Source organism: Aptenodytes patagonicus, chromosome 1, assembly GCF_965638725.1.
Source record: "Aptenodytes patagonicus chromosome 1, bAptPat1.pri.cur, whole genome shotgun sequence".
NCBI classification, from domain to species: Eukaryota; Metazoa; Chordata; class Aves; order Sphenisciformes; family Spheniscidae; genus Aptenodytes; species Aptenodytes patagonicus.
The window spans coordinates 137,022,902-137,142,934 of record NC_134949.1 but is presented as its reverse complement, the minus strand read 5'-3'; the positions used below and the strand labels follow the sequence as shown (position 1 = coordinate 137,142,934).

The 120,033-nt window shown below is 40.1% G+C and overlaps 3 protein-coding genes and 1 long non-coding RNA gene across 10 annotated transcripts; 2 read left to right on the top strand and 2 right to left on the bottom strand.

The window, feature by feature from the left end:
- Positions 1–13,864: 13,864 nt before the first annotated feature.
- APOO (apolipoprotein O) lies at positions 13,865–48,550 on the bottom strand. 3 transcript variants are annotated; one of them, XR_012996837.1, is made up of 11 exons: positions 48,482–48,550; positions 43,317–43,427; positions 40,822–40,941; positions 38,032–38,086; positions 36,876–36,971; positions 33,967–34,058; positions 28,282–28,389; positions 17,175–17,270; positions 16,091–16,113; positions 15,588–15,616; positions 13,865–14,189 (listed from the first exon to the last, which is right to left on the bottom strand). XR_012996837.1 is itself a non-coding variant. In XM_076356162.1 (9 exons), the coding sequence occupies exons 1-8, from the start codon at positions 48,488–48,490 to the stop codon at positions 17,202–17,204; spliced, it is 660 nt and encodes a 219-aa protein (XP_076212277.1). In that variant the 5' UTR covers positions 48,491–48,550; the 3' UTR covers positions 13,865–14,189; positions 17,175–17,201. The 3 variants fall into 3 exon arrangements, 1 of the variants encoding a protein (XP_076212277.1); XR_012996835.1 differs by lacking the exon at positions 15,588–15,616; XM_076356162.1 differs by lacking the exons at positions 15,588–15,616; positions 16,091–16,113.
- Positions 48,551–48,791: 241 nt separating this feature from the next.
- Positions 48,792–65,509, top strand: LOC143169024 (uncharacterized). 2 transcript variants are annotated; one of them, XR_012996832.1, is made up of 11 exons: positions 48,792–49,018; positions 49,327–49,490; positions 49,586–49,676; positions 50,082–50,453; positions 50,545–50,743; positions 51,741–51,962; positions 53,150–53,324; positions 54,637–54,811; positions 54,945–55,942; positions 63,956–64,055; positions 65,472–65,509. It is a non-coding gene; the product is annotated as an uncharacterized LOC143169024 (long non-coding RNA). The 2 variants fall into 2 exon arrangements; XR_012996834.1 differs by lacking the exon at positions 54,637–54,811.
- KLHL15 (kelch like family member 15) lies at positions 65,150–85,569 on the bottom strand. Of its 4 annotated transcripts, XM_076356126.1 has the most exons (4): positions 85,504–85,547; positions 85,149–85,268; positions 75,742–76,453; positions 65,150–66,577 (listed from the first exon to the last, which is right to left on the bottom strand). In XM_076356126.1, exons 3-4 carry the CDS (start codon positions 76,444–76,446, stop codon positions 65,468–65,470), a joined length of 1,815 nt encoding a protein of 604 aa, XP_076212241.1. In that variant the 5' UTR covers positions 76,447–76,453; positions 85,149–85,268; positions 85,504–85,547; the 3' UTR covers positions 65,150–65,467. The 4 variants fall into 4 exon arrangements, with proteins under 4 accessions (XP_076212241.1, XP_076212221.1, XP_076212231.1 ...); XM_076356106.1 differs by lacking the exon at positions 85,149–85,268 and having other exon boundaries at positions 85,504–85,569; XM_076356116.1 differs by lacking the exon at positions 85,504–85,547 and having other exon boundaries at positions 85,149–85,370.
- A 4,405-nt stretch (positions 85,570–89,974) lies between these two features.
- Positions 89,975–104,168, top strand: EIF2S3 (eukaryotic translation initiation factor 2 subunit gamma). The gene is made up of 12 exons (XM_076356093.1): positions 89,975–90,063; positions 92,409–92,472; positions 92,960–93,087; positions 93,210–93,331; positions 94,764–94,858; positions 96,092–96,250; positions 97,529–97,663; positions 98,586–98,680; positions 99,600–99,744; positions 100,155–100,324; positions 101,296–101,468; positions 103,730–104,168. Exons 1-12 carry the CDS (start codon positions 89,995–89,997, stop codon positions 103,791–103,793), a joined length of 1,419 nt encoding a protein of 472 aa, XP_076212208.1. The 5' UTR covers positions 89,975–89,994; the 3' UTR covers positions 103,794–104,168.
- The last annotated feature ends 15,865 nt before the right edge of the window (positions 104,169–120,033 follow it).

Here is a 120,033-nt window from a genome sequence, read left to right as displayed (position 1 = left end):
AGCTGCTGTCTGAAACAAAACACCACACGACTAGCATGCCTGCCACTAATGTTTAATCTCACTGCAAACTCAAAGCAGGCCGTAACTTCACCATCCAGGCGCGACTCCCTCCCAGGACTCTTCTTTCTCCCCCCAAGACCTGGCTAACTTTTTCGCTGTCGAGCAGGTTTTTTTGGTAAGTGCAACCTTGATGGGGGGCTTTAGAGCCCATCAGGAACTCAGACTATTCCCCGTAGGGAGCTCATGGAGGAGAGGCTGTAAGGCTGAAGATGGTGGACGTGGGCTCTGGGGTAGGAACACAGGCCGACACCGGTGCAGCACTGCCAGGTGCACTTCTCTGGTTCCCCGGGCCTCGCCCTCCTGCGCTCTGGCTTTTTTGCTATCAGAAACACTCACTGTGGTTGATAACAGAATAAAGTACAGGTACACAACTCTACTGAAAATAGGGAGGGGGGAAAAAAGAAATCCAGCTTCAAACCAGTTTCGGTTTCATTTCACAGATTTACCGGAGGCCAAAGCAAGAGATAAAAAGCCCCAGGGGATACTTAGCTCATGAGGATGAAAAACAAACACCGGTTGTAGAAACTCCTCTAAGTTAAATAGTTTTGTTTATTTGCATTTGGACCTTTGTGTATTTCTATTGTTCACACAGCAGGTGTGAGGTTGTCACGTTCACTCAAAGGGAAAAGGCATCTCCATCTTCTTGCGCTCTGTTTCCCTTCTCCACCAAAACATGTTAAAAAGAATAGGCTTTGGTAAGATGAAACCAGGTGCCTGTCCTCTCCTGAAAGGTTGCTGTACAGCATGATGAGGTGGCTTCACGTCTTCCAAATCACCCCCCAGGAGCCCACCATGCGAGGAAGAGACACGAACCCCCGAAATTCCTACTAGAAACCTTCTTCCACCTGGGGAAAAAAGCATGAGAGAGACGGTAGCTTTCCACATGAAAGCCCACCGGTGTTTCCAAGCAACCTGGATATTGCAGTGGTGTTTTCAAAATACACTGGTAAAAGCGCAGGGTGAGATTTGTCAAAGCTGATTGATTACTATAATTAGGCACCCAGATACCACTGCAAAGATACCTTTGAACAGTCTTCCTCTAATTGCTCTCATGATGAGCAAACTCCAGTCTGGGCTCTTCACAATCTCCCTGAACTTTCACATTTGATGCGTTCCAGTCACCGACACAGAAACACCACTGCACAGCTCGTACAGAAGGAAACGAAAGGACTTGTAGTTTTGGTCTATAGTCTTGTGCCTTTTGCAATCAGTTCATATGGTAGAATTTTGGTTTTTCCCCCAGCCAACTTCCTACCATGGGCTAACACAAATGTACAAGAACATTTCCCACCACACAGCCTGAATATGTTTTAGCTACAGTTGCAGGCATGTGGGTCTTCTTTTTTCCCCATTTTTTCAGAGCCAGTGTGGAGGGAAGGCTCAAAATCTGCGTTCACCACTCCTAGAGGTAATAACCTCTGTACAGAGCTGTTGCTTTGCCATTGGGGCAGAAAATGTAAAGAAAAAAGGAGGCAGGAGGAGAGGTCTGCAGCAGTGAAGGGATGCCAGGTGCAGGGGCTGACCACGTGGGCTGCCACGGGGAGCCACGTGCCCCACGGAGGCAGTGTCATCAAGGGAAACGGTTTAGGCTTTATTCTTTCCAAGTAAATGTAATCAGAAGAAACTAGAAGACTCTTATTTTGCAAAATCGGAAGTCTCAGAGGTAAATTCCTGGGATACATTAATACTTTCTGGATTATTTTTACCTCCCATCAATCTCATTAGCCATAACTCAATGGATTAGCAAGCACTGGATTCAGTGGTGCAGGAGCAGGAATTACTTGCTGCTGAAGAGCAACAGGCAGAACTGGCAGATAGAGGCAGCAACAAGTGCTAGCATCAAAGAAATAACACTATATTAAACCCGTTTTAAACAAAACTAGCTGAAAATTCAAGGGATAATGGCAGTCAGCGTATGCTGTTCCTTAGCCAGGCAAGGAAGCACACCCATTTCATGTAACTACATATCTCTGAAAGCTGTCAGACTGTAAATAAGACTGATAAAACAAAGTCCACCACATTACAAAGTACAGCTGGTCCAAATGACGGTGAAGTGAGGACAAGGTTAAAGAATCCCAGAGGAAAAAAAAAAAACCTTTTCATAAGCAAATACTCAGGATTTATGGGCAACAGTTGACTACCTTCTCAGCACAGGGAAATAATAAAATGATCCTGCATTTCCATGCTGAGTTTGCCGTCACCAAGGTTTGACTGAAATTTGATTACCAAAGTTCTGAGGGGAGTCATGCCCAGGGGAAACCCTGTGTGTGTGAGGAAGCTGTGCAATGGCCAGAACCCCAGGGCTCCTTTTCTTGCCATTTGGGCTTGGCGTTAGCAAGCTATTATTTTCTGCCGCTAAAAGCCAAAGTACTTTTTCACCCCTGCAGTTCAATGTACTCAGACATCCCTGCTTCATTCCCAGGCAGGACCAGGTTTGCCTCCATGCACCCATAGCCATGTGCCTCTCCAGCACGGTTCAGGCAGCTAGCGTTTCCCTTACACATGCTTACGTCTGGTTTCTCAACTAGGGTATTTTCTGGAAAAAGCACAGGACTGCGAAAGTCAAAGGTCCTCTTAACACAGATCTAAAAGCAAGAAGAGTTCGTGAGGTGTAGAGAAGGATGTGACATTATCTCTTGTTCTTAGAGAAGCTGTTGAGCTTTTGGGATCCAAGAAATGATGGTCCTTTCATTTAAAATATAAAGCATCAGATGCTCCTGTTTGCAGGAGTAAAGAACGTAAAACAAATGTAAACCTACCTAAAGCCATGTGCAGCTTGCAACAAAAGGGTTAGAAACACAAGTATGCTGTGGGCTGTGCTGGGCCAGCCCTCGCCACTTGCTGGGGTGCAGCCCCAGCTCCTCAGCTGGCTGGGCTGCCCCATGCGCTTCATAGCCCCAGTGTTATGGGGACGGTGACACTTGCAGCTGGTCCTTCTGTTTCATGATCTTTTCTAAGTTCAGCCATGGTGGTCTTACTTTACACAGCTCCAAACAGCACCCGCGTCCCCCCACCAAACCCATCACAGGCACTGCGGTACGTGTTTCAGAGGAGCTTCTGTGGGAGCTGGCGCAGGATGGAGGGGCATGGAGATGGCCATGAGCAGCTGGAAGCCCTCAACCCCTTGGTGCACAAGCACTTGCCCTGCATTGAAGGTCCCGCCGAGTACTCCACAGGAGAGCTGGCTGCCTGGGGAAATGATCACAGACAACTCCAAGTGTCAAAGTCTCATAGTGTCGTCCCTGGTGCTACTGCAGCCAGCAAAACCTGCCTGGCTGCAGTGTGGGGAACATCTGCAGGCTCAGAGCCTGCTGACACACCACGTGAGCACCAGCCAAAGCCAAAACAATGTCCCTTTCAGGTGAGGCTGAGCCCCAGCAATCTCATGACATGGCAAACAGTATTTGGGAAGAGCCCAGGTATATCCCAGCCAGCTTCTCTGCAGTAGGGCTGAGCTGCAGCAGCCGAAATTTAGCGCCTGCTGGGACGTGAAAGCCAGAGTCGTGGCCATGGGCTCGCCGTGGTCTGCGGTGGGAGCACAACAGAGGAGAAACTTGCTGAGATAAACATGGGAAGATGTGGGGAGCAGACGTGGGTTTGTCCCTCCTCAGGCGTTTGGGCACCTAACCAGCTGGCAGGGAGGCCCAGGCGTGCCAAGGGCAGAGGAGGGCCGGCAGCAGCTCCACTCTGCTGCCGGGCTCCCTCGGCAGCCATTTTACATCATGGAGGAGAGGAAGCTCACACTTCTCCTCCTTCAGGCAAGGAAGTGTCTTGTCTGAAGAGATTTTTGGACTTGAATGTGATATGCAAAGGGTGTGTTATGGGGCCATGGATGCACGCTTGGGTATATGCCTCACAGGCTGCTGCCCAGCACAACACTTGGTAAAACATACACCGAGTTTTATAAGCGAAGAACTACAGTCCCCTGCAGCGAAACAGCAGGCATTCCCAAAAACAGGTTTCTGCAACACAGCTGGCATGAAACTGTTTCCAGAGAGCCTCTTCTACCAAACCCCTGTAAACTCGGCTGCCGCCTCGGCCAGGCAGCTGCCGGCCGTTGGGGCCTGCACGCATGCATTTTGAGAAGGCATCAGGGTGTCCCTGGGGCCAGGCGAGTATGGCCAGGAGGATGTTCAGGGCTGCCCTTGAATCAGACCTTACTGCAACACCTGCCAACGACCTCCAGGGACATCCGGCAGGGCTGCCACCATTAACTAAATACCCTTTTCTTCAATGTAGTTTATTAAATCACAGAGCCTCAAAGCTATGTGTGACTCGTATAATGTGTGAGTGAGCACATGTACATGAGTTCCTCTTCTTTTACTCCGTTAAAGCTATCGTTAAAAGACTTTTCCCACAGAAATATAGTAGAATTTTACTTAATTCCCAGCAAATACAGTACCTGAGTGATAACATGCATAAATAATGCATAAGTTGCACCTGGTCATGACGCATTTTTGTGTTATTTCTATTAAAGGAGTAATGGTGAACTTCTAATGACCATATCGCAAGGAAGCCTACAGAAATTGTGCTGAAGACACTAAACGCTGCATTTATGTATAAAGTAATTTATTCTAAGTGTTTTATTCTTGAGACAAGCAACGGTACTATTAGAGCATTAAATAAGAGACTTTTACAACCACCAGTAACAAGTGCGTACTACGCCCTCTGTTTTGGGAATTGCTGCCCATTGCAACCAACTGCCATATTTTGTGTAGCCTTTGCCCAGCCAAGAAAGACACGCTCCACCCGGCAGCCCCACACTGGGGACACACTCCCCAGTGTGTCCCCAGCCATATCCCAGCGGGGCGAGGAGCTGGTCCCCACAGCAACAACCAGCAGCCCCAGAGCGCCCCAGCCCCGGCCGGTACCTGCCGGCTGCCTCCCTGGAGGTGTTACGGGGCTCTTTGGCATGGGAGGAGAGCCCACATCCCGCTGAGCCCCACGCTGTGGATGACTAATGGCTGAGCCACATCTCTGGTGCAGTCCTGTTTGCTTACAGTGAGCCCACCTCCCCTCTTTTCCTGGAGGGCAGGGGGTGGCTGGGTGCCATTTGGGCTTTTCTTCTTGCCTTTCATTTTGGCAAAAGGGCAGGGGGCCCTAAGGCGAGCCCCTGGGCCACTCATGTTGCCCTGACGTGCGGAGCGCAGGGTGTCAGCATCGCCTCAGGACCACCTTCCTTAGGCCGTCACCTCGCGAGAGGCCTCGGTGCAGCCTGACGCCGTGGGTTTGTGCCAGCGCTGCCTGCAATACCAGCTTCCTGCAAGTGAGCCATAAAAATACCGGTCACGCATCCCGCCAGTTTCTTTTTAGTCAGAGGCTCCGCGATACTCGGTTTTATCTGTCCTTTCCTGCCCTTCCACAACCCCTCATGTCACTGACTCATCTGAATGTGAACAATGCCCAGGCAACTCGGCGCTCAGCAGGAAATCCTCGCCTCTGCTGTGGCTGCTAAAAGGTTACGAGACGCAGCTGTAACCTTCAAGCATGCACCAGGAAAAACATCTGGCGCACTTTTCAGCAAAGCGTTTAATAACATTTATTAATCCAAAACCACCACCGGACTGGGATTATCATATGATGTATTACTTCAGGGTGTCTACTTTTGTTTTCAGTAAGATAATCGATGGCTCAAGCTTGTTAATCTATAAAGAGAATTAGGGTACTGTAATTGCACAGGCATGCTTGGACAGGCCCAGATAGTTTCCTCTTTGTTGGAAGTACAATTTTGCTTCTTTCTTCCTTTTTTTTTTCTTTAGGACAAATTAAATACATCAGATGAATAAGTCAATGGCTAAATCTCCATCCCAGGAGAAGCAAGCAGCTCTTCTGCACACGTTACTACAAGTAAGTTGTTCTCTACGAATTTTTTAAAGATCTCACGTTAATTTCCTTCTCCTGAAGCCAAAATGTTTAAATGTCAAAATGTTTACAGAATATATTACCTAGAACAATCAAAAGGAAAGTCAGCATGAAATATGTCTTTGAGCATTCCCTTTCAGCACTTAAAACTTGATCTGATTCTCACGCTTGTTATCAACATACTGTTGAAGAATTGCTATTTCTAGTAAAAAATAAATCCCATCTAAGGAGGGGAGAAAAACTCTCCTAGATTTATTAGCAGGCAGGGTTTATCCTCTGCACACAAATTAGCACTCAGCCTCCGCTATGCCCTACCACAAAACAAATAACGTAAAGACCCCTTGCAACTACAAGGGTATATTTGGAAAAAGTGATTGTAACAAGACTTATAGGGCTACTGTAGCACCTTGAGTGAAATCAGGGCTGGGAGGGCTGTGTCGCTGGGTGCCTGGCCCATCGCATCCTGGAGAAATAAGAAGTTTTCTTCTTACACGGCTGGAAATCACCCACAAAAATATCCCTTAAGCTTTAACCTGGGGAGAAGTGCGGCCCCCCCTCCAACTGTACTGCTGAGCTGGGAATAGGAAAGGGGAGAAAGGAGAGGTAGGAAAGCAGTCCTTACTAGTGGGGGTAGAAAGGCAATAACGGAGAGCACGCATACAAAAAATCTACCATAGTTTCTTTGCATGCTTTCACTGCATCTTTTCCGATCACATTGCACACTTTTGCTCTCCCTTGCTCTGATGTTTCTTTTTTGTCTGGTTTGTCATCGCCCTCGTCCCCGCACTCAGCATGGAGGGAAGGTCAGGTCCGAGGAGCTCACCTGCCCATGGGTACCACCATGTCCCCCACCATTGGGCTGGCTGTCCCCCGTAACTGCCTTCACACGAGCAGGAAACTGAGCATTAGGAAAACAAATGCAATGCCAATCTCTTAATAAATGAATACTGATATCCTTCAAACACATCCCTTTTATACAAGGCATGCTGTAACATCCTTTCAGATGGTTTTGGCTGCAGGGTGCCAAAAGCGCTGCAAAGCTGCTGTTGCCAGGCCTTTAGGGACAGCTGCCCAGATCTGCAGCGTGTCCCGTAAGGGAGGAGAGGCTGCTGCTGCGCCAGCATGGGAGACAACCTGCACGCACCCACATCGGCACTGGATGATGCACCATGGCCTTGCACACCATGTGTTTATGAATAACGGCTCAGGGGACACCAGGAGTCCTCCAGACATGCCGGCGCAGAGCCGACGCCCCCCCCGTACTGGGTCAGATGAGGCCACGGGGCCAGCACAGCCGTCACTGCTAAAAATTAACCTGGCTCAAAACCTTGATGTTTAAAATAAATTATATTAAAAAAAGAGTGACCTTATTGTTCTCCAGCTCTCAAAATAATAATTGACCAGCATTTAAGGAAACACTGTCTCAAAATCAGTAATAAAAGCTGCTAGCGGTAACTATACATGAGAAGGAGCTAGAGGAATCCATAAATGAGAAACCTTGAAAGCAGGGGTGATGAGGTGTCAGAATTCCTCAAGAAAATTACCGAGGCGAGAGAAAAATGTTGGGAAGACCTCAGCAGGGCCCCCGGGCCAGGGAGGCACTCCAGGCAAAGCCAGGAAAGTCCACCAGAGAGAGAGGTCACAAACACAGCAGGAGGAGAAAGGCGAGAGAAAACAAGTTGGCGCAGAGAATTAAGTCAGCAATCAAATATGGAAACGTTAGAGGATCTTCTGCCTAGGGACCCCAGGGTTGAGTCCCCACAGACGTGGGCAGAAAGGGTCCCTCTTTTCCAATTGGGAGGGATGGTATTGAGCTCTCCTGTGCTCCAGGAGCACCCCTCCGGGGCTGGCAGGTAAGCTGGGTGGTTCACACAATGCTCCTCAGCCTTCCCGCAGGCAGAGCAGTTTTTCAGCTGCAGGGGAAGAGGGGAGAACTCGTGTGCAAATAAAACTGGTCCCCTCATGCCTTTCACTCCGCGAGGAAAATAGAAACATACCGGAAATCCCGCAGGATTACCAATTAAAAATTACCACTTCATGTTATGATTTTATTTATGGCATTTTATTTATGATTGATGGCTATGAGTTTATTAATGGTAGTTAACCCAGTAGCCTTCCAGGAAAAAAATCAGTCTCCGAGCACAGCATGTTCTTAGCTCAGAGACTTGTGGCCTGAGGTATGTAACAAGTTCTGCACATCTTATGTTCCACCCGGAACCTGAAATCACTTGGGTTTTTTGCTCCCATAGTTCTGTTACTTTCAGGTGTGAGTCACTGGCTAGCTCAGGGCTGAGGGTGTTTTTACACCACCGCTCCTCTAACATTCCTCAAACAAGAGAGTCTCAGCAGCCTAACATCATCTACAAATAGGAAAATAGTGTAAAAACAATAATGCTAAAAAGCAACCAGTAAGTATCTGGCTTTTTGAAGAGTTTGAGAATGGTCGTGGTAGTAAAAGAGGACGTGCTCACATTTACGTTGAGTTACCTCTTTTTTCCACAAGCTAAGACTTCTTCCCCTTTACTGTTTTCTTCTTGGTCAAAACATGGTTGCTGATTTTAGCATCTGTGTATTTTGCTCTCTTGTACAAGGATAGATCGTACTGATCTTACTCCATCAAGGCAAAAGTACAGCCAAAGGTTGTTTAGCCCCAGGGACATGTCCTTGTACAGTTGGATGCCATGCAAAAGCTGCTAAATGGCAGAGGACTCCAATATTATGTATGAATTGGCTCGCTCTCTCTTTTGGCAGAGATGGGGGAGAGCCGAACAGACGCACATTTCCTTCTTCCACCAGCCAGTTAACAGCTCCTCTTTTTTATTGTCAGATGAACCTGGAAACGAGCACAGAAGAGATAAACACAACAGACCGTGCCTCATTGATCTCCCACCGAACCAGAGACAGGAAAATAAGTCCTTTGCTGCTGGTAGCAGCTGAGTTTTCTCCAGCATCTTCATTCAGTTTAGCGTACGAAGGGTTGCGCTGAGTCCCGAGCCTGCCCGGGCTTGCGGTGAGGCTGCTGTGTAAGCACCGTGCGGGGCACTCACAGCTCCTGATGCCATTCCTCATCTCTGGCAGGATATGGAAAATGTGTCAAGCCTGGCACACGATAGTAAATGTATTCCTTTGGGCTGGCTTTGGTGCTTTCACCAGCCCGTTTCAGTTCAGGCAGTTTGTAAACGATGCTTTTAAGACAGAAGATCAAAAAAAACCCACTGGTGCAGCTCCTCAGTAAATGCAAAGATGACTTCAGCGTGCTGTGTTGAATAACAAAACTCTTTTTTCTGTACAACACCAAAGTATCCAGTGCCCGGAGGTTACCTTTATGATTCACAGCATGAATGAGCACTTAGTGGGCGCATACAAGAGCACTGTACGAATCAGGAAATGGCTCTTTCAGGTCTCCTTACAAAAGGAAGTGAGTCTGAAGCTTGCTAAATTTACAGAGAGGACGTTCGTGAACTTAATCTAGGGCAGGGGATGGGGGGAAGGGAATAATCCCTTTTCTTTCACTGTGGGTTGATACACTAACTCCACGTGTTTCTGTACCCAATTTTTAACAACAAAAAAAAGAAAGTAAAGAGGCTAAAACTGCGGCGGTGAGGGTTGCCTCCGCAGCTGCCTGCCTACAACCCTTAGCTGGTGCGTGCGTACAGCCACGAAGACTCTTCTGGCTTCATGCTTCAGCGTCCCCCCCCAACGCTGGGAAAATGAGAGCGCTTTTCTACGCCCCTCAGGTAAAGCTGTGAGTTGGCACAGAGGGAGCATCACCGCACACCTGCGCTCGGGGCATCCTTCCTTCCTCCTCTGCCACTCGAGCCGGCTGCCTGCAGAGCCGGGGCACAGCAGGCTCGCGGGGTGCCTGAGCACTCCTGGCCAAGCGCTGGATGCGGCTCAATTTCAGTTCAAAGAAACAGATTACTTCTTCAAAAGCACGGGTGCTGCGCCCTGCAGTTGAGCGAAGGTACTTCAGGTTAAGACTCGGTGTTGGGAGATTCGGATGCAGCGCGACACACACCACCAGATTCAGAAAGATTTCAGTACAGGGGGTGGTACGGTTCTGTAGCCTTCACACCGTTAACAGCCAAAGAAGCGTGAAATGAGGTTCTCCTCTTGAGGTTATTCTTATATTCAGGCATGCCGTTGCTGATCTCACTACTACCTTAAAATGGAGGGCTCTCCAGCGCTCATCTGCACAGCGGTCTCAGGGCTGCAGGCCACCTTCCTTGGGTAGAAGGACTGATGAACCCAAGTGGTAAAGGACAGCAGCAACAGCCTTCCCGACGCAGCGTCTGTCGTCTCTGCCAAAAAGTGCGTAGCAAGTGACCCACCTTGTTACTTCATGGGGCTGTCTTACGAACTTCAGGTTGGTATTGCTGAACAAGATCCGGACACTCAGACTACATGTAAAGCACATCCTTTAGCTTTAGTCTCTATGATAAACTAAATTCTTGAGTCTTGTGCAGGTTTATATCCACACTATAAACAAAAAGATAAGTTCCCTGACCAAGCTGTCCCATTGCCCCCACTGCTGTTTTCATGGTGGGCACAAAGAGTCTGGGATCGTGAGTCCGAGCGCAGCTCAGGCTGCTGCATGGCTGTTCCCAGGCACACAGTAGTAAGTCACCTGGGATCTACCTTCCTCTCTCCAGAAGATCCAGCAAAGCTTACCAATAACAAGCTCATGCCTCAGTAACTGGGGCCTGGTGAGGGAGCATCACATCCAGCTTACCTGCCACAGCTGGACGTGGCCCACGTGACTGACTGGCTTTGTGTGATAGTTTGATTTAGACCTTTAAATGCATCCAAAAAAAAAGGCCAGGAGGCCTTTCTGTTTTGCTGGTCTGCTTTGTAGTTAAGATATTCTTATCAAAGGTTTTCCTTGTAAACAAGAAGTTTTTGTACCTGTCAAAAACACTCCGCAGCGGGGTTGACCTAGCCAGCTGCCAGGCCATCCAGGTGCAATAGCTGACCCTGCTTTGGGATGCTACATCCAGGAAGGTCCAGCAGGAAGTCATGCAGGCCTCCCCAGCACACCTGAAGAGCCAAAACGCTCCTTGTCAATAGCGGTTTATTGTGATAAAACTGGCTTTACAAGGAGCTTGGGATTTATGGGAAGGTACGGAAATAACCTTTACAAAACAAAAAAAGGGAAAAAGAAACGCATGCAGCAGGAGCTCATATTTGTTCTGAAGCAAACGTGCTCACACTGAGATTTTTCTGCCAGGGCTAATGAACAGAGCGGTAGCCAGCCCCTTGAACTCCCAGGGCATTCTTTTCTCTAGGTCTAAAATACGATTCCCTCCATATCAATCTTGCTCTTTATTGTACTGCAGTTATAGCTCTCTTCGAAGGTGACAGATGCAATGACGAATGCTCCAAAACATTTCAGTTACAACCTCTGCTAATAAGTCTGTGTCTGGGGCCTTCTACAGTTAGAGCACTGAGTCTAACCCAGATTTTTGCAATAAACACTTGTGGCAAAATACTGTGGTTTTACTCAAGGCTGCAAGATTGTGCATATTCACCTGGGCTAACAGGATTGTTCCGGGTTGGTGATGCTCTTTCTAGCAAAAGGAGAGGCTACGCTGCCCGCTTTTACTCAGACCTAACTAACACTACCTACAGGAATTGTCATCCCAGCATTGAGGGCTGCATAGGCCAGCCTGATGATCTCCACTTCTATGATTTTCACATGCTGCGGAGATTAAAGATTGTGTTTTTACCAGAGTACTGCAACCTGGCCCCAACATATCTGCTAACGGCCACTATGGCTGAGGACGCTGAGATGAGAACACTATTTCCTCAGTTGCACAGACTCCAGTTACTGAGCTGAAAGGCTTCGAGTGGAACGATGACCAAACTGTTGATGTGAAATTTGGGTGGGGAATATACCATTTTTAGCTTATGTTGTAATATCTTTTGCCAGGCTTTGCCTGTGGGTAACATATGCATGCACAAATTAGTTCCATGCATCTGTGTATGTGTACATACGTATGTATATATATATATATACACACACACACACACACACGAACTGTGGTCAACTGCTCTCCTGTTCCTCATTAGGAAAGTCTGTGCCAAGTGAGTCGAATGTTTACTATCTCCTGCACTCTTACCAGCATGAAACTTTTTTTTATTTCCTGTACTTGTAAAAACCAGAAGACATACGGAAAGGATTTCAGTTAGGGCTCTCTTGCTCACATTTTGGAACCATCTCCTCATCATGTGTGTATGCAGGTGCTCCAAGGCAGTCACTTCCTGCTAGATAAAAGCATTCTGTTTTGATGTCTATCATTTGAGACGTTTTTAAGCAGCAGTGTAAATATGCAGTATGAAGATGTGATCGAGTAAAAAGCATTTAAGTCAAGTGATACTTATTTAACCCAGGATCTTCTAAACACGCACACACATGTCTATGTAAACAAATAAAGATTAAAAGCTGTTGTGTTTGAATGAGGATTAGCTAATGAAACAGCCTGGACATGAAAAGTTTCACATTGCCCTCAGAGGCAGTAAAAAGAAACAGAACGGCTAACAACTGCATCAAAAAGGAGAATGAGGAAAGCACATCTTGGTGGAGTCTAGGAGTGAAAATACCCGCATTATCAAGTAATTATGTTCTTAAATACCAATGTGGCATATGCCAAATACTACCGAAAAAAATACAGGCATCTAAATCTGTATTCCTAACTCAATGGTAATCATTTTCTCTAGGATATGAGAATGCGTAAGTGAAGGACTATCTTTAAGGGAAGAAACAAATCTATGCTTGTATTGCAAGAGTGGTGTAACAGAGCAGTTACAGCTATGACAGATATCTCCCAGTTTTCCTTTCCACTACTGACAAAAACACTACTTTGATCCTCCCAAGCCTGTTTGAACTATGCTGGCGAAGCTAAAGTAAAAAACCAAAACATACACACACCCCAAACCCCACGCAAGAACTCTGCTCCCTTTCCTAAATCAACACCCATCTTTACCAGCCTAAAACAATCAAAAACATGCACTGAACACGTTGGGAGATTCTGTTCTTCTGCCTGAGGCAATCACATGCCTTATGCCTGTATTAAAAAAGAGTTGGCCTGTTTTATAATGCCCACACAGACTGGTATTCGCATTGCCAAGGTCTGTTTGTTTTTCTCTAAAGGTTTGTGGAATATGCTCAGCCAGAATACCTAACCAAGTAATAACAAAGATGTTTAAAAGCATTTTGAATATGATTTGTCTTTTCTTCCCTGATCTTTGTAGAAAGTTAACATATCATACAAGCACACATTTAATTCCACCCTTCCCCCAGTCCTCATATTTACTGATTAATTTAGGAACATTTAAGAGTCACCAATAGAGCTTTAAATGCTCTGAGCTACTTGGATTACAGTAACTTGTGAAGCATCACGCCCCAAAAAGAGAGACTCATGGAAATGCGAACAAATGATGAAAGGGTTTTATTGTGCAGAGATTTCAAAATGCTGGAAATCCTTTTGTATTTCCCTTCGCTTCACTTTTGCTTCCCCTCCCCTAGCTGGGAATAAGGAAACAGCCAAGTTATTCTATAGCTGGTTCCCACCACCGTAACGTTCTGGTTCCCACTGAGCTGTGCATTCAAGCAAAAACAAGAACGTTAACAGCTCCATTCCCATCCATCTACTAGACAGGAACTCACAGATGCTTCATTATATACCTCCCGCTGGCACTGATGAGGCAGAAGATTTGTATAGAAAGGAGGGGGCGACTCAGACAAAACACAAGAGTCATTGTAATTTTTCTCATTCGTAATTCTATTAACTAATGTTAGCCAAAACATCATGCTACTTTAAGCTTTTCCTCACTGTTAAAAAATACAGGCGTTGTCAACAGCATCTCGAGAACCTTTCACGTATTGTGCAAGTGTCACATACATGAGTTTAAAGAAGATAAGAGGAGGGAAAAAAAAGGACCATTTTGTGTAACTGGAATTTTATTTTATATATAAATAATAACAAGAGACCGAGGAATTTTGAGACTTGCTACTTGCAACGCTGATCCTGCAATGGGACAAGCATGGGCAGACTTGAGTCCCACTGCAGAACTGAGGACAAGGTCTCAGGACTGACCCAAAATACTTAGTGTCCTTTCACAGATTCCACACCAGAAGCCCAAGCAGCACACTGTCAGTCTTTCCTGAGGCAGAAGGCAGATTAGTCACATTCAAAATCAAAACGGATTCAGACGGTTTTCCTCTTTTTCTTGGGAAATTGTTGCTCATATCTATATTTTTCGTTTACCTATAAGCAAGGAGAGGGGACAGAGGATAAGGGGGAGAGGGAGGAAGGAAGAAAGCAGAATTAAATACCATAGGCCTTTTCTCCCCGTTGTCAAAGTGCAATTAAAACTTTGTTCCTCAAACAGATTTTGATCAACTTGCCACGTCAAAGAAAATTCTCAATACCAATTTACTTCTAGTAAAGAGATTTAACTCTTCATATTACTGACATTAGAGCACTAATGATTATGTCTGCTCTAGAGAACTCATTGAACTGTATGGAAATATAAAAGAGAAAGAACACTTCATAGCAACAAAACACCAACTGGAATCTTGTGTAATAAACTAACTTTCTCAAATAGAATTCTTTTTAATTCCCGTCAATTGCATTTTTTCCTAATCTCACTGACTCTAGTGTAAAGCTAGGGTAATTTAACTCGAAGAAATGGAATTACATAAATATAGAACCTGAACACAGTGAAAGTGAGATATGCTGTCTTCATGGAAAAACAAAGCCACGTCACTTCCATGCAACTCTTAAGCACAACAGCTGGATAAAATTAAAGCTTGCTTCTCCCATGATGTGATGTGCTTTGAGCTGTAGTTTGCATATAATTATTGATGACAAATGTAATATAATAAAGGAGTTGCAAAGCTGCTGTTTTTTGGAATGGAGAAATATGTTACTGTCTCCAACCCGAAGTGATTTTGTCCTTGGCTGACCATTCACAAATCAAAGACCCATGCTGTGGCAAAACTTTATGAGGAAAATGAGATTGTATTTATTTTAGTAAGCAGATTCAACTAGGAATATTGCCAACAGTTGAAAATACAGTGAGACTTTCAGGACTGATCTCATTCAGAATAAACAAATCTGTCTTTTCAAAGATCACAGCAGCATTCTCCAATGTTTGGGATCACCCAAGTCCAACAAAACATCTGGACTTGGGTATGGAGTTAAATAACTGGATTTGATTTCAAGCAGAAGTAACAAATCACCACCCCCGCAGAACAGCTGAAAATTGATACTGAATTGAACTTTCACCATCTGGTTTCTCTAGGTCAAAAATCTAGCAGTTGCATTTATGCATCTCCTCCAGAAACATGTGGCAAAACAAGCAGATTTCAAAACCAGCAGCACCCAGGTACTTTAAGCACCTAAGCAATTATCTTAACTCTTTAAAAACAAAGACAGTAGAACATCTGAGACAGCAGCTGTTAGTGAGGTTCTCCTCAAAACTTACTTATATAGCATGAGTATATTTGTGATTAAAATCCTGACGACAAAGGGTCTGGATACCAACTTTAGTATAAGTCTTCCTGACAGCTTTCTTCCTTTCCTTCCACCCACCCCCCCTTAAAAAGAAAATGTGCCTTAAGCAAAAAGCACTAGCATTTCAGAAAGTGAATAATGACCTACCAGAAATTATATTCACGTAGTAAGAAATGCTAAAAGAAAATAAAAGCCATTTACAGGTTTCTGTTTTTAATGCACCTTGATATTTGTACAGCATCCCACATACATAAACGAAAGTTCAATTTTCCTGGCTTTTTATCATTTAGTAGCTCTGTCCTAGTTCACAATAAGCACAATATTTTAGTGAATTTTAGAGAAGCTTTTCTTCCTCTTGGTTCTCCTGGGTATTTTTACTCAAAACAAAACTGTTCTTCCTATTTTTTTAAATTTTTATTTTACATGGCTATTTTATAAAATACTTTGAAAACACACGTATTCTTGAAGACTTTATATTCATATGTCTGAAGGAAAAACTAATATAGTCAGTAAATCAGCCAGCCAACATACCTTTCTGCCCTTGTGAGAATTAGCTATAAGCAATTAAAAATACATTAAGGGAAACACAACATTAGAAACTAGTTTTGCTTTTAAAGCCGACTGTGTAACAGTGGAATGCTGTTGCTCACCAGATGTGTACGTTCCATCACATCTGCAAACATTTGTGACCGGTGATGATGCATGGAAGAAAAAAAAAAAAAAATCGGTGCATTTTGCTAAATCCAGACTCTATTTACACAGTTGGCAGTTAGGAAAAGAAAGAATTTTACTGGTAAATGGAACACTGCATACAAAATTAATGAGGAGTCCCTACAACGCTAGGATTACTTTCTGATGAAAAATAAGTCTTTAACATAATGTGAAAATAATATAGGGCAAAGACAAGCAACTAGAAAACACATTCAGAAAAGACATCCTTTATCAACCGATAGCAGAGTAGACATTTGATTTTGTACCAAATTATGTCCAATTACATTATCATTAGTAATAACAAGCCTCAAATAAAGAGCATTTTTTGTCCTATGAAATTGAGCCATCTTAAAAAAGTTGAGAAGGTGTTTTTGTTTTGCTTTTCTAGAAACTGTAAGAATCACGGGACTTGCTTGAGTTTAGAAAGCAGCCCAGCGGCCAAGTCAGAAACAAAACTGGCTTCTCAACTCGAGTTTCTGGCTCGGAGAACTGGGAAACGCTGCCTCCATTTCCTCCATCATTCGTTCCCAACTGATGAAGAATGCTCATTAGGGAGGTGCAGCAACATGAAAGGTCAACACATCGTGGACTGTTACAGGCTGTAAGATAATGCTGTACCCTGGCATTGACAAATCTTTAGAGAAAGGTTTCCTTCCCCCCCTTCATACCTGCACAGGTGTGACAAAGAAGGCAAAGAGGTTTTTGGTACGGGGGGCAGAAACGGGACAGGAAGGAGGAAAAAAACCCAATACATTATCAAGGTCTTGCTAAATTAACTCAGAACCCTTGGAAGAGACATAAATTTACTTGCTATGCTCTAAAGATGAAGAATTTAGATAAGTTAAATAGCGTTAAGGAGCGCTCATATTCTTGAGAAATGTTAAGATGAGTAAAATTATTACTTCTCTTCCCCTCTTTCTTCATCAATATGAAGACAACTACAAGTCAAACTTGCAAATGTTCAGCTTTTCCAGGCTATTTTGCTGCTGTAGCCACATACTGTTATCAGTCTTTATCTTTTACCTGTTTGATGCCAAGTGATCTGGTGTTCTACTTCGGGGCTCGCTCTTCATTTGAAGCAGCATGGATTTCCAAGGGCTTGTCACTATCTGCATCACCCTTGAGGAGGGAAAAATATGCACAAAATTTCAATTGAGGCAATCCATGATTAATGTTTTTGCTAGAACAGAAACCCTCTTCAAAAGCTGAAACAAAAACTTGCAAAATCAAGTGGTTGATGAGACTAATTCAGTATAATATACTCAAATATGATCTTCTCCCAAAAGGTTTCTAGATTTTAGTCTTCCTGTAGTTAGCTGAGCAATTAAAGGATTTGAAAGAACAAGTAGTTCAACAGAAATGCTTTAATTGACTCATCTTGCCTGCACTAGTAACAGAGGATAAATTCCCACAGAGTAGTTGCTATTTTGCATACTCTGAATTCTGTGTGGATTTATACAATAGGTCTCTTTTAGTACGTATCCTTTGAGAGAGTGTTCTCACACTTTCCCCAAAATAAATGATAGAAATCAAAGAATGAAGAGAGGCTTGTTAGAGCGTCTGGTCTATCTCTTTGCCAAGTATGCTGTAATGAACAGGCATTTGGTTATAGTTTTAAATACTTATCAATAAAAGAAAATACTTAAAGGGCCACACACATGGCTAGGGGACTGAAGCAGATGACATACAAGGACAGGCTGAGAGACGTGGGTCTGTTCAGCCTGGAGAAGACCAGACAAAGGGGGAACCTAATTGCTATCCACAGTTCCTTAATAGGCATTTACATATTTGGAAGAGCTAGGCTCTTCTCAGAGGTTCACACCAAGAGGACACGGAAGCATGGCAAATTTCTATTAGATCTAAGCGGGGCGGGGGGGGAATGTATCACACCACTGATCAAGCACTGGAGCAGGTTTTCCAGAGAACTTTTTCAATCTCCATCCTTGGAAATATTCAGCACTTGACTGCACAAGGCCTGAGCCACCAAATCTAACTCCGAAGCTGTCTCTGCTTTGAACAGGGGGCTGGATGAAGTGATCAGAGGTCACGCCCAGCCTCAATTATTCTTAAATTCTACACGTGAAAATTAAATGGCATTTTCTTTTTATTGTAAAAAGATATTTTTACCAATATGACTTAAATGTGATGGAAAGTGTAACAAAAGAAGCCAGAAGAGACTGGAAAGCATAAACATTTCACAGGATGGGTCAAATTTTTGTCCCAGCACAAATTAAACACCACGAATAAGGCACCGAGTCCATGAGACCCTGCATATGCTGCGCTGGAGATAGGGACTCAATACATCAAGATTCAATTATGAAGATAATTCTTAAATTTCTTTTTCAAAATATGCCCAGCAAGACCTTTAAAAGGTAATTCTTTCTTTCAAAAACTCATTTTGTTTTCATCACTATCCTGGATATTTCATAGTATAAGAAATCACATCCACAAACCACACCCATTTCAAAATAATGATCTACTCCGTAATTTTCTTGTACAGGAACTTGCAAGTTATGACATTTTACTACAATTTATAATGAATAATCTGACTCACAATGCCTCGTCTCAGGGATTACTCAATCGTGAACAAATGAACTAAAAATAAGTTGTTCACAGAGTTTTCTATGTTTTTCCACTTGCTTGTTTTAACTTGTAAAAAGCAAATACCATCTAGGTAAGCTTTTTTTTTTTTGTCCTGAAAGGGGGAAAAAACCCTAGAGCAACACACACAGACACACAAACGTACAGGAAAACAGAGGTCTTGCTCAGTTCCTTTGCTTCTGTAAGCTCAGTAGATCTCATCACAGGGCTTGTCTTCACTAGCTCTATTAAGCCCGAGTTATTTAATTCAAGTCAATCCACTGCTAAACGGTCATCCCTCACACAAACTCATTTGCTGAATTAGCAATTAAGAAGTTCTTTTAACTCCATCCACTGTATGTGCCCACTACGTAAACAGTGAGCCTGAGTGAGACTGATCAAGCAGTAATATGGGTAGCCAGAAAAGGACGTCCTTTGAGCTAGCACAGGGCATAAACACACCTAATTTTACAACAAAGTGTCAAGGTCCTCTAGTCACACTCAAAACCAGATCAGAAGTAAAAAACGTTTTTAGATCAATGACCCAGAAGACAGGCTGCCTCTGTGCCATGATGCCCTCTCATCATTAGAAGCAGGCACCTATTCAAGATGGTCTTTCTACTTTCTGGCTCAACACAGCCACCCCATAATATATCTGGGTGGCCAGAGGAGTTCATGCATCAGAGCTCTATCCCACAGCAGAAGGGGAAATATTTTGCAGCATTCTTACGCATCTGACAGTTTCAACCAAAAGGTGACTGATAAGAAATCTCCATAACTTATTCATTAGTAAAGTGTTCAATACATTGGGATTCCATGGGATTAAAAAAAAATTCAAAAAAATCATTATTTGAAATTGCAAATAATATTGGAACTAAGGCGACTGTACACAATGCTTTTTGTAAGGTTTCAGTACATGAGTGGTTAAAAGACACCCCAACTTAGCTCACAGTATCTAACAGAGATACATTGAGACCTCAATTTGAAATTACAAACTGAAAAAAAATGCAATGATTTCTGTGAAAATTTTCCTTCAATACGGAGAAAAATGCCCAAAATCAACTTAGCCTAATGTCAAAAACCCAAATGTGGCGTGGCTTTTTTCTCACATTACAGCCTAGTCTAATGCAGAAGTTAGTTTCTGTTGCTCCCTCTGAGAAAGTCTTGCAGACGGCCAGGTCCTTTTACACTAGCACCTAACCTTAGAAATTATAACTCCAAAGGTAGGTATACATCTCTCTTATGCTTATGGAAAACTCTTGAAAGGTAGAGTCTGGCCACCAGAAAAAAAACAACAGCTGCAAAAGAAAAACAAAGGCTCATCTGGGCTCACAGATTAATAATTTACCTTTTTTCCTGTCCTCTTCTGTTTGCAATGTATTGCTTAGAATAAAGAGAACGTCACTGGTTTACCTTATTCATCCTCCCTAGTCAATCAATAACTTACTCTCCATCTTTTATTTTTAGCTGAGCTTGAACTTAACTCTCTTAGAAATATGAAGCACTTCTAAAAATATTACTCTTAAGTTGCCCTAAAAAACTCAACTTTGTGGAGTAGATTCTGTCTTTCCTACCTCTAACACATTTAAATTCACCACAGCCCAAACTAAGGATCCAATTTTACAAGTTTTACTCTGTTGTTGTTCTTACTACCAAACAATAAAAGGAGAGCGTATAACAGGGAACAGTATTTTCTGTCAGAAGTAGACATTTATCTTTTAGTTCAGATGACCAAACTTTTGCTTGTCTGTTCAGAAGCTACCAAAGACAAGTCTTAGAAGCATTCTGTAGAAAGAAGCTCTCTCAGCTGCTTATGCTGGGTTTTGAAAGATGCTCAAAACACACGTGACTTAAAAACTCTCCTCTTCAAACACAATTTAAGGTTTGCTATGGTCACAATCCACGATGCTTATGGTAAAGCTCCCCAGTCAGCCACTGACAGCACAACTTCCACCAGAGCTTTCAGGTGAGGAAAAGCCAGGTCCACAATTTCCTTGATGCTTGTTCTCAGCAAGCGCAGGAAATAAGAGCCCAAAGCTGAGCAGTCTTTGCACTTGGCAGCACTCTGTCACCAGCTAACAATTAATAAAATACTGAAAGATAGCTATATAGATATAGCTATATTTTTAATATTTATAGATTTTTATATGTGTAATAAATATATATAGAGAGGTTAAAAATATATATTAGTATTGGTAAGTCACAGGTGATTTCTATCAACAGACCGGGCAGGAATGAAAACCTAACAATAAGCTGCAAGAGTTTCTCTCAATCTCTGAAGCTGTTTAAACCACCAAATGACAGACAGCAAGAAAAAAAGAAAAAAAAACCCATCAGTTTTCTGTAAGATCTTATTACTGATTGGACCAAAGTGCGAAAGAGCACACCTATGAAGAAAGGAACAAGACCTGAAAAGGAGAGTGTTTTTAGAGTTCTAGTGCTGTTCTGGTTTTTCACATTTCAGCCACTTCAGTGAAAACAATGGGTGCCTGATTCCATGTTGGGGGAAGAGAAAGAATCCAGAATAGGTGAAAATACAGCAAAAGTCTTTGAGCGGTATAAAGACAAGACAAAGTGAGAACTAACTGAAAAAACCCCAAAAAAACTGTTTTTCTATGTGTTTCAGTACATATTAGCTCACTGGCTGAAATAAAATCTGAGTTTAAGTGACTTGGTGCCCTAACACATGCCCTTGTCACTTGAAGACGAAGTCATTATAGTATGAGAGCTAACAACCCTACAGCACAATACAACAGTACAAATTATGGAAGTATCCAAACCAGAGGCAGAAGAGGAAGGGCAAAAAGGCTGCATTTCATAAAAATAAACATCAAATGAGCCGACTGACAAACAGGACCTGATTGTTAGAAACTTACAGGTGGTACATATTGAACTGTGGCTCTGAAATACTGATCTTTAAGCAGTTTTCTTGTAAAGAAGTTATACTCCTTTGTATGTAAAACCACAGTCCTTAACTTCACGCTGTTGCACAAAATCTTCAAGCTGCTATGGTTCATCCATCCCTCTGATCTAAGAACAGGTATTAAAGCTGATAAACTCAGCCAGTATTAAACAGAGATCGCTGCGAACAAGAAAAGAAAAATGAAAGAAGCTGCAATTCACTGGCTTAACAGTTCAGCTAGTTCAACACTGTTGTAGGCACTGGAAGGCAAAAAAGTGTAGCAGAAAAGAAATGTAGAAAAGTATGATCTTGCACGAACTATGATCTTATTAGGCAGAGCAGAGGGACCAGTTACTCACAAAGACTAGCTGAAGGCAATGCAGGGTGTTAGCTTTCATAATTGCAAAACCCCATTAATGAAAGTTTGATGCCGCCTAAAGGCTACTCAAAAGGGTTTCAGACGCATCATTCTAAAAAACTTCATAAAGGCGTAAGTTGGTATGATTCTCTACAAATTTTGCAAACTAAGTTTAAGATAAACAAGGTTTGAGGAACACATCTTCCATTTCACTATCGCTTCCCCTAAGGATTTACAACCTGATGATATAAATGTTAACACCAGTTCCACTCATTTCTATGGAACTACTTCTTGTGAGTAAAGATCACTCAAGTAAGCGAAAGATTTTCAGAAGATAAAACCCTTAAAATATTCCTGGCCTGCCAACAAGATGGTTACATTTCTTCTACCATCTCCTCTACCTGGGGGAAGAAGTAGAAAAGTTGTCAACTTTATATCGAGATAAAGTATGCAGAAGCTGAATAACTACTCCTGCTGTCCCGTATTAGGAAAATGTTTCATCCTTCTGGAAATAACAAATGTGAACACTGATTTTTTACTTATGGTACTTGTGTAGCTTTAGCAGAGGGCTTTCATCCTGACATCCTGAAGAGCTGGCTCCTTCAACAAGCCAGCCTCACAATACCAGAATGCTATACTGTAAACAGCATATTCAAAACCTTATCAGACAGACTTGGTCTATGGAGGCGCTCCAGCCACAGTGTTTTGAAACGTAGCAGCAGAAGGTCCTGGAATTCATCTTTCTTGGCAGAACTTAGATTGCAGTTGATATGACCTCAATTTGGCACAGGTTTGGTTTTTTTTTTCCATAAAACCTTCAGAAAATTAACATACCACATCTATTTTAATGACATATTGCTGCACAAACATGAAGTTATGCACAGCTGTGGTACCTATGACTATCAAACAAATTATGAGCAACATAACAAATTAACACAAGCCAAGAAGAGCCACCCATATATTGCTTGACTATGTGCAAGAATCCTTTGTGTAGCAACAGGAAAATGCTAGAGTGAATGTCACAAAAACAAAAAAAATAACATCTTTTGCCTGGCATGGTTTCACGAAATGGGTTACATCTGCTGTAACGATGCCGTGGTTTAACCTCAGCTGGCAACTGAGCACCACACAGCCGCTCGCTCACTCCTCTCTGCCCCCCGGTGGGATGGGGGCGAGAATCCGAAGAGTTAAAGTGAGAAAACTCGTGGGTTGAGATAAGAACAGTTTAATAATTGAAATAAAATAAAATAGTAATAATAATAATGATGATGATGATAAAAGAATATACAAAGCAAGTGATGCACAGTGCAATTGCTCACCACCCACTGACCGATGCCCAGCCAGTCCCTGAGCAGCGGCCCCCCCGGCCAGCTTTCCCCCAGTTTATGTACTGAGCATGGCGTCACACGGTATGGAATGTCCCTTGGGCCAGTTTGGGTCAGCTGTCCTGGCTGTGCCCCCTCCCAGCTTCTTGTGCCCCTCCAGCCTTCTCAGTCGGCAGAGCATGGGAAGCTGAAAAGTCCTTGACTAGTGTAAGCACTACCTAGCAACAACTGAAACATCGGTGTATTATCAACATTGTTCTCATCCTAAATCCAAAGCACAGCACTATACCAGCTACTAGGAAGGAAATTAACTCTATCCCAGCCGAAATCAGGACAAACAACAACTCAAGAATAACATTTATATTTGCTTTCACTAGTTAAGGAATCTAGCTGCCTAGTACGACAGTAAGAAACAAATATACAAAAACAACCCAATTCTGTCACAGGGCTGTCAAATTAAGACAGAAGTCCCAGAATCTCTCCTAGAATGCTTTGCTAATTTTAGTGCATGATAGTTAGACGTATTTACTTTCTTCCATGACACTTCTGTATCAGTAAAAGCTCCAATAAAAATACAGCTTATAACAGAAATTCTTTTGCTGGAAAAGTTGATACTGATTTGGAGGATCTAATCATCTGTATGAACAAAAAGTACTCTTTGGCACTAGTATAACTACACAGCATTAGAGACAGACTGAAAAAGTTTTTCTAGGGTAAACTTCACCTCTCATATCTCATGTTAGGGACACACCAGTGCTTATATGCATAAAAGAAGGTAGAGGTTTTCATTATTAACTGTGACTGACCACATCCTGATAGAACATTGTAAAACTATCTTAGAAAAAAAAAAACAAAAACCCACAAAACAACTAAACAAACAAAAAAAACCCAAACCCACCCCTACCCTCCCAAATTCTCAACTATGTATTTTACTCTGCTTTACCAAAAGGAAGTTTCAGAGCAGACTTCTTCCATTAGAAATACTTTTCAGTCCACATTCTAGTGACTTCAAAAGCATGTGACTTTTTACAACTGCTGTTCAGCTTCTCTAGACCCCAGGGAGGCAACACCCTCTCTTCAACAACTTCAGAGGACAAAGAAACAATGAGGCTGCATACTCCAGTGGCAAGAAATCACTGAACATCTGAAATGCAGGCAATTTCATCAAGTGCATAGTGCTTCTTCATTTGAGTCACGGGATTTTTGTACCTTGCCTAATCCATGAAGTTAAATAGCAACAGTTAACACTAACAATACCTGATCAATTCGATGAACTTCAGGAGGAAACCACCCAGTGGCATTTCACTCCTTTGGGCAAGTAACATATTTTGGCAACTAAGGGGTGTGATTTAAAGATTCTGCAAGGAGGAAGAAGTGTGTTTACTTAGTGGTCGCTGCAGTTTTGCATGTCGTTTGTTTTTCTGCTGAGGTAGCAAGTGCTTGAATAAGCCTTATAATAAGATGAAAGCTTCAGAAGTTTTTGCCTTCCAATAACAACCACATGTTTCCCTTTGAAAGCCTGGGATACAATAAAATAAAAAGCTCAGCTAATTTTTACTGATGCTGTCAGTTTGTCTTTCTGAAATATTTTAATGTTGCCTATTTTTTTGAGATACTTTTTGACAGCCTAGGTTTTAGGAAAGGTACAGTATGATTAACTAACCTTTGTTTATTCAAAGAGCTATACAAGTGCATTTACTGAAGCACCTAGGGCCAATACGGGACGCGTATCCACTGATGAAAGTCTCCACTCTCATAAGACTCAGCAACGGACAGGACACGTGAGCATTTCTCCAACCCAGCTTGTTTGGAGCTAGTCCCACACCTAGACCTACCTAGGGAACCCGGTCCCATACCTGCAGTCTACTCAAGTGCAATTGCCTCTCCAAAACATCTCTCTCTCAGTGGCTATCCCCCTTATGTCTTAGGCCTCTGGGTTGAAAATAACATGTTCTGGTCAGATAGGACTTCTGGTTTACAACAGCCCGGAAGCCATACATCATTGTCAACCTAGTATGAACTGTCACCAGTTGTGAGCTATGGCACAATCAGGAGGTCCACAGTAAAAGACCAAGACTTTCGGCTGGTTCAAAGTCGTTTTCAAATCACCTGTTAGTTTTGCAAGGCTACATTAAACAACTGAAATAAGAGATGAGAAGCAGTCTGCAGCTAGGGCAGCAGTTTTTATCAACAGAACAAGCATAGTTGCTTAGAAATCAGGAATTAAAGATGCAGTGAGTTTAGAAGTGAATTTAAAACCACAGAAGCTTTACCTTACGCACCTGAACTTTTATTTCTTTAAGTAGCAGTTAAAAAAATTCCCTAAAAACCTTACAGGCTCTCCCTGGCACACATTTAATCAACAGGCACAGTTCTGCAGTCTCTCACACTCTGCTTCACTGAGCAATCTACGTATATTTCCTAGAAGTCAGTTTGCTTATCTGTATCAGAGAGGTACAACTACAAAGACAGCTTGCTCCTGTGGGGTAACAGAAATGTCTAGTAGATGAAAAACAAAAACATCATTAAGATACTTAACTCCAGCAGCTTCAGGCAGGTTATAAATTATGATCAAGACATTACATAACGAAATGATTCATTAAAACAAGTTCCCATTTCTTCACAAGTTAGTGCTAATCTTCAGCTAATATCATTAATCACACTGCACTGATTTTGAAACTTGGTAGCATTTTGGAGAATGCAAAATGCATTTGAAGCAGCAAAATAAAGTCTTATTTAGGATTTTTTTGGGAGAGTATTTATGAATATTTGCTCTAACATAATGATGTCACTGGGTACTGCTCTATTGGACATTACTATCCGGTCATAACATCTAGCAATTTGTAGAAGTAAACAACTATAGATATACAAAACTAAAACTCTACAATTCACTACAGTAGTGTATCACGTTTGACGAACTTTAAAGTTTAAGTTAAAGTTTACAGATAAAGTTTAAGTACTGTGTCCAGTTCTAGGCTCCCCGGTGTAAGAGAGACATTGACATACTGGATAGAGTCCAGCAAAGGGCCACACAGGTGATTAAGGGACTGGAGCATCTCTCCTACGAGGACAGGCTGAGAGAGCTGGGACCGTTCAGCCTGGGGAAGAGAAGGCTCGGGGGGGGATCTCATCCATGTATAGAAATACCTGAAGGGAGGGTGCACAGAGAACGGAAGCCAGGCTCTTTTCAGCGGTGCCCAGTGATGGGACCAGGGGCAATGGGCACAAACTGAATCACAGGAGGTTCCCTCTGAACATCAGGAAACGCTTTTTTTACTGTGAGAATGACTGAGCTCGGCACAGGTTGCCCAGAGAATTTGTGGAGTCTCCATCCTTGGAGATATTCAAAAGGTATCTAGACACAGTACTGGGCAACTGGCTCTAGGTGGCCCTGCTTGAGCAGGGGCTTGGACCAGATGACTTCCAAAGGTCCCTTCCAACCTCAACCATTTTGTGGTTTTATATAGAAACATAATATACATTTTATATATATATATAAAAAATCTAATATAAAGTCTTAATATACACTGCTTTAACGCACACAAACATATAAGCAAATAGTTAGATACCAATACAAACACTAACTCAAAACCAAGGATAAATTCATTCATGTACACTGAATAATATGACTTAAATATAGAGCAACTACTTTGACGACTATAAATCAACTATGGAAGAGCACACTTGCTGAGATATCGAGATTTAAAGTAACTAAAGGCACACATGCCTTAAAATGGTGGTATTGTATAAGCATGGACCACGGGAGTGCTGAGAAAAAAAAAAAGGCTTCCCTTCTCTAGTAAAGTACGCAAGGAAATCATACTGTATCATTGATGCTGTGTAGGGGGATTAGGGAAAGCTGCTCTGTAGGGGGAATAAGGAAAGCTGCTCCATTCTAAAACTGAAAATAAGCATGCAGACATTCACTTAGTTGTATTAGCAACGTTAATTCAAAAATGCTGTTTTAAAGAAACCACAGTGCTTGCCAAACTCTGGAAAACAAAGCCATTATGTTAGCATTTGCTCTGTCATCAGATGCAAGCATCTCTAAGGCAAGACATCAGTCTGCTTAGCCTAACACAGAACAGTAATGCCAGACCAAAAAAAAAAAAAAAAAAGGGACTTGTAGAACAGAAAAAGATTAATGTTATTCTAAAAAAAAAAAAAAAAAAAATCACGTATGTGAATGTTTTGACCCCTCATACAGTGTTTAACAATTGGAAATCTAGAAAGCAGAAACTTTCAGCAATGACTGCACTTGGTACCTCACCAGGATGCCCAGTTCAAATCAGATTCAAAAGAACTCAATTTTTATTGGCAGTCTTCTGGATGAGAACCAATTAAACCAAAGTTTCCTAAAATAGGGTTGTAAGTATTAAACCACACAGCTAGTTATCTATGACTAAAACCCTAAGAACTGCATATCCCTATAAACTGTTGTTTTTATGACAAGATAGTAACATTTAATAGAGCAGCACACAATGACATCATCATGCTAGAGCAAATATTCATGAACATTCAAAGGAAAAAAACAAAAAGGGAATAAATTGGAAACAAGATTCTATTTTCTCTCTTTCAAAGAGGAGATATGTAATGAAAAAAAAAGTTATTCCAGATTTTTAAGATGGAGCTTGTCAAATTAAATTACTTTTAAAAAAAAAAAGTTCATTTTTTAAAATAATCAAGACTGTAAGAGCCTTGATCCCTAGCATTCCAACCACAATACTCCCAGCTTTCCTATTAAATACTTAACAGATTATACTAAAGAAAACTTCCAAACAGCATTTCTGAAACTTCAACTTGAAATAAGCGTAATATTTTTCCACAGCTTAGAAAGATAGAATGAAATCTTTGTCTTAGAAATAAAAGCTGAGTTAGAGTGGAAAAAAAACCACTATTGTTCGTATATTCTTTGTCTGAAAATGCAGTGCTAAATTCAGAAATCAAGTTCCTCCGACTTCTTACCTTATCACTTTTTTTCCCAGATTTCTTCTTCTTAGGATTATCCTTCCAAAGAGATTCTACAGCAATATATCCCTGAAGACTCCAGTCATACAGCTGTGTACCAGCAACCTTCAAAACACAAGATATTAGAAAGCATGAACTTAATAATCTGGGAAATATTATTTTGCTTCTTGTTTAAGTGAAAGACGTGTCAAAACACAAGATCTTTAACATCTTCCTGTTCAAGCTCAGGGTGTACAGCATTAATAAACATCTTGAAAAAAATGACACATGAGGAATAAGAAAAGCCAACTTGCTAAAAAACTGTTTGAAGACTACCTGAAAATATATCTATATAAAAAGGGGTGGAATTATGCTGCATGGAAACAATTCTGGTTTTCTTAGTATTCGACATTCCAACAGATTTAACATATGCAAATTATTTCTTAATTTGACCATACTCATTTTAAAGACCAAAAAAAAAAATCCCCTACTTAGTTTGTCACTATTTTGCAATTTTACATTTTCACTGCTTTGACAGAACAGTAAGAGTACTCCCCTTTGTTTCTTTTTATTTGCTATTTAGAAGAAAGACCTAATTTGCTGATAGATGGCTGTAATGAATAACCAGCTGTCAACTCTCAGAACAGAAGACAGCTAGGAAAGACAGTGTTTGCTATATTACACCAACAGGTAATTTTACAAAAGGAAAAATCCCTAAGTCTAACAAAAGAGTATCTCCTTCCCCTTACATGATATAGGAACTGTACTATTCATAGCATCCTTTAAAACTCGGGAGTGTTAGGTTTTTACAGCTCCAGGCTCAGGTCACTTTCATATCACTATCAGTTTTCTTACAAATGAAGAACAGCAAAAATGGACAATTTGACCAGCTAGACAGCTATCAAACTAAAAAACTTATGAAATCAAGAAATAAGAAGGTATCACCCTATCTCCCACAGCAGGCAAAGCTGGAAAACCAAAACTACGAGAACAGAGCAAGCATAAATGATGTTTCTGAAACAGTTTCTGAATGAAATTTTTAGGTTTCTTCCAGTCTCCAACAATTTGCTCCTCAGAGATTTCCTGAGCCAGAGGTGATTTCTGTGTGTGTAACAATGCCCAAGGAATTTCCCTCCTATGAACTTGTTGCACTTCCCCTTGAACCCCATGCAAATTTTTAGCATCCACAACATCCTGTGCCAAGGAGTTCTACCACTGGGCACACATGGTACAAAGAACCACTTCCCTTTGTTTGTCTGAACAAAATTAAGTACACCGGTTACGTACCACAATGGTCAGAGATGTGCTTCTGGGCAGAGATCATGTTACTACCTTACAGAAGAGGCTATTTAATAATCAGAATTAAAAGAAAACAAACCCAAATCAGCAACTACATTTCCGAGTTACAACTAAATCCAAAACGTAGGCTGTTTTAAATACGAAGAGCTAGCATATTTGTCACCACATCTGACAATTACAGTTGTATTTTGGTTATAAACAAGTCTGTATGATGCACTGAGTTTTCTCTATATTTGAAGGTGATAAATGTCATCAGAAAAAAGCACACCAACTGTTCCAGCAATGAATGTGTTAAATCTCCAAAATCCCTCAATTCAAACATTACAGGTATAAACAGTTACCTTCTTTTTCAGTATCAGGAGTGTTCATTCTCAAGTACTTCAACAAACTAGTTTTGAAAGTCAGAGGAGCCTATGGCTCATCTGGAAAAATAGTTATCAGTTGTGCAAGCAGTACAAACCTACCAGGACTGAATAACCACCACAATAAACAAACAAACAAACAGAGGTGCTTTTTGTCTGCAGTGTGAGGACAGCTATCAACACAAAATGAGAAAAACCAACAACTATCCATAAGCCTTTTCTTGTTCCTGCTTAAAAATACTCCATTAAAATACTTAAAAACACTCTAAATACCTAACAGAATAAACTTAAACATATTCTTATTATAGGAGTCATATGACCAAGTGAATTATGAATTGCACTAAATGAGAAACCAGTCATTCACGTTGCTGGAGTAAAGTAGCTACATCACAAGGTACGGCAACCCAGATAGTTTAGTCTGCCACAGTCAACCAATGTTTCAACACTGTACACACCTCCCAACAGCTGGGACCCCCACACACATTCACAGCTCCCATGGGTTGAAAAATACAATTCTAGACAGACTGTAAGCTGCAAGTTACAGGGTCAACAGGAACACAGCCAAGAAATTTTTATAACCAACCAATGCATCCTCTCATGAACACAACACAAGAGTCATGCATTAGGCTTGTGTTTTATACCTCTCTTTCTCATGGTGCAGTTGAAGAGGAAGCAGGTGGGTACTGCAGTTGCCACCACTATTCTTGGGAGTGGCAGTTCCAACCAAGAAAAGTAAAAGGAACAATCATAATACAAACAGTTCATTCAATTGTTCAAAGTGTTCATTTCAACATTCATACAAAGAGTTCCTTTCAAAGAGGGACAAGTTTTTCCATTCAGTCATCTGGAATTCTTAATTTCTGGAAGGTAACAATTCCCAGCTTGTTTGTGTTAAATTACAACATGCTAAAATACCACCTCTGTTCAATTCAACACTAAGTAAGTTTGTATGCTAAAATTTGAACAAACAAGTTCAAAAGTCAGACTGAGTGGTTCTCAACAGGGACTCTGAAATAGTTTGAAAGTGACCTTGGGCCACAAACACGCGTACTAGGCGCTACTGGGGTAGCATCAGCCATCTCTAAGGCCTAATGTGCATGTAAACAAGCTCCCATATTTTAATTCCACACAGGACCATAAACATATAATATTGACTATACCGTACGTTATATGTCAAGATCATCAAGCAGAATTATGGCTAGCAATGCTTTATCTACATTGCATGCTGAGAAACCAAACTGAGAATCTGCTGGCTTTTCTACATTTATATTGTTAACAAAGTAGTCATAGTGCAATTTCACAAGCATTTCATTCTGCAGCAAACATGGACCAAGTGACTCCAACTCCTTCTTTTCAACCCACAGTTCCTGTAATCGTGTCACGCTCTCAGTTGTGCCAATACAACTGTTTATGCCTTATGGACTGAACTGGGCAAGGGATGAGGTCTAGGTTCAAAAGACATAGAAATAATTTAGTTTGTTGTCAAAGAAAGAAACACGTATTAGGAAGCTTTTCTTTCTTTCAAGAAGAAGGTAAGCATAACACATACTACTTTAGGAAATTTGTGAAGTTCTAATAACAAGGAACAAAAATTAATTCTAATGATAAAGAGACTGATTTAAGTAACTTCATAATAGAAAGTTTTTTCCAGATGGAAGATAAGCCACAGTAAATACAAAATATTTTGAATGTATTATGATTAGCTGGAAAGCAATACAGTTCCAAAACAGTAGTTGAAGTTCCACCAGAACAAAATAAACTTTAGTCTTAAATTCAGTTCCCTTACCACATATACAGTCTGACCATTTGTTCAAAGTTATACAAATTAAAGTAATACTAGAAGTGAGGAAATAAATCCCTTACAAATTTGTGATTTATTAGAATGATTACTAAAGCAGGGAAAAAAAAATTAGTCTGTGCATTTCTTCCACCTCCAGTTAGATGAACAGTGTCTGAAAACTACCTATTAGCAACGATGAACTCTGTTGCTATAACTTCACTCAGCAACTCATACATTTTAATTAAAGAAAAAAACTTTTCTTCAGACAGATGCATCAAGTGTTGCACCTCAACTGCAAATATATTTTGCTGTGTTTATTTTGAACTCTCCAATGGAAAGTCTTTAATAAAGGTGGGAAGGGGAAAAAAAAACCCCAAACAAAAAACAACACCCAAAACTTTTTTAGTCTTTTAAAGTATGGTCAAATCTGAAAGTTTACCACACGAAGGGAACTATACCACTGTAAATGGAAAAGCAGTGATGAAGTACTCAAATGTGGAAGAAAAATAAAAAGAACCTAAGAATAAATAAAAAATTTAAAATTTATGTTCCAGAATACTTCCTATACTGTTCTATTAACTTGGCAAGTGAGCTTTGCACTGCCGGCATCCCTTTCTAGGCTTACAGAAATTTTTTGAAAGGCCTATGAAACATTTCAAAATAATTACTAGAGATAAAAGTGCTTCCAATTTCAGATTAAAGCATAAAATTATGGATAGTAAGATCCGATATGCTTAAAACTTTGCTCCTTTAAGAAAAGAAAAGCGCAAGAGAGATTAGAAGAACCAAAACAGTATCTAGGATATCACTCTCTCCACAGAAGTTTTCAAACTCATATGTCTAGTGTCCTGACCAAGTCAACAAAGCTAAACCTATTCCAGTCAAGTTTCAGGCTCATGGTCTCATATCAGATTTTTTGTTACAGTCAAACTAAGAACTGTGAATTAATCAAAGGGCAATCATGCACTTCAAAGTTTTCACAAAATAAACAAGGTATTGTGAAGCTGTTAGTAGCAAATCCATAGTTAAGACTGAACTGAGCTTCTTTAACAACAGTAACATCAGTTTGAACACCATTCAATCAATTCCCACTCCACCGTTCAGAAGGCAACTAGAATTTCAATACACAGTTTCCAACAGAAATGTCTAAGCTTCTTAAATTTTGATGTTTTTTTTCCTGCCACTTGCATAAATTTCACTCCCTGAAAATAAGTCAACAGAACTATCTGTATTTAGAGCATCTGAATCCTGGAAGCACTAAAAAAAGATTCCATCAAAGATCAGCGTGTCACCATGCTGGCAGAGTTCAAACACAGCGTTTTTGACTCTCCCTAAATCAATGACCTTTCAGTTTTCAAAGAACATCATATGTTCTTGAGAAAATCACATTTTCATCCTGTCATCTCAGTGTCATTCACAAGGTACCAATAACTGGATAGCCAATTTACCAAAGCCTGAAATATAAAATATTTCTGACACACTAAAATATGTGCACCATGAGTGGTTAAAAGCTGGATTTGAAAAAGAACGTGGTGGAGAACTGAGAAATCTGCCAGTACAATTAAGTGTGGACAGCAAGGCACATGAACTGACATCAGTAGGGGCTGTAAGCAATTGACTGGTCTCTTCACTTCTTTCTTTCACAGGAAACCCACTGAAGCAACTGTAAGTTATCATGTTTCTTATGTGCCTGAAACAACAAATGCATAAACAGGAAAGGCATCCAATAAGCAGCAGAATTCTTACCCCATTCCAGAATGTGCATGCTATCTTTCTTAAAAAACTATCCAACAAGAAGCATAAAACTTCAATAACAATGTTTACCTCAGAATGTTGTTCCTATGATTTCTCTATAGAATGTCCCTTTTTTTTTTTCTCTTCTTTCTTTCTTTCAAACGCTGTTTTCATTTGCTCTCAAGATATTTCAGGCTTCCTTAGTATTGTAAGTAAACGTGCAAACTGCACTTATAAGCATATTTACGTTAATTTATAACTACGTGAGAGACTCAGAAAGGAAATTACGTTCCTCAAACTGAAGACACTATTGCAGATATCAGGGGAAAAAAAACAGCCAGTAAAAGAAACAGAGTATCTGACTGTCTTTCAGCCTAGAGTGCATGTTCTTTGACAAAATAACTATTATTTTGTTAAGTGCCAAGCACACTGACAGGGCTTTTAAAAATGGCTTACCAGTTAATTTGAAGGTAGGAGACAACAATCAAAGTAAAAAACACTTCTCCAAAGAAAGGTATCATCACTGACCTTTGCAATAGAAACCGCCTGCTGAGGGTAATACATGGAGGCACCAATACCCATGAGACCTGCAGGATATACTAACTTCTTTATTCTGGAGCCTGTTTCATAACAACAACAACAAAAAACCCAAAACATTGTTAGAGTATATGTTAACCAGGACAGCTGAATGGCCCTACCCTTTATTTATAATCAAAACAATTTTATTAAATACAGTTTAGCATATTTTCTGTTCAGTCCTACTGGTTTCTGAAGAAACATGGTTACTCTGATCAGTAATTATTCTTTTCTTTATTATTACATTTTCAAGAGAATATTTTTATTAACATCTTTCCATAGTGAAAATTACCTTACAACTATATTTACTGTAGTAATACTTAATTTATTTCAGTACTGAATAATGAAGTAAAAGCCACAGTTAAGAGATATTTAAGAGAATTATACCAACTGATATTCTTTTCTAAACTAAAAGGAACAACTCGGGCAAAGAAAGGTTAGGATAGCATTCTTTTGATACATCAAGCAGAACAAGAGACGTTCCAATACAAACTTTATAAGTTACCTTGACTCACAAATATTGATTCTTCCACAACTGCTCTTATGAATAATTTTTCTTGATTCACTGTAGCAATTTGCAAAGCATTTGAAAGTACTTTTGAACTAAAGTACTTACAGTTATGCTATATGCCTATTGCTGAGTCCCCAACCAAATTTTGAACATTTTAATCAATTTGAACTCTCTATTCAATTATACAAGTCTAAAATAATTTAACTGCCTGAAAAGTTCATCCTCTTATCACAGCTGGCCACAGGTTGTGTATCCTGGCCAGCCAGTGACAATACGCATCACTGAATCCGTTACAGGGCATGCTGCAGTTTATCCAGTCAGAAAGGAACACAGAAGGGAGCAGGTAAAGGAGACAAGCAAGCAGTACAGGAAAAAAAAGGTCATAGAACAGACGTACAGGAGTCAGGACGCAGTAGTTCTGTTCCTCATAGAACAGCCTGTTCTATATGCGAAGCCACACATGCTTCTAAATAAAGGAATAATGAATTTTGAAGAGGAAATGCATATTAGAAGTGTTTAGTGTTTCCACTAACGTATGCTCATGATGAGACGAGAAACTTCGCAGTAAACGAGACATTCATAAAGCGATGTTGCTAGTCTTGTGAAGAGGGAACTTGGTACCAATTAGCTATAAGAAAGCACAGAAAAGGCAAGCTTCATTGCATCTCTACAACAAGAAAAACTACACTATTGTTGGAATTTCTGGGAATGGCGAAATCTTCCTTAGCGATAGCTTATCAGCATGCCTACAATATCACTTCAGGAATAAAGGTAAAAGTTGAAGATATTAATGCCTTCCAGCAGGCTGCTAGCTGCTGGAGAAACCCATTAGAGAGAAGTTTAGGAATACTCCCGTGTCCATTCCAGTACTACTCAACAAGGTTAGAACAAATTATCTTCAACAGCATTTTAAACCAAGTTGGACGACTGCACAGTATTCACATGATTAAACTCTGAATACTGTACTTTCTACTTTGTGGGCAGCTGCATCTTCAAGTGTTATGGTTAGACCTGGAAGATTTTATCTGTACCTTCCAAGAGGGCAATTTTTCCAGTGAGACCAAGGGGCGGAAGGGATAAAAAAAGAGGACATTTAGTTCTAACTTTCTGCAGCATCAAAATTAAGGGGCACTTCCTTCTACAGTTTGAATACTTTCTGGAAATAACAGCCAGTATTGTAAACTATAAACAGACAAAAAGTTTTAAAATTACGGCTCCATCCTAAAAGACTCACAACTCAGACATTTGTATTATGAGGGATTTTTATTAAACTTAGGACCCTCTAATCTTTCAGATCCAGCCCCAAGACTGCACTTTCCCCTCTCCCAGTTTTGCTACAGTCGTAAAGGCTGGAAGCTGATCTCATTCATAACAATGTAACTCAAGAAGCAGGAATTTGAAGAGAAAGAACTTCAAATGAGTGAAGTTGGAGACCTTGATTTTCATTAAAAAAAAAATGCTAGGAAAAAAAAAGAGTACTGCTTTCATCATCTTCACTGGAAAATTAAATATTTTGAGGAGTGCATATATAAGTGCATATATTCACAGAATGCTTTCCATTTCTACATAGCCAAGCACACGCTTCCAGTTTGTTCAACATGTACGGGCCCCACAAAGGTGTATTTTTATCCAAAGCAAGTCCTCACTAGTATTTAAATTCTAGAACTTTACAGTTCTTTACAAGTTTTCTTCTTGTGTTACTATATCTCAATACAAACACAAAATATTTTTTCACAATTAACATTTCTTAAACAACATTTATTTCTATGAAAGCATAAACATATCAGTTTCTTCAACTAGTGTGATGAAATTAACTGTCTCACATTTCTAAAGCACAAAACGTGCATGTATTTATAGTACACCCAGAGTTCAGACGTATTTTTGCTGAATATCACCATCTGCAGCAGCTCTGTGCCTGGACACGCAATACTTGGAAGGAACTTGAACATACAACTAATTGTACACGTATCATAGTTCAGGAACCTCTGTATTTTACCATAATTTATTCCTCTATAGTTTCTACAGCGACATGTGTGATCAAGAACTTAAGTAATTAAAAAGATTTTTAGGCTAAAAAAAAATCCTTTCCTACTTTTGCTATAATAATCTAGAACTGGAAAAGATCAAAGACTAGATTCCACTAACAAATACAGTATTCATAAACAATAATTGATGGTTATTACACACCTTTTACATGAAGTTTCTTTATAATTGGAGGAACATTGTAGAAACATGCTTGTACAGTTAAGTCAGATCTCATGCGTCACAATTAAAAATTAGTATCCAAAAAACACAAATAAATTAGTTATCCCAAATCATAATATAAGCAGTTCAAAAGGTTCCCACTTACCTCTAGCAAGAAACAATCCAACAATTCCAGCAAAACCTATCACACCAAGCCTTGGATAAAATCCAGCAGGGGGGTTTTGGAGAAATTCACAGCCCTCTGAAAAGAAGTCAGAACAAAGTGCTTTAATGTAATGTGAAAGTGTTTTTGTGATAAGGAATCATCACTACATGCTGGCAATTGTTACAAAACATAAAGAGTTATCAAAACACATTTAACTATCATGCACATTTTTGATCTGCTGGCATAAAATTCAAAGCCTTTGAGATCTTCTCTAGTGACACATGAATGAAACTGAACATCGTATTGTATTTACCAATTTTCATAGAAGCTTTTGCCTTTGCTCCTGGGCCATCTGTTTTGTTTTGCTCTTTTGCATCTCGATTATATCTTTTTCAAATTAGTGATAAACACCTTTGCAAAATGGATTCATACATTTACATGTTAACATGAATTAGTTTCAGTAAAACACTGTACAAAAAACAAATCACAGAACAAAGGGAAGACACAGCATAAACAAAGCTCACTCCAAGATGGGAGTCTGATGGGGGAATGGAAAACCATGAAAAACCTTCCATACAAAGGAGTTCAAAAGACTGAGACTGTTAAGTTTAAGGAAGAGAGGCAAAGTATCTGAAATGAGCTCTAGATAGCATCCATGCTCAGTCCTGATGAGCTTAAGTATGAAAAGATGCTTCCAAAAACAAAAATAAATACATGTTATTTTGGATTAATTCAAAATTCTTAGGACATCCAAGGAAGTAAACCAAAATGAAAAGGCTAAACATAACTTGTTGCAAGCGTTAGGTCTTTTGTTTGTAATAAATATTGCAGGAAGTTTCAGTTACTAGGCTGGGTCAAGCAAATGCTACCGACTGGGAACAAATTGGGAGGCTTTTTTTCCTTCTTTTCCTGCATAACTGTCATTTTTAGTGACACTGGTCAACATAGATGCAGGTCTCAGATTTTAATTGTTTAGAAATGTAGTGTCATAATGACCTACAAAGGAAATTTAAACAGATATACAGTGCAAATAAAGTAGTCTTAAATGCATTAGAAATTATATATATAATGATGCTTAATGGAATTCCCTTTTAACAGAAGATATAGTACAGTCCTGCATTTTAAATTGCTAGTTAAGAAAACTAAACTGATTTACCTCTACCATGCTCAACAGCTTTTTCTAATTTGGGCATAGCTTTGGCATAAAGATCCTAAAAAAAAAAGAAAAGAAAACAACAGTAAATAGATACCAAGTAAGTAAAATATTAACTACAGATGGTAACTGACCTGACGGGAAAAAAAAAAAAAAAAAAAGAAAAAAGAAGACAAAAAAAAAGTGTTGGGTCCCTAAAATAACATCTTTTTATTCCCACTTCCATCCTTCACCTACAGGGCTATGCTGCTCAACATTACATTTGGCATAACATACAGCTTTTTCTCAAAGTAGTCTTTGGACACAGGTGAAATATAGTACCTCAAAACACAGAGGTCAACTTCAATATTTCACTGAGTTCCTGATCAGGTAGCTGAAACTCAGGATTCTCTCAGGTTTCTCAGTGTACGTATGTATCACAAAAATACTTGAGCTGATGCAAAGAAAGGAAGTACAACACTGTAATAAACTCCTTCCTAGCACTTCACAGGAGTACATGACACATTCTGCAAGGTGATAAATTCTACTCTCCAAGAGACTATCTTAGGCTAACAAACTGCATTTTTGAAGTGACTTGGAAAATGAGATGTCCATACAATGTCCAAAGCAAATCATCAAAGAACACTGCATCAATGCCCATACAATGTCCCAAGTAAATCAAAGAGCACTGCATCAACCCCACAAACTAGTTCTAGATTTTTTTTCCTCAGACTGAAAATATGCAGGAAGTAAAGAATTCACACTGCCTTTTACCAAAGTAGAAAAAAAAAAAAATCTCAGTAAGAGCAACGCTGCTAATTGTTATTATGCTAATAATCCTTCGGAGAGACAGTGTAAGACTGTCTATCAATTAGGGAACAAATTCATAAACATGTATGCCCAAAGCTAAAGCAGAGAATGGTCTCGCAACACCACTTGAGCGGTATCTGTGCAGAAGTGAAAGCATTTGTTTAGGATACTGCATGGGGGATAATATCTTTAGAACTTTCATTTCCTCACTGGCAAGAATGACTTAAAAAAAAACTTGTCAAAAAAAAGTGTTAGCATGTGACATACAACATAACTCTAAATGGATGTTGGTCTTATTAAAAGCCAATGAAAAAAGAACATGCTCTGAAGACCCCAGAGGCTAACTCTGATCTTCTGTCACAGCTCACACATAACTGGCTCATTTCTACACCTGTCTTTTGAACTGACTTTCCACTACAGTTAAGCAAGCAATTTTGAAAAAGTAAAATGGATATGCAAACTTAACCAATTTTATTCTCATTATCTTGGGTTATGTTTTTAATTTTAAAGACAACTGAGACACACCTAAAATGTTATTTTCTTTAACATATCAGGGGGTGCAGGCGGTGTAAACCCAAAATTATCTCTGACTACAGTTAAGCAAGCGAGATGACCCCAAATCCATACAGTTTACATGCCCACTTCATAAAATGAGTCAGTAAACCACTGCCAGGAAATGGCTTGTTGTGTGTGAGCAGAAGAGCACATCTTATGTAAATGATCACCACGCAGACAAAAAAGAAAGCAAATAGGAAGACAACAGGCCAGTGAGACATAAAGCACTGCTCAAGGCTTACTTGCAGTCAGTCCAACTGGGCAACTTAACCTCGTCTCAGATTTCATTCCCAGTTATGGGTACCCACAGGCAACCAAACAGAACCCATGTGTTTAGGAGGTCAGAGCTCTAACTGTACTGTGGAAAATCCCCCTTCTCCTTCAAAACTGAAGTCAGTACCCCTGCTGGTGGCACTTTAGAAACACGTCACTAGACTGAAAAAATGTTTCAGTACTGTTAAAGGTTGGTACCACAACACAGAACTTCTAGGCAGAAAGGACACCCTGATCTGAACAGCTTGGCTTTCTGTGGATAACTGGAAAACCAGCTTGCAGCTTAAGAAGAGGATTCACAACAGCCAGCGTGCAAAGTAGAGAATCGCCTAAAGTTGCCAAGAGGCAATCAGATGGCAAGGATGCCCTTGCTTCCAAAGTAAGCCTCAACATTCGCTGGGTCAGGAAAGAGCAAGAAAGCCATCACATGATTCTGCAATCTAATATCAGTAATTTAGGCCTTGATTACAAAGACCTTGGTGTTCCTCTGTGCTCCAAAGACTATTTTTGTATTTAATGACTGTTTAGTATAAACTTGCTACCTAATAAAACATATAAGAAAATTTTGGGGTAAGGTCTGGGGGCTAGGTTTGCCACTACTAGTGGCCTGGGATTTCTTCTCTTCCAGAGAGCCACGTTCCTTCCCTCAACATTCCAGTTCAGCAAATACTGATTTATTTTCTGCAAAGTTGTGTTTTGTCAAGCTGCAGTGAGGACAACTCAGTATTATTGCTCCAAAACACACTGCTTGGTAATTTAAGGCCTCCTTGAGCATGGGAAATGTAAATTTAATCACTCTCCTGTCTTCCTCAGTCACAGGACAGTACCAAATCCAGATATCCCCAGATATCTTTAAGCTTAAAGTTTATTTCAGATAATGATTCTAAGCTTTAGTTAATTTTCTTTTAATTCTTTTGGAGGGATACGAAATGTGAAAAAGCAGGGGTTTAGTTCAGCAAATCAGTAGAAAGAAACTACTGCTTTTGTGTGAGGAGGGGGTAAAAATTATGACCCGAACTGCAGAAAATTTTAAGTAATGCAGCATTTTAGAAAAATGCTTGTACAGCTATCAACTTTTATTTTGCTGCTAACTATTAATTCTGTCCCTAAAAAAAAAAATCCCAGCTCAACCCTTATCACTGAACCACTACCAGATGTGATATAAAACCATTATACCTGACACCAGGCTGTATATGGTTCCATAACATGCCGTAAACGCGAAACCCCCTCTTCCAATTGGGTTTGTGGATTCTCCACATATTTAGTCTCACGAGCTGGAGAGGAGTAGAGTGACAGCTGTGAATATTAGCAAACAAGAGGTTAAAAACAAAGATGTAATTGTGTAAGTAGGTCTTCAGGGCATGAACAGTCTAACCAGAGAACAGCTAACACGGGGCTTACTACATAAACAATGCATAATAAAAATTCAGGCACAGCTGTGAGACAACCATTATGAGCAAAGTTTAATTATATACTACGATGAAGATGACTTCTAATTGCTATGCAATTCATTCATAGCTGCTACATGATCCAAGTCACAGGTTATAAATTAATATTAAACTAGTTTAATAAGAACACAAAACATAATTGTGAAAAATGTTTCTTGTCTTAATCAGCACTTCTGGTTCCCAGTTAACATGCTAAATGTACTAGAACTCTGAAATCACAATCGATCATTTCCTATATTTGCACAAGCCATCATTAAAGAGTCTAAGCAGCTTCTAACAAAGGTAGCATCCGATACAAATTTATCTGTCTGTTACTGAGCAGGAAAATGGTACAACATCCCAATGTTGCAGTCATTAACCACATCAGCAACTGACAGCATTAATAGCACCATGGGGCTGAGCAAATAAGAACTGTAACATCCACCTGAAGAGCAATGGGCATCTTCACATAATAAATACTAAAAGACCGTATTTAGGGTTTAGCTTCACAACCTATTTATTAAAATTACCTAAACTTATTTAAAATTGTATTCCATTAAAAAAAAAAAAAAGACCAAAGTCTATACTGCTGAAGATGAACAGCAAAGTTTAGATCAAAACAAAGCCTGTTAAAAATCCTAGCAGTTTATATACTACGCTGATATTTAGTATAAAGCGCTTATATTTTATACCACATTTATACTACCTTTAGTAGTTTATTATAAACTGATGTTTACACATATTGTTGCATCAAAGTGTAGCTAGCCCTCTTTTCAAGGTAAGTTGGAAAACAACTGTATCTCTATCATAATAAAAAAAGCCGCTAACTGTAACAAAATATATAATGACATAGAATTTGTCAAATAATTCAGTAACTCGTGCAGCTGGATTTCCCATGATACTTTGAAAGACAGGCATTTTAAGTCTCATTTCCCTAAGAAATCTGGTCAACTCTGGCAATCATAGTCACAATCAGTTTAATTTTGACCCTGTTAGGCAACCTAACAGCCACGTCTGGCACAAGGATAGAAGTCTCAGAGATAAGGAAACTCCCATACACTTTATGAAACTAGACAGCTGACAGTAGAGATCCAAGCTAACATACACTGTGAATTTTAAGAAAAGCAGCCAAAACTCCACAGCTTGCACATTCTGCTTTGCTGAAGCTGATGGGCAAGCCAATTATTCAGCACATATGTAACTGCTGCCCCATTACTGACTCATGCCAGTGGTGGTGTAGGGCACGCGGCAGCCCAAGCTAAGGTTACTTCACTGGGGTGAAGCCAGGAGACTGCTTCAACTATTGCTCCTCTCGTATTATGCAAGTGAACTGCACATGCAGACATATCCAAAAGACCCAAGTATACGGAAAAATTAAGTTTCATTTAGTTTCACTGCTAAGGTAACAACACTTCAGCTTGGTTTGACGCACTTAAAACTTCTAAACATCTACAAACTCTCATGGATATAAAGCTGTATTTAGTTATGAACTACAATTTATTTTTTTTTAATGGTGGAGACCGTTAAAAGCCTATGCAACAATGCTGGTGAGTCTACAGTTTGACAGGGTGTTTTAAAGCTCTACTTATGATATAACCAAGACATTTGAAACACCCTAGAGAAACAATAAAGTAACAGGCTTTTATTATCACTACTTATTGTATTTGTTGTTGCTTAGGTCTGAATGCTGTAAAGAAAGGAAAACTGATAAAATTCTGTAGGCTACTATACTGGATTCAAAGCATTGCCAGAGAAGAATTTTGCCTGTAAAAAAGAGAATATTTTTAGAAATAAAAACTTTTCATTTGCTGTTTTACTGGAGAGCATAAATGAAATTTTATTAGAATTTGCCAACAGTACTTGTAATAAAAAATACATGGCGTTACCTGGATAAAAAGCAAAGAAAATATTCCTGGGGATTTCAAATGTGATCACAAGTAAATCTACAAACATGAAAAGGTAATTTCTGAATGAACAGAAGGCTTTAATGTAGGAAAAAGATCTTGCACACAAGCAAGCCTGTCGCTTTCAAGCGGAGGGCATCAAATGCAACCCTCAGGTAAAAGAAGCAAAACCATATCGACATCTCTATTACTAAAAATAGAGAAGCAAGTTTAAAGGCAAGAATACAAAGGGTGAAGAGACATACCTAAATGCTTTCACGCATCAAAATGTAATGTCTTTCAGAATTCCGTAGATATTTCCGTATAGATAGAACAGCACTAGGGCTCTAACCATACTTACCTCCTCAATTTTCAGCAACTCCTTTTTGGAAGTCTCCTTCTCTGAAGAGGAAGCATAAACCTGGATAGAGAGCAAGCTCAGGCTAACAGGGGTGGCCCCCAGCCGAATTACCTACAAACATTACAGGAAGAGATGTAAATCATTAAGTTAAACAAAATGGCAACATGGTTGAACACATCCATGTAGACAATGTTTATGTTCCCGTATATGTTAATAAGTGATATATTAAGATGCTTAGAAGGTAGGAGAAAGGAGAGTCAGTGGTACACAATCTAATGCTCTCGGGCACTCAAATGATAACACCTAAATTATTCAGACGGTATTTAGAAAAGCCCAAGGCTAAAGGAGACAGTAGGTATAAATGCTAATCTCATCAGTTTTCATCTCACAAAAAGATCTTCTGTTTTCTCTCACTTGGAACATAATTTTTGTCAACTTTCTTAGTATAGATATTAACAACATTATATTCATATTTTAAACAACTTTGTGAAAGTCTGTAACACCTCCATTTTTCCATAGTTAGTCCCAAGAAGTACCAAGAAGACAATTACTTCTAGTTATTGTCTGCATCTAGATTTAGGAAAAATATGAGCCCTACAGTTGAAAGTATCAGACCATAATCACTGCTTTCTAAGAATTTTAGGAATGTCTCCTACTTTTCTGGGAGAAACATGAATTACAGCGCATCGTGACAGATGCTTGACTGTTTTTGAATACTTAAGATTCAATCCAGTCATACAACACAACCACCATGAGTAAGGTGAATATATTTCTTCCTATATTCAGGACGTACACTAAATTGTATTTCTTAACAGGAGAGACTGCTTTACCTCAAAAAAACAGAAGATAAAAATCTTAGCTGTGTAGCAAATCAAGAATGCACAGAAAGCATCTTCCAACAAATGCACATCCTTATCAACAGCAACGTTTAACTCAAGAAACGGCAGTTCCAATGGGAAACCTTTCAATGTCTCATATTCACATTACTGCTCAGGTAAACGTGCAGAGTTACAACAACCTGTGGTTCGTTGTATCAAGTTACAGCGTGAGTGAATCTAACAGCCTGCGGCCGCCAAACTGGAGAGGTCTGGCTCTGCTCGTGGCATCTGTTCCCAGAAGTCCTGCTGCTCATATTGCCCTAGCTTTGGTGGCCGGATGCTTCCACCGCGAGGCAATTCACCTCGCCAATTTGGCCAAAGATTAATCCTGAAAAAGAAGCGGAGAGCTTTGTGCGGGGTTAATAAGTCGAACCCATCCATGAAACAGCCTGACAGGCACCAGGGGAACTGTGTGGCCAGGGAAGAGGGGATGAAAAAGGAGAAGGCAGCAAGCCCTCTTCCTTTTCAGAAATAGTAAGGGTACATTACATTGACCTAGCTGCTTGTGAAACTGAAGTCTTGGTCAAACCAATACATCCTTCATGCTGTTACGATGATAACTGACCTAGCATCAGGACAATTACTCTGAAACTTTGTTTCTGCCCATTGCAGAACTGTTAGAAAATAGCTTTAAAATTATCCAGACTATATGCTTATTGCATACAGATCAGTATTTGCAGCTTAAATTTCTTCTACTGCTTTGCGGGTGGAATATTTATTAAACGTAACCAAGAAAGTTCTCAAACTCAAAACTAGACTCTATAGTTGTCCAACTTCCTGAAAATGTTCATTTACGTGTAGAGAAACAGCACACAAGAACTAGGTCATAGGATTTATTTTCAGAAAGGCGTAAGGGATCTGATGGATCAAAAGGTATGGAAAAACTTGCTTAAAATGGAAGTTTTTCCTTATTTGTATTTACGGACTTATTATTACAGCACTATAATGAAACATCACAATGACCGGATCAGCTGTTTCACAGCCAAGGAAAGACATGAACAATCTTTAATAATCTTTGTTTAAACAAAGATTTTTCACATACTTTTATTAGCCAAGATAAAAACGTGAACGTCACCAACCATTAGTAACTGTAGAATATATTTCCTCATTCTTTCCTTTTTTCACTGCAAAACTGTTCTGTCACTGAAAAGGCAAAAATCTGCAAGGCACTTTCATTCTGAAAAATATGCTTTCGGTAAAATATTACTTCCTGTGATTTTTGGAACATTTAGGAATGAAACACACAGCTAGAAAAGACATCAAGACATTCACGACTCCATCCATTTTCCTCAAAGCAGTTTCAAGTTTACTTAAACTACAGCTACCAGTTACCTGAACAGCCACATTCAGTGCAAATATTTCATGTGAGCCCAAATTTCAAACAAGTCCAAAACTACAGATAGCTTTGGTAGAGCAACTACTAAATGAGTGGCGTATACTACACCCAAAAGAGGTTAGCAGCAGAGAAGACTTTTGAAATAAGCCCTAAAAAACGCAACTTCAGCGAGAGCCACTCAGAGACAAGTGTCTAAAACTTAATTCCTGAATATGGCAAAAGTTTGTTACATGAATACACGTGCAGAGTTTTCACATCTTCTATTTAACATTTCTACAAGTGTCCCTTGCAGTAAAAAAAAAAAAAAAAAGAAAAAGAAAAAACCCAACAGCAACATCAGAAAATAATACTTTAATTAAAGTATAATTCATTATTGATAACCTCTGTTTAGGAAAAATAAATCCAGTCTGATGCGTTAAACAACAGTTGTGGGTTTTGCTGCTATTCAACACCATTTATATTGTTTGAAAATTATCTAAATATCACCAGCAGAAACAGTAAATCCAAATGCTGTAAATATTTGAGATTTGTATATAAAGACACACGCAAACAGCGGAGCATAAGAATGGAACCACCTTGGTTTCACAAACAAATATCAGTGATGACAGAACTACTCATACTGAAAACACCGTATTATCAAAACACTGAAGTGCAAACATTTTCCAAAGGTTTCATCTTTACATTTTAAACAAAACAAAATTAACCACTAATAGTGCAAGAATAATCTCTCCTTCAATGCACTGTTCAAGCTATACTGCAATGGTTTTCTACCTCAGCTAAGTTTGCGGGACACATAAACTTACAGATACAACCAGTACTAAAGTACCACTAAAAGGTTTATTCGGTAGTATAAAAGATTAACCATTCTACTTTCTGTTTCCAAAATTCACTTTAGGATCTCATTTCTTAATTTCGTATTAACCACGTATTACTAAACCAATTGGTTTAGTAAAACATTTTGATTGAGCTGTGCTTTCAGTCTGCCTGTCTTACAGCCACTCAGTTGATAGCAAAAAAGTAGAGCTGACGTTCTTCTCTCTAGGCGATGCTCTGCATTTACTTTAAGTAAAAAAAGATATTAAGTTTATTCCTTTCTCTAGCTGAAGAACTCAACTTTATCTGTAGACACGAGATCACTCATAAGCAAATTCCATCTGAAAGCTGGAGGGAAAAAGACTATCACATTTCATCTTCCGTTGTCTTGCTTTACTGTCTTTCTCAAAGTTCTTAACTAAAAAATGCCTCTGGGAAGAATAAATCCCATATTAGTTCTCAATACAAACGGGGGGGGGGGGGGAGGAAGAGCTAAAGATTAACTAGAACTTTTGTCTTTTTTTCCTCGTCTGTGGTTTCTCAGTTCACTTGTTACTGTTATTGTCAGCCTGTCAAAACTGGGGAAAGAAGCAATAAAAGGAAAAAAATCCTTAATCATACTTTTCTGAAGGCTGATATTTGCCCTCATGTAGGAAGGTGCTTCATTTTTCTCTTCTTTTTCCATTCTTTCCCCTATTTCTCAAGCCCAACTAAAAAATCCAAAACCCCAAAAAAACAAACTCTTGCGCGCACTGCTGTTCCCTGAAGCACAGATATCATGGACAAGAAGCCACCTCCCCTTTTGCTCTTAGAGGCAAAAATTCAGGTTGGCCTGAAGCACTGGAATCTGCCTAACCTCAATGGTTGTATAAAAGTAGTAATATTATGCATAGTACCTCAACCCACGGGTTCACGCATAACCCCTTTAACGACAATTCAGCGTCACTTGCGGAATTCACGACAACTATGAGATAAAATCCCTACGTAAGAATTCCAGCAATTGCCCCAACGTTACAGTACCAAAAAAACAAAGTTGCGACAACAGTAAAGCAAGCATAGGTTGCTCAACCTATCAATATACCGACATACTATCAATATTTGACAAATAAAAAAGGTGCAAAAGAGAACGAATTTCAAAAACCAAGTGTCAGCATTTTTTCAAAAAACTCCTGCTTCTTGAGTAGTCATGACAACAATTTGATTGAAACATACAGCTTGCTTTTGGCCTGAAGGGATCTGGGGCTCTTCTTATCAGAGGCAAAGACCTTTGAGACAATTATCTGATTTAAGCCCAGATCGTGCACGTTCACCCCTTTTTCACAGACTCCGCCGACTCCCTACATGCAATAAAGGGAGACTTTCAAGACGAGGGCTTTCGCAACTGTAGGAATCCAAACTCTGCAAGAACACCAACTCGCAGCTCCATGCTGCCGTATTCAAGAAGTAATTTTAAATAAGGAACGTGGCGTTCGTGCGCTTCTTTTTGTGCGACGCAGATAGGACACGCAATTTTGAAATCTGAAAGGGAGAGGTGACGGAGCTGCAACAAGTGCGAGTCGAACAGCTGGCGGGAGCTACAGACCACGCTCTCCAAAACGCCCCGGGTACAGCTGCCGCCGGGCGATACAGATGTTAGAACGGTTTTAGCTCGAACGTGAAAAAAATCGTTCGCTGGTAACAAGGCCAGGGTCTTCGCTACCGCGCCTACCCAACCGAGTAGCTAAAACCTGCTTTAAAACGGGAAGCGGGAGAAACGGAGCCCTCCCGGGCCAGAGCACCCGCCTGCAGGGCGCCTCGGCGCGGGGCCCCTCCGGCCGCGCTCCCGGGCCGCCCCCTGCCGGCCTCGCCCCGCCGCCGCGCCGGACGCGGGCGCCCCCAGAGCGACGGCCCGGCGGCACCGCGGCCACCCTGCCGCCTCCGCGAGAACCGGCGCGTCCCGCTGCAAGGCCCCGGGCCGGTGCGGCGGCGAGGCCTGAGGGGAGGGGTGGCCGCCTGCCTCCGCCCGCTCCCCCGGGGCTGGGACGGGCGGCGGGGAGCCCTGTCAACGGAGCGGGGCTGCGGAGGGGCGGGCGGGGAACGGCAGCGGCCAGCGGGCGAGGTGGGGGGGGGGGGGAAGGAGGGGGCAACGGTTTCCTCACCTTGAACATGGCGGCGCCGAGCGGGCGGTAAGCACCGGCCGCGTCGCTGCGCTGTGACGTCAGGAAGACCCGCCCGCCGGGGAGGCGGGGCCGCTGGGCTCGGAGCCCCGCGGCCGGCGTGGCGCCGCCGTAGCCTGGCAACGCTGAGGGGGCGGGGCTTTCCTCCCCATGTGGCCCCGCCCCCCCCCCCTGCTGCCGCCGCCGCCGCCGCCGCCGCCGCCGCTGTAGCGGCGGCGGCGGCGGCGGCGGCGGCGGCAGCCGGGGATGAAGGGAGCGAAGAGGGGAGAAGGAGGGGGAGATGAAAGCAGAAGGGGCAATAGCCGCGTAGGGCCAGCTTCAGGGAAAGGAGGCACGATGGCTCGTCGAGGCTGGGTGGGGACGTGACCTCCCTCGACGGCAACGTGAAAAGCGACACAAGCGCGTGTAGGCGTAAGGGGAATACACCAGAATTCAAACAGATCTTGAATTCTTTTGTAAATTCGGCCTTACTTCGGACTCGGACCTTGTTTCGAATCAGTCTACGCCGGAAGGAGCTCGGTAATAGAAAACGTTCTAAATTTCAGTAGCTACGACGCAGGAACATCTCTTTAGAACTTATAAAACCACAGAAGTGCCGGCGTGCCGTAAGTGCACGCGCACTATTCTTTACACCGGCAAGCATGGCTCAGCCTATTACCTTGCGGCCTTTGCAAAGGGTATTCAGAGCTATCTCAGTGCCGTTAGAATTCGGATGGGGCTAGGGCACGGGGATCGAGATAGGGTTCCGTGCCCAATCTCAAAATATTAAATCAAAACCAATAAAACGACGCCTTTCTCCGTACCTTAACGCTCCTTGGTTTCTGCAGCCCAGGGTGCGGCACCGCCAGCTCGCTTGAGCGAGTTGGACGGCGGCGAGTTTTTTCCGCTCACATCTGCTGCGAGGGAGGGTCTCGTAGACATCCCATGTTGCCGGACTTGTTACTCAGTGGTAGAAGAATATCAGAAATAAGGAGTACTAAATTCCTGCCAGGTAAGATGAACCAAGGCAATATTCCGTTCTGATTTAAATCATGGGAAATCTGTTCTCATATTGGCAGTTAAAACACTGCTGCTTTGTTTCTTCAGACTTGCTGGTCAGGAGTTTCCACCTTTACTTGTGTTTAAGATCTTCCGCAGCCCTCAAGGCCAAGGCAGCAAATACATTAGTGGAAAAAGAGTAAGTTCATCAAACGAGGTGACTTACTTCACGTTCATGTGCCATCATCTTCTGACCAGTTACTAGCATCTTGGTGCTTGTTATTTTTAACGTTTTGTAAGATATTTATCCTCGTACTTAACCTTGGTCACATGACAACAGATTTCAAATGCAACCAAGTACCTTGCTTTTACTGAATGCTGTTAATTTTTAGGTAGCAGTGAAAAACTACCTTGAAGCTTAAGATGCAAAGATACTTGAAAGCATTTGTCTGTAGTCTTTGTTCAGATTAACTGCTACGTATGGAAAACGCAGGTTCCACAGGCTGTGCCATACAGTTGCCATCACGGTTCTGTTGGGAGGCCACTCCGTCAGGACTTGGGGTGAAGGGGTGATTCAGGCTGCCTAACTTTTGAAACCCCGCAGGAGCCTCTGCTGCCTCGGCACGGACTGGACGTAGACTCCACCGGAGGGTTCACAGCACCCGAATTCTGCTTGGAAGTACACTCTATCACCTCCTCCTTTTCCCTGGCACTGGGAGAGAAGCCTACGCTCCTAATTTAGACACATAAGAACACCAAGAAAATAACGTGGATCCTCTCTTCATGAGTTTTTTCAGGTCCCAAAAAATAGCATAGTCATTTAAAACAGTTAATATTGATTTTAGAGTATGAAGAATAGCACCCTATTAGTCCTGGAAAATGTTATAAAAAAGGATTTTTACGTAAAAGTTAAAGCACGTGAAGAACACGGTAGCAAATAGTTCATCAGGAAGGGTATTGTGGGAAGAGAGACGAGGTATGCACCTTCTTATAATCTTAAATTTTCTTTGTGATGATAATTTTTGTGGTTCCCTCTTAAAGAAAATTCCTACATCTCTTTGTTGCAGTCTCTTTATAGACCTGATAGAACCAGCTATAGCAGGAACAAGTGTTTTCCAGACGAATGGGGATGTTTAACCATCGCATTGCAGAATTGGGCGATGCTTCTCAACAAGCCGTTTGTAAAACCAGCAGACAGTCCTTCTTGTTTGTTGGCACATTGGATTATTGTCAGGAGCAATTTGAGGTGAAACAAGAAGACTTCAGGTTTGTACCTTTTCTTTTTAAAGCTTTATTGTATTTTTCTGCTGTATTTCACAGGCAGCAGCTGCTGCTTGCAAGTTAATGGGATATCAGAAATACCATGAACAAAAGGTACAAGATGAGCTTCAGTAGCCAAGCCACAGGATAACAGATGATAACGATATTTTATTGGGGATTTGGTTATGAAGATTCCCTCTTTAGCAAGGAAGACTTGTATCTAAAATGTACCTAAGTGACGGATGGGCGAAGAACGCTAACGGGCGTTCTTTCTCCGTTGCATTATGCTTTGCACAGTCAGTTATATCTGTGGAAAATAAGCAGCCAGGGTGCGGGAAATGTTCGTGGAAAACTGACGTTGCAGTATTTTATGGCAGTTTTGTGAGAGCGTGGAGAGTGACCAGGTAGTTTGCAAAGCAGTCGCATTTCTTGATGCATTTTATTCATCCTTAAGGAGTTAGAGAAAGAAAATTTTCAAAGCTCAAAATGACAGGAGAGCCCGCGAGAGGAGTGATGGCATTGAGGTGCATCATGACGCCTGCTCTGGTTAGTTCTCAACCAAAGCTAAGTCCCAGGCTGTGGGTGGGACCGGCTGTTTCCCAATTTTACAGAGGACAGACGTAAGAATATTTCAAGTGCATTCTCTTTTTAAGTTTGGTACATGAACAGTAAAGAAAATTCCAATTGTTTCTGGCCATACAATGGTGTATATGTTACAAATACATATTTTTGTACACAATTTATATTCACTGACTACACAAAAATTATTGATACAATTATGTAACACAGATATAAATATCTGAAGAACAGACGGTTGTTTTATAGAATGTTTTAAACCAAACAATTTTATCAGCTCCAGCATCTTCAGTACATTTTTTTCTTTAATGTGGAAGTTAATCTTGAAATTGATTGATACGACTGATGAAAAAGAATGGGAAAACCTTTATAGAAAAGAACAATACAAATACCTTAGCTTTCATGTAGGTGTATTGTTCTCTTACAGACTACCAGTAATCTGGATGAAAGCCCTGTGTACTTCCGTGGCAGGAATAACTGCTGGAGAAGGTTGTGTCTGCAAAATTTCCCTGGGACAACGATATGTGCCATAATGGATTATGCACAGTCCAAAACATTGTCAGACAGGCTTAAAAAGGAGCTGAAGTTTCTGCTGCTGCGGCCACAGAATAAAGAGCTTTGGCACGACTGACTCCTGGCTGTTTCTAATGTAAGAACCTATACCAAGTTTCAGTTTTATTTTGCATGCCAATATTTTTCCCTTTCCTTGGTAACTGGCTTTTCTGAATACTTGTGAAAGAAGTATCTCCTTTGGAAAGCAGCAGCTCAGAGAAGCTTGAAAATGTTGCCACAGTTCATAAACTATGTCAGCCCAGGCAGAAATACAATTTAAGAAACTTGATCTCTAATCCTTTGCCTTAGCCATTACAGTCTGAGCTTTCATAACATTGTATTAGATTGCTTATTTACAGTTTAATTTTTTGTCAGGAAAATAAGAACAGTCCTTTACTAGCAATACAATGACAGTTATTTGCCACACATTCATAGGTACAGTAGGAAAAAAAAAAAAAATTTGTTGCACATTCCTGTTAAAATGTGAGTTTGTCACATCTGCCCATTAAATATCAGTGCAGTTACCTACTCACACTGGTCATTGGAAAACATTATAATTTCTGAAAGGCTGGCTTATTTTGATATTCTCCTTCATGATAAATCTTGTTGTATATTTAAAAAAAACCCCAACATATTTTTCCATGCATCTTTTATTTACAAAAATGAATTAATTTTTTAATACCATGACTTGCCACTACAGTTTTGCCAGCCCGTTTAGAATTTATTTTTAAGGTCTTTATAAAATAGACTGCTTTTCTACCCTTACAGCTTTTTTGTGTTGCAAGTTAAAAGAATGCTGTTTGGCAGATCTCTCTTCAAGTTCTTTTGAAAATATGTAGTTAATAGAAAATACACAACCACAAGGGCTCCAGTAAACTCAACTTTCAGTTGTTAAGCAGCTTCACCTAACGCTGTGAGCCTGGCTTTCTAAATGCTCCGCACAAAGCACAGTCGGAGGTGACATGTCAGGTATACAACTTTTCTACGTCGGTCTCCAAAGCACATGATCCGTTTCTCACGTTCCCGTCACTTTTAGCACATATTTGTTAAACAGCTAATTGAACTGGCTTTTATAGGGGTGCGTGACGATGGACCCTTCCCAGTGTCTTTATGAAGGGAGTGTAATTCGCATATTCATAAGAATACTCTTTTGTTCTTTCTACTTTATTCACTTCCTAACTTGGGGGGAAAAAAAGGGGGGGGGGGTGAACAGATTTTTGTATTTAACGATACTGTTTTATTTGGAGTGAAACTTACCTTGTGCTTTTGCTTTTCATACTTAAGGTGGGTCGGTTTTCAACGTTTGCCAGAGGTGCTATTTTGGCAGCTACGAGGTCTGAAGTCATACATTCAGAAAGTAAATTGAACGTTAAGGACGGATGCCATTGCAGAGCTCTTTGTGCTTTCCCACTGACCTACCTTTAATTGCAGCAAAGGAGTTACTGCATTCACATCTGGGGTAAGCCAGTACTTGAATTTCAGCACGTGCTGTCTCATCAGCTTTGTCATGTTCTGACAGCATCCAAAATACACTCAGGGCTTTCCAAATAAAGATCCTACATTCTAAGACAGGGGACAGGTAGAAAAGAGAAATGTATCATGCAAAAATCCCAGTGTAATCCAACTGCATATAGTTTCACTTTTGATATTACCATAGTTAAACAGCCAAACGTTCCTTCCCCAGTTCAAACCCTCGACTTCTCACTGCAGCCATCAGCAGCTCTAGTTCCGCAGTTTTCAATTACTCCCTTCCAGCACCGACGAATAATTCTTCTGTTAACAAGTTGTTGATACTGCCAACAGAGATGTCAGCTAATGTCTGGTGTAGCAATCATCTTCTAAAGCACAGATATACGCTACTAGTAGCGGGGAGAACACAAACACCTTTTTGATACCCTTAAGCACCCATTGCAACAAAGTCCAACTCCTGTCAAAATTCAAATGCATCTCGGATTTCAGTCGAGCTGGATACATTTTGAAAATTAACTGAGGCTAAAAAGTGAAAGGTCTTGCATCTGTTGCATCTCTTGCATCTGTTGCCAGCCTCTTTAAGTATTTAGCGAATCAAATCTTTTTACCCTAAAAATTATTTTCACGGTAATCCTTAATTTCTGAGCAAGATGATGTGAGTATCTTTACCTCATTTGCCTATAAATGTATTGACCTCAGTATCTTCATAAATATATATATTAAATGTAGTACCTTATTTGCCTGAATGACAGTTTCTAGGTCTACCAAACAATGTCCAGTTAAAGGCACGCATTCCTTCTTTTACGGTGCTGCCTCTTTAATAATTAACAGTCACATGCTGAGCTTACTTTGTTACTTATAACTGACTTTTAGGATGATCATTTTTGAAGGGTTTTAATTCCTATTTTACTTTCTACCATGGCACATGATGTAGCTCTCCCATGAATGAGAAGTAGAATGTATTATATGCCTACTATATATACATATACCATTACATGACTATTACAGCACATTACTGAAAGTGTTCTAATGTCTTCATTTTTGCTGTTAAGAAATTGCATTTTAATGTTTCTAACAGTACACACACACACTTGTAAGAGTGAGAGGAGTTACAGTGAGGTCCGTGGGACTTACCACTCAGACACACACACACAGACCAGCTGGAGAATGCAGCATGTACCGCTACCTGCTGTGCAACATCTTACCCGATACCAGTTATTGAGAAACAGGCAAAGATTTGTGTACTTGAGTAGTGAAGCCTACACTTATGTTGTCAGTTAACTCTTGGCTTCCCCATTAAGCCCCTAGGCTGGGGCTTGAAGCCTCACAGGATCCTAGGGACCAGAAGAGCGGCAGACCGTTCTGCAGGGGGTTGTTGTGCAGCTTGAACAAGAAGGGAGACAGAGCTGAGCAGCACATGAAGAATCGTACAGATTTCTTCTTCACTGATGCTGCCACCATCATTAGGAGAAGAGTGTAAGGGAAAACCTTTGTTATATTTCTAGAAAGCAGAATTTGGTTTCATGGCTCTATTTGTTCAGTCTGGAGTAACACCCTTTTTGAGAGGAAAAGCCTGTATTTGGCTTTTAAATATTTTTTTCTTTTCTAGATCTTCATTTCCATACAATTCATCAGTCACCTCCTCATTTTACTCTTACTGGCCCACTACCGCATCCATGCAGCCAACACGTCGCTCTTCTCAAGCTCAACAGAAGCCAGCAAAAATGAAGAGGGCGTATTTGACTGAGAGAGAATGAGAGATATGAGGCAAAACTGGAAGCAAGATGCCCTTTTCAGGACATAATCCTGTGTTCCTGTGGAGAGTACTCATTAGCCAGGAAGTCCTGCTACAGTTCCTTGCTCTTTGGTACCATGGCATCGTTCAGGCTGGTTTTGCACCTTTCCATTCCTTTGCCCCACATTCATCAAAAACCATCATGTCTGGTACCTTCAACTACTGCTTCCATTCTGGGAGCATTTTCCACAAAGGAGTAACACCCGACCTTACACATGCTTCAACCTGAAGTGCATTTAGGAAACTCTAGGACATGTTTCAGGGGTCTTTCACAATCACTAATGAAAACTGTCATTTAGATAGTTTCCCCCAGTGATCCCTTATATGTTTAACATGTGTTATCACCTACTACTTCTCATAATCTGAAGTCATTTATGTTTTTGCCCCCACACCCTATGGAGAAGTGCTATGGCTGGCATAGTTGCAGCTTGTGGTGTAGGAACTGAAGGGGCACAGGGTAGTGGTGCACAGGCTGACATTGTCTTTACTTTTAACTGTTTCTCTCTAGCACAGCATTTGAAACTACCTCTTCAGTCTCATAAATTAGTACAATATAGTACTGGCACAGGTAAAAAACAATGCTTTAGCTTGCTTTGGCAGTTTTATAGATGAGAAAAAGTCACAATTCCCACATGTGATTGAATAAATTCTTACTCCTGTATGTGTGTAACAATGTGTGGTATTATACAGGTACAGAAACTGGACGTTACAAATAGGAGTGACTTTGCTGAACATCAAGGGATAGCAATTTCACAGAATGAAAAGCCTGAGGGATCAATCTATTGCTACAGAAGAATGGGAATATGAAGCAGGTAAATTGTATGCTTGGTCCCAGGCAGTATCTCTGGAGGATATTGGACGATTTCCATCCACAGCAGATGCACAAATCTTCAAAAGTTAAGGCTCTGGAAAAGTGCTAACCCTTCTAGTCACTTTAATGCATTCTGCCCTGCTTTGAACAAGGCTGCAAATCTGAAAGCATGGCTTCCTACACTGGTTTAACAAGTTTAGCAAAACATACATTCTTGTAATTAATTTTTACCATGGGAAAAACAAAAATGTCTGCACAGTAAAGCTAGGACAAAACAAAAACTGAGCAACTGTGATAATTTGGTAAGGTTTATAACGTCTGCAAAGTACAGCTGGTTGATTATTTGGGAGTTAACAATTTTGTACTGAGATTTCTTTGGCTGGAGTATTTAGTTTATTTAACTTACGTAGAGGTCAGCCTCACTGCCCTTGTTTTCAGAGAACAGTACTGAGCCAAAATCCAGCTCTTTCAGAAATCAGCTAAAACACTTCCAATAAGGTTGCTAATTGCATCAGCTCCCAACTTTAAGACCATGAAAAGTCATTAAATTAAAAGCTATAGTTAGGTCAATTATCGTCATTTTTTTTTTTCCTGATAAAATAATTCTTTTCAGTGTTTTGGATAATCTGAAAGGAGAAACAGTGAAGGAAAAACTATTACTTGACAGTAACTCTTCCTGATTGCAATAAATGAACTGAGAATCAGGAGAAGAAATATATGTATTAAAAAAAAAAAAGGTTTTGCACTCTGAAATGTCTTTTGAAACTTTAATTTTTGATGTTTTGGGTTTCAGTATAATAAGTTAAAGTAAGTTCTTGGTTATCAAGTTGCCACCTGTGTTAGATAAAACAATCCTCGCGGAACTACCTGTAAGAGCCAGAGGAAGAAGTGAGAGCACATGTGACATGAGGCAAATCCCATGGAATACCCTCAGCCGACCAAGGACACCCAAGTGTCTAGGAGTCCATCCTGGGAATAAATTAGCCAAGAGGGCTTTCCGAGAGGTGCAAGATGAGAGCAGAGCAATTTCTTGCTTTCCAGGAGTGAAAATGAAGGCCATCACTACACCAACATATGGGAAAGCACTTAGACCATGCCTTGCATTGACACCAGTATCACCACCACCACAAGCACAATCCCATGCATTTTGTATGACCTCAGCAATCTGGGAAGGTAAACACAAGAGGAATACACTGACCGCCTTGAAATTTCTCCCGAGACTATGGAAGTTAAACATGAGGGAAATACTTGGTTTCAGTTAGCATTATGCAATTCTTTTGACAAAGAAGGGACGGTAAAGTCAGAAAGTCTCATCAGTAGTACTCAAATACATATAAACAGACCCATAACATCCACAATTCACTACAGGAGATAGAGACTCTCACACAGGAAAAGAATTACATGGTTGGTGTAACTCAAACTTGTGAGATGAGCCACATGACAAAAAAAAGCAAACAAACCAACGCTTAGAACATGCCTGAGGACATACTGAAATGGCTGTGGAAAGGAGGCTGCCAGTTTAGGCCAAAGACATATCTGTCTGGTAAAATTAAAAACCGTGCAGTAAAAGGGTTAACCATTAAAGCCATCTGTCTCACTGGAAAACAAATATTTTTTTCAGCAACGCTTATTGAGCAACACTTATCCATAATACAGAACTGCTACCAAGGGTGACATCACCAGGAGACACATTTGACAGACATCAGATACATGGCAAAAAGAGTATTTTTTTTTTTAGTTCCTCAAGTACTACATAGCATCAATCTAGAAGGCTCGGCGCTCAGCATGTGATGCTTAATGCTGGCGTTCATTCCGATGGCTAGATGACTGAAGAGTCACTGGGTACTTAAACAGAGATCGTGATGAGGTTTATTTTTACCTGTAAACATCACCTAAAGCACCTGTCAGTGCAACTAAAGCATCGAGTGTAAAAGTGGAAAGTGTTAATGAAAACAAGAAATGAAAGCTGTCTTTACACATATCGCCTACCCTCTCCCTTGAAAGAACAAAAATTTTGCACTTGCCAAGAAAGTTGCCTTGGACAAGCAGGCACTCTGATTAAAACATGACATTGAAACATCAGTAAGACTTGATAGACTAAAGGCTGGGTGGGGGAATCACATGCCCACGAGTATGTTATGAACTCAAAAGGTACAGAACTAACACAGAATCTGTGCAACACCCAAAGCAACAGTTTTCCTTTCCGTATTATGAAACTGATGGAATCAGAAAAGAAAAAAAAAAAACACAAAACCAAAACCCCAGTCTGTAACAAAGGGGGAACATCTGCTGAAATGAAGAATTTCAAGTCAACAAGGGTGGATAACTTATACCAAAGAATCTGGAAGGAATTAACTGAAAAAAACCCTTTGCCAAACTAATAGTAATTTCGTATCACACAAAACAAGTGAACACAGATGACTGAACTACTGCCAAAAAATAAGGCCAGATATTCCAAAAAAGTGAAGAATTTGGTATGAGCAACTATGAACCACTTAAAATGTGAGAGCTCTCCCTCGTGAAATAATGGAACCATTATTGGAGATTCCTAATCAACTACAGAGGTGCCAACAAGTAAGTCAAGTCGGCCAGTGTAGCATCGTGGAAGAAAGGTATTGCCACAAAATACAACCTGGCTCACAGAGAAGGGAAATTAAAAAGGTGAACAAAAATAATTGTAAATAACATTTACAGTGAGAAAAGATTGATACAGCGGAAGAGAAGATGACAGCAGTCTAATACATTTGGTCTCCTTTTGAATCAAAAAATGGGGACACATCACAATTAAGAGAGGCCCTTCCTTCCATGACGCATGCCCCTGGGACCAGCACAAACTCATCCACAGCATTCTCCCATTAAACAGTACTACTTAGTGTAGGATGAAGTCAAGTTACTGAAGGGGGGGGGGGGGATTACTTCATGCAAATAAAGTTTTAAGTCATTCGAAGTATTAAAATACAATTAAAATGCTATTTTAGAACTCAATATAAAAAAAAAAAAACCGACCACAGTTATTTTCAAACATTCTTGATAGTAGGTTTTTAAACCAGGGGCTTTGATCTGACAGCAAGAGAGTTGCTGAAAAAGAGTGGCAGAGAAAAGGAAAAGCGTGGCAAAAGACTGACAAGGAAGGCTTTCATCAGACTGCTTGAGAAAATAAGATCATAACCTCCTGTTTTACCCGCCCTGCCCCCCACTCCCCTCCCCCCCCCCCCTTTCCTTGGTATTGAATGTTGTTCCAATCTGACACTTTAATCCTGAAATGAATTTTCCCCTTCCTGTTATGGGAAACGTTAAGCAGTAAGTGTCAGTAACTTGGAGTTCTGGCACTCTGGGGTCCAAGCGTGCGACGGACGCACGTTGCCTCAGAGGCCTCAATCCCGCGTACTGGATAGCGGGGAACAGTCTCTCCTCCTGGCTGCTGACCGACACCAAAGGCTGGCTTCGGTTTTCAGTCTCACAGCTTAAATTTATGCCTTGACGCTGAGTTACAAATGTAACGATGAAGTCAACTCTGAACATTATTTCAAGCTTGAAATGCAGAGTAGACACATGAATGCACTACAGCAATTGGAACTGGGAAGATGGTAAAATACAGCTGAAGATATGAGCTTGATGCTATATAAGGGCACCCAACTGTTCTTGTTGGGATAACTTTAACACAATGTTATGAATTATAGCAACACAACATTTCTGAAGAGTTGCTTAACCGAGTAAACTCTGAAGTCCTGTAGAAAGTAATCCAGGCCCACTACGCTTTCAGTACTACAAAGTTTACACAAGAGTGTTTAAAGATTAAAAATATTTTATTTACACTTTTCTTTATACACATTTTATACATTTTTTCAGTTTAAAACCCGAACAGAGCGCATATGCAAGTCTGAGCATACTGTATCCATAGCTAGGGAAAATTACCTTCTGCCAAAAAAAGACAAGAAAAAAGGCTTTAAAACAGTTAAAAAGAGGCAATTCTTAAATTATTCAGAGAAGTTTATAGCAGCCCTGGGGTAATCATTAGACAGTTAATCCAAATGTACATATGAGGTCATATATATATATATAATTTTCATTTTCTATAGGAAAAGTATTTCCAATTGCTAGACACAAACACAGCACAGTTCGAAAATAACTTTTCCTGTTAACTTATCAAATACTTATCAAATACATTCTTTTCAATACAAACAATCTGATACTGTACACTGGAATCAAGTGGGATACTATAGTGGAATTGCAATCTCCAGCATATAATAATTTATTTTAAAAAGATCTACAAAAATAACAATATATAGGGAAAAATATTTAAAATAAAAACATAGCTCACTCTTCGCTTCACCTGTTCCCAGAACTGACATAAAAGTTAGGTGGGTCCCACTGAGGTAATAAAAGCCCCCTAAGTATAGCTAACTTTGCAGTCCTACATAACACTGTATTTTCTAGACTTACAATAAGGTTTTCTACCAGAGCCATAAATAAAAACTACCATCTGCAAATAGAAGTGGTTTTCCCCTAGCTACCAACTTAATATTAATCCAAAGGTATTTGAAACTGATCTTTGAAAGTTATTTTTAAAAGACTATATAAACATTAATTGAAATTTGGGAAGTAAAAAAAAAAAAGTAGAGGGAAATCCAGGAAAGCTGTGCTCAAAACAAGTCCGTTTTGCTGCCACCTGCCACATACAACTGTTTTACGAAGTTTACCCACACAAAGGGAAATTTTAAAGTTAATCACCAACTTTCAAAAATAGAATACAGATGCAAAAGCAGTCATTAGAATTTAAGCAGCTTCAGATTGTTTTACAAACGTTAAAATCTCAAAACGTTAGCTACAGGACACCGGCAAGCTTTGTTTTCAATAGATTACACGTGCTTTCCAGTTACGTTCTTTCCCACTCTCCTTCAGTGAGCCCTGCCACATGTGATGGACCACGCTTATTCAAGTAACTTCACCAGCTATATTTTTATTAAAGGAAGGAGAGCAGGACGGATGTTTTCTTTGATGCCCCCAACCCTATAAACACTTAAGCACAGGTTTAATAACATTTGCGCTTTTATGTTTTAAGTACCTTGCAGTTTTCTGTTTTCTTTATATTGGACTGTTCACATATGTGAAGTACACATTTGAAGTGTTAAAAGAATGAGGGGCCCAATTCACTACTTTTTTTTTTTGTAAGGAAAAATATATTAAAAAGGCAAAATACCTCTACAAATGTGACTATTTCTAAAAAGACTTTGTCATATAAATGCTGACACAAGCTTGAAGTTTATTTTTAAAGAGCCGTTAGCGTCTCCCCATAATGCTTACCCTCCTTTTGCAAAAGAATGGACATAATGAGTTAAGTAGTGTTTTTCTTTTTAAACTGATTTGAATTTGTACCTGCTGAATTTTAACCTTTGCTTCCTGAGTGTCAAGCGAAGCTCCGTCCCTGATGCAAGTAGTTATCATGTTATCAGCATGAAAAAACACAGCACCTGGGTTTGTAAGGCAGGAGGTCCTCAAGAAAAAATGGCTGCAAATCTCAGAAACCAGAGAAATATTGAAGTCACAAACCCTTAGAGCTAGTTATACCAGGACTGCTCTCATACTGCAGAAAGTAGGGCATCCACACTTTTCAAAAGAAAGTAACATAAAAGCAGGTTGCCAGGTAGCTCATATGCTGCCACAAGCCCCTCTTGCTAGCAGCGCTTTCTGAAATAGCAGAGCCTTTGTAAAGTCAAGTACTGCCTTCCTCCAGCTGAATCAATGGGCAAAAAAATTTCAAAAGGTTTTGTTTGCCACCTAGTACCTCCCACTATGAAACCACTACCAACACTTTGTGGGGAAAAATGAGCTAAAAACAGATATAGCAGCATGCGGAATGGGAACTGGCAGTGTCCAACCCCTTTACAGGAGCACTATGCTTTTTGTCCATTCTGGCTCATTTGAAAACAAAATTTCCTCCTGGAGCTAGCTGCTAAATTAAGACATGAAGCTGATACATTTTTGCTATAAAAGTGGAAAAAACCCTAGACTGTAGCTCACTATGTCCACCTTTTTAAGAAAAGGCAAGTACACTTGCTGTTTAAAAGCAGGTCGTGTTAAAATTTAAGATACGTGTGTGAGATTAGATTTGCTGGTATTCCATTATGGTTGGGGTGGGAATAGAAGAAGAAACCCCCCCAACTTAATAATCAAAGATCATAACTTACCTTTTCCTTGACAAATGAAAGGCATTTAAATGTTTTTTAAAACCCATCTTAATCTGATCATAATGCTCAAAATTTTACAGTAATAGGCAATTCTTATTACCCAGCTTAGCTTTGTTTTTATTTGAACACTAAATTATCTGGAGCTAAATACTAAAAGCAAACACAAACAGAAACTTTCAATTAAAAAAAAAAAGAAAATATCCCTCTGATATATAAAGTAACAAAAATAACTGTCGAAAGTTCCACTGCAATGGAAAAGAGAACGTAAGCTAATTTTATATTTCATGTTTGAAACAATAAAAGCATGGTAGAAATGTAAATTAACAAAACATTCTCTCATACCCCCACATGTTCTAAACCCAAGCAAATTCCAATCATTCCTAGTGCTCGAAAGGTTACAGCCAGCTTCTCAATGGAGACACGACTTCAGGGAAGCTGAAAACAACAGTTCAAGTTAGAATTTCACAGAATAATTACTATTATAATCCTGCACAAGATCTTTCAGAACTGGGCGCCTGAAGATAAATATAAACTTAAAAACAGAGCACCTAAAAATGATCTGGTTCTTCATGTTTCAAGTGTCAATACTCACCAATTACTTTACTGGCAGTTGCTTAGCGCACAGAACTTCAGAAGGTGCTTAAATGCAGACTCAGAAACAAAACTCGAGACACCCCCCTCCTGACCATTATTTTTAATAAAGTCTTGGCCATGTCTCTTTCCTACACCTGAACCACGGAAGACCAGACATCCAGAACCACGTCCATTCCCCAGACTGGCCCTAGATAAAAGTGAAGTACTCCGTACTATACGTAACATGCCCATGAAAGCCTACTCAAGCAGGATTAGTTTTTGCTGCCCCATAAACTTATTGAGAAATGAGTTGGTGACAAAAAGAATAAAAACAATAAAAAAACCTTGGTTTTTTCTTGTGCCCCAATATTCCATGAACAGTAGAATCTTTTTACTTGCACACAGCCAGCACCTACTGGAGTCAGTTTATCTCTGCACCCATGCAGGGTAACGTACACACGTCTCAGTGAAACTGAGGTTTTAGTGTAAGCCACGCTGGCTTTAAGTTAAGCTATTAAGAAAGTAAATTAGATTTCTAATTCAGTAAACTGAATTTTGATAAAAAAAAAAAAAAGGACTTAAATTTAACCGCAAACTAGTCTGCATCAGAAGGCTGAGTATCAGTATTTGGTCCGGTCACTATTGGTGTAACTTATCGCTACAGATATGATGGCATACATTTCTGTTAAAACATACGGAAAGAAAAGACGCTATCAATAAATCATTTCTAATTAAAAACAAAAAAAAAGAAAAATAAAATCTGCCGACTTGCCATATAGCTCCAAATCCTCACATCTCAACCCAGAACATAATTACTACAGAAATATCAAAACACAAGTATGAGGAGTTTTACATGTCATTTTAACTTCTATCAATTATTTCAAACTTAGTTTAGGCAAGTAGGTGTTTTTTTTAACATAGGAAATTTAGGGTGATTTTTGTAAGTGCATTCTTTTGAACTCCCTGAGTACTGTACATTCCTTTTCTACAGTGATTTCTGACTGGAAGATGCTGAATGAAGTGGTTTTGCATTGCTGCATATGAAGTAAAGTCTATTGCTTAAAGTGAAACACAGCAGCATAAGGTTTTACAAAATATGCAGGTGCATGTTTCAGCATTTTGCCCCTACGCATCTGAACTAAGTGTGAGCCTTCAACTTCTCCAAATCTCTCCTTTAGATTCTATAAGTGACTAATTTCACATCATTAAAGATAATCAGAATGTAATTACTGTTATTATTTATGTCTTGGCAGATAATTCTTACCAATCTACAGTCAGTAATGTCTGCAAGTTAATACAATGGAGTTATTCAAAGCCCTCCTGGACGACACATCTTGATTCAGGCACTCCGAGGTCAGTAGCTATAGTTGTGTAGGTTTTTTTGTAAAAGAAACATAAACGGTACTAACCATCCAACCACCTAACTCCACATTTTCAAAACACAGTAGTTCATAGCAGTTGATAATTAAAATAATAATAATAAAAAGATTATACCACTTCAATACGAGTACAAAGTATTGTACTTGAAGTATGAGTACAAGCAAAGTACTGAGAATAAACTGTAGTATATCCAGTTCTGAAAATACCTGTGGATTGAAGCAGTACTGAGCATTTGCTTATTGACATTTTCCATTTTCATAAAAAAGAAAACTGGGCAGCACATTCAAACATAAAAGAAACTCAGGTAAGATGTGTTTACTTTTTAAAAAATAATTTATAAAATAACAAATTATCAACAGTTCATTATATAGCATTGATATAAAGAGTTTAAAGTTACTGAATCCATCAGTATATACTAAAGATAAGATACTTCGATACCAAACGAGGCCTCCAGTTACTTAAGAACTTCGAATTATTTAGCTCATTAAAGGACAGTACTATATCTTAAACTCAACAGATATGGCTGAATCTGTGCACTAGTTAAAATATAACATTGTAACTGCACATAAAAAGACCTATTTATATATAGTTTTTACAGTGTATGCAGGTGTGTGTATATATTTTTTACTCACCGACAAACACAATGCAGACAATAGAAGGCAGCATAGAAATAGTGTTTTGAATATAAAAATGTTTTGTCTTCAATTTAATAGAAAATGTGTAATCTGCATTTTGGCAGACTTACTGGTACTACTATACAAAACCAGGAAAAAGGTCATGCAAAGAGGTTAAGATTATTCTTCAACGTATACAAGGGAAAACAAAAACACCTAGTAGATTTGAGAATACTTTGCAATTAATGGGAAAAGCACCCAAAAGACAACATAAAATACAGGAATGGTTTAGTTTTGTTATTTTATACCTGGTTGTACCCTAGTACAGATGATGAGTTTTACTTTGATGCTCAATAAAAAATGAAAACAAAGTCTTTCTTCTCTTCCTTCCACAAATATTTTGTTAAACTCAACTGATTTGAGAATAGTGGTATAATGGCCATTAAACAAAAAAAAAAAAAAAGAAAAGAAGAAAGTATTATGGACATAAAATGTTACCAAAAAAATAAGCACACTCAAAAATATATTTTTCTTTCCCCTACTTACAATTATGTTTATTAAAAAAAAAAACCAAAGCTTTTACAATATCAGACCAACTATTGGCTTTTCTAATAAATTTGGTATGTACACTCCCTGTACATCCTGTTCCTCTTAAGCATTTAGCAGTTGTTCTTATACACAAGGAAATGTCTCTGAAGGAATTCAACTGGTTTGTATTTTTTGACAAATTAGGTATAGCTTTTTGTATTTCATTGGGTTGTTCATTCTGTTTCAGCTGCAACGTCTAACATGCTCCAAAACATATTCAGGAAAGTGCAAGCTGCAGACTTGCAAGCCATCCAGCTTGCACGGCATTCTTGGATATTCATCTTCTTTCCATTTGTTTTCCTCTGGATCAAAGGTGAGAATCGAATCACTGTAATGACCATTGTAACAAAGGCCTCCAAGAACCATTATCTGTTTGTCCAGAACAGCTACACCATGACCACTCCTACCAATTGGCATAGAAGCCAATATAGTCCATTGATCAGTATCTGGGTCATAAACCTCTGTAGAAGGACATCCTTGAGATTCAAAGGAGGCCCTCAGGATCACACAGACACCACCAAAGACATAAAGCTTACCATTATAAGAAATCATTTTGTGAAAGCATCTTGCATAATTCATTTTGCATTTGTTCTCCCAACAGTTAGTGACCACTTGAGTTCTCCTTGTTCGCTGCTCTACTGTCCCTTCTTTACTGGGATCAAACACACACACTTGCTTAGAAGTTGAAGATGATGTAATTCCACCAGTGATATACAACTTGTTACCAAGCACAGTCCCTTCATGTCCGTATTTATTGACTGGATAAGGATCCACAAATTCCCATTTATCTTCAGTGATATCATACCGTTCAGTTGAGTAAAACGTTTCATCCCTGGTCCTCCCAGCCACTGCATAAACATACCTCCCAATAACTCCAACAGCAAACTCAGAACGTGGAACAGACATGTCTGCCATTCGTAACCAAGTGTTCTGTCTTGGGTCATATCTAAACACTTTGGATGAAGCATGAAACTCACCATCTGGCCCCAGTTCTTCCCCACCTAATAGGAACACAAAGTTATTCACAATGGCAAGGCAGTCTGGTCGTAAAGGTACTTGAGGACCCTCTAGTTCCCACCAGACCCTCGGTTTGTGCAAGAGAAGAATTTTACTGTTTACCATACTGTGTCCTATCATTCCTCTAAATACTGCAGTCTGGGGTTTGGCAGAACGAATTTTGTTCGATTTCATTTCCATCAAAGGCTGCTGGTGAACGCTATGAAAGTAATTCATGGCTTGGTCAACCTCATGTCGCAGCTGCCGGGAGTATCGATAAAACTCTGATGTTTTTACCTACGAATACATTTAAAAGATATTAAAATTCTGACCAAGAGAAACAATCCAGAAAACCTACATGACTATGTGTCATTAGAAGATTATTTTACTTAGTTTCATTCAGGCAATCTTGAAAGCAATTGCATTTGTGCATGGAGGCTTAAGCTAATGTACTGTTATCCAAAGTCCAGAAGGCAATTTAGTGATTAACGGCAGTGACTAACATTTTCAGCAGAATACTCACATGTAGAATTTAAGCCGGAATTAGGCACAGCTGAAATCCCCAAGTCTAAAAATCATTATTCCTTCTCCCCAAAAAAGCCTCTGTTCATCTTCTGCTTAATCCTTGAAGCGCCTAAATTAAAAATGCACTATTTTCCTGGTTTTGAAAAACATTCTACACACCCATTCTGTGTTTACCAAGGTCTACCCTAGTCTTAATTTCTGCTGAATTCTCACAACCAAGCCCAAGCAGGTATTCCCAAATGCTAGGCCCTGCTCACAGGGCTATTTAATTGGGGTGGGGTGGGAAAGGAAGGTACCCAAACCCCTTCCTTCAGAACAGATTGCACTAACCACTCGTCATGATGGTTACCTTATGGTTTCCCCTCTGTGACTCTCCACATGTTAACAAACGTCTTTAACACAAGAGGAGAACATCTCAACCTATAATCCTTTGGTTGTGCATTTATTTGGTAAATGGTGGAGGTAGGTTTGAACTTCCAATTCCCAGGTGAGAGTTACAACCTTTGAATTACCACATAGAAGTGCTCCTTCTCAGTGCCATCTCAATTTGAAAAGAGCTATCCCTGCTCAGTTTTATTGGAGTGGGGGGAAGATTGTAAGAATTTACCTTTCCAGGATCCTTCCTACTATCTAAGGCAATTTAAGTTCCTGAGACTGGTCCTGAGACAATTCCAAAACACATCCCTGTCTTGAACATTTTAACTAATCTAGCTCCAGGCAGCCCTCAGGTCACCGTGTGATTTTAGGACGAGAGGAAATGGCCTCAAGTTGCGGCAGGGGATGTTTAGATTGGATGTAAGGAAAAATTTCTTTACTGAAAGAGTGGTGAAACATTGGAACAGGCTGCCCAGGGAAGTGGTGGAGTCCCCATCCCTGGAGGTATTTAAAAGACGTGTAGATGAGGTGCTTAGGGACATGGTTTAGTGGGCATGGTGGTGTTGGGTTGACGGTTGGACTCGATGATCTTAGAGGTCTTTTCCAACCTCAATGATTCTATGATTCTATGATTCTCTTCAAAGAGGCTTCACTCTTCCTGTACAGTCTGGTCTAATGCAGCATTCTGAACTACACATCTAAAACAAATGAAAACCCACTAGATATTGCCAAATCCACAAATCCTCTATAAGATTTGATCCTAAGTCCCAGTTTCTTTCACATAAGACTGGATTGCTTTCAAACACTCCAAATACCTTTAGTTCCCCCTAGCTCCAAAAAGGGAAGCAATGCTCTGAAAAAATGTGAGGCCACTCTGAAATTTCAAAGCGACCACAAGATAACACCAGAAGCTACTATTTTTCAGTATCTGTTCCCCCACCTCCTCCTATTCCCTGTCCCAAGGGACAAAAGCCTGTACCACCACTTACCTAAGGGGTGGTGGTATGAGGTTTTCATATATATGAAAAGCAATTTGGAAATGAATGTTCTTTATACCTTGTGAATAAAGTAGTTGCTTATTCCATAAACATGTACTATTAAAATTTTGTTAGCTTTCTGTTAATAGTTTCTCTTCCTTGCATAGTAATTAAGACATTCTGCTGTCAGATAAACATTTTTAAAAAAATCTTTTGAACTGTTATTATTGGACATGATTTGCACAGATTTTGAGATTGTTTTATACACCAGATTTAAAAAAAAACCTGAATACTAACCTACCATTGTAAAGCACTGTATAGCTCAAGAGTTATAGTGATTTGATGGTTTTATTTACACTTTTTCTTTCCCTCGCTTTATTTTGACAAGTTCAACTTATCTTTGCTTGGAAAAAGAGGATGGTCACATACAGATTACATATATTATTCTCGAGGCAACATCCAACTGCTTTCTACCATTTTTACCAAGGGTGATTATGGAGCAAAAAGGTTTACTTAGGCATAGTGCTTGTAAAACACCCACAGTAAGCCCAACTCTTCTGGAAAATAACAGATCTATTTTCTTATTGCAAATAAATAATATATCATACAAAACACAGGAGATCTGCTCATATGGCATTTGTTGGAATAAACCATATACCTTGCCTGACTGAAAAGATTGAACATAAATTCCAGAAAATATGCTGGGGGAGGGTTGGCGGGGAGAACCACAGCACAGAAAAATGGAAAAATATAGAAAGCCTTAAAGGTTACAAAAAATGAAACAGGAAGTTAAAGTAACAAAGAATCATGGGTGGGTTACTTTATCCTTAAAAGTAACTTTCAAATTCTAAAACAGCACAACTATTTCACGCATTCCCAAACTGGAGCTATCATTTTTGGAATTAAACAAAAAGATAAACGATTTTTGTTACCTATATGCATTTCAAGTTTTCTTGGATGATTATGGAAGACAACAGGATCAACACGCTTACAACATGAAGCATGCCAGCAGAGCCTGGCAGAGATGAAATATGTTTTTTCTTTCCCCCTCAACAGTTACAACTCTGTCTTTAGATCTAGAAATTGAAATGCCAGCCAGAAACCGGAATTAAAATAAGCCTCACATATCCTCACCACTCTACTCCTTCACATAGCCTAAATCTCACCCCCATGAGAGCATGCAAAAGGAAACAAGGAATATCTAATTCCAGAGAGAGAATCTCAAGACCAGGGAATCAATCTATTAGCAGTTTACTACTACTTATCTTGACAAAGGCACTAACATCAAAGCAAAGCCTCAATCTCTTACCTTAAACCAGAAAGACATTGAGAAGCAAATGCAACTACCAGTTCTAAACAACTCTTTCAGACTGAAGTTCATGGGGAAGCTATCTACAAGCACAATCTTGAAGAGACGAACATGAAAATATATAAGCACTAGCAATGCTTACAATATTCAGGAAAAAAAAATACCACAAAACAAAACAGAGTGACAGGCTATCTAAATTCTGGTAAGAAAAGGTAGTTGGAGGCTTCCTATACTTTGCTGTTGAGGAAAAATATCAGTGTTTCTAGCCTTCCACCATTCACCAGCACAACCTCTGCCACACAAGAGCGGTACCTCTCCTGAGGCTCAAATGATGGTCTAAGATTAATGTTAGGAAATGCCTATATGAAAGTACAGACTGTTCACGCTTGCTTGATGCAAATGAAGACAAAGCAAATGTAGGTCAGTTTGCCCACTTTCACATGCACACACTGTCTGCATGAAATCTTCCAGAATTATTTGAAAGTCCTATTCAGCCCATAGTAAGGAAAACCTTCCAAAAACCTACACTTCTGAATAATTTTACAATACTTTTAATTACTTGTGTCTACAATCGAAAAAGAGAAGCATGAAAATTTAGGTATTTAGGTATTAAAACACAACTGTAAGTCATGCATATAATTTTAGTTTTAGTAGATTAAAGAACATGGCTTTCAGCAAGCCTTTTGTGGGAATTGCTGTCTGATACCCAAAATACGCTGAAGGAAATCCCTCAGCATTCAAAAGTAGGCTTCTGCCATTACCTGTAAGTAGCAACAAGTAGTTGATCAACAAATATCTAAGTGCTCACCAATAGAGCGATTTTCCTGTTAAGTTCAAATGGAGAAGCTCTAGAAGGAACATGCCCCTAATTACCAATATACTCAATTAGAGAGAACGCTCACAAGCTTCTGCAAAACATCCAAAACAGATGGAAATGTACACTAGCCGTGATGAACCTTGAAGTTAAACAAATGTGCATTCTTAAGAGTACATCATGAACTCTGAATTGACAAAAAAATATAAATGCTTCATAGGATTTTCAAAGTTTAAAGAAAGACTATTCCGTTATCTTGCTGAAGGGTCTCAAAGAAAGTTTAAGTCGGACTTCCTTACCAACCCCAGTCTTATTATAAAAAAGGAATTTAATCCGGGTGCTAAAGCTTTGCTCATGTGATTTTTTACATTCTTTCCAGTTCTTTCTCTTCAGTTTTCTGGACAAAACCTTCTTACAGAGGTTCAGCTGGGACACAGCGCTAACGTAAGAGCTCCCCGAAGAACTCTAATGAGAACTTCTCATTGCATCATCTACCAGTTACAGTGGTTCACAGTTGGACTTTTAGCTACACAACAGGGAACAGCATAAACAAAATCAAATGTGTCATTCCATAAAAAAAGAAGATGAGGAAAATAATTAAAAACATCCACCTCTATACTTACCCCCCAGGTAGTCAATACTAAAAACATCAAGACTTCACCAAAATCACCACCATCCCTCCAGCCATAGTAAATTGGAGCTTGAATGCATTTTCTTGTCTTCATTTTGGAACAGTGAAACATTCAGTAAAAACTGCTGGCTTTCCAAATTAATGCAGCTATTAATCATTGCCTATTTTTCTGCTGTATTGCAATGCATGCTTTTCTAGTTGCAGCAGCTATGCAAGTTTCGGAATTTTCCATCTATATTCTATGAAAAAGTAAAGCCAAAAATGTAAGCCATTAGTTTCTAATTTGAAAAGCAATCCCCACAAAGGACCAGATGTATCCCATGTTATGTTCATCATCTTTTCCCCCTTAAAACAATTAAGCAAATTAATAAGCTGCAGGAAGAGCAATGAAATGCAAGGTAAATAATCTGTAACACAAGCTTCCCTTCCCCTCCCCCCCATACAACCATTTACAGCTATTGCTCTATTTGTATTTTGTTACTTGGGCTTTCAAAACCATAAAGAAAGGCTACTTTTGAAGTGCCTAAACTAAACATCTATTATTTATACACCTGGTAACTAAATCTTAACATGTTATTATATGGGGTAGATATTAGCTTGGTTCCTTCTGTAGAACTGGTAAAAAAACCACAGAAAAAATCTGAATGGCTTATAATGTGACCATCATCTCTAGCCATGTAAGCAGAGAACTATTTCAAAGGTTATAAAATTGTGCTTACTGAAGTTTTCTAAAACTGCCAATTCTGAATGTGTAAGTGATGCAACTCAAACTCAATCACTAGGAATACAGAAGCTATGCTACACCTTTTCAATGAATAATGATGGTGTCTGTATCAGACTTCTAGTGAGCAAATTCTTCCTTTTACTTGCAAAAAAATTTATATTTTACTAGAGATTAAGCTGAATCAAGACTAAAGATCCATCAATCCCACTAACTACTATCCTTATTATTTTCACATCTACTTATCTCTGGCCATATTCTAAGCACAACTGTAAGCCTGTCAACAAACATTATCAAAATGTTAACACACTTACTCCAAATCAAAATTCAGTCAAATAGAAAAAGTCACACGTATGTCTCTAAAACAGCAGCAACCAAAATTACTTTGCAACCAAACATCAGTATACATAGCATTGGACAAGCTGCTATGCTTAACTTTACTTTCCCTTTTTCTATCATGGGTCATTACTTAGTTACATCCCATGGCCAGTACAAAAACTGGTCAGTACCAGTATAGGGCTTCGAAGGGCTATTTTGCAAGTGCTACTGTTTTTCAGCCTAACCATAGAACGACAAGATGACATAGCCTCTGTGCAGCAAGGGCAATGCCCTCAAACTGAGTATTTTGTTGTTCCTTTTTAGAAACTGGCAAGAGAAATTATCACAATCAAGCTGGAATCTAACTCAAATCTAATCTCTCAAACCAGAATGGAGCCAACAGTCTATATGCCAGAATTGAGATGCTCAGCATGTAATAAATACTGCTAGCAAATCTATCCAAGTCAGCAATAACCTTCAGACATAAAAATATCAAGCACCTATTTAAGATAAGAGGGGCTCACTAACCTCATCCACTAGACACTTCTTATTCTAAGCTTCAGCATACAAAGTTGTAGAAGTATATACATATGAATTAATAGACATGGAAGTAAATGAGAGAAAAAAAAAAGAGAAATTAAACACATTTATCAAAGGTAACGACACAAAACTACAATGACATCTTCTCAAAAGTTACTATTTTCTAGGCACAGAAAAGCACATACTCAAAGATAATGTGCTATTCATCCTACCCGTAAAGCAGAAGCTGATGCATCTAGTGATCAGTAAGTTTCTGATTTAAGCTGAGAATTTATAAATCAGCATGGGCTAGTCATAACAAACCCTACAGACTGGACATCAAAAAAACCCTTTTGATTTTAAGGACAGAGGTTTTGAAACAACATTTCAATTTGAGTAGTACATAGAAACTAAATGGAGCTTAAACAGTATATGAAGGGAAATCATGACATGGTTGCCTCCAATAACACAAAGATGAACTCAATGATGTAGGAGAAATGGCCTCTAACTTTTATTTCCAACCTTTCTCAAAACTTACAGAGCCATGGATACATTTCAAATAAAGAAAAGTGTAACATGGATAGTGGAACTTGTGCTTCTCCCCATACACTTTGCCTTTATTTTCTAACTATTCCCCAAATCCTTACTTCATTTATCTTTCCATTTTCCCTCATATATCTACATCTATTTTAAGGGCTGAGGAACAAAAGGAGTATCTATTCATACTTCAGAAGCAGTTCTTCCAGGACAGTTTAGAGTAAGCAAACAGGCTGCAGCTTCACTCCAAATGCACATCAGCCTCAAGGTATAAATCTACAGTCACTCATCAATTCCTTTTAAAAAGGACAAGCCATCCCACTCAGATTGTAAATCTCTTCAAAAAAATGATGTAAGAAATAGAATGGCTTCAGAAGCTAGAAGTATCCTTACTGTGACTTGCAAAGTTAAGTTATGTAAGTTATTTATATACTACAATGACAGGCACCTTAGAAACACGTACTAGAGAGATTACGTAAGAGTACATATGACAAGCCAGCCAGCGTATAGCGAATACAGAGCTCGCTGAACTGTAAGAGTCAACCTCAGATTGTATTTGGTACATTCTTGCAGGCGTTTAGTATGTGCTGGCTTCAGGAGAAGGGTGAATTCTGTTTGTGGATCTTCAAAAGAAGCAGTTTTACCAATATTTCCCCCCTTCTACAAACAGAAGAGTTCTCCTCAGGTTACCTCCAGAATGGTTAACAGACATGCTCTTTTATTTAAAGAAAAAAAAAAAAGTGTGGTCTATATTTTGATGTTAGCTCCAACTGCAGTTGTCCTTTGTCACTTGCCATGTTGGATTATTCAATGCTCTCTAGCCAGGGCAAAACACAAATACATTCCTAGCTGCAGCAACAAATGACATACTTATTTAGCTGTGCTTCCCTCTGCTGAGTTGTCCCACTCCAGAATCTGCACTGGCCTCTCTCTGTTCCCACATAAAATTAATGGAAAGGGTATTCACAGATAAAGCTTTTACATGTGGATATATAAACTGGGATGCTGAAAATGACTTCTCTCTTTAAGTTGTACCTATCTGGCCATTTGGTAGCTGTCAGGATAAAACATGAGAAGCACTGTATGCAGGGTTTATACCACTGATACCAAAACCAGCTCCAGAAGTTATACCTACATGTAATGCTGAAGACCAACATATACTTTTCACTTGCACTCACAGAAATTTAGCTGAAGACAGCTTGATGCTTGACCTTGTATCCCAAAAACTCAAAGAGCTGAAGCAGACTCTTTCAGACGAGCCTTACCCTATTAGATTGACCTTAAGAATACTCTGTGAATCCTACCAGTTTTCCTACTGAAGGGCTTAAATGATGTAATAATAAGGTAAAAGCGTTATTAAAAACAAGATGCTACACAGGATCTTGCAGAGTTCAGCTCTTACTAGTTGGAAATATTTTAACCCAATATAAACATTACATTACTGTTCTAAAATACATTTAGGTATTTATTTTGTTTATGTCTATAGGCTAATATAGGATCATAAACATATTTTATGCATTATTACTTCCTCTACTCAATTCACACACACACAAAAAAAATCCAAAATATAAAAACTCACTAGTCTCTGAAGTAATTAATAGCTTTTATAATTTAAAATACAAATAAGCGTAAGCATTACTGCTTAAACGACCCAGTAGCCCTTAGAACCACCAAGAACAATACAACCTTATCTGTATATTCACTAGATACCAAAGTAAAAATATATAGGAAATTAATTTGTAAGAAGCCCAACAAAAACACAGGGTCTTAAATCCTATTAATTCACTAAGAGGTGAAAAATACACAAGTTAAAGTTGTATCTTATCACACAAAATTAACATTGTTAAAACAAAACAGCACAGTTTAAGTAATTCCTAACCTGAATAACCTTACTGTTACTAGCCTGTGAGAGAGCTGCTTACAAAGTTTTGTAATTCTCTACTGTTGACAAATACTCAGAGATTCTCAGGAACTAGAAAACAACATTTTTTGGCTATTCTTCAACCGAACAGTAGAAAAAGCAAGTTCTCTTTTAACCTCTTAATACATACAATGGTCAGCTGAATTTTAGATCACCTGTTACAAAGATTCCTCTGATATTTAAAGTAAATTATTACATTTCACACCGTCAGTAAGTTGTGATTGTATTATGTGCCTTGTGTAGAATTAAATGTATGTGTAACTTTGCAGGATCAGGGCTTACTTCCAACTGCTGTGTAACAGCACAAGCACTGGAGATGCAATAACAACAAAAACACCCTGAAGATTTAACAGCAGATGCTAGTTTTCATTTGTAAATAAAAGAATCTGTACTTAAAACACGTAAAATCTACAATCACTATGTTTTGATTATATTGATAACAATTATCATGACATATGCCCTACATACTGTATGCAGCTCTAAAATCTCTGGAAAGCAGGAAGCAACTTGTGGAAAACAGTAATAACAACTGAAATAAAACTTGATACAAGTGACCTTATTTTAAAAATGTCCTTGCCATATGAAGTCACTTAAAAACATGTATTGTAAACCTACCTGTTCTCCAGCCACTGTACATACTATTGTCTAATAATCAGATGACAATACTTCTAGATGTTTGTCTTCTACGGGTTTATTAGAAAAATAAATGCTATCTTTTTGTTCCTCCTAATAGGTTTGGGAATCTTACCTATTTAATGGCATGCTGCCCTAGCTAAATGATGAATCCTGTCTATTGCTTTTCAAATGCACCAACCTTCTCAAAAACACTGGATGGTGTCATCAAACAAAACCTGATGTTCTGAATGATGGTGTCCGTATGCCTCCAGCGTCTTCTATCATGGCGCAGCCAGGCCTGAACAGCTTCATACAGCTCTATCTCTGGAAACCTGCTCAGATGATCATTATCCAAGTAAGACATGAGCTTCTCAAAGCTCAAATATGAAAGGAAGTCAGGTCTGGACATGAGTGGCACAAAATTCTCTAGCAGAAAGGAGTCCAATTTTTCCCTGACTCCTTCGATGTTTACACCAAAATCATCCAGAAGTCTCATAATTTCTGCACAGTTTTCTAAGCAGATTTTAGCTAAGAGAAAAGAGCAGCAAAATTTTACCACCTCTATAAGCTGGACATACATGGCAGCCTGAAGGATTTCATGAACAGTGTTCATACTCAGTTCAATAGTTCCATAGTACATGAATTGGAGGACATGACTGAAGCCTGTAGCTGTCAGACCTTTCAAATGGATTTTGTCCTGATCTCGTTCTCGCATATCAGCTGTGAACATAATCCTGAAGTAATCACTCTGGGTGGCAAGCAGTGCTTTATGGGCCTGAAATTGGTGGTCTTCAATGACAAGTGTGACATCAAGAAGCAATCCCTCCTCATACAGTGCTCTGAATCCAGCAGAGACACTGGTGTCATGGATGGAGGAGCTAAACCCTTCCACGTCCCCTGCCATGAATCACCTGGGGGGAAGAAAAAATAAATAAATAAAAATAAAAATAAATTGTTATTTCTAATAACATACCACAAGCCCTTACTGACCAGAGAAATCCTAATTGAGATTGCTTTCGTTAAGACTTCATCATCCTTTTTGCTTTCTCGTCAGCTGAAAAATCAACTTAAGAAACAACTTAAAACACAAACTTTAAATATTCCTCCCCCCAAAATATTCTCATTTTAAAGAAAGGGTAATGAACAAGAATAACTATGCGATACTGCCAGAATGATTCCTCAACTCCAAGCTACTTGGTGGTCAGATAATGAATACGCAATGCTAAAAAGGTTGTCACGGTTTTCTTCCTCTCCCCCCCTCAATCTTTCTAAAGAATTCATCTCAGGGGAGCAATAAAATACCCACTCTTGAATATCAAAGGTTTCAGAAAGGAAGCAAAACTTCCTTAACTTCAGAAACAAGCTCCAGTAGATCTGTACAAGGTATAACCTAAAAAAAAATTTTAGTCTCTTTAAAAATATATGTCAATTTCCTCAAAAGTTATTTCTAGGAAACTGAACATTTTCAGAGATGCTACTTAAGTTTGTGTGTTTCACTACTCCTGTAACAACATAGTCCCTTTTTCCCCCCTGTTTCTTACTATAGGGATTAATTAGGCGATGAGATTTATAAAGTGCAAATAAGGCAATAGGAAGCACTGATAAGATTAGGTCACAATAAATAATATTCTGTATACTGGGTTTAGTGAAGCTTAATTGCTCATTAAGCAGTTGAACATTGGCAGATGCAGTGTTACTTACGTGCAAGCCACAGTCAAACTGTAAATAAGCCAAAAAGAAATTAAAGACTAGCAGGATCCTACCCTGTTAAAGTTAAGGAAGATAAATATTCAATAAAAAATCTATATCAAAAACTATTCAAAATTCAGGAATTTCTCAAAATCTTGCTCAACTTACTTGGGTTTCGGTAGGATGAAGTTGCACAAGGTAGCTTGAACCAATCTAACAATTTATCACTAGTCAAAGGGCAACAGTGCAACGCCATTCTCTCTCTCGGTCCTCATTCTGGGGTCTGAGCTCCTGCTGCCTACTTTGAGCGATTTCTGGGGCTCACTGGACTGCTCTAGAAAGCCAATTCAACTCATAAGCCTGACAGAAAACTAAACCGAGGCTGGGGGGAACAAAACAACCACCACCACTCCCCAGCACACACAAAACCTCAAAACCAGAGAGCTTTCTGCTAATCAGTGAGCTGACTTCTGACTTGACACAGCAGGGGGTATGGCACAAGAACCAAGCCGTCGCAGAGGGCAGGACATCACACATGAGCAGGAACAGGGAAGAGTAACATCTTCCCTTTTTGGCATTAATCAGTTATTAGAACTGGTTCAACCATTTTTGTTGCACTTTATCCCACCTTAAATTACACTGCAACATTCACTCAGTTATTTGTGCATTTAACTCTGAATTTCCTGTAACAATTAAAGTTAATAATGTTTTGGTACTGGTAACCTACACCAAAAGCTAAATAACACCAACATCAACACATTTAAAACCTGATAATTTTCAAAGTTATAGAACTTTACAGCAAGCAGTATATGGACACAGAAGCAACTCTAGGTTGGCCCAAGTTTCACAACTTCAGACAGCAGTTATCAGATTACTCCCAATTCCTCAAGCACCACATCCTGACTGCTGCCATTTTAACTGGAATGTATTTTATTAGACTCCATCAACAGATAATCATCTCCTCTCCTTAATTGATCAGCACACATCCTGGAAAACAAAACCGGAGGTACTCTTTGTCTATGCAAAACTAAAATGGTGAGTGGGTGTTTGTAGCCACACCTCAGCACCGCTCCCACCCTGCTGAAGCCTGCTGACAGGTTCTGTGCACAATAGAGTTAATGCCGGGAGCGTTCATGAAAATTAAGGCCTTATGACAAAATTCAAATTCCTGAAAGTAAGAGCAGCAGCAAGAGAACAAAGCTGACAATCCAATCACTTTCTCACCAGTATCCATGATAGCACACTCCCCTCAATGTCACTGAAGACAGAGAGAAAATGCAAACTGCTCTGGAGCTTCATATTGCGAGTCCCTTATTCCTGAACACAGCACATGCCTACCAGAACGAAAAATTACCATCAAATATTTTTCTTAGCTGTTCCTAATTCCTGCATAAAAGCAGACAAGGAAAGAATTGCTTTACTAACTCTTAGCACCTCAAGAGGAAGCATAAAGCCTGACTTTTCAGGATTTTGCTTTCTAATTGGATTTCTGATATCAAATAAAAGGTAAACACTAATATTAGCTTTTTTTCTTTCACTAGAGCACTTGTTACACCTCCTCCGCCCTGCCCCCAGTTCTCTGATGTTTAATAATAGTTGAGGTCATACTTCAGTCTTTCCTGTTTAAGAGATTTAATGGTCACTTGCCTTTAAATGGGCCACCCGTTTTCATAAAATATACAGCAACTTGAAACAACTATGTCTCAATTTTGTTTGAAATTGGCCAAGAGGTTCAAAGGTTACTAGGATTCTCAGACAGTACAACTGTGTAAGTTACATTTCTTTAGGAGACCAACTGAGACATATTGCTCAGATTCAACTCCAAGATCAATGGAAAAGACTGGACAGGACACTTGGAATTTACAAATATGAGACATGAACAGAATAACACAACAATATATTCAGGGGGGGAAAAAAAGTCAGAAATGAAGCAACATTCCCCAGGTGACTGAAGCAACATATATTAATCTGAAAATAATGGGATCTCTCATCACACATGTTCATGCAGGTGGCAATCTCACAGAAGGGGTTTCCTCAAAACAGAACATACACTACTGCATATGTGAGCAACATAGAAGAACCATACCAGTAAGCTCTGAACACATACTAGGGTCTTTCCCCTTAACTTGAGAAAGATAATTACATTATCGGCACTCTGCAAATAAAAGGAGAGAAATTAACTTTTACATCGGACAGCTTTAAAAGGCCTCTTTCAAAGAAACAAAAAGGAAAAGTTGGCAAGTGAAGATAAGCAGAGACAAATGGTAGAGGGTAAATGCACCAAATCCAGAGGACCACCTCCAGTGTTCCTTTTAAGGATCAAAACAAATAAATAATACACAAAAACCAAAAACCAGCATCAGAGAGTCCTGGGCAACCGGCTCTCGGTGGTCCTGCTGAGCAGGGTGGTGGACCAGGTGACCTCCAGAGGTCCCTTCCAACCTCAACCAGTCTGTGATTCTGTGATCAAGTTGCTTTTACATAGAGACCACACTGAATTTTTTTTTTTTTTTTGCAACTATCCTTTTAATTCTGTTTAAACAGCAATTAAGACACACACACAAAAAATCAGATATGAGCTACTGCACTTCAAATTTTAAATCTATCAAAAAATAAGGTGTTAGGAATCACCAAAATACATTAACTGCCCCTTCCCCCCCGCATTTAGGGAACACCTTTTAGGGTTCTAATTCTCACATCTCCCCTAAAACTGGCTATTCTGTAAAAATATATTAAAACTAGAAGTCAGCTGCAAAACTCTACAATGGTAACAAACTGGTCAACACTCCGAAATTATTATTTCAGAATGTTTTAAAAATGTGGGGGTTTAAGTCACTTAATCCTTTTTTTCACATCCCTGCTTATATTATTTTTAGTAAATCTACAGTTTTCAATCTCAAAACATTTTTCCTCCCAAACATCAGACAGCATTTAATGGATTATTTAAGTAGAGACAAAACCAGTAAGACTTCTCCATAACACCATCTAAGGAAGTTTCAGAATTCTATGAGTGAAAAGCGAAAGACTACTTGTTTTCCTGCATTAAATAAAAGGAGTAAATGCCCTTTTTTGGCATAAAGCCAAACACAGTATCAGCAGGCATATTTTTCTTTGCAACGCCAAAATGCATTGGCCAGTGCAAATACACAAGGGGGTTAAAATAGCACAGAGACTGGGAAACTAGATAGTTAAATGCATATTATGATCAACTGGTAAAAATCTTTATTTCTACAGCTAATATCCCCAGTCAAAAGCAAATAGCAATGTGGTAGTTCAAATATTAAAAGAGCAATACAAAATACCCTCAAATGAAGTCATTTTTCTAAAGAATAGCTATGCCATTCCTCCCACACACAGACTTGCAATCTTAGATGTAATTCTATGCACTATTCAAATGCTGCAGCTTATTTCCCAGAGGACAGTAACAAAATGATTTTTTTTTTTCATATTTTCAATAAAAATGCAAAATTCGGAGTTAGATTTTCTTCACCCATGCAAATCACAACAGCACACTTAATCCTAAGGAAGACATGTAGCCTACAGTGGTCTATAAGAAAACTGGAACAAAAAATTCCACTGTATAAACAATAAAGGGAAAAAAAAACCACCACTAAGTTGACGTTCTGCATTGTTCTGCGCATACTAGAGCTGATCAGTATAATGCAGCACAGGAAGTAAGATTCTCTGCTGAAAAGCCAAAAGAGAAATACGCTTAACCTTATTAGCTTCTCCTGACATCTCTTCCTCTTTTAGCACATAATGCATCACAGAGTCTACTCTGCCATGACTGTAAAAGCACTTACTTGGAACACTGATTTCTCATCTTTATTCCGCAGCTGTAACAAAAGTCTGAAAACCCTGTTCCAGACTGCTTTTTCTGGCTAAACAAGGAGAACCTTCTTTGCTCAGGGTATCTGAGGCTCTTAGTAACAAGCAGAAGAAATGGAGTCTAAACACACAGGCTATTGAGAAGGAAGTTATGGAATACCCACTTCTGGCTCATGCCCCGCTTGATTTAAAAATCTATCCAACAGCAGTACTTCCTGCAAAAGTGCCCTTTAAATGAGTCTGTTTATGTAATATGTAAGCTTATATGCACTTTCTAGGAATAGAAACATATTGTTCGAGGAAAGTATTGACAATACCAACTCTAGCACACCAGCTGAAAGGCAGATTTCTGCTTTCCTTTACTGCAGTTCCTCAATAACTCATTTGAGATGCTGAGACAGAACTAGCAAGTTCCTTTGTTTACAGATTATGAAGTACTTGTTCGTTCTACCTACCTCATAGAAATGCTGAGAAAGCACCTATGTGAACACAGCTGAACAACAAATTTTCACGTAATAAAACACTGTATCTAGGAGTTACACGAAAAGATATTTCACCAGACATACAGAACCATACTTTGGTTACACAAAGCACTAAAACAGAGCTTAAAATCCAATAATCTGTTCCATTCCTTTCAGCCATCAAATGCATGCATTTAAATGCAAATTTTAAAGCCATTACATATGCTTTATTTAGTGAGGTGCATAGCAAAGACTGCTTTGAGCAGAATTCTTTGACCCTAATTTTGTTAAAACAAACACTTTCCTGCACAAATAGGACGTTTCTCCATAGTCAAATGTCATACACATGTATGAAAACACAATACACACAGGCATTTGCACATACAAGCAGAACATTCACAACTGCACATATTCATCACTAAAAATTGGGCCTTTGAACGCTATGTACTGCAATGAGTGAGAATGCAAGGAGTGTATAAATATACATTTACACAGTATAAATAATTTATGCCCCAAATTAAACCTCTGTTTACATGGTTTGACACTAAAACCATTAAACCTTGTCTGAACCACCGCTTTTCATCATAATTCCCCACTAACAGCAACAGAAGGAATGAGGCAAAAGTGAGATACATCAATAACCAGTGGGTATCAAAACTTTCCATTGCTGCAACAATTGCAAAGGTAGGAAACAAAGAAACATATCAAGTTCCTATGTGTTTTATCTACAATCCTTTATAATCAACATGCTAAGTTTGGGAAACAATTTATCTTAAACACATTGGTAGGTTCACACTAAAGACTTCACCCAATCTGTGGTGAGGATTCCGAAAACACTGGATTACTTTAGAAGTGAGGAGTTAGGAGCTTACCGGTCACTGCCAGTCAGAGGAACCAGACTGCCAGAACTCCAGAAATTAAAACTTGGGTACTCCTGAAAACCGTCCATGCTGCATGAAGAATTTCTTAGGGGCACGCATCTGACCATGACAGCTCCTCTTACAATCTCTACCCATGTTGCTCTCTCTGAGCAATTTGCATCAGTTCATAACCACAGTGGCACTTTTAGAACACATCAGTTGTCTCTGAGGTCATTATGGTTATTCTAGAAGCATTATCAGAACTAGTTACAACCAAACATACTAAAACTCAGTATGGATTGTGTCTCAGCTCAGTACAGTTATACGTCACTCTGTAAGTATGCTAGAACCCTGCTGAGTAGTCTTTAGCTATCTTCATAGAGTACAGTACTAGGAGAGTGTGTTTTGTTCTGTTTTCTTTTTGAGAAACCTCTAGCTCAAGCAGATGTGTTGGTGCTCTCATATGCACATATTCATAATGGATAGCTTTCTCGGCTCATCTTACTCTGTTCTTAAAAACTTATACTATAACCTGATTTAGTCTTTCTGCACAGAAGGATCCAAATGTTACAAGCATACACACACAAAAGATCAGAACCATTCTGTTTTAAAATACTGCTTAAGAGTAGTTTTCACATACGTTGATTTAGATTAATACTAATCGATTATATGCAGAAACTTCCCATTTTACAACACTACCCACCAGAGAATAAGATATGGTCCCCAGCTCAGCCCTTAAATCAAGCTTTAGGATGACTATCAAAAGGATTCTGGTGAAAGTATCTGCTTGACAAACATTTTAAGACTGCCAGACATACACATCAGCTGTAGTTACTTGACCAGTTTAACTTCACCCAACTGAATCTAAACTCAGCTTCTGTCTTGTGAATTAACATCAATGAGATATACATTAGTTTCTCATTGTACTAGTCCATTATGCAGATGACATAACTGCACTTCACAGACATTAAGATAGTTTAAACCACTTGGCTAAAAGATCATTGCATCACTACCTGTAGAAAAACATGCTCCTGAACGTAGAGCAAGCTCAGCTCAATGCTGATTTACTGATACCAGAACAGGTGCCCAGTATAAAAATATAAAATATTTCTAATATATCTGTAAGAATGAGAATTGTCTTTAACTAGAAAAACTTGTATCACTAATACTTAAAAGTTAAATGATGGTCGTGTTGAAAACTACAGATTTGCCACTGCTCTCAAAGTGGACAGGACTGCTCTATCCCGAGTGCCAACATTTCTTGTGGCTTCTATAATGATTAATTTTTCCAAATGAAAGAAAAAAATTATTAATAAAGGGTGATTTTCTCATTGTGAAGATATTTATCAAGAAAAATCATGGTGTATTTTATACAGAAAAGTAGCAAGTGAAGTATTTCTTAGTAGCAAGAATCTAATCCTACTTTTTGATATCAAAGTGTTTGGATTCTTGTCACATAAATTTTTAGCATAATAAAAAGGTAATGAGCTACAAGTAGTATTTAAACTATATTAGTAAAAATAATTTTAATCTGAATTAAGACAGTTGAACTACCCCTTACAATTGTCTTTTTGTTATTATCTGCATATTTATTGCTAACTTATTTGATACTTTTAGCATCTTCTGAGAAAATTAATGAGATTGTGCCTTTTGTTCAAGACACACAGCTTTTGACCTCATTGCCAAATGTCAACCTCATTTGTCAGAAAGACAGAAATCACAAACATATTACATTTCCACAAATTTCCCCCAAATTGGCAGCTAGATAAATGAAAAAGATCCGGTGTGTCCGGTGTGAGCTCAACAGTTATCTGTTCTGCTTTGCTTGCTGAAAGGCAAATTGACACCTGTAGATCCAAACCAGCCACAGGGTATAATTAAGGAAAGTGAAAGATGAGTGACAGTGGGAAAGTATCGGACATGTGGTAGAAATTAAACACGTTGGCTAGGTGTTGGAAGGAAAAAGACAGAAAGGATGTCGGTGCATGGTGGTGTGCTGAGGGGATCTGAGCGTGAACTGGGGCAATGGTGGTGAAAAAGCTGGGTTATTATCTTAGGGACGGCCATACACAACAAAGAAGTCAACAGGAAGCCAGACTTCAGTAGTTCTGCCCTTTTATCCAGTAACAGCTTTATGGTTCCCCTATTCTTCTTCTAAAGGAGAAGAAAGAAAACCCACCCAAAAAAACAAACAACAAAAACCCCAAGAACTTCGAATTTTTAAGCGACGTTGAAGCATTTACCGAATAGGTCAAAGCTCAGTACCGCTCGTGAGCGGAAGTCTACCCGTTCCGCTCACAGATACTTTTTCCTCCCCCGACGTCGCTGATCGCGAAATAGCCATTTTCGGGGTAGGAACTCAGATGACCTACTTCAGCATGTCTGCTTGACGCGTTTAGCACCACTCCGCTGGGAGCGAACGCTCGCAGGCCGAGCTCCCCGGCGAACGGGGCAGGCGGGCTCGGAGTTAGAGACGTGCCGCCGCAGGGGCGCCCGGCTCGGGGCCGGGGCCGGGGCCGCGGCCGCCCCGCGACCCCCCGCCCCGCGGGCGCACGAGGCTTCCGCGGCGCCCGCCCGCCCGGCCATGCCCGCCGCCCCGCTACAGCCTGCCTCTCGCCGCCGCCCTCATCCCCGGCGCCCGCGGGCACCCGGCCCGCCGCCCCCGCCTGCCTCGGCCGGCGGAGGAGGGTCTCTGAAGGCCGGGAGGAGGCCCGGGCCGCCCTCCGCGGCGGGAGGGCTCGGGGGACCCCGGCGGCGGCTTCACCTACCTCTCGGCAGCGGCGGCGCTAAAGACGCGGCTCCTCCCGCTGGACCGGTGGAGAGGGGGGCCTCTGTGTAACATAAAGCCGGGGGCGGCGGTGGCGGCGGCGGAGGGAGGCGCCGGGGGGCTGAAGAGGGGGGCAATGGCTGAGGCAAAGCCGGGAGGAGGAGGCGGAGGAGGAGGAGGAAGAAGAAGGGGGGATCCTGGGCTCCCTCCTCCCCGCGGTTCGTGCTCAGGGGGAGGTGGGGAGCCGCCCCCCGCCGCGCCGCCCGGGCACCGGCGCTCCCGGCCCTGCCTGGCCTGGCCTCGCCCCCGGGGTCCCTGCGGCTCCCACCCGCCCCCCGCCGCTCACACTTGTTTACCTTCTGCGCTGCCTACCGCGGCCGCAGGCGCCATCTTCCCCCGCGACAGGCACCCCGCGCCGGCCGTCACTTCCGCCGCCACCTGCGGGCCCGGCGGAGGAGCTGGGGGGCGCGCCCGGGGCGGCAAACCGCCCCCGCCGCGCCCCGGCCCGGCCCCGCTCGCCAACCCGCGCCCGGCGGCGTGCCCCGTCCCACCGGCACCTCCCTGCCCCTCGCAGTGTCAGCCAGACGCCGGGCCGGCCCTGGCCCCGCCAGCCCACACCGGCAGCCGCGGGGAGACCGGGCACGCCCCTGGAGAGGAGCCCCTTACCGGAGCCTAGCGGAGGCCGCGCATGGCTGGGGCTTGGGAAAGCGCACCAACGAGCATCATCTGCGCCTGGCTCGTGAGGACGCTCATCCGCAAGCGTCCACTTTTGGTGGCTCAAGGGTGTGTTGCTCTCCTCCACCCCTCAGCCTGCAGGCCGGGTCCCGCTGCAAACCACGGCCCCTTTCCTCAACGCTTCTGCGGCTCTCGCTTTTCTCGGGCAGCAGCCCCGCGGGGGTGTTGAGCCGAAACCCGCCCCGGGCAAGAGCAACCCCTGTCCGGAGCTTGCTGAGCTCCTGCCCTGACACCTGGCCAGCTGCAGGTGCTGCAGGCCGATCTCAGCTGCCTTCTCGCCACGGGCAGCCCGGCCAGCCGGCGTGGGAACCGGGTCACCAGAGCCCAACGGGTCAGGGCCGCCGGCCACAGGCGCTCAGCGTGGGGAACGTCAGCCAAGCATGGGATGAACAGGGCTTTGCCTTGGCACAAACATCACCTCCTTGCTTTCTCTTTCTTGCCTCTGCCTGGCAAACTGCGACTTTATTCTAAGAGCTGAACTAAGCAATGTGGACCTTTGGTTTGCCACTGCCACCCCCAAACCATTCGCTACCTGCTACGTACCTCCCCGTCACCTCCTATGTCAGTCGCTGCTTTAAATAGCAGGCCACACGCTGCCATCCTCTCCTGTTTATTGCCATTCCCGTCCCCTTCGCTGCTTATTTTCAGCCTCTCGCTACCACCCCCACCCCATTCTTGATTTATAAAACAAGAGCGTACCTCCTCTATAGCTGCCACCCCCAAGCTGAACGTCTTTCCCACCTTTCACAGCTTCACGCAATGAACCAGCTATGGCATGCACCGCTTCACAAAAGACTTCCCGCTGCTATTCCCACTCTGCCCTCCTGCTGCTCCCTCACCGCCCACTTTTTCCACACTACAATCCACCTGCTCCCATTCACTCCCTCATCCCAACGGCCTGACCTCTCCCCACTCCATGCTATTCCACCTCATCCGCTCGCTCACGCGGTACATTTGCCCCATCTCCCCAGTCGCTGTTTGAAAACCTGCTACTTGTGCGCTTACGGTGAAACAACCAGCCTTTACGTACTGACTCTGCCAAGACAGCTACCGTTCCTGCCGCCTAAGTCTCAAAGGGAAGACATTCTCTCCCTTATTCATAGGATGTATCTTCTGCTGTACCAAGCACGTACCCGCCCACATCTCGCGCTTCAGCACAGAAAAACTGGAGTAGAAAGTAAGTTTCTCATACACAGAAATGATACAAACAAAACTTCATGCATCGTTCTGCCCTCTTCGGATGTTTGACCTTCACAGGTCAGTGAGGGCGGAAAAAGCTAGCAGGACTGTTTTGGTTTTACCTGACTGTCATTTCACCATTTGCAGTTTGTGGCAAGCTGAGGTGTAAGACGATTTTCAGGTCTCTCCTACACACTGCCACAGAAGACGACCTCAAACCTCACCAAAAAAAAACCCAACAAAAAAGCCCGACAGCTTTGACATACTTATTCTCAACATTTAAAAGCACCAAAAAAAAAAATCTCCTTTACATTGGACAACTGAAAAACCAAAATATGTTAATAACACCTTAATTCTAATTTCCTAAATAAAAATGTGAGTGTTAAATTTGGGCCCTTGACAACGACCAGCGGCATCAACATTACCTTGGTTAACATTAATTTACATAGAGGTTTGGGCTGATTCAGGCATCTGTACAAAGTCGGTTACTAAGTAGTTCCTACTGGCTTAAATGAGACTATTGCAATGAATAAAACACTGGACATACGTTTCTGAGTTATATTAATACACTGTTTACCATTTCATTTGAGTAATTTTAAACATTTAATTTATACGTATATGCATAATGTACTTGACAACTTCTAGAAATGTTTTTACCTACTTTAGACATTTGCAGTCTTCAGACTTTCCTGGTTTTTCTTCATACCACAAATATTCCCAAATACAGTGAATCAAAGTAACAAGACTATCTCAGAGTATGTAAAATGTATAATCTCATTGTTAAAATAGGAGCAACAGGGTCTGGGTTGTTTTTTTTTTCAGATTCCTGACAGAGTTCTTGGCAAGGATTAAATCCTTTCTAAAGGCTGCTGCAAATGTGACAAAAACTGTTTCCATAATTTTACATTGCACTGCATTATTGCATAATTTAAACAGCTAAGTAACTACGGAGTCTAGTATTTTCAGTTCATTTTCATAAAAGAGTGATTATACGTGCCTGGACGTCGAGGCAACTACAACCAAGTATTGCATCATGTTCCCACTATACTTTGTGTATCTCGGTCATAAGCATCTATCGTTTTTCCCCTAAGTGACATATTTTATACAAAATTGAAAACATCATGTGGCCTGATGAAGATTAGATACGCAAATTTATTTTCCAGACCAATGTGCAAAATTATTGGGTTGCAAGACAAAATACATTTTGTCATTGGCAACACCATTATACTTACTGTAAGGTTTCTTACCACATTTTCACATTCATTTCTTAAAAACGAGAACGCTGGCAATGTATTTGCTCTAGGTATATACAGCAAAACTCACTCCTAGCTCTTGTATCAGGAAAGAAAGGAAATAGTAGTATTTGCGAAAGCGGGACGTGACAAGCATTGCTAAACCAGGCATACCAGTTTTACACAGATTTCCATCATCGCATTTCAACCACATGCTTGTCTGCTCCAAACCTGTTTTTTTGACCCAGGCAGTTAGCCAGGCAAAATCTGAGAACCGTCACATTTTCCAGCAGGTAAAGCCACCGTTGATGAGTGTGCATGTATTTGACATAATTGGTTACTTACATTGAAACCTATTTCTCTGATCATGGAAGAAATCCTATTAGTAGCAACAACCTCTATGCCTTTAAGAAGTTTCCATGAAGGAGAAGTCAATTCAATTTTCCACGGGGCAGGGTTGTGAATTTAGCCTTTAGTCTCTGTCGAACCTCTAAGCTGGCTCTCATCACTGGATCAGGGATTTTATTAGATTTTTAAAGCATTTATGTCATACCCAACTCTGAAAACAGCACGCATTTGGCGGGGTTTTTAGCTGTTTGGTACAAAAGATTCAAGCTGTGCATATCTTGCGGGAGGGTCTTATATGCATATGGTCTCCGTAACACTCACGTACTACATACTTACACATACTTACTACATACTTATAAATGTAGTACACTCAGCCTACAAAAGACAGTAACAAGAGAAAGATTGAAATTCAAAATCTTATCAGGCTGATGGCCAGCAGAGATTACTAACATATGCAGAGTGGCATTTTACTGTTCAAGCTGATAAGCTGATCAGACCTCAAATTAGATATGCTCATTTCCAGCACATACAAGCATATCTGGCTTCGATTTTACCCCCATCTTCCTTTCTGTATCACACCCACTCACTGCCCCAACTAAACCTACACTGTCATGCTGTTAGACATGCATCAACATTTGTTATAAACCATAAACACAGGATGAATCTCCTTTTTTTGGTGTACCTTTCAACCAAACTAGGTCCCCATCCTGATCACCCTACCGAAGCAACGGCAGTATTTTACGTATGTGGTACGCACAGCACAAAGTAACCGCGGGCCCAGCCGGCCTGTCGTAGACAAAAGACAATCCCCTTTCCAGAGAAATACTTCGAAGCGCGGATTCCCCAGACATTTGTTCCAGCAGCAGCAACTGAAAGCTGTGTGTAAGACCACCCGCACGTACTCCCTAGCGGTGCGTTTTCACCCGCCCCAGGGCCTCCCCTCAGGAGCCCCGCACCACCCGCAGCCCGCAACCGTTACCCGGCGGCAGGCGCAAGGCGCAGGCGCAAGGCCCCCTCCCGCCGCCGCGGCCCCGCCCCGCGCGTGCGCACGCGCTCGCTTCCCTGGCGGCGCCGGCGCACGCGGAGCGGCCCGCGCGGCGAGCCGGGTTGCATCACCCGGCGCGAGGGCGGCGGGGGTCCTTCTCGGGGCTGCCCCGCGTCGCGCCTGAGCCGCTCCCGCCCCGCGGCGGGGCTGGCGGCGGCCCCGCGCCGGCCAGCGCGGCGGGCCCCCGAGCCGGGCGTCTGCCCCCCGGCCGGCGGGTGCCGGGCCGCGCGCCGCCGGCGGCGCCGCCACCGAGCGGAGCCGGGGGTCAGGCGGCCGCGCGAGACTCCTCGCTTCCTCTTCGGGCCAAGATGGCGGGGGATGAGGCGGGAGTGACTCTGGGGCAGCCGCACCTCAGCCGGCAGGACCTCGCCACCTTGGTGAGACCCGCCCGGGGGGCGCCCAGGGGACGGGGCGAGGCAGCTGCGGGCGGGAGCGCCGAGGAGCGGCGGATGCGGGCGCCGGGGGCCGGCGGAGTGTGGCGGGGCCGGGCGGGCCGCTGCGGGGTGGGGGCAGCGCTCGGAGGCTGAGGGGATCCGTACCTCCCTCCAGGCCCCGCCGCGGCCGTTGGGGCCGGTGAGGTCTGAGGGGGCGGCAGCGGTGCTTCGGGGGGCCGAGTTGCAGCACGCCGGGGCTGAGGGAAAGGGTAGCTGGAAGTAGGCGCGGGGCCGAGCGGCGGCGCTGGGAGCAGGTTAGGCTGGTCGCAGCGGGTTTGGGTTGGCTGGATGAGGCCTTTCGCTTGCTGGTGAGGTGGGTCCAAAGCTCGGCGGGTTGGCGTCCCGGCTTTGCGGGTGAAGCCTTTGTGTGGCAGTGGTGGAGACGTGCAGTTTCCTCCTTGTAAGGGCTGTCCTGCTGACTGGTGTTAAAGGCTCTTTCCTCTCCGAAGTGGTGTCATAAATTGGCGTTCTGTTCCCGAGCGGGCTAGATGGATTGGTTGCCAGCCCCGTCTTGGTTGGTCTACCGAGGAAACTTTCTTGACTACCAAGAAAATCAGTTGCAGTGGTCTCTTGCTGTGGTAGTCTTGCCTATTAAATGTCTTGCCTGGGCTGCTTCACGTATTGCACATATATGCAGATAAAACCAGTCGAAAATCCTATTGCTGCCTCCCTGGTCTTCAGCAAGCTAGAAGAGCTTATTTGTCTTTACAGGAATAATGTTTGATATTCTTGGGGTTTGAGCACAAGAATTCTTTTTGTGTTATAGCTAAGCATGTTGATATTCGTTATTGAAGCATCTCACTAATTTCAGAGAGTTTCTTTACTTCCTTTCATTGTTGACCGTGGCATTTGCCAGTCGGAAAGAGCACAGATAGGCCTAGTTGGGAGGTCAGTAGGAATTACCTTTAAGGCCTATTCTCTACTTTTTCAGCTGGCCCTTGAATGCTTACAATTGACTGGAGCTTATAGCTGAATTTAGCCTTATACCAGTCTTGAGGAAAAAATAGCATGCGTGCATAATTGTGTGCACCAGGAACAATTCTCTTGATGACAGGATTTGCATCATGCTTACGTGCTTGTCACCCTACTAGATGGTGCCATCTGCAGGTCATGTTCCCATGGTTGACTTCAGTGCGTGTAGTCATTTTAAGTTAGATATGCAAGAAATATAAATTGAATTGCCTGGGTTAGGTGGACAAAACTTGTTTTGTATTGAATGTGAACATTTTATTCATGTAATAGTTGAGAATAGAATGAGTGAGCTTACATTTTTACACAGATGTGTTTATTTGATTGTTATGCATAGAACCTGCATGTAACAGTGTAACAATACACGATTTAATGTCAATTAATGTGTGTGTGTTATTTGTATCTTAGCAAAATATTTATATCCTGTCCTGCACTGAGGACTCTTTTGGCATTGTGAATTTTTGCTTGAACTGAGCAGCTCATCCATATGAATTCAGTGCAGGATGGAAATTAACTGTAAACAGTTTCAAAAATAGTACAGAGGAACATTTCAGCGGATTTCAACATTTGTCTGATATTTGGACAAACAGCTTTAAAAAAAAAAAACAACCAACCAGCTACTCTTTCAGAGTTGTCTTTTTAACTATACAGAATGTATTTCTAAGTGCTTTGATTTGCCAGGTGCTACCAGTGGGTTCATGCAACAGTCTATTTAGGACAGCAGAATTTTTGTCCGGTACCTAAAGTAGAAATAACAGTATTTGAGGAAAAAGTAGCCATTTAAAGAAAACAAAATTAAATCCATGACGCTAATGAAATCTCTGGACTTACTGACTCCAAAGTGTTAGTTGTAATTATATAGTGACTGTAATGGAACCTTATACCAATTAAACAACTGTTTATTGACAAACCTTTGTTTTTAAAACATAGGTGCAGTTCACAATGTAGCCCATGGAAAGTTAGTTGAATTTGTTATGTGTAATTTAAGTTTGGAGGTAGATAAGGGTGGTTTTTGTGCGTTAGAGCTTCTTTTGAGTTTTTTTTTGTTTACTTTAATCTTTCTTTAACACCTTGAGCCTATACCAATTTACAGTCAGTGTTTTGATTTGCAACCTATACTTATTTACAATCAGGATTTTGTTCACTTTTTGTCCTATTTCACATACTTAAAAGACCGGAATGCATATCTAGAATTATTTTAATGAGCTTGGTTGGATTTTGCCGAAGAGAACTACTGGATAATTTTTAAGAAAATACATATAGTACTCTCTAAACTTTTAGATACAAGATGAATAAATTCTAAAATCTCCCTCATACAGGATGTTACCAAGTTGACACCTCTTTCACCAGAAGTCATCAGCAGACAAGCAACAATTAATATAGGTAAAAACAAACTTCTAAAAAAGAGGGGGGCATTCATGTGACTCTTTCTGGTGCTCATGCACTAGCATATGGTACCTATGTGACAACATTTTTAAGAAATTCTTACTGGAACAGACAGTAATATAGATACAGTGTTTTTATTACAAATTTTGTCAAGACGCAGGAGAAGACTTGTCAAACCCTTTTAACTTGAAAAGCACCAATTTTACTTCCAAGAACATTGTTGAATGAAGTGGGGAATAGTTGCTAAAGCAAAGTGTATTTTACCTTAAAATTAAGCATTGAAATGAGTTTCATGAAAATGCAAAGGTCTGTCCATTGGGAGCTCAATTTAGGATCTTGTTTGTTTAAACCCATACATGCTTCTGATGGGAGCTCTGGACTTAATGGCTACAGAGAGTTTGGGGTAATTATGTGTTGATCGTAATGGAACATTGCACAAAATTAAACAGTGGTTTATTGACAAACATTTGCTTTTAAAACATAGGTACAATTGGTCATGTAGCCCATGGAAAGTCAACAGTAGTCAAAGCTATATCTGGAGTTCATACTGTCAGATTTAAAAATGAACTGGAAAGAAATATCACAATCAAGCTGGGTTATGCTAATGCAAAGGTGAGTCATTTCTATAAATCTAGCAGATATGTTGCTAGTGTATTTCAGGGTGGATGTAAGCTTATAAATAGCTAACCCTTGATGAATTAAACTTTTTCTCAATTTTTAAAAATTACTGACAGATTTACAAGCTGGATGACCCAAGCTGTTCCCGGCCAGAGTGTTACCGATCCTGTGGAAGCAGCACCCCAGATGAGTTCCCTACAGATATTCCTGGCACCAAAGGGAACTTTAAACTAGTCAGGTAACTGCTGTAAAATTAAGGGTATAAATTGTGTTTACTTTATGTGCGCTTCCTTTTACATAACTGAAAACAGTCAGGATTGAGCTGCAAGCTGAATGAATTGTTATGGCAGACCACATGTTCTTAGATGCTGGACACCCCTGATCTAAGGTATCATCTAAACTGCCTTGTTTTTATTGGTTGTGATGCACAGTCCACAGTAGAGCACAACTGTCTCTCTGTCATCGGGTATTTGCAGGACTCTGAAGTGAAATGATTTTTTTTTCCCTACTATTAATATAAGTACATTTTAAAGCCACTAGAATGAGAACTAATGTGGACCATGCAAACACATCTTTAAAATTCCTTTTTGGAGGCTGATTTTTGTTAAACTTTTCTTCCTAGAGGCAGAAAAGTTTTCAAAGTTCTTAAAATGAATCTATGAAAACCTGATACTTAATGTGAGATCAGGCCTCTAAGTGGGGGCCAGGTGTCCTTTGTTTACTTCATTTCTAAGAAAGCATAGCATGGTCATTATGCAAGCATAGTAACCACAACGGTTGTTAGATGGGTCTTTGCAATGATTGCTCAGATGAGAGTAGTCACAAAGACTGTTGTACGACAAGATTCCTAGTTCATGCTTACGTGTAAAATACACGTACTGTTGTAATCACGTATTTCCTTCCTTTCCTCAAATTCCCAGTAGACCGCTTGTTCTAACAATAACTTCTGTTGGAGTGTGACAGTCATGCAGCCGTTGTTAAACTATTGGCTAAAAGCTTTGGATTCTTTATCTTACTGTTTATTTGGTTATAGTAGATTTTTAACATTGTCAGTGAAGCAGCAAGTTAGTCCCTTGCTTTTTGGTGGCATGCTACAAGGCAATAAGTTTTCTTCACTGAATAGGTTCAGGCAAGAATGTAGTGAATCAATTATTGTGGTCTGCACAATGAAATCATAAGGTTCGGAATAAGAGCTGTAACGTTGTCTCTAGATAAATCTTGGAAGTGAAATGCAATTATAATAGAGTAATTAAAGACGCATAATTTTCTAAAATTGGAGAATGGGAGACGTCTTTTAAGAGATAAGAGAAATCCTGTGGTTTGTTGTTTTTGGTTTGTTGTGTTTGGGTTTTTTTTATTATTCTGGTGCATTTAAATCTAGTCTAATTTACAAGTGAATTTGTGAAATATTAAAGCAGTACCTAGTATGGATATATGGTATCGAATCTTAAAACTCAGAAAAACTATTCAGTAGCCATTCAGTAGTCTTTGTGTTCTTATGAAAATACTTTCAAGATACTACGTCTCAGCATCTGTCTTGAAATGTTTATTTTATCTATCTATTTTAAGGATGCTTTTAACCTTTGTGTCTGCCTAGCCACTCATAAATCAGTCAGAGAAATTGTTGATAATTGGCTTTTGGACTTCTTTTTAACCTTCTTCTACAACAGGCATGTCTCTTTTGTGGATTGTCCTGGCCATGATATTTTGATGGCTACTATGTTGAACGGTGCAGCAGTAATGGATGCAGCTTTACTGTTGATAGGTAATGATTGCTACACAAAAGCAGAGCTCTATTTTTTTTAATATCATGAAGCAACTTTATATGGGTTTTAAAATTCAGTGGGGCGGGTGAGCGATTAAAACCAGTGAATGCTTTTGAGATGTGTTAAAGAAAATTAAGTTACGCTATAACAAAAATGTACCCTAACAAGGTGGGGGTTTTTTAAACATAGCTATATATACTCATTAGTCTGGTAGCTGGCCCAATTGATAGATTAATTGGCAAAGACGAAACCTTGTAGTGGTATAGTACTGTAAAATTTATATCATTTTATGGAAATACGTTAGCTACAGGTATATTTTGAGTTTCTCTGAAGCTTCAGTTTGCTTTAAATACATAGCCTTAGCCATGCAGGAGAGTCCACAAAATCAGTACCAACAGTAAAAACTCAGATAAATATGGACAAAATCAAGGTATGGGAGATTTATCTCAATTCATACAATTTTTGTTCTGATTTGCAAACAACGGGAAATGAGTAAAACTCATTTTTATATGTCTATAGAACAATGTGGTGCTCTACAGTGATAAATAGCAATTATGTTATCTGGATAGGGCCTGTCAACAAACAAGAACAGCTTCAGATATTGTAGTTTAAATCATCTGAGATAGCTGATAAGCCGTCATGCCTCCTGCCTGTTTAGGTCTAGAAAGTGTGATAGACCAAACTTCAAGATTAGCCACCATAATGGCACATCAGGACAAAGTTGGCTTCTTGGATGGCTGAAATCCAAAACATGCTGATAACTGCCCTATTCACATACTTCATGTATTTATTGTGTGTTGTACAGTTTGGGGATCTTGGCATTTTTACGGCTTTGGTGATGAAAAAAAACCACCAAGGAATTTTAAGATATTTCTTTAAAGGTGAATTGTCCATTTTGCTACAGTCAGCATTGAGATGTCTAGAGACTTAGGGGATGGAATAAGTCAAGTAGACACAAGTTAGCTCTCAGTATCTTTGGAAATTGTAAATGTTTTTATTGGGAAGTAGAATGAGGGACTCTAGCAACCTCTCATCTGTCATGTATTGTGTGGGTGGTAAAGCCAGCACTTCTGGAGAAGAGTACGTGCTTACTAACTTGGATGTTTCACATGTAGCTTACTGAGAGCTGACTGTCTTTTTTTATAAAGACACAATGGAAAGTAGATGTCCTAACTGTAGGAGTTTTGTCTATCTTTGTAGTTTCTATATTGCAGTCACTTTTCTTCTTCCAGCTGGTAATGAGTCATGCCCTCAACCCCAGACCTCAGAACATCTAGCTGCTATAGAAATCATGAAACTGAAACACATTTTGATTCTACAGAATAAGATTGATTTGGTGAAGGAGAGCCAGGCTAAAGAACAGTATGAACAGATTCTTGCATTTGTACAAGGTAAGTTTTCAACAGCAGAAATCCAGTTAATGGTGGAAATTCTTCTGTGTTGGGACATGGACATAGTGGTTTTCTATATGTTTATAAAAAAGCTTCCCCTGCTTAGATGATGCTGTTGTACATAGTCTGCTAATCTGAAAAGTAGACCATTGGAGTTGTACTTCTTACTCGTGTCAGACTGCTTATGTAAAATGTTATGGCTGTTGGTCAGAGCTCTTGATGTGAAACTAATAGCAAGAGCTCTTGTCTAGTAGCTTTCACTGAATTTGTGGTTTCTTCTTGGTATTGTCTCTTCTCGGATTGTTTCTTTGCTAGGGATTGTACTGCGATTTTACTGCAGTGCAGGAGAGAACGAAGCAGTACTTGTTAGGGGCACCTTGTAGGTATAAATGCGTTAGTTACCTTTATCTAATCACAAAAGATTGGTCTTTCATCTCTCTCTGTAAGTCCAGTTCAGGCAGTGTTATTCTACTCTGTCCATAAAGTTTCATCTTTCCCAGGAACTTCCACTGTTTTCCTTGCTTATCTGCTTTAGCTGGGGTATGTGAAAAGCTGCAGAGCTAGATTGTCACCATCAAAAGTAGCCAATGGGTCTGTCTGGGGGTTTTTTTTGTAAGTTCAGAATTGTTGCCTTGCATAAGCAGTTCATACATAACAGCTATGTCAGAGTGGCTTGATGTGTAAACTTGGAGTTTGTAAGAACTGGAGTTATCACAAGAAACGTAGATATAATTAAAACAAGTAATATTTAACAGGCCTTGATAAGTAAATGCATCCTTCCATAAAATTAGGATTTTTCTAAAATATGTAATTCTATTGCAAAACTTAGAAAACATATATCGTTAAATTGGTAGGAATTTTAGTTTGTCAGAATGAAATCTGACTGTAAAATTAATACTGATGTATCAAATACTGAGATATCCAATCTCTCTGAGGAAATTATCTTGAGAATATTTCTGATCACGATGTAGGAAGTGAATTCTCCCTTAGAGCAGAAGATTATCTTGCACAGTGTTCAGAGAGCAACTGTAAAGCTCTTCAGCACACAGTTATCCAGAGGCAACATGAGGGTTGTTTCAGAATGCCTCAAAAAGTAGGTCTGGCTGGTTTGAGCTAAAATGTTGAATGGAAGGCTAAAAGCTCTGATACGTACTGTTTTGGGAAATACACATAAAATGTGCCTTGAAATTCATTAGTATTTTTAACACTGTAGAGCACTTGGTCATGTTGCTGTAAATACTATATTAAGGCTTGATGTTGAACTTGATTTTGTTCTAGGTACAGTTGCAGAAGGAGCTCCAATAATTCCAATCTCAGCACAGTTGAAGTACAACATTGAGGTAGTTTGCGAGTATATAGTGAAGAAAATCCCAGTCCCTTTGCGAGACTTCACATCTGAACCAAGGCTTATTGGTATGTAAATGCTTAGGTCTGGGCTTTTGTAGCTAACCATTTACTATGTGTATCTACACTTAGAATAGCATGTTGCTGAATGCTCTAAAAAGAGGTAGGTTTAAAAGGAGCACTTAGTGCGCTCTTAAAACTTGCGTATTTTCCGAGAGCTGTATTGTTTGTTCAGTTAATTGCTATAGTTAAATCTATTTGAGGTAATTGCTGGGTTTTGTGTATATTCTATTGCACTAAAATGCAATAAAGATGAGAAATTTATCTATGTCTTAAAAACATTCCTTTAGTTGCTATGAATTTAAATTTAATTTAACAAAGTACTGACAAACTGCTGAATTTGAAAATTAAATTGTTTTCATGAAAATCTTAGAGGTAGCCTGGTTAGATTTTCTGTGTTAGTCTCCTGTCTCCTGGATATAATTGTCAAAGTCTCAGTTCTTGTCCAGCATATTACGAAATTCAGTTCCACTACGATGAATCCATTTGTTTGTCCTTTTTCCACATAAAACATGGGAGACCTACCAAACATGTTCAGAATGCATAAAAATTGACTACATTAAAACAAGGTTCCAGTATTCACAATTGACATTGTGAATATTGAAGGGCTTTTGTAATATAGTTGATCAGTGCTTTCTTTTTCAGATACTGATCTTTAACTTAATTTCTGCCATGCAGAAACAGTTTTAAAAAACACTTATGTATATGAGCAGCTTAAATGGTTTTGAGAATGAAAATCAACTATATACTTAAAAATTGGGAATAAAATATTCATCATATTTTGGTGTTCTTCCTGAATTATGTTTTTGTAATATTTATAAATATGTGTATACCTTCATAGGAATAGGGAAGCAGTCAAAGTTGCTAAAGACACTAATTCTTTAAAAACCTGATATTAAATATAAACCTGGTTATGGTCTATTCTTTTCAGTAATTAGATCTTTTGATGTCAACAAGCCTGGCTGTGAAGTTGATGACCTTAAGGGAGGTGTAGCTGGTGGCAGTATTCTAAAGGGTGTGTTAAAGGTAACCTTTTCCCTCTCTTGTCCAGAGATTTGTAATGATAACAATGAGTAGAGTTTTTGCATGCTTAGTACAAAATGAATCTGTATAATTGAATTTTTTTTAAACGAGAGTACAGTCAGCTGGCACTTATCCTTTCTGTCTGTGCCTCATTTTTACTTTCCTGTTTTAAAATACCAGAACAAGAAACACTGATTTTATTTTTTAAATATATTTTTGTTACTGTAGTCTTAGCTTTTGCTAATAATGGTACTGATTTCATTGCTTATAAAAATTGAGGGAGTTACTTTTTTTCTGTCCTACCACTTTTACTTGCTGAATTATTGGGGCGAAGAGGGGAGCAAAAGAACTTTAAAAGTGTGTGGGTTCCCACAGGTCCCACTTCCCCATTTAAGTATACTGTATATTTTGATTTTTTTATTTTGCTTGTGGGATACTGTCAATAGATGGAAGCTTTAAAAGTTGCTCTGCTAGACTGGAAAGCAAACTACAGCTTTGAACATTCAAACAACTTGTATTTTCTTTGTCTTGTGGTTTACTGATGCTGATCAGTTACACCGATTGAATTAACTCAATTTTTCTCAGTGCTGTGACATTTCGGAATGAAATGCCCTTTTAAAAAATTAAACTAAAATTTAAATGTTGGAGTTATTGCTGATAAAGATCCTTTGCTAAAGCAGTGTTACAAATTGTATTGAAAAGAAAATCAATTGTTACATTGGCTATAAGATGCAGAGCTTTCAGTATTGTTCAATTTGCAGTAAACAGTGCAACAGAACTCCTAGAAGTTCTACAGTAGCCCAGAACCAAGGACTTGTATAAATAGTAGATCTTGGGATAAGTAGGTCTTATCTGTGACTAGTGGTTAGCTTTATCTTCCTGTGAAACAACCAGTTAATCACTTTTTCACTTCTGTAATTAGGTGGGTCAGGAAATTGAGGTGCGGCCTGGTATTGTGTCCAAGGACAGTGAAGGAAAACTCATGTGCAAGCCAATCTTTTCCAAAATTGTGTCACTCTTTGCCGAACACAATGATCTACAATATGCTGCTCCAGGGGGTCTTATAGGTAAGAATATTCTCTTATGAAAAGATTTATTTCTTCATGCTTATTGAAAACACTTGGTTTCATTCAACAATAGGTTTCAGTGTAGTAAACAAAAAGGCTATGAGCCATTTCAAATAATTCATATATGGGTGTGAAAATTAGATATTTAATAAATAATTTTCCTGAACGTCACTGGCCAGTGCAGATCAACTTGCATTGTTATTTGTACCAGCTTTAACAGTAGAATAGTTCTTTATCTGTTTAGACAGAGCTCACAGTCTTGCTGACGTTCTGAAAGTGCTGTGCAGGTAATAAGGAATTCCCAGTACGTTCTCAGTTTGTTGGTTTTAGATCTCCTTCAACTATTTTAATATGTGAATGTGACAGCTACCTTTCAGTTACTCCTTGTGACTTTCCTTGTTGTGTTGTAGGTGTTGGAACTAAGATTGATCCAACTTTGTGTCGGGCTGACCGAATGGTAGGCCAAGTTCTTGGTGCAGTTGGAGCACTACCGGAAATATTTACAGAGCTAGAAATTTCCTATTTCTTGCTGAGACGGCTATTAGGTGTGCGCACTGAAGGAGACAAGAAAGCTGCGAAGGTCTGTACCCCTTTCATTTTTCCTGACTTCTCTTCTTGTGATAAGTTCTATCAGTATATACGTTTTTTGATCTTACGTAGTAATTTTGTCTCCCTGTTCATATATACTTGCCACTAAACTTATCTGCTTATTTAATATTGTAGAAGAATGCTTTTCAGAGGAGTAGGAATTCATATCAGAGTAGTTTAAAGTAGCATAAAATATTTACGTGTCCTGAAGTTAGGTATTCTTCTAAACATACTGGTAGTTGTTTTCCTTTGCTATCAGCTTATTCATTTGTGCAGTAATTAGTTTTATATATGTACTGATCTACTTCCTACTTACCTGCTTTTTGTAGATTCTCTTTCTGAAGAACTTTTTAAAGCTAAGTATTTTTGAAACATTGTAGTTGAAAAGAAACTGAACTTGATGCATGGCACAGTCTCATGTTCCATGGTCTGTTTTACACAAATCAAATTAAAAGATCATAGTTTTCCCTGTTAGCATTAAAATATGTAAACTGCTTCATGCAACAGTAAGTTAAGTGCTTCAGTGCTCTCTATCCTGTGAAATGAATTATTTTTTGAGAAATCATTTTGATGTATGTAGGCATAAGGGAAATGAGAATATCCAGATTATTTAAAAGAATGGTATAACATTCCAGTTTGTAGCAGTATCTGAGACTGTTTACGCTTTTAATACAGTATGTGCAATCTTCAGTATGTTTTGTAGAAAATGTAGAGAAATTCCAAGAAAGTATATCATACCAAGAACCTGCAGTACTACATGCGCAACATATTTACGTATTTGTCCTTTCACATATAAACTTTATCCACTGACACTGTGTGGGGGAGTATTTATAGTTTTTGCATTTCTCAGTTATATCTTTTGTTTTGTGGCAGGTAGGTAACAGAAGATACTCAATATTGTCTGTGGTATGTTTTTTTAAATACTAAAGCTTATGTTTCAGAGGTTTATATGTCTGTCTTCAGGTGCAAAAATTATCGAAGAACGAAGTTTTAATGGTAAACATAGGATCCTTATCTACTGGAGGGAGAGTCAGTGCAGTAAAGGCTGATTTGGGGAAGATTGTGCTAACTAACCCAGTATGCACAGAAGTGGGAGAAAAAATTGCCCTGAGTCGAAGAGTTGAGAAACACTGGCGGTAAGTTGGCGCTAAATTGGTAGAGTACCTGGTAGTTACATTGTTAACAAAAAAATACCTGGATCTGATTTTTTTCTAGAATAGGGAAGCGTATGTCTGTTTTAAACATTCCTCTGGATTCTCCTAACACATTGACACCATTATTATGGGATGCTTCATTTCATTACTAGCCTCTTTTTGAAGAAGCATTACAATTAGGTAGATATCTATTAGTTAACAGACAAGGAAACATCTGAGGTTCATGGTTTGTTGCCAAAACTGCCGTGCCATAAATTGAGCTAACAGTAGGCAATCTTGGCAGAGCAGTTTGGAAATTCTAGTAGTTAAGCCAAAGCCTGTCTTTATACACACCTAAGTCAACGGCGTTCTGCGTGTGGAGCTGTATGTGATTTCTAGTGCAACCTTGAAGTAATAGCAGGGGAATGGAGGAGGGACGTTCTAAGGTTTGAGTATTTTATGTACTGTGAGCAGAGAGGAAAGAAGAAAGTATCAACTGGATTGACCCATTCAGATTACAAATATAAAATGTCTGACTGCACAGAAGCATCTGGAGGCTGAAAGTGATGAGCAGAATTGGTTGATTCATTTTAATCTTAGTGCCATACTTCTCTTTAGATGGTTATGCATACTGTTCCTGTTGTGTTCCATAAGACTACATGAATATCATAAGAACATAAGGGTATTTAGATTCATTGACCCTGCACAGCTCTTGTAGTATAAGGGAACATAGCCATTTTTACAGGAAGTCTCTACTGTATGAAAAAGAACCAAGCTTTAAATATCCATGGATGCATGTTTCTTTTTCAGATCAACAAGAAAGCGTAGGTGGGAATTTAGTGCTTGCTGTCTCAGAGCTAGCTGACAAATTAGGGAAGAGATTATTCCCTAAAAAAAAACAAGGAAAAAAGATAACGTCTTGAACGGGGGGGGGGGGGGAGGAAGACAGGACCCAAATTAAGTCAGGGAAAGCAGAAGGAAGAGGAGAAACTACTTATATTGGAAATGATACTTTTTTTTGAGCTATAGACTGACAGCCTGTGCAAATTTTAATGTGAGTTTTGTTGCTTCTGTAGATTACTTCCCACTTGAAAAACATGACCAAATTTTGCCAAAAAGCCCACTTGTCTCTGGATTACGGGATGGGCAAGTAGTGGCAGCCTGCTATAAAGATGCTGTTATTAAAAAGTTGCCTTCTGTGCTGTATTAAAAGGACAAAGAGACAACATAAGGAAACTGAAAGTTGAGAAAAGGGAAAGGAGGCAAACTGGGAAGAGCAGCATAATAAAATCCAATTGGAGTAAAGATAATGTACGGTTGGTGCTGTGAGAAGGAACTTGTAGCCTGAGGCAACAGACTACTGAAAAGATGTAAGAAAGTGAGAAAGCAAGAGACGAAAAGGAGATATAAAATAGAAAGTAAATATGTAGAGGCATAGAGGTTTTAACAGTAAATGGCCAAGCAAACAGGATACACTAGTGATTCCAAGGAACAGTCAATTCAGAGGTGGTGGACTAGTTATAACCTATGGATATGGTCCTAAAAAGTGGGAAGTGCTGGGCTAATATACCTAGTTCCTTTTCTGGTGTCCAGGGACAGGCTCTACTGCTTAGCAAACTAAATTGAGATGGACATGTGGTTTCTGTGTATCTCCTTACCAGAAATTGGCAACGTTTTAAAGACAGTTGTATTAATAACATGGACTGCCTGCTGATTGTGGAAATGGACATAATCTTAATTTCTTTTCAAAAGTGTGTTTTTCTGAGGCAACGGTGGCCTGTAAAAGGGGCATTCATTTTAGTCAATATAAATAGTAGAACTTATCTGAGAGTTGAGTTACCTTTATAGGTTACGTGTTCATTGAAAGTTACAGCTCTGTTTATAATCTTACTGTCATCTTGTCTGAATTTTCACATTTTCATTTCTATTTGAAAGTAATGCAGCACTTCAGGCACAGGTGAAAGAGATCGAGCTGTGAATAGAGTTAGAGTCCACCAATACAACATAAGTTACAAAATTTTCAAATTTTTAGTTTACTGTTCAAAGGTACATCCTTAGCTGATTACAAACATGCATCATCCCTTTTTATTCTGTGTTTCCACTAACCAGTCTTAGATCTTGTAGGATATTTTGGGTGGGAGACAAGGGGAGAAAATTCAAAATGTGAGTACTGAAGTCATAAGCATGACAGAAGGATGTTGATTTATCCTGGATATTTCTGACTACTATATTAAAAGTAATATAAACTGTTTTTCTTTTTGCAGTTTAATTGGTTGGGGTCAAATCAGAAGAGGAGTGACAATCAAGCCAACTGTTGATGATGACTGAAGAACAAAAGAAAGTGCTTCATTTTTAAAGATGAAGTGCCTATTTCTATTTTGGAGGGGGTATATTTTCGCAGTGGAATTGGAAGCTATGCAAACATTATCTTTGAGTTGTATGGCTGTCCTTGTACATTTTATTGAATTTTACCCTCTTACTAAAATACTAGTCACTATCACCATTAAAAGTGTAAAAGAATTGGCGTAGAAGTGGGTTTAATTAGCCACATTTTAGTAGAAATTAATTGTACATGTCTCATGGCATGTCTAATTTATGTTATTTTGTGTTTCAGATATCTGTTTAATATCAGTCAAGCAGCCCCAGTGTAACACACAAACCATAAATCTGGTATTGAAATAAAATATTGCTTATTTTCATTAATTCATACAATTTTTCTGAGTAAAAAGACTGCAGTGGTTGTTCAACCAGTACAAGAATTAAAAGCAAGAAACCAAACTCTTCTTGAAGACTAGTACCCTTTCTGCACAACATCTTGTTTTGTTTAGACAGCTGTTTACAACAAAAACTTTCTTCCTTAGTTTGTATGGTTCTGACTTTAGGATTCTAGCTGTATTACACTTTGTAATTAGGATGGCAATGTTGACTTGCTTAAATTTGTCACTTCCAATATTACAAGGAGTTTTGGGTAAACCCCCAAAGAAAAACTACAAGTAAACTGGATCTGAACTGGCAGTAGGGTTTTTGACCTTATTTTAGAATGGATTTATGAAAGGAATGTGATTAGTTTGAAACGTAGCTGCTTGTCATCGTGGAACTCTGTGTGGGTGACCTGAGAGCTCTTTATACAGTAGGAGTAAACTGCTTATTTCAAAGTGATATCGAGCACATTTAGCTATGATCTTGAACTATAAAATATCTGGAAAAGGCTGTAGAAGGGAATGATTTGAGGGTAGGGGGGAGGGCATTCAGAATGAGATGAGGAAAAAGGTATAAAACCACTTTTGCTTAGCTAGCCTGAATCACACTCCTTAGGAGAAAACATAATGTAATAAACTTACTGTAGGGTGCTAATACTTTCATCCATTTAGGTTTAACTTCTTCATTTGTACTAATGTACGTAGTTCTAGGTATTTTATATACTAGACTATTTAGCAAGTCATGCTACTCTCCATATTTTTATACAAAGTACAGCGTTAATTTTCAAAACCTGGTTTCATTTGTATTTAATATCTTCAAGGGCATTCTAAAGGTAAATACCGCTTTGCTCATCAAAATGGACTTCGATGAAGCAACTTGAGTTTTGTTCTCGATTTTGCATTGTATTTTGTGCTGCTTTATTCCATCTACATTCTTGTACTCAGTTTCTCCATTTGTAAAGTACTTCTACCTCACATGGTGTTGAGACTAAATACATTAATTTTGTGTAGCGTTTCTCCTTTTTAAAAGAGAGAGTCAGCTATAGTTCTTCCCGAATCTCCTCGTACTTGACCAGTATACAATCTTAAATGTGTCTGTTTCAAAGACTGCATCTTCCATGCTTTGGAAGCTCATTTCTGTAACTGAATTCTAGGAACTCGGATAAACTTATGTCTTGCCTAGTTTGGGAGCGTGAGGGTGAGCACAAAAGAGAAAGTAAGCTGCTGCAGAGTGCTAGGATGACACTACCACCAGGGTGAAATCTAGTCCAAAGAGTTCTTTCTAAATGCACTGAATGTATGGGTCTAATGATACAGAAATGCTGAAATGCTTCTGACAAATTGGTTAAGCACCCGTAGGCATTTTTAGGCATCTAGATATTTTGGAGATTGGGCCTTAATCTCCTGATCTGCAATTTAAAAAAAATAGAAGTGCCATAATCTTTCCAAAATACTTAAAGTACTCCTTCACTTGGGTAGGTAATAAATACAAAGTACTAGTATTGTCCTAGTGCTAGGATTACTAGCCAGCTTTACATCCTTCCAGCTAAATAGCTGTAGGTCATTACTTAGTTTAGGTCTAAAACGTGATTTGATACTGCTGTAGTTGATCGCAGCTACCTTTACTAGGTAGGTATATGTTATCAGTAACATTAAAGAATGCTTTATGAAAGTGTCTTGTTCCCTCTGAAATATTAAGTAATATTTTGTTTGATGGCGTGCACAGGAACTGGTGGGAACTAGAAAGAGAATGGAGGCAATGAAGTGCCAGGGTAGTGAATTTTGCTTCTGGCCCATTGCATCAGCCTGCTTTCTCAGTGGCTCTTCCAGGCTGGGCTAGGTTCTTTTTTTAGCAGCTGCAGCCCTCTCCCAAGGCGGTTTCTTATATTCTGAACTGTTCTCTGCTTCCTTCTGATGGTAGACTTCGGTTCATTGTTCATGCACGTATGCTGTGTCATGCAGAAAAGAGTTGCCTAAGAGTGGGATGGTTGTTGCAGAACAGTGTGTCTGGCCCAAAGTCTGTTCCTGATCCTTCCCAAGAGAAGAAGGGAGGTTAGGAGCGTGTATAGGTAATCTGAGGTGTCAGCTATGATTTACATATGACATAAACAGTGTGCTATATATCCTGTCACATTGTGGCGGCGGTGGGGGGAAGGTGTAAAGTGCAAAGTTCTCTTTTTGCCACCAAAATGTTACATTTCCTCTAACTGGAAAGCTTTGACTGCTGGCGTGAGTAAAGAATAATGGGAACATTTTGAGACTTCGATGAACACGTAAACACATCACTGCAGCATCGGAGAGCCAAGTATGAACAGTACAAGTGTAAATATATTATGTGCTGATGTGTCTGTATCCACCCACTCTGCGTTCACTGAATTGTGATGCTGAGATCTAGATGAATGACAGGAGAGAAAGAGATACCATGTAAAACTAAGGAAGTTGAAAATTACTTGGATTCTCTCGGCCAGGATGAAAATAGTAACAGGTGGCTTGCGAGCTCTCTCACTTTACCAAGGATTTGATTCAAAGATGAAGTGATGATTTTTCTTTTTCTTTTTTTTTTAACCCTTCACAGGTCAGATTTAGCTACCTGAACATAGGTGTGCAGTTGCATTTCAGATGGGTTGGCTAGCCAGGGCACAAGTGCGGAATTGGCAGCTATTGCACTCGCCACATTCTGGAGCGGTGGCTGGATACAGTAGGGCATCTGAGGTGGCACCAGTACCTACACTTAGGTAACTGAATCTCTTCCAATAATCTGTCAGAACTTGGTAATTGGTTTTAGGAGGGTGCTAGAATCGTGGTACCTCTTCACTACGGGGAGGGAAGTACATCACCTTGATAAATATTTTGCAAAAGACTTCTGGTATCTAAGAAACCTACCAGACCAGTGTAAGCTAACTGAACTACTACATGTTTTGTTTTTATCAACCTGTGATTGGTTCTGTATTAAAACTAATAAGAGACACTGGCTGTCTGTTATACCAAGGTTTGGTAACACTTTTTGCTGGTTAGCTCAAATTAAACAAGCTACTTAAGAAACAGAGTTCTCCATTGTGTTTATCTGTGTCACAAATACTGTACTGCCCTGCAAACCACTCGCAGTTAAAATTCAGGTTGGTTACCTGGTTTGAGTATAAGAAATTCGATTTTAAGGAAGCAAAGGTGGACAAAATTTCAAGTAGTTCGCTTTAGCTTTTTGTAAATGCCAAAGCGATGACTGCTGTTTCACTTATTTTATGCATGGAAATGAGGTTATTCTTAATAAAAGTGGATGCTAGTTTCCTATAGTTTCTGACGGAACTGAAGTCAAATTTAAAACTGAATAGAAACTATGGGAGGAAAGAGTGGTTGCTTTCCAAGGTCTGCATGCAGCCCCTGACCTAGAGTAGCTCTCCAGCACTGTGCTGTGTATCTGAGCCTTTGTGACTAGAGATTGTCCAAAAGCTGTTTTTCCACTGAAGGTAGTCCTCCGGGTTTTGGGTTTTTTTTTTTAAATGTTTCTGCTTCCCATCCAGATGAGTGTGAAAACCTTATTAATGGAGCAAAACATTTTTTAAGAGCACAGAAACACTGTATTCCAGACAGCACGGGTTACGTCTCTCCTTCGCAGCAAGGACTCGCACCTCTCTTCCACATCCGCCTAGAATGCTGAAGTCCTCATCATTCAGGGTACCGCAGTTCATGGCATGGGACGTGGAACAACTGCCGGGATGCTACAGGGATTTGGAGGACTGGTGTTCAGAACTGTGATTCTAATTAACTCCAGGTGGAAACTCAACTTACTCCAAAGTGGAACAAACACCCACAGGAGAGCTTGTTCAGTTTATTCCTCTTTCTTTTCTCCCTTCCCTTTCTCCCCCTAGTTCTGTCCATGAAAATGAAAGGTAAAAGGGATTCCTTTACTGCCCGTCCCTATTTGTACGGAAAGTCTCACTGTCTTATAGACTAGCATCTAGTTAGTGACAAAAGACGTAGAAGTGTTTTCCCAGTGCCATGTTCCAAGTTCTCTTCCACTCAGATCTTGCTGTGTAACAGGCAAGGGAATCAATCACTATCTTAAATTTGCCATAAAGAAAAATGTAGGAAAAAATGCATTTATTGTAATCTTTGAAATGAAGGTCGGTCACCTAAGTAACTTCTGTAGAAACATGAACCTGCTAAAATTGGGAAATGTCAGATTAATGACAACTGTGGTCATATAGCTGCTTTAAAGGAGCTGAAGTCTGGATTGCCGTTGAAGCTTGGACCTATCCTGCTCCCGGATGCTTGTTCCACATACCTGTTGTATCAGCTCCAGTGCTTGTACAGATGTGCAGTGAATCAGATGAGGGAACGGGTTTGAAAACTTTATTTTTTTTTTTTTTTTTTAGAAATGAAAGGAAAGAAGCAGATGAAAGACAGTCTTTTCTGCTGGCAGCTTGGATTTAAAATGAAGTTTCTGTCATAAGGTTTCAGGTGACAGGGAATATGGGAAATTCTATTTTGCTTTCCCCAGGTAGCCCATAACCTTTATGTTTCCTTGGATACCTAATGTAACGTAAGACTCTATATGTATGACTTTGCACTCTATCTCCATTAAACTAATACTACATCCCAGCCTGTGTGTGTATATCAGTTCTATAGATCTGTTAAGTCACGCTGATAATGCAGTTCGAGCCGGGATATTATAACTGTAATATTGTAATTCTAAGTAGTAAAAATGCAAGTGAATGATGGACAAAATAAACCTAAAACATCTCTCTTTTTCCTTCCCCCAAATTCTGGTGGTTTCCACTGCTTAATTATTTTTAGGAATTACTCTGGTGAGCTGCTTAAAGAAAGGAGGCATACCTGAGAGTGTCTGTGGAGCACCTGCATTTTGGTTGGTTGTATAACGAGGAGGCTTACATGAAGAGAGCATTTCCCAGAGTTGCGGTGGTGGTGCTGTTAACAGCTTAGGTTGGCTTTCACAGCCCTGGTTTCACGAAAATGTGGGGAGAAAGAGTTATTAGCTTAATTTCGTATTGAAATTTTCTCTAAGGCATTAGTACATATATACTTATGTTTACTTATACTATTGCATATAAGTAACGCTACCTCACTAGAAAAAGATCAGTGAATGGCTGTACAGAAACTAAATAGAGTAATTCTGTGATGCAGAAAAGAGATAAAGCTAAGAGCTTGTATTTCTGCATAAAATGCTTATTGAGGTTCATTCTTTGAAGAAACAGCTACAAAACACTGAGAAAAGAGATCAAGTCTTAAAATGATGGGTAGGCTTAGATTCAACAAAAATGTAGGATGATGTTTTGTTGTATTGTATACCTTAAGAAGAAGAGGTTTTAGGAAAAGTTGATTTGTAATCATACCTATAAAGGCAAAAAGACATTGCTTCTTCAACCACCTTGGCTCTAACATGCAGGACTAGTTCCTAAAAGTGAAAGTTTAAGCTCTATGTAATCACCAGAGCCCTGTGGTTATACACTGATGTATAAAGTTTGTTGTTGTAAGAGTTAAATATACCTAACAGTGGAGCAGGTAGCTATTCCGGTGAGAGGATGGTTTTGTAGTTCATTTTTCAAAGAAGAGTGTTCTCCTGGTCTCTTACGGGGAACTCTCTTAAACAAGCCAAAACAAAATGCGGTGGGGGAAAAGACGAGGGTGATTGGCGGGCCTGTTAGTTTAACAGTCGTTGCATTAGCTTCTGTCTCACCCTGTTTTCCTGTTGAGGCACTGAGTGGTTTCGAACAGTGTAACAGGGAAGGAGGTTTGACCTATCATACAGTATTTTGTATTGCCTCAAGTTGCGCTAAAGCATGGTTAAAGGATACAATGCTCACTGAAGAGATTGCTGTGCCAGGCTGCATTACTTCCATATTTAAGAAGGCAGCATGATGTAATACATCATGCTTCTTTAATACAAATAAGTAGATATCTTGTGCAATGGTACAAAGTTAAGGTGCCGTGTCAGTAACTCTGAGACTTCAGTATGTATTTAGGAAATGCCATTTCCAGCCAAACCTCAGATTTTGTTCTGAACAGGTGAAGTATGAATTTTCAATTAACACCTTTGCTGATTTTGTTTTAGAAAAAACAAACTGTTTTTTTTAAAATCCAAAAGCATTTTAAAATTATGTTTTTGTTGCATTAGTTTTGTAGCACTTTTAAAAGTTCCTTCTAGCTCACTGCTGGAAAAGGAGTTTCTACTGGTTTTCCATGCTGAGTCATCGTGGTGATGGCCTCGGTATTGCCTACATGAAAGATTTAAACTTCTGCCCCCATCCTGTTCGCATGCTGGTTTCCCATCAGGGCTTCGCCAGTGTAATGCCCGGCTATGCACGCCACTGCTCTTCTGGGTCACTTTGTGCTGCAAGGCCAGGGCTAAACATTTGCAAAGTTTCAAACAGCTGCCCTCCCTTAATAATAACACATTGCACAAACTGCTGGTTTCCAGACCCTGTCACCTCCTGACCATACGATGGCGCTTGTGCATGCATGATATATTCAGTTGACTTTTTACTGCAATCCCCAGACTCTATGTACACTACTTGTCGTTCATCAGTTCTTCCATTGCCATAATTATTTTGGCACAGCTGGCTTAATAGCTGATGTTCACCTACCGTGATGCTAAAATTACAAATGTGCTCTGGCTTCGTGTCGCCGCTCTTGTTTCTGTAAAGCTACATCCATATGTGCGCATCTAATTTCTCATACATATCCAGTCCATCTTACTAGCATAGAAAAGTGCTTGTTTTGCATCTTTCCAGAACTAAACCCAGGTAGAATAAACATTTTTACAGAGTTTTTGGTATGCTGTGAATAATATTTCAGCTGTGACAGTCAAAAACTCTATGTAAGTGATACAAGTATGTAATTAAGTTCTCCTTTCTTACCTTGAAAGGATTAAAACCCAAACAAACAAAGTCTCCTAACATGGGCAGTGTGCAAGGAAGATGGATTAGGCAAGAGAATTTTGGTGCCAAGGAACAGGCATCTTGTCGAGGAATTACCTCAAATATTTAAATAAATACATATTCTTCAATGTCTTTTATAAAATACAAGGAACTAGAACACCATACTCAAGCATGGATGAAAACTGTCAAAATATTTTAGCTGAAATAACGTTAATATAGATGATATTTACTTGTGTTGAGGAAGGCTTCATTAAGAAATTGCAGGGTATGCGTTTATAAAACACCAACTTTTCAGTTCAAGCAGTTGCTTTCTAAAGGCTAGTATACTTTTTTCTAATATTTCAGTACATTTGCAAAAAAAAAAAATTAAGATTCACAAATTAAGTCTCATGTTCCACAATCCTACGGATTCAAATGAATTGGGGCACCAGCTCTCCTTTTTTGCCTCTTTGTGAACATTTGTAAAGGAATCTAACACACTAGACAGGGTTCATTATGTTATTTAGAAAAAACGTCTTCCCCTACCAAACATGACACAATCCTATGTGTAGTTATTTCAGTGTATTTAGTTTAAGACGAAGACCCGAAAAGCATTTTCTCCTGCGAATGTGCCTTAAGGTTCTCTGATTCATTTTTCTTCCTGTTTTTCCTTAATCATCTATTCGACTATGTAATCTATTATGAATCTCAAAACATTTCATTTGCAACATAGTCCTAACTACTACACGTACAGAATTAACAGTCTCAGCTTTTGCAAGTTTTCGTTCAAGAAGCATTTTCTACCTTGGTGACTAGCATTGGGCATACAGAAATAGAATACTTTTTCTTTTCTACTTTTTCCTGGCTGCATCCAAAATGCTGTTGATACCATGAAGTTTAGCAACAAGTATTTTTCTTTCTTTAAATTGCCTCCCATTTATTCCTTTGGCAGTAACTGTATACAACTTAATCCTTTATACGTCTAACATGGAGCCATACTTTTCACCAAAAAACGGTATGAGAGCGTTATTAGTCCTTCCACAGCAATCGCAAGCATTCACGTATTCTCCATATGGTTTTGGCCTCTTGCCTAGTTGTCTGAGAATATGTGCGTTAACGCGCTGAGCCAGCGAGCGGCAGTACACCCCGCAAACCGTGTACGCTTTAGGCACGCAAATTGTCCTGTTAATACCAGTGGGACCATTATGCACTTAAAGGTAAGCTTGTGCTTTAAGTGTTTTGGAAACTGTCATCTTAAATGACTTCCATTTTCCTGAAGGCCTAATTCTTCCTTTTCATTACTTGCTGCTTCACGCTGTTGTTATTCTACCAGTTTGTGTGTTCATGCTGGGAATTTATTTTTGCAGTTAAAACTTCACGTTTGTCTTTGAAAGGATTTTGAGCTTTATGGGAAGGTGTCTGTTTTGACACGTAATGTCACAAGAAAGTGGACTCTCGGTACTTACCAGCGCAACCTGGCAGCTTACAGACTGTTGAAAAGCTGCTGCGTGTATTAAGCAGATCACAAACTCCTATCAATTTAAGTAGACCGCAGAGTCCACATCTCAGGTCAGGTGAGGACAGGGAGAGACGAGGGGCTTCTTCAGAGAACCCTTTACTTGTAGGAGTTTAGATTCAATTTGTGCTTTGCTTCTTACTTTTGCTCCATTCTTAATTTGGTCCAATCCTATATAACAGTTTCGAGCAATAACATGTATTTTTATGTAGAGATTAGAAAAGAGATTGCACATATCCGTGCTGGAGGAACTCAATTTTCAGTTTTACGTAGGATCTTTGACCTGAGGGTTTCGAAGTAGCCTTGTGGCTCACCCAGAGCACAGTTAATGTAGCTACCGGAAGAGTTTTGCTGGAAAGAGAGCAAGTAACACAGCTTTCAACCTACAAATGCAACCCTAAAAATCAGTGTTGTCTTTACTGCTACTCTAGCAGCAAATTTTGTTCCTATTAAAGTTTTACTGAAAAGAGGGTTTGTCCCTCAATGTAATGGTTTGTTTTGTAATGCCCTGCTGTCTTGTTAAACTATTTATTAGAGAAACAGGGAGGGGCTGGCACAGTCCTATTTCAAAATACAATGCTTATGTAGTCACTGAAGCAGATAGCCCTCAGGGCCATCTACAACTTTTTTAGCCAAGAAAATAGAAATACCTTTTAACTGTTTGAATCGTCTCTAGCCTTTCTTTTTCAAGATCTATCAGTGCTGACTTCCAGCAACATATCAGGTTGAATATTTACTAGTCCTTTTACCTTTATTACATGTACTTACCAACAACTCTGGAGGCAGTATCTTTGATTCATGGACAAATAAGGCAAATTAAATGTGAGCTTACAGAATTATAGGGTAAATCTTGATTTTTTTTTTATCTTTCCCCCTTAAAACAATGAGAGTTTAAACCAAGAGGATGTTGTTTGACATTGTAGAATAAATAATTAACTTCCCAACTCAATTAAAAATTCCTTTAAGCTTGCACAGCACTTAATAAGGAAGTGCTAGAAATAAAATTGCCTGTGAAACCCTACCTTTAACAACTAAGTAGTAAGAGGTCTACTGAATATTTGTGAACTGAGATATTTTAAAGATTTTAATGCAGCCAAATAACTTGTCAGTTCTCCAGAGGATGCTAGAGACCCCTTCTCAATACAAGGACCACCCTGCTGTTTAAGATCTTTTTTCAAATTTTTTTTCTTTCTGTAACTTTTCAGAAGTTAAATTAAATTTAACTACAAATTAAAATTAAATTCAAAAAATCAATTAAATTCAATTTAAATTAAATTCAATTTAAAATTAAAATTTACTGCCTACAGGTTTTAAATTCAATTAAAATTAAATTTAAAAAATTTCAATTAAGAAATCTTTCTTTTTTTTCTTTTTTTTTTTTTTTAAACAAGGGAAAAAATCTGCATTTTGATCTCAGGCAGCTGAAAAAACTGTGTCTGGAATCTTCCCAAAAAATTCAGTTTAAGGCCAACACCCCTTATGGAAAATTTCAGACTTGTGAAAACTGGCAAAGTTTTATGAGCAACTAAAAACCTGTATAATACAAAATGTCAGACAGCTTCAAAATAAGTGACACTATGCTGCACATTGCTAATATTTTTAAATAGAGAGGTTATCTGAGATAGATACACAACTGTTGTGATTTCATATTGGCCTTATAACATTTTGACCAATTTAAGCCTATTAGGTCAGTTCAAACCTATTGCTTTGTATAACACCACCATAGGAAAGACTGTAAATATCTGGACCCTCTTCTGATCTTTCTCCACAGCTATGCAAGTGCAAGGTCCTGCACCTGGGTCGGGGCAACCCCCAGTACCAATACAGGCTGGGGGATGAAGGGATTGAGAGCAGCCCTGCCGAGAAGGACTTGGGGGTACTGGTGGATGAAAAGCTGGACATGAGCCAGCAATGGGCGCTCGCAGCCCAGAAGGCCAATCGTATCCTGGGCTGCATCCAAAGCAGCGTGGCCAGCAGGTCGAGGGAGGTGATTCTGCCCCTCTCCTCTCCTCTGGTGAGACCCCACCTGGAGTACTGAGTCCAGCTCTGGAGCCCTCAGCATAAGAAAGACACGGACCTGTTGGAGCGGGTCCAGAAGAGGGCCACGAAAATGACCAGGGGGATGGAACACCTCTCCTCTGAAGAAAGGTTGAGAGTTGGGGTTGTTCAGCCTAGAGAAGAGAAGGCTTTGGGGAGACCTTATTGCAGCTTATCAGTACTTAAAGGGGGCTTACAAAAAAGATGGCAGCAAACTCTTTAGCAGGGCCTGTTGCCACATGACAAGGGGGAATGGCTTTAAACTAAAGGGGGGTAGATTTAGACTAGATAGAAGGAAGAAATTTTTTACACTGAGAGTGGTGAGACACTGGCACAGGTTGCCCAGAGAGGTGGTGGATGCCCCATCCCTGGAAACATTCCAGGTCAGGTTGGACCTGCTGCTCTGAGCAACCTGATCTAGTTGAAGATGTCCCTGCCCATGGCAAGGGGGTTGGACTAGATGACCTTTAGAGGTCCCTTTCCAACCCAAACTATTCTATGATTCTGTGATTCTTGTATAGCACAGCACAGGCAGACTGAACATGAGCCTTTTGCGTTCCTCTTCTGGGTCCAAACACAGCCGGTGCTTCCACCAGGATGTTCTTTACATTGGATACAGTTCTCTAAGATGCACAATAATATTTTAATAAAAAACATGTCAGTTGGTAGCCTGGTAATTTTGAATACATTTTTAATTACTCTTTTTTATAAGTAGGAGCCATTAGAAGCTTTGTCCAAATCCGAGTTCATTTTTCAGATCGCTAGCAACACTGACAAATAGGATATTCTCAGATCACATTTCATTGTTCAGCCTGTGTATTTCCCACTCCTTTGCTACTCAATATCCCAGCGTTATCATGATGAACTTCCTCCAAATGAACACGTTGCCATGCTTCTTTCACAGATTTTCCTCTGATACCTTATTTTTCATTATTCTACAGATCCCAGTGATGTCTGCATTGGGACTTGGGAAAATTATGTTTTATAATGCCATGAAAACCTTCTTTGAAACTTTTGGTTATTTGATAAGCATTTTAACGGCAATTTCTTCAAAAGAATTTTGTGTACTAATACAAAATTGTTCAGGTAAATCTTTGTTTCATTACTTCATTCATTGCAACCAGTTTTCTCATCAAAAGAAAGTATTTCTTACAGCTTCATTCATCTTCCTTTGCACTCAAGCCTTCGGCTCCCAAGCATTTTGGCTGCCTGTACACACAGGCAGTTCAGTCAGCATCACAGCTTTGGTTGTCTGAATTTGTCCTAGATTTGGAGACTGATAGACGTAGTCAAATTCAACCACTCTGCTGAATAAAACAGGAGGGCACTTCTGGTCTTGGAGGTGATTATCGAGCTATACCATGGGGTGGCTCAGTATCCCTGAGTGACTTTGGCACTTTTGTTCCCAAGCTCCATGGGTTGAAGCGAGTCGGTGGCTTCGTGCTGCACGTGTTGGTATGGGCTGTAACGTGTCCGTCTCAGTGGCCTAGCCATTTGTTCTGCCAAGCATCAGGCCAGATGCTACCTGAAACCCAGGCACTGTGACCGCTTGGGCACCTTTCCAGCCCAGGCTGTGCCCTCCAAGCCTTGTTTCCCAGAAGCTATGTGAAGCTTCCCACCAATGCAAAGCCAGTTGTCTCTTCAGGTCTCTCCAGGGAGCACCCTGAAGACCAATGGTGATTGCAAAGTGCGGACGGATGGGTCAAAGCCATTTCACAGCCTCCCAGGGGAGCGTGATGGGCAGCACACCAAGCTGCAGCATTCAGCTGGTGCTCCAGCTCCATGGTGAGGATACTGCCTGGTGGAAGCAGGGCATGCAGCAAACCCAGGAGGACTGCTAGTTGCTGAAGCTAGAGGATATGGGAGGTGACTCCTGGAGTTCTGTGCTGATTTTATCCTGTCTTTAATGAGGCAGATGATAACTAACAGAGCCACCTGGAGAACAGGGAAGCCTCTACTTGTGAGCAGCCTGTGACCAATTTAGTGCCAAACAAAGTCAAACTGTTTGAACCATGCCTTGGGAGAGGAATGCAAGGTGATAAAGCACTTGCCCTTTGGTGCCTATGGATCACATATGCATAGTGAGACCTGGGCAGATTTATGGGCTTGTGATCCCCTACCTGCAAGAAGGATTAATCATATACACCCCTCATTCCTCTGTCCCGCAGGAATGCCAAGCCCTGACTCCTCATAACATCGCTTCACACCTTGGAGTATCTTGTGTCCTTTTTGTCTGACTGCATCTGTCCTATGCTGTGATTTTGCTGGATTTGACGATGTTGGTTCCTTGGCCATAATATGATTCAATGCTTCATACTGTGGATAAAACATCCTGTCAATTCCAGATGACTTGAGCTGTCTTCGCTTTTCTGTAGGCAGTTTCAAGGGACTTTGCTTCATCAATTGGGATTTTGTGCATGGCCACACGCCTCTGTCACAGCAGACAGCAATAGCCAGCGCTGCTTTGGGAGGTTCCAGCAACCGTTTTCTTGGCAGGATTTTTGCCCCAAGTGAAAGGAATTAAAGAACCTCCTCTTCAGGTGCATTTTGGGCACGGTGACTGGGATCAAATAATCTCTGATGCATTTCTTTCCGTGGGTCGCAGCCCATTCTTCACTGGATGTTTCCAGGTCCTGCATGGAAACCCTTGAGACATCTAGCCTGGGACATTTTTGGTGAAGGACCAAGTGGTTGCCAGGAGATAATGACGGGCTGGTGATGGCAACCTGGCGGCAATATTCTCTTGTGGTAGCCACAGAAAGACCCTTTCCTAAAGCAGTCAGAAAGGCTTGGCAATATTTAGAAATATCGATCCTGTAATATCCAAGACCGGAAAGAGGGGAGAAACAGGCACTGCTGGCCGAGTGCAAGCACCAGAGCATGGACAACTAGAGGACTCTACAGAGTTGTGTCCCCACAGGTTTGTATCAGATAATTACATTAGTTTAACTTACAAACGCAAATTAATGCCTGGACAATTCTTTAGAAAGTCTGAACAGCCCTATGGAGACTACAAAAAGGGGCAAGACTTTACTGTTTACTGCAGAGCAACTAGACCTGGGCATGTCTTGACAGAGCAAAAGGAATGATTTGAAATTATTCTTAAATAGAAAACATCAGAATACTAAAAAATATGACTTCAAGAAATTATATTCTTCTAGATACCTGTAATTCCTTCCACTTCTGAAAGGGCAGGGGAGAATTGCCACAGGTGGCCTAATATGAGTTTGTCTGCGGTATAAGCCATTAAATTTCACTCAAACCTTTGTGAACCAAAGGACTTTGACTCAGACAAAAATGCCAGAAAGCCATCCAATCTTGAGCTGAAGGCATCAAGGGGAGGAGAACCCATCCTGTCCCTTGTGTTTTGCTCGTGGCTGATCACCTTTTACCATTTAGACAGTTAAGTCAAAGTTTTTAAATTGAACCCATCTTGTTTAAACTTCCGGCTATCAATTTCAGTTATGTCTTTCTAGACTAAAATGACTTCCCATTACCAGGAAAGCACTATATAATTCATCTATCTCTATCTTTTTGTTCCTATTGTTACTAAACAGCTAGAGACTTTTTAAGCCTCTGAATCCTTTTATGATTCTCTGTGGCCTCTCCAGTTTTCAGTCTATTTAAAAAAGGGGACCCAGCAGATATAAACTCACCTTATTTCTACTATCTACCCCACTGTTAGCACTCCCAAACAGCACTAGCCCTTTTTGTCCCATGTGTATACCAGACTCTTTTTGAGGTGTCTTGTGATTGCGCCTCTTTAATCTTTTCTAAAGTCTCTGCTTTCCAGGATTCAGTAATATCTTCTAGGTACCTGATTTGCATTCATTAATCCTAGATACATAATTTTGCATTTGGACACATTAAGACATAATTTATTTAAGTGGTTCCATTTACAGAGTAATCCAGTCTGTGTGGTTGTTCTGCATTATGGCCTTTTCCTCATGATCCATACTTACTCACTCCAGCATCTCTGTCACAGCCACAAATAGAATCAGTGGCAATACTGTGATGACTTCTAGACCACGGATGGAAGTGTTGGGCCAGATACCGTAAATACGGCTCCACTTCCGTGAACAATCCAGCTGCTTGGTTATTGTTGTAATGTTACTTATTTCTTCGGATCCGACAGTCCATCAGCTTTTAAGCCATTTAACGTATTATATTGAAACTCCGTGAGACTCACTGGTGTGTAGTATGAAGTGCACTCCTGAAGTCTACTCCATCTGCCCAATTAATTTTGTGCTGAAGCTTCTCATCTACTCAAGTAATGAAGCTTGATGTTTTTGCCAAGATCTTTTTTCTTAAGCCACACTTACTGTTACTAGCTATATTCCTGCCCTTTTATTCTTTATCAGAGAAATCCCGTGTTTTCCGTTATTTTGCTGAGGACTGACTTCAACGTGATGGGCTGGCTTATTAGTACCTGACTCATCCTGCTCAGACAAATGGGAACTGGCCCTGATACCACTCTTTCTGAAATGCCTCAAGCCTTTTGAGACTTACATTTATTACTGTAAATGGACCAGCCACCTCCTCTGCTGACAAAGGCAGGCAGGAATGTATTCTGAGGCATGTACCACTCTACATTTTCCCTATACTTGTACTTCTCACTAGGCATTTTCTACTGATTACTGTCAAGAAACAGCTTATGAGGTCTAACAGACTTTTGGTCTGACAGCGTTTCCTTTGTTACCTTCACTTTTAAGACTCCAGGGTTATCTGGGCCTGCAGATTAAATAGTATCAGTAGAATGATTGCTTATCCCTCATACTTCCTTCACTTTGGGACACATTTTTACAAGGGTTCCTTTTCAGTGTAACTGTCCCAAATAATGCATGAAAAATGCTCCTAGTACAGTTGTAGCTTATACCACAAACCACCACTTTGGTTGACGTGCTCTATGCCACGCTCCTTCCTTCCTGAGTAAATTAATTCTAATAAAGGAACTGACCTTCGTGGCAAACCAATCCCAGCAAAAGTTCACAATTTAAACCCTGCAGTTGTTTGTAGACTGAAAACTGCTTTATTTAATCTTCATGAACTACAAACACATTTTGCTGGTTTTGTCACATGGAAAGCAGAAGCACTTATTGCACCACCTCTGTTCCAGCTACTGATGGAAATACACACTTGCTAAAACCTCTTGCTGCTAACATACTACAAAGCTCCCTGTCCTCTACAGTCCTTGTCAGGGGCAGTTTTAGTGGTGATACAAGCAGTATGAAAACAAGAATACTAACTGCTCAGGTGTTTGGGTTCTTTTGAAATCCACGTTTTTTTAAAATGCATGTAGTCTTTGATACATATCAATGGTTGCTTGGATTAATAGCTGGGATGTTACTAATTAATTTTTCCTGGATATCACAAATGGTTTATAGTGGATAGTAGTATTACAAGCACTGCCTCAGAATCACATGTGCAAGTTTTTGTATTTA

Excerpts from the sequence above, each read along its gene's own strand:
- KLHL15 (XM_076356106.1), bottom strand. The coding sequence starts at position 76,446 with ATGGCAGGGGACGTGGAAGGGTTTAGCTCCTCCATCCATGACACCAGT. Across the intron at positions 66,578-75,741 it reads CATCCAGTGTTTTTGAGAAG|GTAAAAACATCAGAGTTTTA; the intron begins GTTGGTGCATTT and ends ATGTATTCGTAG.
- APOO (XM_076356162.1), bottom strand. Across the intron at positions 40,942-43,316 it reads AGTTGCTGAAAATTGAGGAG|CTGTCACTCTACTCCTCTCC; the intron begins GTAAGTATGGTT and ends TAATATTCACAG. Across the intron at positions 36,972-38,031 it reads AGCTGTTGAGCATGGTAGAG|AGGGCTGTGAATTTCTCCAA; the intron begins GTAAATCAGTTT and ends ACTTCTTTTCAG.
- EIF2S3 (XM_076356093.1), top strand. The coding sequence starts at position 89,995 with ATGGCGGGGGATGAGGCGGGAGTGACTCTGGGGCAGCCGCACCTCAGC. Across the intron at positions 93,088-93,209 it reads TGGGTTATGCTAATGCAAAG|ATTTACAAGCTGGATGACCC; the intron begins GTGAGTCATTTC and ends AATTACTGACAG. Across the intron at positions 94,859-96,091 it reads TGCAGCTTTACTGTTGATAG|CTGGTAATGAGTCATGCCCT; the intron begins GTAATGATTGCT and ends TTCTTCTTCCAG.